Source organism: Columba livia, chromosome 11 (assembly GCF_036013475.1).
Source record: "Columba livia isolate bColLiv1 breed racing homer chromosome 11, bColLiv1.pat.W.v2, whole genome shotgun sequence".
Taxonomy (NCBI): domain Eukaryota; kingdom Metazoa; phylum Chordata; class Aves; order Columbiformes; family Columbidae; genus Columba; species Columba livia.
Genome location: NC_088612.1, coordinates 1,259,111 through 1,369,877, shown reverse-complemented (window position 1 = coordinate 1,369,877; position 110,767 = coordinate 1,259,111). Strand labels below are relative to the sequence as shown.

Sequence of the window (110,767 nt, the reverse complement as noted above, 5' to 3'; positions counted from 1 at the left end):
TTAACAGCAAGAAAGAGGGAAAGTAGTCTTGAAACATATTTACTGCGGAATAGAAAGTAATTACAGCATAGTAACAAGCATGCCCAATATCTACCACAATACATCCCTCATGCAATAAAGTATTAAGTTACACCATTGCCACCGTAACATTTATTATTGTGGTTCTAGGACAAAAAAAACCTGACAAGAACTAAAATAACTGGGATTCAGTTTTTATTTTGACTATTCCATGCCAAGGCTTCGGTCCTTCAGAGGATCGTGAAAGGTAATCTGTTCTCTTAACAACTGAAGTATGATCAATGACCGTTAAGTTTCAAGCGATTAAAGACAGTCCAGAAAATAAATTAATTGCACTCAAATACAAATTTACTCTCCCTGTTAAACTGTTATGCTCTTATTGGGGAGGGTTTTATGTTTCATTTGTGCTTGTAAAAAACAAACAAACAAACAAAAAGAGAGAGACTGAACTCTTTCCAGCTCTCAGATTCTGTTCTTGGTATGATAACTGGAATTATTTGTCATTAATTTCAGCATTTTCATGTTGCTAATGTCGTTTATATCATGCTTGTAGATTCCCCGGATCTTCTGTTCATCTCTGCGACGTGTGCACATGCATTCAGATTTTACATTGCCTCCTCACAACAGAATCACAGAATCACTTCAGCTTAGATGTTTTTCCTTATATAATACCAATTTATGGTATTATATATTATATATATATATATATAATACCAATTTATGGGGTTATAATCAGCAGTATTTGGAATGCCACTTTAAATTTAATGAAAGTAACTGCAAACAAAAGTCAGAATTTGTTTTCATGGAATAAAAAACCAAGTGTGTCCTAACACTACACACCCAAGGTATGACAGTAACATGCTAAGTTACTTAACACCTGGCTTTTCACTCCAGAAGTTGAAGAATTGTGTGTCCAAATTCAACATCCCAACATGTGCATTCCCAGGATCAGAAAGCTTAAGGTCATCTATCTTTCCAGGCTCGACCAGGTCTGAAGGCAGCAGAGCGTGCCAGGACTGACCCCAGAACACAAGGCAAACTCCAGCTTTGCTTTTACTATTGTAGTTCTTACACTCAGCATCACACAGAAGCAGCCATCACTGGAAAGAAATCCACAGGGTTCTTTAAGTTTGGAAAGACTCTTGTTTGTTGTTTTTAATGTTACAGTATACACTAACAGAGAAAGTCTTCACCTTTGTCAAGAGTGTTTGGCATAGTCCAATGACAATAGATAACTTCATATATGCAGTGTCAAAGCGTCCAGGCGTTACTTAGATAAAACAATATAAGGATCCGCATGGCTTTGAGGGAGAGAGTTACAGAGTAAAGAAAGAGAAACCTGTGGTCAAGAGCCACAGGCATAAACATCTGCCTAGAGATCTCTTACTGCAGGTAGGCGTTCAAGGCACTCCCTGGCTCTTAGGATGTGATCAGATAGACCTATGAGATCTGTTTTATGGTGACATTTGGTTTCTAATTAGAAAGTATCCTTGCTACTACTTTCCTGGGATTTTTGTGCTACAATTAGAGTGATCTTTGACCTGTAACAAGGAAAAGTAGGAAGGAGTAAAAGCTAAGGGAAAGATCTACCTACCCTCACCAGAGCTGAATAAGTGGCCTCAACAGTCTGAATTAAGGGATGACTCAAGACTGTAGTATCCTGTAGGTCACAGGCAAAGTCTACAGAGTTTGAGCTAAAAGTTTCCAAACTCAAGATTTCAAAGCAATCTTCTAACATGCTCTTCATTTACCAATATCGCACTGCCTCCCTGAGCCTGCAAATAGTCTGCAAACAGGCAGCAGCAAAATTCACTCCTTCAGTGTTCTTCTGGGCACTAATATCCAGTAAGAACTGGCACTTCCCCGCTGCCTCCACTGTTCCGACAACTAATTTTTGAGGAATTCGATCGTTAGGGAGAGGGAGCTACTGAAAAGACGCAAAGCTACTACTGAAGAGCAGGGGAGATGCCCACAGGGAAAAAGAAGAAAACGACTAAGTAAACGGGAGACACAATGGCAGCCCATGTCATTTCGGTCCTTTCCGTGCTGTCCTGCCCCAGGAGCGCCCTGAGCCGGGGAGGCCACAGCTGTGCAGCCGCGGTCCCGCCGCGGCCAAACCCGGGAGGATGGGGAGATGCAGCCGCTGCAAGACCAACTTGTGTAACAGGCTCGGGGAAGGAGCCGCTCCTCCGCCGCGCCCCCGCTGCCTCCTCCCCTCGCCGGAGCCCGCCCGTCTCCGCTCCTCCTTTGCAGCCAATGGCACTAAGCGAGGTGGCTGCATGTGGTGGCGCGGACCCAGCGCCCGGGCTGGGAGGAGAGGAGGAGGCAGCAGCTCTGCCGGCCACTCGCTCCCGTCTCCTGCTCTCCGGCTCCGGACCCTCCTGCCAGCGGCGGCCAGCAGCACTCCGCCCGCCCCGACCTGCCCCGCGTCCCCGCCGCTACCTGCAGCATGGACTCCGACTCCGGGGAGCTCAGCGAAGGCGAGCTGGTCTCACCCGCAGGTAAGAGGGGATGCTGCCGGACGGACCGGTGCCGCTCGGCTCTGCGAGGGACGGCGCTGGGGGCGCCTGCAACAAGGAACGGGTGTCCCCTCTCCGCTGCCTCCGGGGCAGCCCCGGCGCTGGGACCTGAGGAGGGGGCGCTGCCGCCCCGCCGGCTGCGGGACCAACCGCCCCGCGCGGTCCCCGCGGTGCAGCGGGCGGGCAGGACGGCAGCACCGAGCAGCCGCCCCGGAGGCGGTGCGAGCGGTAACCGGCTCCTCCGGCGGCTGCTCGAGCAGAACCGCCCGCGGGAAGCAGGAGGGGTGCGGTTCAGCCCCCGGCTGCGCTCTGCCCCGTCCAGCCGGCTGCCCGGGGGAGGGCAGAGAGCTGCCCTGGAGTCGCGTTCAGCCATGATGTGACAGCCGGTTAAATTAGCATGCTTTGTGCTTTATATCCAGAGGCTGCGAAGTTACTTGGGTTTGGTTAGGGATATTTTGCCATCGCTCCAGGACCAGTCTGCCCACGTGCACGCAGAGCCCTTGGGCTGCTGGGCTTGTGTTTTCAGGTCCTAACTTGTCACCAAAAGAACCATGAAAACGCCGCTGTCTAGCTGCTGCAGCCTGCATAGTTCTTAGATGAGACAGAAGAAAAAAAAAAAAATCGCTCCTGCTGTTTCCGAATTTCCACATTCCTGTGCCCTACACAAACCATCGCTGATGTGCTGTAATCAGAGGCTGTCCTGCACAAACAGAAAGTGGGGACAAACTTGGGTGAAATCCAGCATACATAGAGGTACATGCTCTACCAGTAGAGCACGTCCCAGTGCCAGTCTGCTGAGAACTATCGACTCAAGGCCACCCCCTTCCCCATGCACATCTCTGGGTCTCCCCCTCCTCTTCAGCCAGCAGAGGTGTGACCCCCCAGCAGCGCAGGCTGCGGCGGCACCACGCGCACAGCTGGCTCGAGACAGGCGCTGGGCAATGCTGACACTAGGTACAACAGGACCTGTTTGACCGCTTCCCATGGTGGAAGTCACAGGCACCTTCTCTGAAGCCCTTTGTCTGGCATTAGACATGAGCAAGCACCACTGGAATGAAGTCTGTGATTGCCCTAGAGATTGTAATCAACCCAAGTAGAAAGTTAGTGAGTTATAATAAGAAATCTTTTCCCCATGATCTCTCCAGTTTAGACATGTCCTTTCTCCCAGCTGGCACCTCTGCCCACTCCCCCAAAAAAAGAAAGGCTTCCACACCAATCAAATCTTTTAACTACAACATGAAGAAAGTGCCAGATATTTTGTAGAGTATTTTAACTGTTCCATTAATACAGCAGTGAGGAAGAACAGTAGGAGGTCATAAGTGTTATCTTGTCTAGTCTCCCAGCAGAGCAGGATTTTATAGCATAGACTTAAATCTAATTCACTTCAAATATTGGAGGTATTTACTCTTGATATTTTGCTTTGTATTTTCTTACTTGAGATCTAGAGAATGAAATAAGACCAGCAACAGGTCACAGAGCTCCTTATATTCATAAAGCCGCATTAGGCTGAACTGACTAACAGACCACCAACAGCTATACTTTTTCATCCAAACATTCAAAGCAGTGCATGAAGTGCAAGTCAAAAACATTACATTTATATACAAACTAATGAAATATAGCTCCTGCCAACAACTTACTTCTGTTCTGAATAGGATTTTCTTTTAAATAAATTAAAAATAACTATGCTTAGAGATTGCCATAAGTGCTTTTTATGTCATCACTTGCTAGCTGCCAAGAGCTGATGTTCATCATTCTCTTCTCTTCTATTCTATTCCTTCTTTGTACTATCTGAGAAGAAAAATCTGGTATTTTGACCATACATGGCAGATGCCTATGCAGTAGAATAAAATTGGAATAGAGTGAAAACTTGGTGGTTTTGTCTTAACCAGTTGCAATCATCTTTTCTGCACTAAAGAACTACTTGCTATTTGTATCACCCATCCTCTTCTGGAAAATACATTTTTGCTGGATTTCATCTGGTCTTTTTTTCCGTACTCTGCCATATGCACAGCGCAGTGTTCCTCTGCACGTGGGTGTTCAGCAGTCACGCTGTCAGTCACTGTTGCAGGCACAGAAGCTGAGGGGTTACGGCGTGGGATCCAACCACCACCTTGTCCGGGGAGGTGCCGCACCCCGCAGGGAGCGGGGCGTCCTGCTCACAGGGCAAGCAGAGCGCCTCGGGGAAGGATTCGGGATTAAGTGCTAGTAACAGTTCAATGTTGGCCATTTATTTTAGAACAGCCAGGATTTTGCATTGAAAGTGACACCAGCTTGAATGTTTTGCTTTCTCTCTTCATTACCAGACTTCACAGGTCCACGTTTGTAAAGCAATGACTTCTGCTGACGTGGTTAAAACGCCTTGTAGCAGTTGCCCACTTCTTAGGATGTCTGATTGTTCAAACCCAGAGCTATACAGTTTGCTTTATCACTGGTGCTCCACGATGCTAATGCAATACAGGTGTTTAAAAGCACATCCCTTTTAAGGGTTGGCACTACTTCTGCAATACTTATGTTCTCGCTCCGTCCCAAGGGAGCAGCACTCCCGCCATTCCTGAGGCTCACACGCGTGTGCAGAGGAGAGGAGGCTGCCTTGTGCGCCCCACCATCTGCCACACACGCTCGGCTTCCAAGAGCCAGCTGGAGTCCTACTCTGAGATCCCAGCAGCCTCATTTCCTTTAATAGCCCACTTAAAGCTGAGTCTCCAAGGAGGCACAAGTATTTCTTCTGTATTTATTCTGAACATGTTGCCACAATAGCATCTTCACATTTCTTTGGTGCAAACAAAAAGCTCCTTATATTCAAGTAGCGCAAGATGTTAACTGTATTTCTTTTTAATGTGCACCACACCTCCGCACACAAGAGCATCCAGCTCCACAGCCCTGCCTTCCAGTCTCCTCACACCCATCCATTAGCGCTGCACATTCCAGTTGTCTATATAGTCAAACAGCTGCTTTTGTTGTTGTTCTTCAGACTTTCTCACGAGACAGACCCATATTAAAAACACTAAACAGGTTTTCACTAGTCTGAAAAATTACATATTGTAATGCAGAAGAAAGGTTACAAGTGCTACCCTCAGTGAAATTTCAGTTTCACCGTACTTGTGACTAATCACATTTCTTGTCCTATAGATAAGCTTTTGAGAACCAAAAAAATAATCTTAGAATAGAACATTGTGCTCATTTTTTTCATCTTCTCTATTTTTTTTAACCATGAGAGGCTGTTTCTTTTAAATTCCTCAGTAGCGCGATGGACTACTTTTGTCCCAGCCCTTCCATAGGCAGCCGCGCACATCAAAGTATGATCCTTTGTGCCACCTTCCAGAGCAACGTCTCTCAAAAATCCAGGTCATCTCCAACACCAATGACACTGCAGTGGATTCAGAAGTTCTGCGTGTAAGAGAAAGCAGGCGCCCGACCTTCATTGCGCCTTGTCCCGGCTTCCTGGGCTGAAACAGGCAGAAATTCGGCCATATAGCTTTTATGCAATATTTATTTAAGCCTCTCTACCATATTAACACATTTAAAGTTATTTGATAAATTACCTGAACTCTACTCTGGACAATAAATATATACATAGTAAAAACAACAGGTTTAAACACTACTTACTATTGTAAAACAGCCCTGACAGACCTGAATAATTTTTTGTAGAGCTGTAATATTATTTGATTTGCAATGCTTAGCAAATAATTTTTTCTGCAAGTTATTTGTCAAGCTATGCAAACCACCTATACTTTTGTGCTATTAATCTTTTAAGCTTGTTACATATTTTAATCACTGCTTTACAGAGCTAAATGCCATTCAAGAGCAAATCTATTATTGTAAATAGAAAATTAATTAGAAAGTGTACTGTAAGATATTTAGCGCTTTATTATTAGAGGCATCAGTAACACCCACGTGTAACAAAGTGCAAGCAGGCGTTTTATAGCTCTTTACAGTATGACACTGCTCATTTGAACCATGTCTATCATGACAAAAGGTATATTTTGCCCCAGGGAATATTTGTATGTCCCAGCAAAGAAGGGTTTGATTTAACAAAGCCTTGTTTTGATTCTACATAAAAAGGTTCAAGTCAGATATGCAATAATATTTACTGGACTTTAGACAAGCCAGCAGAAGTGGTAGAGAACAGCATAAATATGGAAGCTAGCAGGAAAACAAACCACAACAAACATGCACAACAGCACCAAACCACACAAAGAAAACCCAAACAGACCACAGAACTATTTTGAGTGGAAGGTGCGGACTCTGCTGGATACTTCTGTAATGAAGTGTTTTCTGGCACCTGCTTAATAAAGGGCTCTCCCTTCCCTTCTGCTGGAAAACAAAGGAAAAACAAAGCTAGGTGGAAAAAAAGATGGACAGATGACAGACATGAACTGGAACGTCATGGGAACCCATGCTCCCAACTGTCTTACAGGGCTTTTTGGAGCACACTGAAGCTGAGGCGAGCACGTGTCCGGGCTCCCCTGCCAAGCCAGAGCGGGCAGGAGGCACAGCAGGATGAGCCCGAGCGGCTGCCTGCCGCTGCCTAGCCTTTCTTCCTCTCTTCACTCTTCCCCCCAGGAAACACCTGGGCTGCCAAGTCACACATAGGCCCCTCGTTAGCTCAGCAGCTGTCAAATTAGGAGCCTCATCCAACTGGAAAAAGAAAAAGTAAAAGCAAAAAAAATAGGCAAAAAAATAAAAATCAATCTAATCATGCTATGATGATAGGAAAGGCTCCAAATAATCCCACATTTGTCAAGTCGAATAGACAACTTGGACCAACAGAACTGACAGTTTAGTTGAACAGGTCAACTCATTCAGGCTCCCGTTTTTAAAAAAAAAAAACAATTGGACATATGAACTTCATGAAGCCCTGCATTAAAGCCCAAGAACACCTGCCTGTGCAATGGCAACATCTGCTGCTGGGAAGCCTCACCCACAATATCTGTATGAGATAATACTCTTTCCAATAGCTTTGATAGTTTCTTCCTACTTTTCAGAGGATGGCGTATGTAAACATGTGGCCTGAGGAGGACTTGCCAGTGAAGCCGAATCTGACTCCCGGGTGGGGACAGCAGGCACATGAAGGATGTTACGTTATCTTAGTGCATAAATATTGGATGCTTTTGATCAGAACTACTCAGTTTCAGGACAGGGCACGCTGGTGCTACCCAGACACAGGCACAGCAGGCAGGGGCCAGCCACGCTTTGCCAGGTCAGAGATAGCCAGTTCCTCGGGCAGGATGGCTGATTTTATGCTTATGTGAATGATGGTTGTAAGGAGCTCTCCATAGCCCCAAACCAGGCTGTTCCCACCTGGAATTATGATGCTGCTAGCAGTCCATGAACAGAAAGCCTCTGCTTTTTTTAATATGTGGATATGGACAAGCCTTGGTGCACAAATTTATGATGCCAGATTAAGTTCATAGATAGGAACATGAAACAATATCCTGCCACACCACAATCATCAACTATTCCTGTCTGCCTTGCCAAAGGCCTGGGATGAGACTGGGCTCCATTTGATGTGATATTTTGGCAACAGCAGATGACCTGTACAAGGCAACAAGTGCATCTCCTCAGAATCCTCATACTCCCCTTTTGAAAAAATAAATCTTTTATCCTTCTCATCTGCACCAAAGACTAGGAAGACGTGGTAGTCATAGTAGATGACCTGGTTTTGTTGGTAATGGAAGAAGCCCAGGTAAAAGAAAAAACAGTAGGCCAGGTAGATGAGAGTTCCTGAAGACCTGCCTGAGAAGCCTTTGGTATCTGCGTTTTACTCACAGAATCAGCCTTGGGTTGACAGGCCCTCCCAGGTCCCCAAAAAGTAGAACCCTGTAACTTTCTGAGAGTGCTCACTGTCTTTTCTAGTAAACTGAGCAGGACCTGGCTGTGTGCCCAGGCTGTGGTACACAGCCCTCTAAACTGTTTATCTATTAATATACTTCCTGGCACCATTTCAGGCCATGCCAGATAGCCTCCCACAAAATGTCCTGGCATGAGACAGAGGATAACAGTGGCCAGTATGAATTAAACAACATTTGGAGTGTGGGAAATAATTCAGCTTGCATCCAGATGGCAGGACGATGCATGTACAACAGGTTCTGTCCCAGCTTATTTACAGCCGCAGACCGCGTGGTCAGCACAGGGTGCAGAGATGCTTCGCTGTTCCTGCAACCCCTGGTGCATCACTCAAGCTGTCCGGGCTGGGGGGCAGCCTGTGGAACTGTCCCAGGGCTGCTGCCTTTGGCCAAGACCTGGCTCTGGAGCCTTGCCCACTTAAAAGTGTGCTATTTGCTGCTTGTCTGCAGAAATCTCTGCCAGTTAGATTATAGGAGAGCATCTTATAGGCTGACAAGTCTAGCTGAAGGAGGCTCATGGGAAGCTGAGACCAACTTGATGCAATAATTACGACCTTATACCCAAGACTTAAACTTCTTGAGAAGCCAAGGTGACCTCAGACACTGTCTGTTAGCCAGTGATTTTTCTACCCTTTAAGGCTGCCATCTTTAATGAAAAAGACTGAGAAAGAGCAAAAGTCACTTTGCTGTCCTATCCAGTGGTCGCTAACATCTGCTTGGGAGAGATTCTGTTCTAAATCAAGTTTTACCGGTTGTTTCTGTCTAGCCTTCCCATAGAGGAACAGAGTGGCCAGTCTCTGTACAGACACAGGTTTTGGCTAACATCTCTTGATGTAACAACAGAAACTAGAGCAGGAAGATTGTTTCCATCTATGATACGAAACAAACACTTCCCCTTGAAGACATTGCCTTTGGTTTTCTTACTGGTGGTACTCAAATATGAAAGGTAATCTTCTGAAACACAAATAGTAGAAATGAGCAGAATACCTCGCTGCCACCAACGAGCATCTCAATTCTGGCATTAACTTTGTTCATTCAAGCTACTTGTGCTACAGGAAAAACTAACTTTTCTCTCTCTTCAAAGAAACATATTAACACTCTTTTGTGTTACTGTTTCCTTTACAAACAGTTTTCCACTTACTTGTAGACAACATAGTTTATGTGGTCAAATCACTGACAGATGCAGATCAAACAAATAACAGTTTCTTGGACTTCGAAAAGTGAGTGGTTTTTGAGTTTGTTTTGTTTTGTCTTTCAGACGATTTTCTCGTCAAACCCCCCGTGCCCTGTAGTGCTGTGCGAGGTGGATGTCAGTAGTCTTTGTTTACTTGCATTTAATTTTAACTCTGTGTATTTGTGCATCATTTCCTCTTCCCTCCCAGAAATCAGAAGAAACTGGGTTACAGGTGTCAAGAGCAACCTTCATGTTCACTTTAAAGTCCTAGTTGCTGCCTTGCTATTTTGATACTCATCACTATTTTGATACATTATTTCATTAATGATCTCCACTGTTAAGAAAAATGTTTAGTAAGAGATGCAGAAATAATCAGTACAGTCATCATGATGCACAGCTACTGGATTTCTTAAAAAACTATAAAGGATCAGTGAGGAAAAATGTTGGATTACAGATTTAGGAATAGGAGAAAAAGTTCAAGCCTCAGAGTATGTAAAAACTACTTCCACAAACTTTCTGGAGCGCCAGTGTGCCCCATTCTTACCAACCTGGACTAACTGGTGCCCTTTAAAGACATCAGGCTGTATACGACTAGAAGAGGAAGGGTTTGTTTCCATGGTTAAACCTCATCTCTAGCAGAAACCAGCTTCTATCATACACATCTAGTCTGACCTCAGTAACGAGGTGTCTCTGGCTTCTCTCTTGTCTATGTTTTTAAGAGTCTATTTCCATATTAGTTCCCAAAGGTTGCTATCGGACAGCATCCTGCGTAAGAAGGAATGACACAACACTTTCTACCTTTGAGGCAGATATGGCTGAGATTCCGCTCTTGCCTGTCCCCCCTCAAGCAATAACCACCACACACACACACAAAACCCCACCACAAAACCCTGGAAATCCCTGAGCAGTATAACCAGTATGTGCTTCCAGAACAGTTACACAAAGCACTTCCCCCTACAGAAATCACACAGAATTGGTCAAAAGCCAAGAACAGATCATCTTAAGGACATGTGAATACCAACATTCTTCGTAGTTCCGTGGTTTCACTTTAAAATATGGATTAAATCAGATGCCTGGGGGCTTAGGCAGTCCCAATGCTTAAGCTGTTAATCAGCTGGTATCTGTTTGTCCTTCAGGCCAGCGTAACTCCTGTAGTTTTGAGGCTGATTTCTAAACTGTGAGCTGCAGTTCTTTTTAACTAGTTGGTATCATTCATTTCAACAAGTTCAAGATAAAGTTGTGCTGCTTTTACTCAGTGCTAGGTGTTCAAAAGCACCGTTAAGAAGAGCCAGCAAATAGCCACTTTCAACGTTGTGTTGCTATATGCAACAGCTTGTGCTGGTAAAAATGGATGTTTCGACTACGTCAGGAGCAGCGAATGGAACTGCACCCTGGGAGGACACGCAGAATGCCTCGTGCTTTGAAAAAAGGCCCGGCAGGTGCAGCGTGCTCCGGTGCACAGAAGGCAAGGAAGGTCAAAAACCCCCTTGCACCCTCCCTTTGCCTGTCACACGTCACCAAAGGAGGCCAAGTCCCTCGCAGGGATGCAGGTACCAGGATTCCTGCTATATTCTCCATCTCCCAACCTCTAGAATCTTTTTCAGTTCTTTCTCTTTCCACCTATCCTCACCTTTCACACGTTATTTCATGTTCCTTCTCCAGATACCCACACCTTTCTGGAATATAACTCATCTTCTCGTTTCCCTGTGCCTCAGCCATTACAATATTATTTCACCAGCCCCAGTTCTTACAGTATTGATCTGATTCTTCTTCCTTATTCAATTTTTTTTCTGAAATATTCCCGAGTTTGATTTCTGCCACTATGAAAGGGAGTAAATACTATCAAGTTATATTTCATGAAAGGGATAACAAGCAAGAGTAAGATATTGTTTTGTCTTTGTAATTAGAGGTATTGGAAGCAGATTTGCCTCACCAGAGGAGTTAACCTGCCTCCTCTGGCAAACGATACAGACAGTGGGCTTGCAAATGAGATCAGTGTCTTGATTGTACAGCATGTTGAGAACAGGAAAGTTAATTTGATTTTGAAATACTGAAACAGGTAGATGCAATATTCGCCAGAAAGTGAGAATACAGAAGCGTCTCCACAGATAACAGGAGCTTCCCTATTTTCCCCCCAGAGTTCATTCCTGAACAAACACCTAATTGGAGAAACAGTATATCCTCACCCCCATAAGCTCAAATCATTGAGCTTGATTAGCTGGTCCAGGGGAAAATTGCATTTCTCTCCAGACACAGCAGCCTGAGACTGTCACTGATCAAATGAGGTCAGAGAAGGACAATCCTTTCTAGCGATATTGCTTAACTGCAAGGAATAAAGGAAAACAGAGCCGAGCCCTTTTGTGGAGTATTGTGATGAACCGTGGCATGCTGATCTCCACACTCAAGTTTATCAATATATTTTCTTAGAAGTTCTAATATTTTTAATGACAAGATATTGTAAGAGAATTCACAGTTTGCCTCTAGAAAGCAAACAGAAGCTTTAAACAGCTCTGAAGAGGCAGTGAAGGCAAGAGAGGCTTCTAGAAACTGAACTCTTCCCTTAGGAGAAGAACATTCAGTGTTGTTCTGCCAATGAGACAAGGCTGAGAGCACAGAAGCAGACCAAGGGAGACTACAGGGAAAGGACTTGAAGCACAGGAATTCACCAGAATACCACCACATGCCCCCATTCACCTTTCCACCCCACACTGGCCTGAATCAAGCCCAAATAAGAGCCAAGCCTATCCTTTGCAGGCCACCAGCCACCCTGACACCTGGGTTTCAACCCCCATCACCAGGGTCCCCACGTTCCACCACAGCATCTCTATGGATCGCTAATGCCAAATGCCAGACCCACCTCATCTGTCCTCAGTCAGCAACGTCTTGTCTAGAAAAAGATTGCCGTAGCAACAGCTGAGCAGCATTAAGACAAACAAGCAATGTGTAGGGAGAGAATTCAGGGTGATGGCGGGGGCAGCCGTTACTCCATGTTTTCCAAATTTTCATAGAACAGAATCTGATTTCCTTGAAGTCGCTACAGTCAATGACAAGGTGTAAAAGGTGCATGTGAAACACCTCTGGCTGTGCACTGGAGTAAAGCGTGAGCAGACATACCAAAGGACCAGTGCAGGGAACCACAGACTGCGAGAGGACTTCTATTACATACTTGTTACTGAAACAGCTTTTCTGTATTCTTGGAGTTCCTTTTATCTCATAGCCACGTTTGATAGAAATTCAAATACCATGGGCGCCGTTGTTAAACAACTAATTTGGAAAGACTTCATTTTTCTTTCCTCACTTTTACAGACGTTAAAGCAGTAGTTACGCTTCCTATTAGCGATCGTAATTTAGGGACAATTGGTGCCTATGCTTAGTCACTTCATCGATGACTAAAATACAAATTCTCTCTACAGATCATATGTTATTAAAGACATTGAAAACAAATCTTTAAATAAGTACTTAGAGCTTGCTTTTAAAGCCATGTGGCTTCTTTACCATGATAAAGTTATAAAAATACACATTACATCATAAAGCTTATAAAAAAACCTTACCATTTTGTTGCTGAAAGTTTTACAGCCATCTACATGAATTCGTTTGGTTTGAAACTTGCCTCAACCTAACATTTTTTTTGGCCTGGAAACATTTTTTTATACAAACAGCATGTGTCTGAATATAACTAAGCTTTTTTTATACATATATAAAGTGGACAAAAGCAGTTTTCCTTAAGTAAGAAAATGCTATATATAGAAGAAAAGCTAAATGCTTCCAAGTCGTAAGCTTCAGCAGGTTTTTTGACGTCATCCCTAGAGAGGCCAAAACACAACAAACAATATAAAAGCAGTTTCCTTCATAAGAACACATAGAACATCAAAACCAGCTTAGGAAGTAAAGAGAACAGTGTTCTGCAGAATTGAAATCATTATCCTGTTGGTTCATGTTTTCCACTCTAGTGATGATCACACCCTGTTACCAAGAATGGGAGATGCGCACACATCAGTAGCTAAACCTTTAAAGTTGAGTTTCAAATATTTTGAACCAATGTTAAGACCTGAATAAGTCGAAGAAGACGTAGGCTCTGAACTCTTGAGGGGTTCAGTGCAGAATAACAGCTCTGGGGAAGAATGTTATGGGGAGTTTTTGTACCATTAGCATTGCAGACTGTTCTTGGGGATAAATCAACCTCTGCCTCCCATAGTTGCCCCAGGGGCAACTTGTTCTCTTGTTGGGGTTTTTCTGGGTCTTTTTAACAGATCCACAAATAAATAAATATATCTATATATATGTGTGTGTGTGTGTGTGTGTGTGTGTAGAGGCACACATAAAATAGATATTTAAAGTTACTTTCATCCTAATTCATATACACACCTTTCATGATGATGAAAAGGAAACAGAGTCTATCTTACCAAAACCAATTCACAGTGAAGCAGCAAATACAAATAAGTCTCCAGACGGTACTACCCGAGCCGTTGAAAGCAGGGCCACCAACTCTGCCATAATGCAGCTACCCATGTTTATCACTTGCCAGAGGAAACGTCAGATGGCTACAGGTAAAGGGTATAGGGAGGATGCTCCTAGGATACACCCAGTATGTCAGCTGTCAGCAGATGGCTTGCTGATTTGGGCTTCATTCAATTCAGACATGTTCTAACACAAGGACAGACACACGCAGAGCAACACAAAATGGTAGCATTTAAGAATCTTTACCATTTTTTCACATGCTTATTTGGAAAAAGATTGAAAACATCTAAGTGAGGTTTTCCAGGTTTATTTTTTTCTCTTTTCCGTTTTTCATCAATAAAAAACCAAAAAAATATCCTTTCTTCATGTAACTTCCCTGGAGGTGTTTATACCAGTAATACTGTATTCATATTAAGCCTGGACTTCCATATTAATGGTTTGTCCACCAATTTAATACATTGTCAAACATATCTGTCGTTGTTGTACATTTTAAACCAAACTTTGCCACTTTAGATTTCTGTAAACTGATGCCTTCCTGAATTTCAAAGCAAATAGGCTTTGAAACTTCAGGACTGTAAATATATCTGTCTAATTTCTTTGTGCAACCTCCCATATGACACCCCTTCAAAATCTGATAGATGAAGTACTGGACTGACAGCAGGGTCTTAATCACAGCCTTAAGCAAGTATTTCAGTTGTGTCTGTTTCTCCTCCCACTTCCGCTCTGCTTTGCCCATTTACCTTTACTATTTTTAGGCCAGGAGTGTCTTTCACTATGAGTTTATGCAGTAAAACTCAAGATATTGTATTAAAATACTAATATCCATGCGGTGCAACCCCGAGAAAGAAGCTGCACTTCTGCGGTTCACACACCATCTTCAATATGAAAAATACACATGCATTCAATATGGTCCCTCAGAAGCCTTTCATAAAAGACTGCAGTTTGAGAACTGATTTATCTTAACCACACTCAGCTTTGTTATATTAAACTCATGACTGCCTTTTTTTTTTTTTTCCAATAAGCAGTGCTACTGCATATGATAAGACAATAAAGGAATGTTAGAAGTAGAAAAATTAATACTTTTAGCAATTCAGCTAAAGAGGACACACTAATGCTGCCCCCCCACTATCTTTCCATTTGCTTCTGATTTCAACTGTCTAGCTTTCTGGCAGTGAAATTGTGTTTGGAATAAAAATAGAACCCACAATTTGGAACTATCGAGTGTTGCTTTGTTTTCCTTTCCCCTTTAATGCATGAGCCTCTTACTGAAATAAAGACTTTCACCCAAAAATAACTTATCGGAACAAAATAAGTTGGGTAGATTCAACGTGCTCGTGACTGTTGGCATGTTTTCTGATACAAGCCTTTCAAAATACAGGGTGGGATCAGGCACAAGAAGAGATCCTGCCCAAGTGACAGGACACGGGGTTTCTTCAACGACTGCAACACACACACCATCGTCTAAGACCACGGTCTCCCTAAAACCCCCTGTAAGCCAGAGTGAGAAGCGTTCCCCACAGCACACAGAGTTGCTCTGCTTTCCTTGTACTCCGAATTTCAGTTTTTCCATGTACAATGGTCTGTGAGGACTTCATGTATATAGCCCATAACCCACTTATACCATCATCTTCAAGACATTGCTTGTTGCCAACCTTACTTGTGTGCAGGCCAAGGAACATGGACATTTTCTGATTCTGTCAAGAGTTTCCTGCAGAAAGCTGCTTTCTAGGGTGTGAATTTGTGCTTTAAAACCACAGCTCAGACAATGCCCCAGTGGAAAGAATAAGAAATCCTGTTCTAAGGTGACAAGATCCAGTAACTTGGCACTAAACCTCCAGTTCTAGAAAGCCACATAAAACCTGGCCTGAAATATAACAAACTGCAAAATTAGGTCTGACATGTAGCCTTTCATTAATAGAGCTCTGATAGTAAACTTGCCTGTAGAAACACACATTGAAGATCTACTGGTAAACAGGTATAGTGGATAACATTATTTTCCTTCTACCACTCCTTAAGCTCAGTGTATTTAACCCAGAAGTGAGATCACTACTGGACGATGTTTTCCCCACAAACTGGAGGTTTGTCACAGTCAGTCAATGTACGCAGGGACCAGCATCTGCTGGAGACAGAACAAGCAGCACTCAGCGTATCTGCAGCCAAGGGGATTTAGTCTGACATTAGGAAAATCTTCCTAACTGTAAGAGCTGCAAATACTGCATTAAGCTACAAAGGGATGTCTAATCAAACAGATTAAACAATTATCTCTTGCAGCCTGGTAGTCTTATCTCAGAGAAAGGAATGGATGAGATTATTGATTAAAATCTTTGTTTCTTGAACCTCATGTTTCTATTACCGAAACAATACACAGCAAATTGAAACTTGGTTTGGTGATGTAAAGAGTTATTTTCTTTGCCAAACCAAATGACCAGCTAACTTTGCTCTCCACGTGAGCAGACAGAATCATCTTTGTCAAAAATCTGTCCTTAACTCAATCTCATTTCAACCCTGATAGCCTTTTAGATACGAGTTCTAATCTTTCTAGAGAGTGTCACTACTGCAGTTAATACCTGTGTGCCCAGATGCAATAATCCTCACATCAGCCAAACAACCCTCGCTGGCTGCATATTTAGAGTTTCTGAGCCTTGTTCATCAATCAGTTACCTAATCACCAAGTTACAGGTAATTTTTAACACAAACATTGATTTCCAAATGTAAATGCAAAGACAGCTCAGTTGCAGAGGCTGCAAAAAATGAAAGAAAAACACCTGATTATCCTTACCCCTCATTCTCTGCATCAAGCTGAAAAACTATAGATTGTATGAAACCACGAGATCAGGGTGAACTGTTGGTGTGTATTCGATGCTATCAATTTACATCCACATCCATTTTCCTCTCCCCAGATTCAGTTCAGATTAATCCCTCCCAGCACCACCTCAGCTGTTACTGATCCTTCGTTGCTCGCCCTCGCCTCTCACAAGCCCATGTTCCTCCACCTTCTGTGCCAGCTGGCTTCGAAAGCAGAAAAAGTGCCACTCAGAGTCATCAGCAAAATATACCTAGAGATCTGTCCGTAATATCTTGTATTTATGCATCATAAAGCCGCTAGCCATTATTGGCACCTAATGGCAAACATCCCACCCTTAATAATACAACTATCTCCTGTAGACAGTTGTAGATGCAACTTGCCTAGTGCCCACTAGCAGCACTCTGTGGGTGTAGATTACACCTGGAAAAAGGAAGGTGGATTTCTGCTCAGTTAAAGATACAGCATCTACTCCCAGCCTGCAGGTCGATGACGTGTTGGTTTACGGTTCAGCAGCGCAGTGAGGCCGGAAGGCAAATTAACACCAAGTGCAGTTGCTGAGGAGCAGATGCACTTTCTGGCAAACCTGCAACGTGATTTTATACATTTAACATCTGGGGGTTTTGTTTTAAACTTGTTATAACAAAGCCATATATAGGAGGAGGAAAAAAGCCACCGGAGTCTTACAAAAAAGTAGAACTGTTCCTAAAGTGAATCAAGATAGACTAAACAGACCATCCATCTTATGAATCTAATACTTCATGCAAGGCAGCCTTCACGAGCATCACGTTTGGAACTTGTGAACATAGAGGTTTTCTTCAGTTTTATCATATGTGATAGACAAGAGAAAAGTAATTTTTCATCTCAAGGAGCGTCCTACAAAGTCATTCTGGGCTATGCAAGCAAAGCACATCAGAGCAAAATCACTGAAATACAATGCATGAGCAAAATTACTACAGAAAGCAATTGGCATAATGTTCAGCTACTCTGCTGCCAGGAATAAACTAATCAAGCCTTGATGAGACTCACTTGAATATTAAAGGAATTAAACATTCCTCTATCTCATAGATTAAAATAAAATACCTCAGCAGAAAGCATTCAAAATATAGCAAGATAGTATTTCCAGGGACCATTTGAACTTATACCATAAGAGAGCACTCTGTCTGTGAACACCACTTGAGCGTGGAGCGTACAGCTGCTTACTCTGGTTAATCCAACAGTTTTCTCTCTTTCTTCCAGACTACTAAAGAATATCCCTGCTTTAAAAAACAAACTAACAAACCAAACACCACCAACACAAACAAACCTACACAACCTAAACAAGCAAAAACTCAAATACTGCCAAACTAACTTCAATATTAAATTCACAAAGTGAACAGGAGCCCTTTAAACATATGATCAGACAGACTGACACATGCATTAGCACACAGTGCCTTTGGAGGTGACGCCTTGGTTCGCACACAGCTTGACAGAGTGCCCTCATGACTAAAGAATCACAGCTTCGGATTTTTATAGGTTTAAATTGGCTTCTTCAACAACAACAACAAAAAAAATCAACAGCTCACACAAACAGTTGGATCCATTCTCAGTTCCACGAGACAATGAAACAGAAGCACAGTGAGCACCCAGAGGAACCCTGGTCCCACCTGTGCCTGCTGCCAGCAAATACCACAACAAACCACAAACACCCTGCGCACACTCTGTAGCACCAAGAAAAAGCTGGTGTCGTTTGCAGAGATTTCCATACAGGCCACAGCACACCACTGTAGGCTACGCAGAATGGTCACCAAGCCAGACCAAGGCTCCTTCCAGTACAGAACTTCTCATAGCAGCAAATACTCAGACAAGAAGAACAACGTATGCTTTAATACCAGCACCAAAATTTCTCAGAGACTCCAAGTAACAGCCCCAAGACCTCTCAAAGTAGAAGACACACCAGCAGTACCAAGGAGCTACACACCCACCTTGCAAGTCATGCATCCTTCAGCCTTCCACAACCTCCTTCCTCCTCCTCCCCACTGCCCTATGGTAGATCTCACCCTCTCCTCCCGCTCTTCACTTCAAGCACCAGCTGGTCAGTGAAGCCCTTGATTTGCTGATGGAAAACACCTTGTGCTATGGGGCAGGCAGCAGCAGGGCACTTTGGGCTGGATCTTCTGCTTGGATGCAGCAAGGTTGGCAGGTACCTCCTGGCACTGCCCCTCTGTGCCAGGTGCCCTTGCCGTGCTAGGCTGCAGCACTCTTACCTACTGGAGATGAAGACATGGGAGCTTTGCATCTCGGTAGGGGCTGTGACCCCCAGGTTAGGCCTGAGACTATCAGAGCTTACACACATCTCATCCCTCCAGCCTGCCCAGCTCCAGAGGCCATCAGCAGAAGCGCTGTTGCCACACAAACCTCCCGTGATTGCACGTTCTGCAGGTCTCAGACGCATAGACCAAAGCGTGACTATGCAGTTCATGTTATTTGGAGCCATTGATTCATTTTTACCCTCACTTAGGTACTCTGAAGTCTGCTGTGTAGTTTTCCTTTTCAGTCGTTCCCATGCTCAGAAAGCAAAATATAAATAGGATTGCAGAGACCAACTTTCCATCCCTTCCAGAGTAAATTTAAATCTGCAGTATTGACAATGTCATATGCGAGGAGCAATTGCGCAGTAGGACTGGGTAGCAAGGCATTAAAACATTCTGCAAGCGTTAAAGGAATTTGTTTTTCAGTCGGGCTTTTAGCTATGAGACTATTTTTAAAATGTATTAATATATTTGAAGAACAGTGATGGAATTGTCTTGCAGTATGAAGTCAGTTAATATATGAAATTAGTATCGTCAGAGTACAGTAAAGCTATTTAAATGCTCAAGATACTTTATTAGCATTATGGGGAAAAACATAATTACCAATTTTGCTATTAATAAAGTCAATTAGGTTTATTGTGTAACACTGAAGCAAGGCCTAACTGCGCAGTTTTACTTTGGTGAAAAACCCATCAGGTGAGGAGTTAGTGCTGGACGTAAGTCATTTTGTGGGGAGGAAACAGGAAAATGATTGTTTAATAAAATGTTACAATTTTTTTTATTAACTAGCAGGTCTTACTGGTTCTGTGGAAAATAAATGTTTAAGTGACATCTCGAAAAATCACCCTGTTGGGGTCCGCAAGGGATGTAGCACTGGAGCAGGCAAATGGGAATTTAGAATTAATTAACTCTCCCACTAGCAGATAAGTCTAGGTGGAAGTTCTCAATCTGGAAATGATGTTATTTGGGTCTCTCGTTCACATCCTTCACCATATCTTTCACGGTTGCTAAGAAACAGCAGCACTACAGTAGAGTAATCAGTCCCACTCCATTCTAAATGGTAGTTAATTAGCCTATGTGTGAAGTGGGATTCCTAGCGTGAGAAACGTGAGCGTTGACATTTAGATGCACAAACCGGCACAACTGGAGGACAGAAAATTCAAGCTGAATCAAAATGTTCAAATAGCAAAAAGCTTTGGAAAGTTTACATTTCCCAGGATGTCTTACAGTATTTGGGTGGAATGAAAGGATCGCCACGAGCTGTTTCCCAAATTCCGTCCTTTTGCAGACCTTAATGAAAACTCTCAGCTCGAGTGTGAAATCTGATGGGTGCAAAGACAAAGATGATGTGATTGGATCAAATGAAAACAAACGCAGGGTTTGTTCTCTGACATGGCATAGACAGCAGGAGGAGCTTTACGGCTCAGGAGAAGGTGGGAAGTAAAAGATGCTGCCAGGTTTGGGGGTTCTTCAGCAAATTCAAAGGTATATTTCCGTAGGGAAATAAAAAAGAGAATCTGGTACATGTTATCTGGGAATAGAAATGCTTAGGTTACACAAATATGCCTTATTATTCTTGTCTTCTGCATTTCTTACTTACCTGCATAAGTTTAAACATTATGGTCTTGAACAGAAATAAGTCTTGGCTTTGTTGTTTGCCAGGGAGTTTTCTAATTAGTGCCTCTGCTGTGTATAGCTGCAGTCAAAGGATTTTGTCATTTGATTTCCAAACATGAGTGAAAATTCGGTATTTCATTATGAAAGAACAGAGAACAAGTGCCTGATGTGTGAAGATCAAGGCAGATCTGTCATTATCTTTCTAGCAAATTTGCGGTAGCAGTAATACCATGTTTTAACTAAGCAAGAGAATTTTAAATACCTCAGAATCTGATTGCTGTGAAAGCCTCTTTTTCCACCCCCCCCCCTTCTCTGTGTAGTTTTACATGAGGACAGTTTTCAGGAAAAGAAAAAGCTGCTTCAGTGTCTTTTCCTCTTTCTTTTCCAAGCAGGAATGTTGCAGAAACACTTTCTAACACAAATGCAATGGACTTCTCCGTTCTCACTGAGCGGAGACTCTCACAGCCTGTCTGGGTGCAAAGTGTTCACATTAACAGGCAGCCAGAGCTGCGCTCTGGTGGACAGCCTTCATTTTAGGAGGTATTTATAAGAGCCAATACGTTACATGCAGAATAAACCCTGCAACCAAAAACGGAAAGATACTTCTGTGCAGTATGCTCTGAGAGCTTTCAAATTATAAAAATATAGAAAATATGTTTAAAGTCCTTATTTGTTGAATATATGTGCATATTTCAGTGTGTGTTGCTATTTCCAGACTGAGATTCAAAAGTTATTACTCTGATTATCCCTCAAGCCTCTATTTTCCTTCCTCTCCATAATGGTATAGAGATTGATACATCCAGTAAGAAATCAATGATTATCTCATTGTACTACTGATTGGGATGCCAGAGGGCTTTTAAGGCGTGTTGTAAATAAGCATTTTGACAGAGGCCACATTGGCTGTGACCCAAAAGAGAAGCTGTGATGACTTTTGGAGCAGCTAAGTGCTATTTTGGAAGTGAGCTGAACCAGTGGCTGTTGGCAAAGGGGTAGGAGAAGGTTAAGGTACAATCAGCAGGGAGGGATGGAGCCCTGACCTAGGGGAGGAACGGACATTGTAGAGCCACAAGCGTATGAGAAAAATGGATGAACTGAGCAGAACTGGGGGTGAAATGGGGACAAAGCTTTCCCTGCTCCCATTCCATCCTCTACCAATCCCAGCTCTGACCGCACAGGGGTGAAAAAGATCTCTATAAGACAAACGTCAGTAAGGACCTAATGTCCATATACTGCTAAGGACTTATGTTACATTACCCCCAGATAATACAGTATTAAGAAAAATCTCCAGTTCTAGCCATAAAAGACTTGGTTGGCTGTGGTTGGAAAGAGTTTCACAGGAGCTTGCTGGCTTGTGAGAGCGCAGTTTTAAAGAGCATGATGGACAGTCCACAAAAATCTGTTTAAGGTCATGTATTTTAATTACATAAATATGTATGCTAGTGTGCCATTGCCCTTTGAATGTCATTGTGAGGCACAGTAACTCAATGAGACGGAGAGTTTTATTGCTGATACCCAAATCTAATGTATCATTTGATTGTAAGGAATGATACCCAAGGGGCTGACAGCACTGCCTGAGCCTTGCACAGAGGCTTTAAAGTATCTTTTATGAGATTAATCTGTGAATAAAACTAGCCTTGAGTTAGAGTATCTCAACTATAATAATCACAGACTCATACCGTGTCTTGCTCTTTGGCCAGTGCCCCCAGACTGCCTCTCTCCGGCTTCTTCTGAACGACTTGTTGAGTAAGAACTGCAGCACTGGCAGCAAGCAGAGTTCTGGCTGCACATATATTGTATATAAAGGAAAGGAAAAAGCAGAGGTATTCTGCCCATGGTCATAAACTGTCCACCCCATACCCAAGGCATGTCATTCACAACCTTAATTCTATCAGTCTCAGCAAGAACTACCCATGTACTGTCTCCCACACAAAGATGGTTGCAATGTCCTAAAAGCATCAGTTTGGGTGGTAGTTCTGTGCCCAGAAAACTTGAGGTCCTTAAAGCAACCTAAAGAAGCCTTTATTGGAAACAGTATCTAGTTCTGTAAGTACCAAAGCCTGAATTCATGGCCACATGGAACAGGATGACAGGGTAATTCCACTCTGTAGGAAGGAAAGCAGTTTAGGTTGAGCTGCACTCCGCCTGCAAGTCCAAGAACTGTTGAATATTGTTTCAGGGAAGTTCTCATAAAGGCTGCTGGAGATGCGGATGTGTGACAAATGGATTTGGCTCCATGAATCCGTTGGCTAAAACTCCTACGTATGGCACAAACAGCGACAGATGCTATTACAGCATATGAATTGTCATAGCAGAAAGGGAGGAGCTGGCAGGACGTACAGACGCTGGGCAAGGACTGCATTCCTGCTTCCCCAGTGGTGTGCCTGGCAGATCTCTGTGCTCTAGTGTTTCAGCTTTCAAAGGGAGCTTTTGGAAAAAGGCTGTGGAATAGCCACTCAGTTTCCACTTGACAGAAAGCAGCAGTTCAGCTCCCTCACTGTAGATTCTCTTTAGGGAACAGCCCTAGAAATGAATCAGGGAAAGGCGTAGCACAAAATAAGCTGCTGTTTCAACCAGCAGAATGCAGAATATACTTGTGTTGGGCTATTTCTGTCTGTCTTGTAAAAGAGTAATTCCCATCATTTTCAATCATTTCTCCAAGTAACACAATCTGATGTCGTTTTTCAGCACTAGTGGAGGAGAAACCTCTATTTAAACCTTCTAAACAATCATCGGTAACTAGATGAAGCGGTAACAAAGCTAAACAAATATGCCAGATACCCAAATGAACTTGCTACCTGATCCAAAGTGCTGGGGAAAGAAGCACTAATTCTGGTGGGTTCTTTGAGCGGCAAAGTTCCAAGCCCAGCAATAGAGGCAGCCCCTGCGTACCCTGGAGCAGCCGCCGTCCCGCAGCACAGCGCAAAGCCAACCGCAGCAACCACAGCTCCCGCCGGCCGGGCCGGGCTGCCCTGCCCAGGCTGCTGCAGTCATTCTCTATGGTTTGTTTAGTTTTGCAGATTACTCAACTTTTATTCAGCTGAGCACTCTTCTATAGTGAATTTAGGCTCACAGATAATTTACAAGGTTTTCCTAGTTACCACTGTCACTGACATCTTGGAAAAAACTGGGCTGCTCTGGTCATGTCCACACAGGTCTTACTTATTTAGATTGAGTGCTAGACAGTACTTTCTATGCTTTACCTAGGAAATCAACTCAAACCTCTGTGGAGAGCTGTGATTTTTTTTTTACTGTATAGAAAGCTGCTACTAGTGTAATTCGGCACAAGCAAACAGCTCTGCAAACATCTGCATTTCATCCAGTACAAGTGGGAAGCAGAATGCTTGATGGTTTAGTAGGTTTTTTTGTTTGTCAGTTGTGTTTCTAATTAATCTGTCTTTATTCCTCTGCTAATAAGTTAGGTCATGGAGCTACATCTATCTTCTTGCATAACTTGAACAGCATAGGTGCTGCCATGCCATGGGAAGCCAAGGTTTTCTGTGCTGCACTGTTTTATGCAGTTGTTTCTTTAAATGGTCATTATCAAAGAATGAACACCATAAATGAGCCATCAGAAGTTACAAGCTTTGAAGCTCTCTATAACAACTGGTCTTAACTAAAAGCCAGAACTTCAGCTTCACCAGCAGCAGTAATACGGACAAGAAAGAAACATTTCATGTAGTACCTACAGAGAAACTCCTACTGATCACCACCACATGAAAGGACACCAAAGGGAATATGTGCGAGACTTTAGTTACGCGAGGTTAATGCATTATCTACTTGAATGAGGGAAAAAACAGAAGAAAGAACACAGGACACTAAGAAGTTAAAAAAAAAAGTCCCCCTGATTTAATTGGAAAGCATCACTTGGCTGGCTTCCTCAGCAATGCTTGGAAGCCATCCCAACTCTTTATATATTTAGAAATGATATAATTCAAGTCATAAATTATTTCTTAATAAGCAAGAGTCCTCCCGAAGTATGTGATTTAAGCCTGCACAGCTTGTGACAACTGGGGCTGTTCACTTTGTGCTTCGTACATTTAGAAACTTTTATGACAGCAATAATTTTTCCACTGTATATTTTAGAAGTAACGTATCCCAATAAATGCATTTGGTAGCCTATGGCTTTGGACAGTAGGTAATAAATGCTGAAACAATTATTACTGTTAGTCCTATGGTGCCACAGAGATGAAATAACAATATCACTAGGGAAATCTACATAAGCATATGCAAGACTAGATCTGATTAAGAGGCAGTCGTTACACTGCTGAAAGACTATAAAAATCCAGTCTTGCTGTGTTGGCATTGAGATCATTAAGCCTGAGAAATTCCCCAAAAAAATTTTGAAATAAATGTGTGGATATACAGATTTACATTACATACATATTTATATACACACAGTTTTTGTTGTTTGTTTGTGGTCTTGTTTTTCTCGAAAGGACACCAAGTCTACAAGACCAAAGTCAATATCGACCCTGTTAGTTTGAAGAGGAGCGGGGAGCTGGATTCCCTATTGTACAACTGGAACAACTCGGTGTTTCAACCCAAACCTCTCAGCAAAGCTAACGCAAACAGCAGGCACAGGAAGAACGGGCTGTCTGACAGCCTGGGAGGCAGACAGGAAATCATATGGAATCCTAACCAAGAAACATGCATTTCCAACAGTATTTCAGTTAACATTTTCCATCAAAACAGCTTAATAAGAACATTTTCAGCTTATATGAATGCTAGGGATAACCCATAGTTTATGAATCGCCCTGGTTTTAATTGCATAAGTAAATACAGCCATAATACTTAAGTCTCTTTATGTCCGGAGTGATTACTGTTCTTCCATCAACCTATAGAAACGAACCTGTGAGTTGTGCTGCCTCCCCCGGTGTGGAGCGTAGCGGTGTGCCAGTGCACGCCAGACGATTTAGCTTCTTATTTTAAAGAAGTGCAAATAGTTTCAGAGGCTGGATCTGCACCTTGGGACAGCAAGTATAGGAAAGACCACAAACTCTTTTTTGATTTAGGGTTTACGTTTTTCTATGACTTCAGTGCAAATTTCAGCAGTGCTCTGACTCATCTTTGGGATATTATTCAATATGGCTATTAAATGTTAGATTGCGTGAACCAGGGTATCTTAGTGCAGGCAAAAGTTTTGGACACATTTGGAAAGATACAAGAGGAGAAGGAATGAATTTCTTTGTCATCTTGATTTTTTTCTTTTATCATCTGTTCGTTCTACTCAGAACATACCTTATAAAAGGACAAAGACATTTACATGAATACGTTTAAGCAAGGCTTGGCTGCAAAACCCCTGGATGTTAAAGCAGCATGTTTTGATTAGTTTAAACTTGCTTTGGATTTAAAAAAAGTAACAAACAGTGCTGAAAACCAGCGAGGTGCCAAGGCTGGCAAGCAGAGTCCCCCGGGCCACCAGCCATTCTAATCAGGGTAGTGCTGAAAAGCGCTGCTTTGGGAGCTGTTCTCTGGCAATGGAGAAAGAAACAGCTTTTCATTCATCTTCCTCCCACTTCAGTGGGTTAGTCGGGACTAACTGAGTAGAATAGGCTCATTATTGTACCTGTTCAAAGGATAAGGATTTTGTGCTTCATACATTTTTACATGGAAGTGGCTTTGCTGGTGTTACCAACCTCTCGCAGTTAGTTAGAGCTTCAAAAGGGTCACTTTGCTCCGCTTACCACCTCGATCACACAGTTCAGTTCTGTACGTGTCAATTAAGGGAGAGCAAACCAAACAGCTTTACTCTCTGGAACTCATTCATTAGCTGTGCCACAAGGTAACGTGGCAAACTCTGTGAGGAATCAGAGGACACTCTTCCCACTGAATCTTTTAAAGATTCCGCATAAATGTGTCTGTTAGTGTGAAATCTAGCTAAGCCTTTTGTCCTCCCCAAGTAAACATTAAATCTGAAACGTTAAGCCAAGAGCGGCAATCTTAAGCCGCATTCCAAAAACACAGCAAAAAGCGGCAATTAGAACTAACTGACACTTTGGGAATTGCTACAGCTACAAAACGCTTTTGCTGGAAACCACCACACTCTATATTGCATGAAAAAGAACAACGTAGTCAGGACAGGGAAGCAATGACCATTCCGAACTCGGTGTTTTAGCTCCGTGCATCCCAAGGGTGGCATCTCCGAGCCTGTCCCCATGCCGCCAGTTCCGTACCCACTGCTGACCGGGGGGACAGAGGCTCCTCCGCTGTGTCCGTGCTCCGGGGGTACAACAGCGCAGAGAACGCCCTGTTTGCCGGATCGGGTGCGGGCGTTGCACCTCACCTGAGGTAGCCAAGGAAGAGGTGCTTAAGGCCACGAGGAGATGCTTCGGAAAAACACGCTCAGGACTAAGAAACAGCAAAATTGACCAGTTTACCTTCAGAGGTAGCAGAATTTTTGTTCCTAAGCACATTTTTTGGCAGAACTGTGGAGCTGTGTATTATTCTATCACCATTAATGAGATATAAAGGCAGCAGTTTTGCTGGCATCTGAGACAGCGAGATGGCAACAGTGCACAGGCTGTGCTACATTTCTCTCTCTTAATATCAGGCCGGGCAGCTCACAGGTTTTTCTCTAGAGCCTGTTGTGACTGCTCCATTCAGAGGTAACAATCCTGCGTTATCCCGGACATTCAGCTGGGTGCTTGCAGCACATGTGTGGGGAACAGCACAAATAAACCCAGCAGACGTGCACTCAGGGATTTTACAGAACCGAAGCCTCATGAGGGACACCACCTTCTACTCACCCGTGTTTATCAGTGAGGCTCAGCCTTCCAGGGTTTTCTCTAGGTAAAATAAAAACAGTGATCTTTAAGTTTTTCCTTTGGAAATTCAGTCCTGACTCCAAATAGGTGCAATATCATATAACGAGGATAGAAACATATATATATATATATGTTTCTATTTTAAAAACCCAAAACATACAACACATGCCTCAGAATAATGAAACAGGCCTCCTAAGAATTGTCTTTTCCATTTCATTACTTTTTTTAGCATCTTTTCTATTTCTGCTTTCCTGATATAAAGAGCTGCACTTTGGGTGAGCTTCTACACCATGGGTGGTTACAGCTACTGCTGTTAAACTGGTATTAGACACCACCTGATGACAGAGCAGCATCCCTGTTACCAGGATATTCCTCCTGGCACGATATGTTTTGCAATATGTATACACAAAGTGAACAAGATAAGAGTATGAAACCAGATTATCTCCATTAGCATTTATTCTCTACCAGAACTCTCACTAAGACATTATTTATGCTTCGTGGGTCATTGGTGTGAAAATATTGGTGCCATGCTTAGCATTTTAGTTTAAGCCCATAACAAGGGAATTGTCATTTGCAGTCTAGTTTCTCCTCCCTTTTTCCCCGTGTAACCTCATGATTTTTTCTTTCATTAGTGCAAGACAGCAAGACACTAACTTTTTGCAGCTATTATTCACACTGATCTTGAACAAAGGAGGAAAACAACTGACCTGCAAACCCACCCGAGTTCTTTATCCTTCCACAGGAAATAATCTGTTGCTTTTACTGTAAGACTCAGATTAAGCTTTCAGTAGGTTACACTAAGGTTTTCCTGGTTTAAAAATTATTCATTTTTACTGAAGAAAAAGCTGGATAAACATCGGTCGGTCTTTATGACGGTATTTCAGAGAACAGCTCTGGAGCACGCAGCAGGTGGTCCGGTTCATGTGGAACAGACACCCACACTAGTCTGTTTCTCCCTGGGGATGGAAGCATCCCAGGCTCCCTCCTTAGTGTTCCGCACATCCGGATCAAATGAACAATGCTGCAGATGAGCAGTGCAGAGCAGGTGACATGAAGGATGTATGAAAGTCCAAATCGGGATTAATCTTAAAGGAAAACAGGGTTATAGATCGCATCTGAGGTACAAGGCAACATGTGCTTTCTCCCTAGCAATAAATCCCCAATCAGACACACAGAAACTTGTAAGAGATGGAGAGTGTGATGAATCCCAGCTGCACTGACCAGTGCTAATTTTTCCATTGTTCAGGAGTTTTCCATTTAGAATCTGACTTGGCCATCTCCCCAGCAGCTAATCCTTCTCTAGAGGCAGGGGATGAGGGAGGAACACAACACAGAACAAAAAACCAAAACCAACAACACAAAAACCCCCCAAAAAGTCAAGGATTCCACACAGCCTAATATTCTGCAACTGATTTTTTTTTAATGGCTGGGCAAACAGTAGAGCATTGTTTTAAACAATAAGTGGACATTCTTCTAGTTTTTTTGGTCCTCAAGCCTTTTGCCTTTCCAGTGTCAGCTTTGCTGTTGTTAAATACTTTTCCAGCACTTTCAGGCTGAGAACAGGACATTGATTTCACCCTGCACCAACAGTCCAGGTATCGCCGAGCGCCGGTCTGGTGTGCGGGCAGCCAGTTCAGTACAGCACGTGCTCCATCTGCTCTCCGCTGAAGAAGGAGCGAAAAACCCCTCTAAACTACAAGGAAAAGGAACTCACTCACTTGCTCGTCAGCCACGATAAGCAGATGACACCTTAAAATATTTTTTTCATTGAAGATGCATTCTGCAATATCAATTCTGATCGTTATAATCAAACAGGGTTTTTTTTTTTAGCAAGGCCATAGTAATATTATCTGTTAGCAGTCACTAAAGAAATGTTTAAACTTTTAGTGGGGAAAAAAACCACTTCAACTGAGTTAAACAAAACCAGAGCAGGCAGCATTCAGCCACTGATATTATCACTCAGAATGGGAGGATGGATGCCCTCAGGTCTTTTACGGACTTGCACAAGCAACATTCCCATCTGGTATTACCTCCCTCTTGTAAAGCTGCAGCACAAAACATCAGCTATTTGGAGTTAGGCAAAACAAAACTGTCTGCTTCAAGCGGTGATGACATTGTCACTGCCACGTTTGTGCGAGCAGAGCCAGGACCTGCATCCCGTCATCTGTGGCAGCAAGCAAAGCGAAGCAGCTGAACATGTGAGTGGGAGAGGCTGATCCTGTCCCCAGGCAGCAGCAGGCACCGCACAAACAGCGAGGGACGCGCCGCAGGGCAAGGGACGCGCCGCAGGGCAAGGGACGCGCCGCAGGGCAAGTAGTGAATTCATCTGGAGTATTTTCTTTCCCCAAAGGCTTCACAAGTCGCAGTTACTCTCCCAGATTTTTTTTTTGTCCTCTCCCAAACATTCTCAGACTAGAAATTAAAATTGTGGGGCACACTTAGTGATACCTTAGATGCCTTTACAAATCCAGGCTTCCGCATCTGCATAGGAAATCTAAACTGTTTAAATACATAGACATAGGTAGCATCACATGCCTTGTAAATAATGATGCTGTGACATATGCAGTATTATAACTAGGTGTTGGTTGGTTGGTTTTGGTGTTTGGAGGGGGGAGATTGTTTGCTCGGTTTTGTATGGTTGGGTGTTTTTTAAGAACACTAGTTGCAGGGTAGGCCACACATTAACCTCCCTTATGCTGCTGCTAAACCCTCACGTTGCAGCAGGTTTGGCATCCTTTATAACCACATCACATTCCTGCTGTTCCAGGTCTGTTGTAGCCATAGCTGTCCCTATTTGTTGGCCACCAAACAGCAGGTCCAGATGTGTTATAACCCGTAAGTCCCCATCTTCCACAGCCCTGTGACCAGTAGCTGATCTGTAAGCACTAACCAGCATCTTTAAAATATTTTCTTCAAGTTGACTCCCCCAAAAACATAACAAGCAAACAAAAACTGAGACAATAGACTATGCATAAGGTTAATTAAACTCTCTTAATAGTTTTAAATATATTACAAACAGTCCATAGTGTCTACTCCTGACTTGAAAGAGTTAACTGCTATTAGACACTTCTTGCTACGGTTGTCCTCTGCATCTTCCCCTCATTTGACTTTATTGTCTAGTTTAAACAGTTTGGAAGCATGGCTGGAGTTAATTGGGAAATTAACAGCTCCCATGGTGTTTTATTTAGGGACCCATTTGCTTTCCCAGATGTACCTGACCTTTGCCATTGTTTTGTTTCCCTCAATCACTTCAAAATCTAGTGGTCAGCAAGCAAATAGCAAGGTAATAAAACAACAGCACATGATGTTCATTTGAAAAACAATCTCCTTTGTTTGCCAGATATGCAGATGCCATTTGCTTAAATCAATCCCAAGCTCAACCAGCCCAAATTTCCCCTCCACCTCCCTTCCCTTGGCTTTTTCTCACTTATACACACCATTCGGTTACCGCTGCCCATCCGGTGGTTGCACTATGTCAGTGTCAGGGCATTTTGAGCAAAGGCAGCTAAGGAGTGTTGGCAGCAGGGACTTCAGTTTGTTTTTGAAAAAACAAGACAAGAGCCCAGAATGAACTGCAACTTTGCTTTCAATCTCTCCCCATCTGTGGGACGCAGTGGGTTCTTTTGGGTACATCTGAGCGGTGTGCTGGAGGATGGCAAGGAGAACCGTGTGCTCTGCAGGGCTGCTGGTGCCCGAGCTGCTGCCCCCCATCCTCTCCCTCAGCCGAGCGCAGCTGGGGACCCCACTGGCCCAGCAGCAGCTTGACACCTGCTGCAGCTGCAGCCTATTGCGCGGTCTTTGCAAGTCTAGTCACCTTGACCTGGTTGAGCAGAAATACTCTTTCCCCCTGTATTCTTTCAGCCTCATACTAAGCTACAGAGAAATGCTATCTTGGAGTTCCACAGCATCTTTGGACCACTTATCCTTTCTCGTGGAATTTTGTACATCCCTAGAGAATAGGCACGGTTATTTATCATACCGATCTTTAATATATTAGAGTCGAAAATAGAATTACTCTATGTAGAAGGCAAGGACATTCCATCTGTGGAGAAAGAGCGGTGTACTGCAACAGCAAGCAGCTTCAAGGCACAAAAATAAACCTTCAGTTTTCTTCCTGAGAGCATGAGAAACAGGGGGAAAAAAAGAACAAATCGGTGAACCAGTAGCCTGTTTCTTAGCTGTGCTTTATTTAAAGCACACGCGTCACACAGAGGCCTTGTTTAATATTTAAGACTGATATTGCCAGGCTTTACTAACAGCATATTATTATGTTCCTACTGGGAACGATTGGCTCCTGCATGCTAAAGAGATCGCCGTGGAAGGAATAGAAAGTGTTTGAGTTATAGAAGCACAGGAAAATCTGCACCTCCTGTTAACCAGGAGTGATGACTGTGATAATTACCAAGCCCAGAAAAGCAGCATTACCTCCATGGCCCTTCTCTTTCCCTCACCCTACCAGAGGAAGGTGTGAAAGAACACACAGAAAAGCTCACGCATCCTGATCAAGAATCCAAGTCATTTGTGAAATTGGACTCGGCTCCCCCAGGAGCCGCAAACGTCACAGCGCTCGAGTGTTGGGTCATCAGGAGAGGAGCACAGCTGCTCCCGGGCACCAAACCCCCATCCGCACCCGCAGAACACAGCCAGGGGCTGGAACAGGAGAGCTGCCCCCCGGGCCACTGCGAGGAAACACTAAAGCACAGACAAAACAGGTAGAAAGCACCAGCTATAGACTTGTACACTGTCTGTCCTGGCTCCGTTTTCTCCATGTGGTTTGGGGGCTTTTTGTTTGCTTTAAAGAGGCAAGGGGAGAGATTAAGTTTTTACTACACTCCTGGAGCAAGAAAGGTTGTATGTACTGAAACCAGAATGTCTCAGCAGCCTTGAGTGAGACGGTCCTACCTGCTGCTTCCAGCACGAGTAGCTGAATCCCCCATAGGTAACACAGGCTGCATTTTCTATTATTCAGTGCTTGCAGTTTCTTTTTCTCTTCAAGTTTTTGTTCAAACCAGAATCTACCAGTTTGGAAACTGATCATAAAGCAACACCACAAGCAAGTTCTACAGATCACCTACAAAGAGCAGTCGCTACAATAATTGCATCTGGGTAAAAGCAGTATAGCTGCAAGATCTGGAAAGGTTTCATGGCTTGTAAGAGTCTCAGTGGCAAATAATACTCTAGCAAGAAAATCGTTTTTTTCTAGATAATTGTTACTTCTGTGTGGAAGAACATGATGGCTGAGTCCTTTTAAAGAAACCTATGAGGCTTTTTTCCCTAACAAGATAATTGGTTTACCATTCGTTATGTGCCTGATGCTCCACCAGAGACCAAGTCCCATCTAAGCAATAAACAGTTTCTTAGCACATATCAAAGAGCTCATTGCTGTCCTGTTGTGAAAATTACATGGCCAGACATTAAAACAAGCATAATTTTCCTACAGAGATCCTATTCATCTAGTTAGACATTTTTCTACAAAGTCACCATGTTACCTTATTTTTAAATACGATGTCTTTTCAAAGAAGGTGTAGGAAATGTGGTAATTGTGGAAAAGAAAAAGGAAACTAAACAAAATGTTTCAGAGGCTGAAGTTAAACCCTTCAACAGTCACTGCCCAGGATGGTATATAACATGTATTGGGGGGCGGGTGACAGTTTGAAGGCCAAAAATATCCTGACCAATTCAAGATGTCCCCATTGTCCCAAGGTGCTATCTGCTGGGTTTTGCGAGCTATTCATGTTCGCCGAAGATCCTGCTGTAGTGTTTTGGATACGTCAGCATACCTCCCCCCTCTGAAAGACTGTTTTGACCCAAGCTAAAAGTTAAAAAAAAACACTAACGTGATCATAAATATCCATTTCGAAATACAGGAACAGGGTCAACAGGTAATTGCAACCAATCGCCCTGCATTCCCACTCCTTAAAGATGCAACCAGGCCACACCTTGGTCTATCATGGCTCAATCTATTGCAAATTCCTCCCTCAAACCTTTGCTGCCAATGTACAAGTGTTTTGTCTTGCAGTAACAGTCAGAGTTAAACCAGCATTTTCTGGAGTAGGGATGTTCAGTCTTCTCAATGTATTTTGCACTTGCTATCAACATAACGGGCTGACATTGAAAGACTCTGAACCTGTTTATAAAATACAGTGGTCAATTTATCAAAACCTTTTTTACTTGTATAGTAAAGCTTAAAAAAATAACCCAAACACCACTGTATGTTACTATCTCTCCTGGCAGGCAGACTTACTCATTTCTATAACAACTGAGCACTTCCAGATAAGAGCAAAGCCTTGTGCATAATCTGCATGTACCTCCGGGTGCTGCATAAGCAAACTCCGCGTTGTTTGCACTGGCCAGCAGAGCCAGAGGTGAAGCAGACGCGTTTGCTGCCTTGGCAGAGCTTCCCCGCGTGCTGCAAACCGCGAGGCACAACGTTTAAACCGAACACTTGAAAGTCACTCTTCAGAGATGCCATTCCCTGCGCTGCAGCCTGGCTGAGGCTCTGGTTCTGATATATCTCATCAGATTAAAGAAAAAGAAAGAGCTCTGGTAGCCAGTTTCAGAGGTAGGTGACTTTGCTGACTGTGAGCACCAAGCTGGTACTTGGCAGGCCAGGCTCAAGGGCTGGGTCCTTCGCAAAGCTGTGGAGGTTGGATTTGTGGCGCAGGGACACGATGCATGGAGATGGTCCTCACCGAGTGGTTTCCTCTCTCACAAGCTGGCTGCGAGTTTTAAGGATGTGACCAAGTAGAATGTGGAACTCACAATGTCAAATAGCAGCCGTACAAAATCCCAGTGTCGTGTCAGCTCTGCCATGTAACCAAGGCAGCTCTTGCAAAGGTTTCCACACCGTGAGCCAGTTTCAGCCACAGGCCAGCGCTGTTATCCAGACACGGCTCACCAGCTACCGCTTTTAGACAGCGAGAAGAACACAGCGCTGTGGTTCCCTTCCCAGCCAGCTCCTGGGGCAGCTCAGCCAGCCCCTTTTTTGGCAGCTCCAGCAGAGCTGATGGGAACAGCAGCCGAACTCCTCTCCCCCGGCCATCCCTCTTGCGTTAGCCGGGCAGGGACAGCCTTTATCTGCCCCCCTGCACTTCTCTTCACAGGGGTTCCCCAGCCCACCACCCCTGCCAGGTACCCAAAGGCACACCCCAGTATGCAGCAACCGTATATTATTAGTAAAGCAAATACCAAATACAAGCCAGCTGCTGAAATAAGACTGTCATTAGGAATCTCCAGTTGCTAGATTCCCAGACAGTGCTCATATAAAATACTGAAAGGAAAAATGGTCTCTCTTTTTTCCATTCAGTCATGTTCCCTCTGCCATCTCCAGCATGTCCAAGTTTTGCCTTCAGATGTTTGGATGCCGGTACATTCTCCCAGGATCATATAATTATCAGTCTGTAGTCTCCTGCTCCACTACAGAAATGAGCAACCCTTTTATGTTCATAGTAACAATTTAAAAGTGTTAAAAGTTTGAGCACTGGGCCCCTGGTGCTTACACATGTTTAAATTGGCCCTCCCTGAAAGCTGATATGTTCCATCTGGTCTATTGGATTTCTTGGCTTAAAGTTACTGGAAACACTGAATGTTTCTCCTGCAGTAATCCTGTAGCTGTCCAAGAGTAATACACACACTCACAGCTCGCTCCCTGCCTGCTCGGTACCAAAATACCGTGCAAGAGTGATTTTAGTGCACTTTTCCTCCTGTCTGCTTTTAGAGCTATTTTGAAGTCCCAGTTCTGCCATTCACATCTCTAATCAATCTCATAGCACAAAAGTGGCACTTGAAGGATAAATAAAACACACAAGCTTGCAGCTCATTACCTCTAAACGTTTTGTCTGAATACCACAAATTAAGCAACTGGAGTTTCTTGTTGTTTTTCTACATTTTCCTTTACAAATCAGCACCAGCTTATTCTTGTCCTTACAGCTTTATGTAACAGCTTCAAGGGTTTCCTGCTTTTATTTCCTCAAAAGTTATTTATGCTTTATTAACTATTTATGTCACAAAAAAGAGACATTGCAGGTAACTGCAGGTTATAATAAAACAAGCTGTCAGCCCAGTAAACTATGAAACCAGCAACAACGCTGGATTAACCATTCAGATATCCACTGCTCATTTAACCCCTGCAAGAGCTTTATGGTACAGCTGCCTCATTCCTTCTCATCGGCAACCCCAGGCTCAGGGCAAGTATGTCACCAGGTTAAATACACAGACGCATTCAAAGTGGGTCACACAAATCATTGAAACTGCACATTCCTACAACGATTTTCACAACCCAGGTATGTGACCCTGTACCAGACTCCGAGAGCACCCCAGTCCCCTGGCTGAGCCCATCTCCACCAGCCCAAGCAACTGCTGGCAGCTGGAGGGCTGCCCACATCTCCAGCAGCTTTGCTGACTCCCAAAAGCCTGGTTTTTGCTGCAGTGGCTACAGTGCATTTGAAAATTAAGGATTCAGGAGTATTAAAAATATTTCAGCTTTTTCATCATCTTCACTCCCCTATGTACTTCCCTCTTATTAAGATTCAGCCCTTTCCTTGCTTACAGTACAGCACAGATGCAAGAACCTTTTCCAACCCCATCACCTCCATTCCCACCAGGCCACAGGACTGCACTGGGCTCCTGTGACTTCTTCATGGGTTTAGCTCAGTCCTTTAATTTACAGCAGCTCCACTCACCTCCCTTGGATGCTCAGCAACCACCACACACGTTGCTTGGCAGTGGCTTGAACACACAGCCCCACGCACCACTGGAACCAGTGTCACACCCAGGGCACAGCCAGGGGATAAAGGCACCCAGCTCCCAGCATCATTCGCTGCAGACCAGGTGAAGCCAATGACTGAGGTAATTAATTAACTACAATAGTACCAGCTGCAGCAGGCACTGCAGTAACAACTCCCAGTGCCAGCCATAACTCCACAGGTGTGGCAAAACTAAAGTAGTTGCATGTACCCTTCTCTCTCAGCAAGCCTGCTAACACCAGGCAAACTCCACAGAGACTCTGCAGAGTAACTCCTACTCCATCTGTTTCATCCTGTGGAGCAGCACTCCCCGCACAGCTCCCCCCAACACACCTCTCAGCCATTTGCCAGGGGAGAAAATACCCCAGCTGCAAAGCTTTATGGAGACTTAGACTAAGAAGTGGCTAACTGGGGGGGAAGTGGATTCGTGTGCGTGGGGCCTGTTTCCACACCCACATGGCTGCTCTCAGAAAACATCAGCCGTGCTCTCTGCTGGGCGTGCTGGGAGCACGTTCTGGTTCACTGGTTCTGCCGTGTGCTCTGTACAGAGTAGCTGAATGGATGTTTACATGAAAACAGCATTGCTGAGCATTTAGTTCTAACCATTTTGTACTTGGTACAGCCATCTGGAATCAAAATACTCCGAGAACATTACAGATGCTCTTGCATTTTAGTCTCAAAAACTCTTAAAATACAAAACTCTTACATCCACTCTCTAGAGTTGCCAACTTTTTCCACACTTCTGTTATTAAGCAACTCTGTTATTAAGCAATCCTGTTATTAAGTTTAGTGGACGTGAGGCATCTTTGCCATGCTCAGTACCGTGTGCCAGGAGCCGGATTGGTGCTGGGGACGTGGGGGCCTCTCCCCATCCCGACCCACAGGTGCCACCGTGGGGCACAGTGAGTGAGTGAGTGGCACTGCTTGAAGGATGGAAGATCGCTATGGGATCGATCCCGCTGCATGGGGCTTTTTTGAATAGCTTGTATTATAGACGGCTCTCTAGATGACAGAGAGAAAGGGAGAAAGCAGATCTGAAGGCAGAACTGGTCCTTACTTTAGTAATAACTAAGATGTCAGGCGTTCTGCTATGAAAGCTAATCGTTACCCAGCAGAGCGCTGTGCTCAGAGAATGGCTTTTCTTTTTTAGCTTTGGTATAATGTTCCTGAAAGCTAAGAGCATCCATAATGTTGCTGCTGATTTGTTTTGCTGTATGAAAGAAAGCTGAAAATAGAATTGCTGTATGTAGGAGGCAAAGATGTGTTTGTGTAACGAGCAATGTGCTGCAGTAAGACTGCCATGGAAAACCTACATTCCCTGTAAGGCCCAAATGCAGTCATGTGGCTAACGGCTTGTGACCTCTGAAAGGCGAAGCGTCACCTTGGTGTCTGCTCTGCGTGGTTTTGGAGGCAGGGATCCAAACAATCATAACCTGGAGCACCAGCGATGCACGAGCTTGTCCTGTGTCCCCACCAAGCACAGCCCCTCCCCACCGGGACCTTGTCTGCTCGGCACAGGTGACTGGCAGAGAGCACGTGGCACTCGCGGTGGTGAAACTAATTACCAGCTCTTGCAGATATTACAATAGCACAGAGCAGCACAAATCGTGAAAGGAGGTCGGGGAAAGAAACGTCCACAAAGTATTTGGATCTGTCTGGTTCCTGAGGACTCCGAGCACTCGTGGCTGGTACAGCTCAGGCCCTAGGGATGCCGGAGAGACAGGAGCACCAAGTGGTGAAGGGGACGGCAGCAGCGATAGGAGACATGAAACTGGGTCCAGAGAAAAGCAAGAGATATGAGAGGAGGAGGAGTATAAAGCATCAGGGCCTGGTAAAGGAAATCATGGAGGAAAGGGGAACACAGGCTCTAGAGAAAAGTTTAGCAGCTCCAGTGTAATAACAGATCTATTTCTTTTACTTTTAGAAAGATGAGAAGGAGCTCAGTCCCATGCTGTTAGAGAGCAGATCCCACACTTGGGACTTGCCTTACCGTTCAGTTAAAACTCAGCTGGGCGCTCTCTGGCTGTGCTGTCCTTCGCTGGGAGCTGCGTTATCCTCGTTCGAGGTACCAAACCCAGGGGGAAGAAACCCATCCTTGGATCGTATGAATAGCAAACGCGTACTACAGAAACGGACACTACTATTAATCTTCCATTTACTGTGTCAAAACCACATAATTATTCATAACTGGTACTATTTATGTACCCACATACTCCAAAGTGAAAGAATGCTTTCATCCCGGTTTTATCATTTCTAGATTAAATCACAGTTTTTCTATTTCCTCCATCCAGCAGCTCAGCCGCACAGTTTTCTCTCCAAATGACAGGCATTCCTTCTAAGCTCATTGAATTATTTTTTCCAGGTGGTGGTTGAGTTGAAATTAAATGTTAGTCTATCATATTGCTCAGTAGTACAGCCGTAGCACACAAAGAAGGACAACTTTAATACTCCGGCTAACTCGAAAAACAGGGTTGAAATGAGTGACTGTTTAAATTCAGAGTGTTCTTTTTAATCTCTTAGTGGTTTGCTTCACTCCCCTGGTGTTAAACTGGAGGGTTATTTCATATGAAATGTTTCCATTTCCTCTACTCTGTCCACATAGTGTCAGTTAAAAACCAACTTCAACGTGAAAAACGAAGGAAGGTCAAATTAATCTCTGCTAATGATCAAAGAAGCTCACTGGATAAAGTCCAGCAGGAGCAGCCACCTGGGCCAGGTGCTGTGCTGAGGGCAATCCGCACAGCTGGGTGAAAATACACAGCCCAAGGGACTTATTTGATGAATGTAGAACGACTAGCGGAGGTATTTTCAGCTGGCAGGAACCGCATGCGCTGAAGTACCAATGTTTTACAAAAATCACATTCTATAATTTTGCAAATAGGTAACACACAGGAAAGGCATCATCCGCAGAGATCAAGGCAAAATAAATCCGCATTTCTGCATTTGTTTTATTAGCCCTTATCTGAGATGGTGCTCAGTCTAACCGTGGAACAACAGTGCCTCCCAATGACCAGCAGGATAATTCTTTCAGGTTCCTGCGTTTGTCAGTATCTCATTTTGCCCATCTCCAATAGCTTATTTATTATTTCGACCACAACATCTCAATGGATCTCTCTGCCAAGAAAGCTTTAATATTGAGCTTTAAAATGAAAACATTAGCAAAGAACCAGCAGAGAGATGCCCTGCCAGAGTATTCTGTTCTTAATGTGTAAGCAAGAAACCTCAGCGACAGCAAGATCTGAACCGTGGATGTCCAAGATCCCAACACCTGGAAATACAGTGTTGGGAATGTTCCTATCACTACAGTCAGGACTGTACGTAATGATCAGTGATACAGATAACGTCTCCATTACTGCAATCGCGACCGTATGTAATGATCGGTGATACAGATAACGTCTCAGTTCAGCACATAGGCACTGCTTAACAAACTGTGAAAATTATTCACCAAATGAAATTAACATTTTCCCTCTTCTCTGCTATCTCAAAACAGGTCCTGACTGTTTCAGTTCCAAGAATCTTGCCCTGCAAGCCCAGAAAAAGATCCTGAGCAAAATGGCATCCAAAACCATGGCTAACATGCTGATCGATGACACAAGCAGCGAGATCTTCGATGAGCTGTACAAAGTAACAAAGGAACACACAAGAAACAAAAAGGAAGCCCATAAAATAATGAAGGACCTGATTAAAGTGGCAATAAAAATCGGGATCCTCTATCGAAATAATCAGTTCAACCAAGAAGAGCTGGAAATCGTGGACAAGTTCAGGAAGAAGCTGAACCAAACTGCCATGACAATCGTCAGCTTCTACGAGGTAGAATACACTTTTGACAGAAACGTTCTTGCAGAACTTCTGAATGAATGTAAAGACCTTGTGCATGAACTAGTAGGTCGACACCTGACCCCGAGATCCCACGGCCGCATCAACCACGTCTTCAATCACTTTGCGGACGTGGAGTTTCTAACCGCCCTGTACAGCCTCGATGGGGATTGCCGGCCGTACCTCAAAAAGATCTGCGATGGCATCAACAAACTACTTGATGAAAAGGTCCTTTGAAACTGCACTCGAAACCAAGAAACCAACCAAAAACTTCTCTCTAGAACTGGCCACTCTTCATGAGCCCCGGTGAGCGAGCTCGCTCCCTTCCCACCGGCCTCCTACCCCAGTGTCCAGCGCGGGCCAGAACGTGCTCACCAGGCTCGTGATGATGCGGAAAACCCAAATCAGAAAGCTATTCATTTTAATGTTCTGTTCAGATAATTCCGTCTTTTCCAAGGAGGGGAGTGAACAAGGCTGCTGATACATATTGTTCAGAAACAGATTGCTGCACGCCGTGATCTTACTAGCTTTGTGTTCAAGGCTGAACACATGGAAAGAAAGTAAACTCAAATGCATGGATATGTACAAATAGACAGGTGAAGGCAAACAAGCAAAGCATGGAATTTACCCCCAGGCTGCCCTTGGTGCGTATGTTGTTTTTATTTCCATAATGGCCAAAAAAGCTTAGACAGAAAGTAGGGCTGGAATGGATTAAGCTCACTCCTTTCAAAGGGATCGGGAATCAATATCAGAAGCCATCTCTGATTTTTTCATAGTATTTAAGTCTAATAGGAAAACAACAAATAATACAAACGCAGTAGAAGTGGGAGAAAATTGGAAGAGCTGCTCTACGAAGCGGTAGATTCATTAGAGTTTTGTTTTGTACATGCTAATAACAAAGAGAAGGTTCCATTTGATTCTTGAAAAGCAGCTCGGTGGTTCAGGCTCAAAGGCAACCAGAAAACCAGGCGAAATCCATCAGTTCCCCACGATCAGGGTTTGTGCACTTGGTGACATCAGGTGAGATGAGGCCGGAGGTTGTGCTGCTCTTTGTGCTTTTCCCTTTGCCTGCCAGAACAAAACATCCCTTGGAAAGGCGCTTGCGAAGAGGAGCACAACTAAGACACGAACCGACGATTACAACCTCATCCTCAAAATATTCAGCCTAGATAAAACTCTCGGTTTAACATGTCCGTGATGTTAATTTGTGCCTACGGTAACAGAGATGTGATTAAAAAAGAACCTCATGGGCTACACTTGCAGTGCCACCTGAGTATAGAGTATCCACAGCGGTCTTAGAAGTGCCATAGGGACTCAGGTGAGCTCTGTCTGTCTGCTGACCCTCAGTGTCATGGACACAGCAGACAATCCCAATATCCAGAGGTAACACCTTCCATATCACATATATTATAATACAGAAATGCATGTACTTGAAAACTGACAAAGAAAACACATTTGAAAGCCATTCCTCTCTAAGGCAGACTTCCAGTGCTGATCACCTATTACTTAGGATAAGAAAAGTGTTTCTCATTTAAATTCTTAAATGCTACAGTGGCAGAGAAAACTGCTCAAAGTTTTATTCTTCTTCTGTCTTGACCCCAGAATAACTATATTGTCTCTCTTGCAACAACAATTTGGTCATCAGACCTTTATACATCAGAGAATAGACACACTCAGGTCACGGATTCACCAGGGTTGTGCTAGATATGTTTCTATCTGTTCCCAGGAGAAACTCATTTTGGAGGGCGGTAAAAACGGCAGCACAAGACATTACCAGAGCAGTTTGTAAAGACGCAATTTTCTTCACGTGTTTCCTTTCACTATAAAAAGTATATTTAGTAGCAATGAAGGTGAACAATTCCTCTGCAGCACAGTAATGAAATACCAACCTGCGGGGCTGCACATTCAGACACTTGCAGAGCCATATTTATATGCACCATTAGCTGCATTCTTTTTCCAAGCACGTATTTGTCAATTGACGCTTTTGAACAGTATTTATTGTACCCAACACTCCTGTCCCGGCGCACACGTCGGATTCTGTGTGTTTGTTTCACTTGTGGCAAACAAACTTCTTTTTTCAAAGCCAGAGAAGAGATTATTCACCATTCGAGATGCCCAAAGGAACGGGACATCCTGTATCCGCGACTTTCTTCTTGTGTGTTGCAAGTATCAATATTCAGATTCTGGTATTTTAGAGAAAACAGCTGAACATCTGTTGTTCTATTTATAAATCTGAGTAGCCTTAAGGAAAGAGAATGTTTTCAAGTATTTCTCATACTTGCATATCCTGTATATTCGTTGTTTACTTTTGTACTCGTAGCTTGGTATGTAACAACATTGCTGAAATCCGGGCAATGTTCAGGTCACCTTAAGTATATGATGTATTATCATATTTGTGGATTAAAAATGTGTGATTACTGCCCTTTCTGTTTCCTTTTGATTTACTTATTTCCACCATCCAATTTAAACTGAAATTAAGCGGCAAGAGGAGGGAATTTGTGCGACAGAAGTTGGGCCACCTTCACCTTTTCCAACCTTAATGCTCTTTGACAAGCAGATTTGTGAAGGGAGGGGGCAGGTAGATGGTGCCAAATCGCTGCCCCGAACACGGAGAGGCTGGAACCTCCCGGAACGTTTTAACAGCAACCATACATTCTGTCCTCATTCCCAGAACAGACGAACAGTTTTGGCTGGAAGCGCTCAGGATTTGCAAACAACTCACACCGCAATTATACTGGAGGCAATCAGAGATGGGCGCCAAGAGAGAACTGCCAACTACCTTCAAATGAAAGTTTAAAGCAATCTTGCTAAGTGGTGCTTTGAGCCACACTGCTGGTACAGCACCGCTGCCACGTTCATTTTATGAATCACATCATGGCAGGACACAATATTCTTTGCTTCATCACTGCCAACTTTGCATTAAGAGAAAAATGTTCAAGAAACTCCCAAGGGAGTGTCCATCCCAGCATCTTAATGAAATTGTGCATGTACCACGGAACATGTAATCTTATTTGTGTTAGGGAAACGTTCTCACAGAAAGGCACATAAATAGCTGACCCTGAAGAGAACCAAAAGGTTAAGCACAACTAACTCTCAGCCCAGGAACAGAAACACAAAAGCAAGTCTCAACTGGATGACCTAAGCAGGTCTAGCTCCGTTTTCACGTACTTTGATGCATACCTCAACGCCAGAAAATGACAATGCACAGCCTTACCCACACAGAAAAGATAATACAGCTTTTTATGCTGAAAAACTACTCATTGGACTCCCCAGGCCACAACTACCTTTCCAGTATTTAGAAGCCACCAGGCAATGTCATTGATGAGTTGTTTGCAGGTACAGGAAAACCTCAGGGCAGTGCCATCCGCTGCCCAAGCTTATTCTCTCAGGCCCTTACAGGATGAGAAGGGGTTGGGAATACCTAGCAGAGAGTAATATAACACAACGGGAGGTTGATCTATGTTTAGGAAAACATACTGCATCATACTGCCGTGATGCACTTCCACCCGTCTTCCTGCTGAAATATTTGTTTAACTAAAAATACCTGAAGATACTTGTGGTAAGGGGGAACAACCTGATCAAACAGATTCAGTATGGACCTAATACAATCACTCACCCGTTGTCTCCACAATGTCCAGAGCTCCAGGCTGCCTGTGCCCAGAGCAGCAGAACAACAGCAGCTCCTGGCTCTGAGGGGTTTGGTCCGAAACGCTGAGCCCGCCAGTTCACCAGGTCAGGATCCATTCCGCTCAGCCTCTGCTTGCCTCCTGCACATAAACTTCTTCATGCTAACTAGATTATTTGCTCCCTTCCAGCCTATTGCTATGCCTCTTATTTCCCTTACCCTGAAAACAAACTAATCCTTCAAGGTCTAATAAGTCACAAAGAAAAGTACATGGGAACGCCACAGAGATGAAGATATTCACTGGAAGATTTTCAGTACAGAGCTAGATGAAAGATCATTTCTTTGTACGATTACTTACGCAGCTATAACGTATTTCATACTAGAGACAAGTGGATGATGGATCAAGAGCAGAGGGACTCCTCCTCAACACTACAGCAAGTGGTGTGTGCTGTAAGCATCGGACTTAAAGCTATCGCTGTCAACTCTGAATAACAGAGAGACCCCAAAGTCTCCTGCGATGCCTAAAACCAAATCCCACAATTGAGCAGCATTCCAAAAAGAGTATGGGATAAGCTGAGCTTTGCTGCTCCAAAGACCCAGCGTGTGCTCTGTCACCTTTTTCAGTCACTCCAGGGATTCAAGGCTTCCGCAATGTCACATTCCTCATCACTGTCCAGATGCAAACAGAAACAATTAAAACAGAAACCAGTTCTTAATGCGTGGAAACACTGCTACATGTGGCAGCAAATGATATTTAATAAGTACCAAGCATTTTTTAAAATGAAACTGAATTTTATTAAACTACAAGAAAGGCAAAGATGGTGATAAAGAAAAAATATTTGCTGGGCAATCTAAAAATTAAGACTGACAGAGGTACAGTGCTCCATAAAGCCCTTTATGTGGGGTTATGATGAAGCTCTTCAAATCTACATACTGACATCTTAACATACACTATTCGTACAGTGGAAAAGGTTACAAAGAACATGAACAACAGAAGGCAATATTGGTTTTTGCTGTTCTTTTTAAACACTAGGACACTGACCACCACATTGCTGAAATGGTTTAAATGCATAGCCCAGATACTTCCACTGTAGTTCGTGTGATTACACAAGTCCACTTGCATAACACGAGTCTGATTTACCAGCAGGGACACAGTCTGCTGGAAATTATTCCACTATACATCAGTTTTTATTTGCAGAAACTTTCTTGAAGTGCCAAGTAAACATGAGAGTATGCAGAACGTTAAGTGCATTTACAGGTTCAGTGCACTTTAAACTCCCCAGTAAACGGGTACTGAAGCAGCAATAAAAAAGGAACTTTGCTTATATTCTTGTGATAGCACAAGTGGGCTGATTTAAAACAAAGAAATGAGCAAACAAAAAGAAACATTAACACATTAACATTCTTATGATGATTCCATGAACACCTGCCAAAACATCAGCAGAGTCACAGAGCAGTTTGTGTACTTCATTTTCCTTTACAGCCAGTGCTTATCAGGTGAGAATCAGTAACACTGAAATAAAACAGTTTCCTCTTTGACATTAAACACTCCAAGGAAGAATTCTGCCATAGAATCCATTTATATCACATCTGAACCATGTGTATAGTCTTTGATTTTTTTAAATAAAAGTATAACCAGTTATAACCAATATTAAACAGTATTAAAAGTTGTCATTTAGCATCCAAGTAAATGACGATTGTTGGATTTTCAAGACTGAGGTTATCTCAGGAAGTAAAGGAGACAACCTAACCGGACCCATGTATCACGTCTGCTGCTCCAATGTAGATGTGATGCCTCACCACGGTTCCCAGCCATGCACACACAGCACAGCCACACCTGGGCAAGTCAAAGCTTTGAGTCACACTCAGGCTATAAGTAATTAGAAGCAAAAATAAATGAGAAATTCCTCCATGTCAATTTTCCTGGACAGGGACAGAATAAGATTACGGACTGACCAGAGAGCAACGACCAGAGCGCCAAGCACCTCCACTCCGATACGGGAAGGAACGCGATGTCACAGCAGGCGGGAGGAGCTGCAGACAGGAACCAGCCCCGAGGGCCCCCGATCAGCCCCCAGCAGGTGCTTCCATCCAGAGCCACATCTGCCCCCGACCAAAACCTTATTTAGACATTATCACGTAAACGGTATAAAAAAAGAAATCAAAGCTCATGACAAGTGTGTTGCTCACTAAAGTCTTTTAACTATTTTCAAAACATGCATTTGTTGCTGCATAAGTTACTTTACACAACCACCAACAGGGGTCTCGCCAGCAGTGCTTAGAAATAGCTTTAGAAAAATTATCAAAATAAAATTAGATGATCCTGATAACTGATCGTCTGACCTCATAATGGAGATATATTTTCTTTAAAATCATATTTAAGTGGTTGCTATGAGGAAAAATTGTTGGCATCTATAAAAGCTGCATAATAAAAATAAATACTTTCAGTCATTTACAACAAAATTAAGAAATATACATTTCACTTCAACAGGTAACAACAGTTCAATGGATTACTTGTTAGTCACTGTACAGTCCTGAGCACGTTTTTGCAGGCATCATTTGGGTCACCACTCTTCCCCCCCAAAGTCCACATGATGTATGCCAGCTGGAAGAAAACCTGTGCTACTTCTGAGAAGCAGTATCTTCATTTAGCTTTGGTAATTATCTGTGCAACTCTTGAAATCCTTGATTTGCTTTTCACACACCGAGCGGATTAAGGCAGGCACTGCTGCTATTGGGATTCCTCCATCACCTTTTGGCAGTGATAAAGCAAACCGTCCGGAAGGGCAGCACAGGGCGACCTGAACCACAGAGCCAGCATCCCCGCGTGAGTGCGGCAGTGCAGCAGGCAGGGCACCGACGGCAGCAGCCGGCACGCCAGGACCCCCTCGTTACCTGCAAACAGAGCCCACGGACAAAAACAATGGACAATTAACAAGTAACAATAGCTACGGTACGGTTCACAAAAAATAAGTATCTTTCTCTCGAACTCCATCTCTGCTGCTCTCTCCTCCTAGCCCTGCTGCTCTGACATCCCGCCAAGTCACGCCTCCTGCACCTGAACCGGCTTCGTTTTTGTCATAGAGCTTCATTCCCATATTGTTGTCCTATCCAAAACCTGTCACAGTGCGACACCCCCCTTGTAAAACTGACTGCTTGCTGTACACTTTACATCAGCCTTCACACAGAGCCCTGAATGAGGCCAATAAAGTCCACGGGGAAAGCTCCCGCGCTTACCACGCTTCTACACATTCCCTGCCTTCAACTCTGAGACACCCGCTTCTTCCATGCACTCGTTTTCCTGGCACTAATTAGAGGTTGTAGGCAATCTCAGGGTTTACTTTCACTCACCGATAACATCAACTATATAGAGTTTCAGCTTCTGTTGCAGCGTATTCAGAGCTGCGGAAAGGGAACCTTGAGAAGATGGCATTTTTACGTTCTGTTTTACATCATTCGAAAGAGACAACCACAACTTCCCAAAGTCTTCTGTAGTCATTTCCATTGGCCTAAAAACAAGTTCATGACATATCTCAGCAAAATAAGATACAGTATTCAGAATATATTTAGTCTCCCAAAAAAATGACATCTGGGGGCAAGTGGACAAGCAAGCAATGAGCAAACACAGATCAGCTGAAACAAACCCCTCCTCTTCGCACCTTAACCTTTTAAATAAGTTTCTATTCCTTGGTTTAGATTTCTACATGAAAAAGTACATTATTCTATGAAAATGAAAGACCAAAGTGAATGGCCTCGAGGTATCTGCCCACTGAAAGAGACAAAGCAAGGCCCATGAGAGGACTTTGTCATGGAAAACAAGGTTGATTTCACTATAAACGAGAAAAGTCTATGGAAAAAGAACACTTGCTTTTGCTATTTCTAAAATAAATGCAGTGTTTAAAAATAAACAGAATTTGTTTTCTTCTTCCCCTGCAAAAGCTGTCAGCCTTTTCATAGAATGCAGGGTACCTGTACTCAAATCGCTTATTTCAGCTTGACATGTTTCTATTATGGGATATTTTAAAGCAGCAAGCCCTTCTGTTCGCTCAGTTCTGCTGCCTCCTCAGAACCACATTCTGTAGTTCAAGACCATTCTAACCTGCAGCTACTGTCGGTGTTCTCACTAAATCTGTGCTTCTTCCTGGAACCTTTCTTGTAAGCGTACAAGTAACTGTTCACTATCTTTAACAGTCATCTCAATTAGATTGAAATCAGCTGTTCAACAGGAAGCTATTGCAGCTTATTTTATTTACCTGATGAAGTCCACCAATGACAAAGCTATAGAAAATTCCAGGCGAGCCTCCACCTCTGTCTGGTAATTAACGAAGCCAGAAAGCACTCCCTGTGTACAGATTCTGCCCATGCGCACGCACCTCTGGCAACGCTCCACACCTTGAGCTTCAATCACGGGAAACTGGCAGCTGGGACTCTCCACAATCTACATCATTTTTTAAAAGGAATATAGAATATAAGTCTTGCTGTCAACTTGGGTAAGTGGCTACGATGCAGCTATAAAATGGTGTGCCTTTTATTTTCTCTTGGACTATTTGGCAAGGGAACAGAGCTCCCATTTCTCAGTTCTTATCACGGACAAATCAATCATTAACATCTACAAGAGTTCTATGAAAATTAAAACACTGGAGAAATTGATTTCTTTTTGCAATCTGGCTTCCCCACTCCCGCCCACAATGACTGCTCGGAGACCAAGAACCTGAATTCTGTAGTTCCGTCCCCAGATAAACTCATATACAAGAGCAGGCAACACTGCAACGCCCCCCAGGCTATATGGTAAAAGCAAGAAGTTGAGAAATCTAATGATCACTTGCTGAGTGTTCCCAAGCTTTCATCGTTCTGTGCTTCTTTCAGCAAAATGCACGGAGAGTCACACCAATAGGCAATTGCTAAACAGCTTTCCAATTAAGAGAAGTTTCAATCAAGAGTATCACACACTTTTACCAACCATAGTTAAATCTGAGATGGAACTGATATAAAAATTAAATCGACTGACACCTCTCCAACATCAATGCATGAGAACGAGAACGGAAATACAACTGATGTCTTTGAGAATAAACCACGAAACTGCAGGAAGAAACTGCTCCATGCCTGCCCATCAGACAAACGCAAATGAACACACAGGCCCAGCAGTCGCCCCCAGACAAAAATGTTACCCGGCGATTTCTGTGGCAACTCAAGCCAGACCGTTCAGTGTGACCGGTGGGGTTTGCATTCCGTCTTAAACGCCAGGGAGGAGCTGAATTCAGAACGGAAAAATCCTGTATATTTGTTACGCAGAGGCAAGCAGCAGGAAATGAAATCAAGGTGAATTTTAAAAGTGACATGCTAACTTTGATATCAAACAACACTAAGTTTAGAACGGAGATTTCTTTCATTACCCTTCAGGATGTGTGTAACAGCCGTAGTTTTTTAAGCAAATACTTCAGGAAAGATGCATGGCTATTCTATTAAATCTAAATATTGTCCATTTAAACGCAAGCAAAAAGGAAGTAGTTCCAAGTGAGTTTGAAATATAACGGAAACAAAGTTTCTTACCTGAAAATGTTCTGCTTCTTCAAACACTAAGTTCACAGCACGAAGTGCAGACGTGGTTTTGTTTGAAAGAAAAACAGCGAGCAACAAGGAGTCATCTGTCCACAGCTTGCAGGAATACAGCGCCAAGGCATCGCTCTGAGCCAGCGCCAGCACCGCGGAGCGAGCGAGCGCCTCCAGCTCGGCTGGCAAGGAAGGGCCCAGCCGCGCCTGACCGGCACCTTCACACCGAGCGCCCGGGGAAGGCTGAAAAATGTCAATGTTACTATCAGCAAACAAAGACGACTGTGACGGCCTACTGTCCGAAAGTCTGTCATCCGGTCCAGATGCTTTTAGGGATTGAGGTGTTTCAGATCCTAAATTATCTTCTACAATACCTGAAGAACACTGGGAGGCTTCCCTTAACCTTGTGTGAATATTTCTCTCGTAGTCTTCCACACTAACAGGTACTGTATCGAGTAAGGGACCAAAATCTAAAGCAGCACTATTTCGGAAGTCTGACACCTCCTCACTGTTTTGAGCTTCAGTTATCTTTGATTTTCTTTTGAATTTCTGAGTAGCTGTGTCCATTTTCCCCATCTGAAAAAGAAAAAACAGACAGTTTCTAGCAACCAGCTGTGTTACTGTTCACCGAATGAAACAGGGCAGAGACAAGTAACAACCAAGGAATCAGTTCAGATGACAAATATAAGTAGATCCCAAACACCCGAATGGATCCAGTAACAGCCTTCTATTGTATTCCTTACGAGGTATTGGATCAGCCCATAATGCAAGAATGGCTCTGGGTTCTCTCAAGCAAACTAAAAGCTCCTGTTAAAAAGCAAGCACAGGCAAACACTTTCTGGTTAAACCAGTAATAAATGCTAAGATTTGAGCTGGCTGGTATGACAATGCCAGTCTTATAAAGGTTACCTAATAATGAATTCTTTAACATTCCACAAATTACCATATATAAATAAAAAATGATCTTGACACAGGGCAAACTCTGGCCTTACTGCCAAATGAGCGCAAACAGCTCCGCAAAGCTGGGTCAAGGAGCAGTTATCAGGGAAAACTGAGGCTAAAACTTGAAGGGCAACATGTTAACAGAGGGAAGTTCTAGTTACCTAATCAGATCTGCTCCAGAGATCACCTGATCAATTAGTATCCAACTTGTATCAGGTTCTCATCAAGCAGATTATAAAAGTAATTTTCAATAGTTTTTCAATTACTCAGTTTTTTTTGCCTGGTTTTACTACATTAATTAGATCGCCACTTGCACGTAAGTATCTGTAACTGTAAATAAGGCAACGTGTCAAGTTTAATCTGGTAAGTCACAAAAGAACCACTTACCAGACTGACAGCAGCATTTGATCCCAGCCCGACAAACAAAGTTGATGCCAAGTGCTGCTTCTCTCTGTCTTGCTGGGGGAGGCCGGCAGCTCGATCAGAGTGCGATGCAGGAGCATCACCCACCTGTCCTGCCAATAAGCTGCCGCAAGAAACACTTTGTGGCTCGTTTGCCTTCCCTGCTTTGTTTTCTTTCTTTGGAAGATAGCCTTCCTTTCCCCATAGCTTGCGTACTCCCTCAAGTTTCAGACTATTTGTCCTAAAAAGGCAAACAAAACAAAGCAGGATCAACTATACAGACATCACATTCATAAAAACATGCCAAAACTCTCTTTTAAACACCATTCAGGAGAAAGATTCTGGGAATCTCTAAGTATATTTAAATAAAGTTTATTGCTGATTCCTTCAAAAATTGAGTTAATATCAGAGACTGAAAATTAGGAGAGACCTAGAAAATATTTCTGTTTCTTATGAGAAGTGTCTGTGTTCTCAGACACCCTGGACTCCGGCAGAACTTAACTCAACAGACACGGGCTGAACGCTGCAAGTCCCACACCTAAAAGCCTCACTCAAATTCTCTTACACCAGATCTGAAAAATCTCCCAGGCTTTCCTGGATACCAATTTACAACAGTATAAATGAAGTTAAGGGTTCGTCTGAAGCTGTGGATATGACATTTATTTGTAGTGCCCTAAACCACTGCAAATCTCAGCCTTACTTTCACCAAAATAAACCTCCTTAAAAGGCGCGTTGTTTTAAGTCCATAAAAAGCAAGCATAGCCTGTAACAAAAAGAAAGAAGCCAGAGGAAAAAAATACTTAATTGTGTAACCATCAGGTTATCCTGCTTCATTTTACTGCATTATGTATCACTTAATTTGTACTTTGTGAAGGAAGTGGGGAAAAAAGCAGACTAATTGCATTTGCATTTTCCTAAAGAAGACACCATCCTGGATTTCCTTCTACATGACAGAGGTTTCCAAGTTCAACTCCATTCTTTTTAGTTCCAGGTAACGAAGAAGGAAAGACACATGATACCGACAAGAAGAGAGGCTGAAATGTACTTCATTTCAAACACAAATTGACTCACTCTTTATGCCCTGTCTCAGCACTATTACCGGAGGTATCAGAACCAAAAGATAAGCCGGTGGGGGACTGCCTGCCCGTGACACCAGATGCCGACACACTTGAAGCAAATGACAATCCATAAGGTTCAAAATTCAGAGCTGTAAGACAGACAGAATTTTACAATTACAATGAGGCATAAGAAGGTAAGAAAGAAATCTATTGTCTGCAAATAGATACGCAGTACTGCTGCCCTTCTCAGGCTTCCCATTCAGGACTCTACCCTCATTAAAAATAGATGTTTCTGTTCTCATATAAGTTCATTTTACACACACAAAGGATTTATCTAAAACATGTATCCATTTGGTTTTAAATACTAGAAGTTAAACAGAGACTTTACAGCATATCATCTGCCAATGCTTCGCATTTGCAGAGAGTACTGAATTGGATCTAAGTGAGCTTTTCCATTTGTTTATGAGCCTAAATAACATCTTGAGTACACAGTATTACGTCCATATATCATTGTCTGCTTTGCAAACATACTTGACACCTTGGGTGATAAATAATTTTCACTAAGACTTGCAAATCAGGATGAAGAACCAGCCACCTTAACTACGCTTTACGGATCAAAAAGCAGTTTTGAAGAGCTTCTAAACATTGTTTTGTAGGATGGCAAACAAAATTGCAAAACCACCGCGAACACCAGAGCGCCGAATGGCTGTTCTTCCGCAGAGACCACCGATTTTGTCCTCAACACCGCAGGATGAGGCACTATGATGAGCTCAGTCTCACATCCAGCACACTGTATCCCTCACCGGGCTTTACAGGCATGGAAAAGCCAGCATAGAGTATTCAGTTTCAACATATTTGACCTTGTTTAACATTTCTCCACCAAAATTTTGGATTTTCTGGCAGGCTAAAGGTGTGATACCCTACATTTACAACTGCTTCAGAAAAGCGTTCAATTCTGCCGAGCTCCACGTGTGAGTGGACAGTATCATTTACTGTGTGCATCAACCTGCAGCCAAAATCTTCTTTTAAAAATAACAACTTAGTTGTAGATAATGCAGCGTACGAGACTGATTTTTCTAATTCAACAGCAGTAAAGCAGAGCAGAGTAACCTTTTAGAAAACCTTTCCAACCTCAAAGCGAACCATGCAGCGGTGTCTCAAATAAATCCTTATGCGACTGGCTATACACAACAAATATTTATAGAGAAAAAAAAGTAAAAATTTTAAAAATGCACTAAAGGTAAAGTCTTTGGGCATTTTTAAATAATGAGAGCAGATACTGCTGTTCTATCTGCACCTACACTAGGTAAGAAATGCAAGATTTGTGTCATAAATTCACAATGATTACTATCACAACCTATGATGCCACGGTCAAGAATAAGTGCTCAGTACAGTAGTCAAGAATCCTTTGCTTTAATAATCCCCATATATTTCAAATCCAGCAGAGATGATACTTGCTGCAGAACAGCAGCATATAATAAATGAACAGTCACATATAGCAGCTACACAGATGTGGAACTAAAATCTAAGTTGAACTTAGCTAAATCTACAAACAAGAGACTTGGTATTAAGGTAACATTACTTTAAGAAATAGTATTAATTGTACACTCAGATTATTTGTTAATACTTACCAGGTAATTTATCAGCTATTTAATAAACACAGTAAACTAATGGTCACCTTTTTCCTGAGAAAGCTTCTCCTCTTGTCTCTGGTGATGAGGCTTGTACGGTGCTGCACCACGACCCAGCCCCTCAGCCACAAACCCATCCAGAAAAGATAAGGAAGCGTCTACCTACACAGAATTAGGAAAAGTGAGAAAGCAATGGAAATATTTTCTGTACATGAGCCTGATGTCAGGAGAAGAACACTGTGTCGTCTCAGCAAATCAGGACCTTCTGTCTCACATCCCATATTCCAGTGAAGCTGCTGTATTAACAGAAACTGTTAAGCAAGTATGGTGGACAGACAGCAAGCTAGAGATGTGCAGCTTGAATTAACTCCTCCCACTATTGCTTTTTGTCTAAACTACAAAAAAAACACAGTGGAGTTTTCCCAAAACGGTTGATCCTAATAATATATGAAAATACTAAATTAAAAACAAAAACCAAACCTCATCAATATCAATGCTATTTTCCATCCTTTTATGGACATTTCAGTGCAAAGATCAGTATGTTCTAAATAGGAAATGAACCCTTTGAATTAAAAAGCATTACTATGCCACTAACGCAGGCCTACCTTGTCTTTAAAAAGACAACAAAAAAATAAAGCAGTGTCTGAAATCATAATTTTGTTAAAAGCTTATTAACTAAACACCACAGTTCTTTATCTTTCAGTATAGAACATTATACTTTTTCAGGAATATGTGATGAATCACGTTTCTGAAAACTCACTTGAAGCGGACTGAAGACTGGCAGCAGTCAGAACTGCCAAATGTAATTCATTCTGAAAACACTTTCTTACCAAAATATTCAACTCCCCCAAGTACAAAGAGGCTCAGGAAGAACAGACCCTGCGCTGCCTTACCACCATCTCATTGCAACTGGCATCAAAGGGAAGCACGTTTTCCATCAGTGCTTTGTCTTCACACAGGTGCTTCAGTTCAAAGGCGTGTTGTCTCATGCACGTATCTAGAGAGCTGCTGAATTCCTGGATCAGTTTGTCAACTGTTTTTGAACGGGAGGTACGCGATGCTATCTTGGTGACCGCAGCCATTACCCACGCTTTGGTTTCAGAAGTAACAAAAGTCTTCTTGAGCAAACTGTGTAGCTTTGTCAGAATAACTTCTGGATCAACATCTGTAACAAGGCTGGAATATTCCCCCAACACCTGTTCACAAAGAACAGACAAAATATGCATTAAGTAACACACAGCAGTGCTTTCAGTCTTGAAATTAGAAAGTAGTAGTAAACAACACCACGATAAAATCTACCTCACGTTCCACAAACTATTATTTAAACATGTTCTAAATAATTTCATTACCATTTTGTCTTTTAAATGTCAAAGGCTTGAAATTATCTTTGTGTTTACCTCAGCACACTCCAGCTTTCAGCTTCTTTAAAATCAAATAGCTGTCTTGAAAAGCAAGCTAAACATAGCAATTAGGCCCTTGCAGAACATGATTTGCTCACAAGGCAGCCTCCTCCTCGGGGGGAAGCTGAAGCTGATCCAGGTACCAGGCAATACGGGCACAGCACTTGGCCACTCGCCTGCAAGGCTCAAAATGCCTTTCACAACCACACCTGGCCTAATCCTGAGGAAGACGGAAAGGCCGTCAGGATGTGGTCAGATTCATGGGGCTGCTAAGCCATTCCAACACTCACCTGCCTTAAGGGGAGCAAGTCAGCTTTTCTACAAATTACGACAAACTAAGAAGCCCTTGGGCACCAAAAGAGGTGACTAAAGATAGATCTCAGCATATTATCTAGAATATTAATGCTAAAAATAAAAGCTAAGGATACATATTAAAACCATCACCACCTTTGACAATTTCCTCATATCTGTGTATTCAACTTTGACCTTACCCAGCTCATAACTTGAAGGAATTTCTGTGGATACAATGCACCTTCCTCGCCAAGTAATGCTAAATAGGACCGCACTGCATACACCCGAAGCTGATCATCTTCTTTTCCGTCATCAAATCCTAGATAGAAAACAACACATACTTTGCCTGAAACACAAATAACGCCTCCCATCAAATATTTCAAAGTGTATTTTAAGAAATAAAGCCAGATGATTAACGAACACGTCTAATTCTTCCGAGCATTCAGGGAGTTACCTTCAGCCAACAGCCTCAGGAAGTTGTTTGGGATTTCGGGATGCACAACGTCACCTCCAACTGAAAACACAGCGTTCATGGTTTGGATGAACCACTCGTTGTCAGGGGCATACGTGTCCAGATGTTAAGGAATAAAGCGCTAAGGCATAACTCTCTGTTCTAGCGCATTTCGTAGGGAAATACATTTTCCACAAATAAGCTACCTATCTTGATCTGTCCAGTACGCTGGGGGACTGATGGTCTAATATCAGCTCAATCTAAATGAAGAGGAAATATCCCTGTACCTTTTACAACGTGTTTCCTGTAAACTTCACGAAAACCGGCAGTCGAGTAGAGAACTCTTAAGTTACTGCTGTGTTGAAAAAGCCTGCGTGGGAACCTCACAGCTCCCCATTACCTGCAATTTGCTGCCTCCCCAATGAATACGTTTTGTTGTGCGTGAATAAACGTTAGAGTCAAAAAGAAGAGTTTAAGCAGACTTCACACAGTAGGAACAGATACGTCCACACGAGGATTTAGCTCCGGAAACCTATCCTACGGCATTTGCAGGTGACGCTTGTTCCACGCTAGCTTTCCAGCACAGTCTTCTGAGGTTTTTTACCCAGCGTCACTTGATCAATGACAGATTGCTGTTCTTTTCAGCAGCCTTTTGCTGTTGATCTACTGAAAAGCAATAAACATTTGTAAGTTCCCCACGGAAAGTAACATCGCTTTTTTTATATATTTAAAGTTTGATGAGCCTTTGTTAACTTTGGAATTTAGCTTCTGCCCTCCCTTAAATAAATCCTGAAAATGCGCACTTACTGAATGGAAATTTCCAACAGTGCTTTCTCCTAAGGAAATACAAACACTGTGGTCACTTCTGTACACTGTTTTGCACTTGAAAGAATGGAAAGCACAGCGGTAACGCTTCCTACCTGCAGAGATCACGACAGATGCTTTGAAAGGTACAAACGCAACCTACGCCCGAGCTCTGACTCCAGAGCCTCCGAACAATAAAAGGATATTTCTCAGCTAGTTCTGCTATTTTGCCCACTAAGTTGATGATAGCGTATTCCTCCTTGCTTTCTTTTAAGTAGCCAAGCATCTTCTGAACTATGACAATTACATTCTGTCCATTTGTAATTCTATAGAGAAGCTCTAAAGTCTGAAAGAGAATGCAAAAACTCTATGTAATTGGCTCTGATGACTCAAAAAAGGAAGCAGGCAAATAAACACTTTAGTACCTTCCAAATGTGAGCAAAACTGCCTTTATTTGGCAAGACTGACATTAAATACCGTGCTTATTTACACAGTTTGTCATATTAATATAGTTTATAACTGCTTCTCAATAACTGAGACTTTTACACTATTCATTTTGCAAAACCGATCACCCATCTTGAAAATCACATTACCATTTCAAGTTTAAAAAGTCACTGACCTCCCTTTTAATAATGGAATCTGGATGGTCCAGACATTCAATTATTGTCATCTGGTGCTGAAGGGCCAGATTAGGGTCCTGCTGGATAACGTAGGTCAGAGCCTTTAAACCTAGAATATAAGTGATTGGAAATGATATAAGAGAACGTATACTGTTACAATCAAAATAAAAACATATTTATGAAATCAGGTAACCTTACCTAAATATTTTAAATTAATTTTGGGGGACAAAACAAATTTTCCAATGCACTTGGCAGCCTTTTCAAGTAGTTCGGATTTGGGATGAATGGTATAAATTGTCTGGACACATTCAAACAAGATGGCTGTGGGGAGGAAAGCAACAGGTAATTAACCTGTAGTAAATACATCTACAACGCAAACATTTTTAACAATCAAACAAGCTCATTGAGTGCATCAAGGAACTGCAGCACTATCACTTGTTTTGCAATTTACTAGTCAAAACACTTAAGAAAACAAACGGTTGTCGTATATTGAGAACATAGCTTTTTCAGAAGCACTGCATAGATATCGTAGCACCATCGACTACTCACGTTTTCAATACTTATAATTACATAAAATAACCTCACTCACCATATGTAATATTATGATTTATATCTGCTCTTCTTAAAGATTCATCCAGAACATCATACATCAATTCACTTGTGCTGTTTAACAAGAAAAAAATAAGAATTCAGCACCAACAAGCACATAGTCTTATTTTGCCAAACAGCTCAAACACTAGTATTGAAATCTGTAACAAATCATCCACATCCACAGATTCGCCTTAACACAGAATATCGCTATCACATGTTTCCAAGTGACATCTAACAAGGTGTTTGCAGCTTTCTAAAGAAACATTTACTATATCAAGAATAAAAACACTCCCCTCACTGCTTGTATAAAAACATAAAAGTCAACAGGAAAAGGATCACGGACAACTAAGTGCTCGCTAAACAACAACACTTTTTAAAGTAAATTCACTCTGGATTTTGACACAGAGGTTTGGTAACCTAGTAACAAAAGTGGCGGCAAGAACATATACTTCTAGCATATTCCACAATAACCGTTTAACCAATCCGGAAGCTAATAAACTAATTTTGCAGTTTAAAGAATATCTGCTGATTGCACTGGTTAATAACAAATGTATAAGAAGTTCAACACAGAAGTCCTCTTATTAAAAAATAAACAACACATCACCCAAAGAACAAACCAGAAAGCTGTCTATGAGGTGTGGTTATGACTGTATTCTTTGTACCTTGAAAATATTAATGACAGAGAAAGAGCTGGTTACCTTGGATCGTCTTTTCCTAACAGCCCCAGTATTCTCAAGAGCTGAATCTGCAGCCAGGGCGCTGGCACGCTGTGGTAGTTGAAGTCAACAGGGAGCTTCCCTCCCACCACTTGCTTTAGGATGGTAACAAAACTCCCGGTCAAGTCCTTGTATCCGGACGAGTCTTCCTACACAAAGAAATACAATTCAAATATTTTGATACAGCGCCTCAAAAGCGAGAGTAATCCACAAATTGAGTAAGATCAAAATACCTACACTGACAGCTTTGTTTCTTTAAATCAAACTTCTACTCTCGTCCCTCAACGCCTCTATGTTCTTCACTTTAAACCTATGCTATTTTCTTGTACGTTTGCAAAGGGAATGAATGTAACTTAAAGGCAACAGTAAAAAATTAGCAAGTAAACTTCAGGAAACCTTTTAAAACACTGTAGAAGTTAGATCTTCTCCCTAAGGATGCCAGTGCTGAGGGTCTGGATCATGCAAGAAGTACATCTGTCAAGCTAAATGTAGAGCTACCACAAACAAACAGAACAAAGATACCCATGATCACATAAATCATGGGTATCATGAGTACGCTTTTCCTATAAAACACCTGTACAATACAGTGTCTAATAATAAACCCAATACATATAAACAGCTCTTAAGTTCAGTTGTGTTTCTAATTCTTTGCCTACCTTAATCATTTGAAGATAAATATGCAAAGAAGCAGCCATGACCCCAGGATCCCTGTCACATAAGGCTTTCCGGAACTTATCATGAATATGCTGAACTTGGTTAGGAGCAATGAGATAGAATTTATATAAAGCTTGAACAGCTTTTCTTCGGATAATTTCCCTGAAGAGAAATGAGATTCACACAAAATGAAATGAACCTGCTTGTGTATTTTAAGTATTTGACTTAACAACTTCCACTTGTTATTTCTACAGCACTGTAAAATTGTGGCCAGTCATCAGAACATCAGGATTTGAAGAGAGATGAGAACCCACCTTTTACATATTTGATTAAAAAAATGACTTTGCAAATATCATTCAAGTGAGGAAGTGACAAAAACTTAAAGACACAGTAGTGCTTGATGTCAGATTGACAATTCCAAACAATGGCCACCAAATAAACAGTCAAATTGGCCACTGCTACTCTGTGCGGTCACATGCAGCTCCGAAAAACACCTGTCCAGAAGATACTGAGTCTGCAGTTCCCTTTTAGTCAACACACTAACGTTATCCTCTGTGTATGGGATATTATAAATTAAGAATCAAACAATTCAAGGACATGATGTCTGCAGATACTTTTTTTTTTATAAAGCTCTTTATAGAAACTTCGGTAAAAGTGTATCAGTGAAATACTTTCAGAATCCCCATCTGTCTCTCCACTTGTTCTACAAACACTTCATCCACATATTTGTTGGAAGGACTCCAGCAGATAAAGCCAATTACATTTACCTATGAAAGCCGGTGATAAAAAAATACCCATCCAATACTCAGACAAGACTGCAAATAAATGAGACAAGAATCCAAGAGAAACACTGGGAGAGGAATCATTTATGTAGGTAACAATCAGAATGATTAACTCATAGAAAAAACACCAGTTTACTAGACCTACAAAAATAAGATATTCACCCGTGCAAGGCCGCTTGAAATTCTGTAAATAAATACGTACTTAGAATGCTGGAGCTTGTCTTCTATTAGGGGAAGAACAGCTGGAATCATCTCCCGTGGAAAGATCTGGCTGACAACGGTTAACGCCATGCACACCTCTACTAGATTAGTGCTCTGTAAGTCCTGTTAAAATCATTGAGATGAGACAGTCATTTTTCATTGAGGCTTTTAAATCCTGCACAGATGTACCCCAAATCTTCAGAGGCAGGCTGCACCCGGCCCGCTACAGCCAGCACCCACGGCCAGTTGTCTGCTCACGTCTGAGAAGCACCAGCCCTCACTGAGCTCACAGCGTTCTTTTCTTGAAGGAACAAGCAGCTTCTCAGACTTATGCTATAGAACTACATTCATATTTTAAACGTATGCAAGACTGACACACAGAACTACAATCAATATCTGTTTCCTGAAATAGTTTGATGACTGCAAAACTACGCTGAGTCCCAGCTGGAACAGTGGGATGAGTCACTTCTCACAGAATTCAACAGTATGCTCTCCAGTGCCCTTGAGCTAGCCCAAAGAATTACACAAATACAGAAAAAAGACCAAGCTCAATAATACTGCCAGTTACGTATTTGTACACTAAAATTAAGCATTACACACTCCCTAGGAGGAGAATGAAAATGACATGTAATGTTCTACAAAAGACAAAAAAATTAAAAATCACAGTCTGTCACAATACAATTAAAACCAGCAGATATAGCCCACTGTAACCTCAAACCGAAAAAAGATGGATGAATTCAAGAAATACAGGGCTATATTTTTCAAAACAAATGAAACATGTAAGGTTTCTAGCTCACACCATTATTTGCTCTGGCCACTTCTCTCATACAGGTGTTAGTGCTCATTTTGGTTTAGTTCTTTGTGGACTTGTGTTTTACTTCTTTCTCTATTGTTTCTAGGTTCAAGTCAGATTTTTAGAGATTATGAAAGAGTTTTCAATTACAACATCAAAATGAACCTCACTTTCAGTCTAGAATTATGTGACTTTGGCCTACTCTAATACAAAAATAGTAATTACAGTGACAGAGTTGTTGTAAGTCAAAATTGCTCCACGTAAGAGGCAGTAATACAGAAGATCACACCTACAAAATATTACTGGGTAACAGATTTTCAGTGTCACTCTAAAGCACATTTCCATTTCCTATGAAATGTATCAAAAGAACTCAAAGTAGTGAGCAGACAGTTGCTGTCAGCTAAAAGCAAAGTTTATGCTGAAATAGTCATGTATGGCTTGCCCTGGAGTTGAGAACGTACCAAATTGGTACATTTTACACAGGACATTTTATGGTATATCTCCTTTGAAAAAACATTAAAAATACAACTCCAACAGCAGGAATGCCAAGATTAAATTAAAAAGCCAGGCAAAGTACTTCCAAATTTTCATTGCTAAGCAAAGAAACAGCCAACTGTAAGAGAGCCAGGCAGAACAAACGGGTACAGAGCTTAGAGGCTGTGTGACACAAAACAGAGCTGAACTGGCCCACGTTTAGTTTACCTCCGGACCTCCAACAACACTGTACCTTCACAACTGTGTTCACTAGCAGGAGTAGCAGTTCATGATTTTCATGGAGAAATAAAGACACTGCCAAGTAACCTATAAAAGAAAGTAGCCTCTGTTACTACTTTCAAGCAGGAAGCAACTTCAGGACAGAAAACTTAAGACTGTCATAAGACAAGAAGAGTTCATTCAGTTTTAAAACCCCGCTGTTGGATAACAGTTGCTCCTGTTTTAAATATCAATACTTTATTTTATTTCTAGGCAAATCAGTTATATTTAGGTTGCAGCAAAGCTCAACAAATAACAGCTAAGAATTCATACGCTGTGAGAAATAAGAGACATTACAATATTGTTATCGCTAAAGAGCGGCCAAGAACACCATGAGAAATGGCTCCCTGAAAAGGAATATCTCCTCTGCACAGACAGAAGTATATTCCTTCTAGACTACACAGCAAATGTACTTCCTTAAACCTGCTTCTTTTTTAAAAAAAAGTTCCATTTCAAATACATTTTATATTTGACTTGGAACACAGAAGTAAATTCAGCATTCTATGCCCAAAACTCCTTTGCTATTTCTTAATAAGGAGGAAACAATTCAGAACCTCAGAAAAGAAACTTGCCAGCAAACTTTTTCTTCCAAGACTCCTCTTCCTTTTAAACTAAGGGACTTGAAGTGGGGAGCTGGGAGGGGTGCGCCACAACTCAGGACAACACTTGTGTTACAAAAATGGGTCTTTAAAAAGGTCTTGGTTCATTCAGGGCTTCGGGATCAAAACTTAGACGCAAATAACTGCCTGGGCCACCCGACTGATCTACCTGCTTGTGGAACTATGGACTTGATCAGCTTAGCACACCTGCCAAAACATAGCTCACTCTCATTCACTGAGGCTCACACGGGGTAAAAGAGTAACCTATTTGGATCAACTGACAACAATTCTTTCATACAGAGTTAGGTGTACACCACCAGGAACAGACCAGGTTATCCTCATGTATCGCATGTATTAATAACTACAGAACAACAAGAAAAAAAAAACCAAAAACTAACACCCTCCCACACACTCTTGATAAAATCCTTTTACCAAATCAAAGCTTCAGGGCATTTTGTGTCCAGAGAACTTTGAGCTACCTACATTAAAAAAAAATGCTGCTTCACCAAAGCCTTCTCAAAAAAAGCCCTAGCATAGAAGGTCTCAAACCAATTAACAACAAGACACATTGGTTCTTGACACTTACAGAGGTCACAAAGTCTTCTTCAAAACAGCTTGCCACCTGCTCTCCCAGGTTTGGTGAAGAGCGAATTTCTTAATCCCTACCAGAGCACCTGCGCTCTGGCTTTCCTTACTCAAGGATAAAGCAACTTTAAAATCATCATTTGTAACGCATTCTCTCAGAAACTCCAACAGTTGAGTTGATGATCCAGATGAAATTCAAACAAAGGATATCAAACAAGCATATCCCGCAAGACAGTACTTTCCTTCTGTGTATGCAGACACAGTATTGCTTGGAGTTAAACCATTTTCTCTGCAAACAAGAAGAAATGTCTTCACTAGGCAGCTGAATCAGCAACTGCAAGGCAATTCTCCAGATGAGACAGGCTGACAGCTGCTTCAAACTAAAGCTGCGGGAAGCAAGTTAATAGCCACGCTGGCAAGCAGGGAAATCCCAACGGCACGACACCCCAAAGACATCTGAACTAGCCTTTCAGGTTTCCTCAGGAACTTCTGCATCTACACTGTAAGGATCTCCCTATTTGCCTCCTCGCCTACAACTGTTCCTAAACCAAAAAGAGAGCACCAAACCAGAACATATTTTAGAGCCACCTTGCTAACAGGAATAAGCCCTTTTTAAACATTCTAAACAATTATCTTTAGTTGAATGCTGGGAAACCAATACTATGCTTGCAGAAACTGTCTAACATTAATATCTTAGTCTAATCTCACACTACAGCTCTTGCAAAAGAAAGCAGTTCCTGACAGAAACTCATTTTCAGCTGGCTGTGATTTTAAACAAAATTCCTCATAAATTACTTGTTTCACTGTTTTGAATTGCAGCACAAATAAAGAACAACCGATGATTGAAAATACTTTCCCTGCCTTCTGTTGTACAAGCAGACACAGAGCAGCTCACCAACTAGGGGGTTCGTTATTTTCAAAGAGGAGCGAGACTAAGAAACAAGACCAAGAAAGCAGAACAACATTTTCAGTTGTATTTTTACATGAATTATAAATCCTAAGAGATTTGTTTGAGAATATTATTAAGGCTACAGCTCCATGCACATACCAACTCTTTTCTCCAAAAGATTTCCTTGCTGTGCAAGCTTGATTGCATGGATATATCCAAAGGAAGACTCATAGCCCAGCATTTCACAGTAGATGAATCTCACCATACATTCTTTCATCAGTCTCTGAAATAGCAAAAATAAATTAGTGAGAACTTTAAGTCAACCATGTTTTATGCTCTTCTTCACTGCTCTAACGAAGTAGAGGACTTTGATAGAAATATATGCGTATTCAAATTTGTTTTCTAAAATCAGCATACTCTTAATTTTTCCTTTGCTGTGAACCTCTTCTGCAAATCAATATTAATTTTTTACCATAAGAGCATAACTCCCATATAGTACCCTGAAAGACGTTATCTTATTTTGATTATCATGTATGCGATCAACACTAGATTACGACTAAAATTAAAAAATTAATTATCTGAAACATTAGATCAGCACTCTGCTAGTGGAAATTACTTTTCACCGATCACTACACTGACCTAGGACAGGTTTTCACTGTGTGATGTAAAACCTTATTTTTCCTTTAAAAAATTCCCGCTCATGGGACTGAAATATACATCGCCTAACTCAAACCAGAAGATGCCAAGTTCTGCAACTCACTACGAACAGCTGTGCACGCAATGCACAGGTTCTCTATAGCACAAGTGAATTATAAGAACAATGTTACCCTGCAAAGAACATTATCTGATAGAAGCAATTCATCTCGTAGATTTTTGTCTGCATTATTTTAGAAACTACAGAATGACAGACTCTCGGCACCATCCTGTTACAGTCTGTTCACATCCAACAGAATCACAGCGTCCTCGCTATTTTAACCATGCTGCAAAACCAGACGTCGGTACCTTGTAAAGCAGATGATTAAATAGCTATAACACAGCTAACCTCCACACACCACCTGGAAAAAGAATGAGAACACTGTTTTGCTTCACCTCTGCTGTTCCCACCACCTGTAACCACGAACAGAACTTACAAGTGTTGTGTTTGGGGCAGAAACTGTTGCTTTCAAACTGGTTAGCTCCTGCTGGATTAATTTCTCTTCTTCCTAGAACAGGTTAAACTTATTTTAATCTCACATAAATTTTGGAGGTAAAATATGAGACAGATAGATAGATTTAACAATATTACAACTGTAATTATGACAACCAATGGTAAGATGAGGAGCAATGGGTTCAAACTGGAACACAGGAGGTTCCACTTAAATTTGGGAAGAACCTTCTTCCTGGTGAGGGTGGCAGAGCCTGGCCCAGGCTGCCCAGGGAGGTTGTGGAGTCTCCTTCTGTGCAGACATTCCAACCCGCCTGGACACCTTCCTGTGTAACCTCATCTGGGTGTTCCTGCTCCATGGGGGGATTGCACTGGATGAGCTTTCCAGGGCCCTTCAACCCCTGACATTCTGGGATATTACACGGTTTTCTCAAAAACAGCATATAGCTCACTTAACACAGTGACCCCAGACAGCTTGTTTCAAGCACAGAGGCAATAAATATTATACTAAATAAGTAATGATAAAATAATATATTAGTAAAATCTAAATAATTAAAATATTATGCCCCCCCCCCCGCGAGCAGCCGAACGCAGCACCCGTAAATTGGCTCTGCACCGAGGCTCATCGCCGGGTTCCGCAGCTCAACAGGCCCCGGGGCCGAGGGAGCCCCCGCACCCAGCCCGGCACCGCACACGGCGCCTCAGCGGCCGCGGGGAGCGCCGGCCCCTCCGGGAGGCGGAGGGCGGGAAGGGAGAGGAACGGGGGGCCCGGGAGGAGCGGGGCGCCGGCCCGTACATGCTTGGAGGTGAGCGCCGTGATGCTCCGGATGAGGCTCCCGAGCCGGGAGGTGGCGGAAGCTCTGCCTGGGCCACCGGCGCCCCCCGGGCCGGCGCCCGGGTCGTGTTGCCCCAGCAGCCCGGGCAACGCGCTCAGCGTCCGCTCCACCACGTCGCTCATGGCGCCCGCCGCCCGGAAGAAAAAAACCCCGCCGGGCCACCGGCCCCGCCGTGCGCTTCCGGGAGCGGGACCGTGCCCGCCCGCTGGGGGCGGAACGGGGCGGGGCGGAGCGGGGCGGGGCGGGGCGGGGCGAGCCCGGGGGAGCCGCGACCGTGGGGACACTGTGGTGTCGCTGCGCCGAGAGGGGCGGGCAGGAGCCCCGGGGGTGAGCGCGGCTGAGGTGGCACCGGTTACGCCACCCGCTCACCGCCTGAGCCGGGAGGTGGAGCTGAAACCCGCCGTTTGGAGCGGGTCGGCCCGGCTGCCGGGGGTGTCTGCCCGTCCCCGACCGCGGAGGGCGGAGCAGGGGCCGCCTGAGGGAGCGCGGCCCGGGGGGCGGGAGCTGCAGCGGCCCCACCGCCCTCCCGCCCGCGGCTCCTGCGCGTTTGTCAGCATCACAAAACAAAGGTGTGTAAAGGTGGTCTCGGCAGAGAGCAGTGGGATAGTCTGTAGATGGGAACGACTGTTGTTAAAGCGTGAGAACATCTAGGGAGGGGGCCGACAGGTCTTGGGAGGGTTTTCACCGCGTAGCTCCAGGGAACTACCTCTGCATTCCTCTTGCGAATGAAACAAAGGATTTCTTACCCGTGAAAAGTAAGGTGTGAATTTATAAGGTTAAAATTTACAGTTGTTCCTGACTCTTTAGATACTGGTTTTGCCATTTTGTAATACTGTGCCTTTCAAACTGAGGTTAGTTTTATCACAGTATCGCAGTATGTTTGGGATTGGAAGGGACCTCAAAGGATCATCCAGTGCAATCCCCCCATGGAGCAGGAACACCCAGATGAGGTTACACAGGAAGGTGTCCAGGCGGGTTGGAATGTCTGCACAGAAGGAGACTCCACAACCCCCTGGGCAGCCTGGGCCAGGCTCTGCCACCCTCACTGAGAAGGAGTTTTTCCTCAAATTTAAGTTTTTTCTCAAATGTATGCCCCCATAGCTGAACAGGAATAGTTGCAGATGCTAAATGAACAGAAGCCTCGTTAGTTTTGGTCATTTGTTAGCGAGAGAAGTGACTCGACTGACAGAAAAGGCTCCTCCTTTGTCAAACATGGGCCATGTCCCAGCGCTGCTCTGGAACACGATGGCAAATCCTGGTCCTACGCGGCCGCCGCAGGGCTGTGGCTGGGATGGAGCCGGGCGTTCACCGCAGAGCGTGGACTCGTGAGAGAAGGTGCCAGAGACTCAGAGATATTGCGTACTGCAAGGGGAAAAACACAGCCAGCCCAGCCATGGTTACCTGATCTGCTAGGATATGCCTTTCCAAGACTGTGTCATGAAATCCTCAGCCAATCGCAACAAGATACATTCAGATGGTCTTTACTGTATATTTTGACGTAATTGTTGTTCTCTCACTGTTTTTCCTGTGAATAAGGAACAAGCATAGTGCCACTTAAATGTGTGAGTCAATCGTCTCACCAAAGCCAGCAGACTAAAATAATACTGTATTGATGTAGTTTTGGATGCTTAATTCCATTTTAGAAACCCACATATGCCTTTTCCAGTTAGACACATTTTTCGGCAACAAAATTACTTAACATTTTCTGGTTTTTTATTTCAGTTCAAAGGTGGTTTTTTGTTTTTGTTTTTCTTCTAGAAAGGATGGGGAAGAAACTGAAGTAATCCCCTCTGAGCTATGTGTTTCCAAGAAGAAAGTATCCCTCCGTCCCCAACATATGCCTGGTCAGAAAATCATGCTGAAGTTCGAAGCTCTAAATTGATTTATTATCAGAATTAAAAAAAAAGCTAAATAGGAACAAACTGAGGGCAGTAGTTTGAAAAATATTAAAAACTGGCATTTCTTTGAAACCGAGTCAAAAGATTTGTACCTGTATTTTTTAAAGTTTTTTTTACAAAATGAATTGGTTAAGAATATCTCAGTTAAGAATTGGTCATATAAGGACATCATATTATATTGTAGAAGCTAGAAAAGCTTATAAGCTTTGCAGGCCAAAAATGTAAGTTCAATAAGCGTAAGAGAAGCTGCTGGTAAAGCTGAGGGAGCTTGAATAAATGTGCAAAACTCTGTAGCTTTGACTTTTTTCTTTTATTTTTGTTGATTCGAGGGTCTTTAGTCCTTCTCTTCACCTTAGGTGGTGTACAAATAAATGCTGTGTGTAAAACGGCTTGTGGAGTACAAACCCTCAGGCTCGCACACGGTTAATTTCTTGTACTGTTGATGATCGCACTGAAATCCAGAGGACTGTTCGTAGTGCACACTTATATGCAAAATACATGACTTATCTTGAGATGATTGTAGATATATCTGATGCCTTGCATGAGGATCACCAGTAACTCTTCCAACCTTTTTTTTTTCTTCTAGGCACTGGAATACTTAGTATATCGTTTAGCATAATCTGAGATAATGTAGAAAAAGCAAATCCGCAAAAGTATGGAATGTTTACCATCTAGGCATAGCCTTGGCAAGGTGGGTTGCTGCGTTGTTTGGTTTTTTCTGCTTTCATCTGCCTTGTGTTTTCATCAGCTAGATGAAAAACTTTGAAGTGTGGTTATAAAACAACCATAAAAATAGCACTGAAAGGCTGCATTTCAGTCATTTCTCTAGGCACCGTATCAGCTGTACTCGCCACAATAAAAAACATCCTAATTACCGTTCCTGTAAGTTCTCCTTGGCATCTGACAGGCAAGTGGTATTCTTTCTGGCTCATGAATCATCCCTGGAAATAAATAGTTCTAGAATAGAAAATGGGTTGATTGTGTATGAGCCAAAATAGAATCCAAAATAGAAAAGCTTATGCTCTTCACCATGTTGTCTCCGTGCTGGGAAGAGGAGCGTGTAGTAGTAGATTATATAAATGATGCCAAATGAAAACAGAGGTGTAGTGAGAAACAAAGGCAGCTCTTTTACCCAGTCATTTGCCTATGATGATTAAACATATTTTGTCATAATTAGCAGAGATTATGTATTGTCTGTGACATGTGTCACACAAGCTTGCTGGTGCACTAGGAAGGAGTCCTGGACCAGACGTGAGCCGGTGAGCGCGTTGCCTCTATGTGAAGTCTTCACAAATAGGGAAATGGTTTGTGTCTTAAGTTTTAGGCTTGGTTTTCCTGCGATATTGGCAGGTTTTGAATTCTTTTCTCTCCCCATCGTCAGTCTGAGCCCCTACAGAGTCCTTCTGCATCATTTTTGTTAGACAGCCTTGGCAAAGCAGGAGGCGATTTGGCACTAAGGAAATAACAAGGCGTGTGGAATTGGGAATAGTATAGAAAAGATTTCACAGAAACAGAAATGTAAACAGAAGGATATAATGTAAAATCAACACATTTGAACACAATTACACATAGCCTTATACACAAAAAGCCATATGGAGATGTAAATATAAATAGGTGCATTTTTAACCAGGAACTTATTTTCACTCTTGTCACCAGTAAGAGTTCGTCTTCTGATTTCACTGCTCTACGTCTGTCTTGATTTCAGCATGTTTAAAATACACTTAACTGCTTTTGTATTGTATGGCGCCTTTTGTCTGAATGACTAAATGTGTAGGGTCCTATAAATGGATGTATATTTACAATGCATTGCGGGAAATGTTCAAGTAGAAGTAGATAGTAAAGTAGAAGTAAATAGAAGTAGAAGTAAATAATGGGAACAGTAAATGGAGAGCAACTACACGTCTTTTGAACATTGAGAACATTAGGTAGGCAATGAACTGTTGAATTAATGCAAAACTGGGATAGAAGATCAAGCTGCATACATTAAAGAATGGATCTTTTTTCTGTATCAGTAATATGCTGTAATTTGGAGGTTCCTGTTGGTGTGTATGTCTATACTAAAGATGGCAGGGGAAGAGGATACTCTGCACTTTTCTTGTGGAAGCTGCTTGTTTTCTGTGCTTCTAAAGTGAGGGAAAGTTCTGTTTAGTATAATAATTTTCTTTATAGGTTACCAGGCAATGTGTAAATAAGGCTGTTTTGTTCTTACATACAACTGTGCTTGAAAGGTTTTTACCAAAAATATCCTGTCGTTCCTAGCTCTGGTACAGCTCCAAGAATAGGAGCCTGACGATAGGTGAGGATTCTGGGGTGATCAGTGCATTTCTGAAGGTTATTTTCATTGCTCTGGATGTGTGGATCACAGGTAGATTCATTTATAGAACTGAGTCTGTTGTAAACTAGAATCACTGTTTCATCTAAATTATATGGAAAAGCTTGAGTATTAAAGATAGTGGTCGCTAACGGGGTGGGGAGGGGAAGAAATTAATTTTTTTTAGCGGTTGTAGTCTAATTAATTATATTTCTCCTAACGTTTTGTGTTCTTCCTAGCTTCTACTATAATATTATACACGCTACGAGATTGACACTGTTCCTGGTTTTTCATTGTAAAAGCACTGATCCTCTTCATCTGTTCGAACAGCACTTTTAGCCATTTTGTTTAGCAGTTAACAAGTATTGAGATTTCTAACGTTCAGTTGTTTTCAGCTGAAGCCTGCATGTATGCCTTTATAACTACAAAATGATGAGGTCTTTTGGGGAGAAAACCCACTGTGATTTATCTCCCATTTTGGACGCAGATCCTATAGTTCTGAGAAGAGCTACCGCTGCGATCCTTTGTTCTGCCGTAAAACGGTGAAAATGTCTTCCTCTGATCCCTGGGGATTTGTTGCTGTTCTGTGTCTGCAAGGGCTAAATTTTGATTTATGAAAATGTTCAGAATTGGCTTACATGGCTTATTGTCATTTTGCTACTGCTTGTTTTGATTTGAAGATTTAAGGAGCTAAATGTGCTATAATTAAACTTACAAAGTCCTCTCTTTGTAGTAAAAAGGATCAATGATGACTGTGCCTCTCCTGTGTAATCCAGCCCCATGGAAAGCGCCTAAACAGATGTCACAGATTCATAGGCCTCAGGGCCGAATTCCACTTTTATAGCTCAAAAAGCCTGTGCAACCCAGCCTTTCTGAGCTGACTTCAAACCTGAGCCTTCCCCTAAAAGCCCTGTCACGGGTGGCCGAGCAGGTCGGGTTTTCCCGCAGCTCCCGGCAGGTCAGCCGCGGTGCTCAGCCCCGTGCGAGGCGGGGAGGCCGCCCCACGCCACCCGTGCCCCCGCCGGCTGGCACGGAGCCCCCGCGGCTCCGCTCCCCCGGGAGCGGGCGGGCAGGGGCTGCGGCTGGCGGGGCCGCGGAGCGGGGCGCGCATGCTCCGCCGGCCGCGGCCCTCCCCCGTCTCCTCCCCCCTGCCCGGGACCGGCGGCGGGGACGGGATCGACCATTTCTGCGGGCGCGGGGACGAGCGGCCGAGCGCGGCGGTCGGCTCTGCCGTGCGGTTCAGCACCGCGCCGCTGGACAGCGCCCGGGGCCGCGCAGGGGCGCGCAGGGCAGCGCGGCAGGAGCCCCGCGGGCAGCGGCCCCGTCCCCGGGCCGGGCTCGCCCTGCAGGGCCGGGCGGCCGCAGGATGTTCCTCCGGCTGGCGGTCGCGGTGCAGGTGCTGTCGCTGCTGGCGAGCCGGGTGCATGGCTTCCCGAAGCCCGCGGGCCAAGGTAAGCGCCTTCGGTAACGCGATTGCTCCGAGAGGGGCAAAGTTTTGCAGGGTGTAAGTGGAGGAAAGGAAAAACTTTCCTTCCACTTGGCTAAAAGAAATTAGATCCTAAAGAAGCAATATTCCTGGTGCAAGACGCTGGATCACGGAAGTTGCAATATAATATTAAAGCAAAGACATAGATGCCGGTAGAGGGAAAAGCTCTGAATTTTTTCAGCCTTTTCCAAGCAACGTTTTCGTCTATTCTACAGCAGTTTCTGCACAAGTCTCTCTCTTGCTCCCTGTCTCCCCTGGTATACTGGATGTAAGAGATTTTTAATCTCCCGGTTGTGCCAATCCGATTATTGCTATTTTAGTCAATCTCTTACAGCATTTTTCCCCCCAATTTTTTTTTGAGTTTTCTCATCAGAAAGGGGTCCCTGAGTCTACATCTGTGTTTGTTACCTCATTTGCAGAGCCCCTCCCTATGCCCCAAACAATCATATTGTTTTAAATGTTCGACATTTTTATTGTATTCTCAATCTTCTAGGAACACTGATTTTTTTTTTTACATGAACTAGCAGTTGGCGTCATATTTAAAACACCATGTTTTATGGGAGAAAACAATAAATTAAGAAAAAATGTGCTGTCTCTTTGTAGTCACATGCATCATATAACTGAGTATATATGTGTGTTCATTTATTCTAGATAAATCTATACACAACAGGCAATTAAGTGTAGAAAGACCTTTGGAGGAACAGGTAAGTGAAATGTAAAATATTTACAGTGTATTTTAGTTTGGGTATTCTCATAATATGTTGAGCCTTCAGGTACCAGATCCATGAATATCCTAATGGCTCAACAAATCACTTAAAAATACATTTGCCAGTAAAGTAAATATTGATGGGGCTGGGTACAAAATAGGGTTTCAATAATTTTAAGAACTAGCACGTAGAGTTTTACTGTCCAGCATTCCAAAAGCAGGTTGTCAGCTCCAACAGCTCATAGGTGTGTAACCCCTTGGTATTGATCGACCGGGAGCTTGGGCTGAAGAAGAAAAACGTAACTGGCATTTATTGTAAAATGGAAAGTCTATTTCAGCTTCTCAGAGTGTCTGATTCTGATCAGAGGATGCCTTGGTACTGACAAAAAGTGCCAACCACTTAATCATGTTCTGCTTCTTAACGTCAACTTCTTACTAAGAGGGAAGATCAGGCATTAAGGCTTCTGCTGATATTGATAAATTAAGGGGTCACACATTTTGGTGTATTTATTCCTTCTGCCTTTTTGTTGGTTTGTTTGTTTTATTTTTGTATTATCAGATTGCTGAAGCTGAGGCAGACAAGAACAGGAAAATAGCTCCCACAGGTAAAACATCTGTCTTTGCTTTATAGTGATATTCATGATGGTATAAGATTTTATGTCATGTGTGCGTTGATATGTTTTCCAGAAAATAAGCCAGAGTTCAGGAATTATTCCTTTGTTGATGACCTGAACCTGCTAAAAGCGGTAGCAGAAAGGGAGAGGAATGCGAAGGAGAGGGAGTCAATTAGAAGCTCGTTGTATGAACAGCAGCTGGCCATTGACGATGCAGACTCCACCAAGAACCGCAGGCTCGTGGATGACTATGACTCCACTAAAAGTGGACTGGATTATAAATTCCAAGGTATTCTGTAATCATCTTTCGGTGACTTTTAGGTTAGGTTTCTCTTGCAAACTGATTGCAGTTACGAATGTTGTATTCACCAGTAGAAAAGAGCTCTATTTGTTACTGGTGTGCAGTTTCAATTCTTTCCAGTTGTATTCTTGTCGTATTACAATTAGGTTTTGAAACACAATATAAAACACTTGCTGTTGATTTTCACAGTCTTCTTCCATGGAGGAAAACCCAACAGTGTAATTTGCATTATGGTTTTTAGCAATTTTGATTTGATGGAAGGAAAATGGGACACATTTTAAATGAAAATGTATTCTGGTTTGAAAGGAAGAAGCACTTTTATGCAGAGCTAAATCACATATATTTGTTTCAAATGTTACTTGCAATGTTAGATAATTCTCTTCATCACAAACCTGAAAGAAGTTTCCAAGGGCCAAATAATCTTTGCCTTTACTACAGGAGTAGTTAATTGACTTGCAGTTCAAATCCGCTGAGAGTTGTGAGCAGCATTTAGCTCAGGATGTTTTTAATTATATCAAAGTTTGCTCATCACAGACCGCAGCTTACTCATCATATACACTTTCCCATTGGTCATGTAATATTATTTGCCATAAGTAATGATTACATAATTAAAACTTCGTTTGCTGAAATCGGCGTTTGTCAGGATCTGTTCTGAACTAGGGGGCCACACAATGACAGTAGATAGCAGGAAGATGCGTATGAGGGGATGTGTGAGCAGTGTTCTCTCATTCTTACAACTTTTCCTAGGAACAGGAGAGCGTGCTCCTAATAGTCATCTCTGCTCTTTAAAAAGCCAGGCAGAAAGACATTTTTCAGATGTGGAAAATGGACACAAAGAATTTTTCATTGGGACTGATGTGCTGGATTCCAAAGTGTGTATGGAATATATTCCTACTGTGTTTCAAAAGTGCAGCTTTGTTCTGAAGAGAAAAAGATGTGGGCAGATATTTTTTACAAGATGTCTAATCCAAATGAGTTAGGACAGTCGGCACACAGTTAAACTGTAATCCTTTCAGATGATCCAGATGGCCTCCATCAGTTAGACGGCACTCCTTTGACTGCTGAAGACATTGTTCAAAAAATTGCTGCAAGAATTTACGAGGAAAATGATAGAGGAGTGTTTGACAAGATCGTTTCAAAACTTCTAAATCTGGGGCTCGTGAGTATCTTGCTAATACTTCATTCAGCTGCTTTGTGGGTTGGTTTAATGCTCTTTGTGTCCAGCTATTAATGCTGACTTGAGTGAAAATGAGGGGCATTCGGGGTCTGAGCTCATTCCTATCCACCTACTAATTATTGTCACGAGCAGACATACAATGATGCTGGTTAGTTAAGGATGCATTTCTCGTTGTTACTGGTTTTTAGCAAGGCTGCATTTGTCTCTGACCTCTGGATGTCCCAATGGTTTTAGCCTTTGCAATATGGGATCCTTACATTTTAAAATACTAACCCTATCTTTTCTGCAGTGGATTTTGCAATCAGCCGTTGCTGGGTCCCACTGATTACAAAGGGAGCTGTGGGACAGCTGCATGGCCGAGCTTTCACACAAGCAACACTGCTATGAAGCAAAGAGAGAACATTTTAATGATGCCATAGAAAGCTATTTGGTTTTCCCCTTTCTGCATTACTGTATTTTGTCGTAGTTATCCAGTTGTACATAGGTATGCTGCAGAACACATACATTTATACACACACTCATGCACATACACAGGTATGCTTCACTTGCAGCTCCGTCTTTCAAGCTGGACTCCGTTGTGTTAAGCCCCATATGGGCTTGTTTTCCTACTGGAGACAATATGTGTGGGTGGGTGCTTTTTATGTATACACACATCATTGATAAGTGTTTGTATGTGTGTGTATATACATGTATATAGATAGAGACGTGTATATATATGAATACATGTATACACACATATCAGTGAAGGTATTACACCTAATTTGGCTGTGCTGAGCTTTGAAGCAAACATATTTAAAGCAACCTATTTACAAAGCTCAGGTCTCATATTGATGTTTTAATCTAGGAAAAACACTATCCTATAAGTACTCTGCACAAATATTTCAACAGATCACAGAGAGTCAGGCCTACACGCTGGAAGATGAAGTGGCAGAGGTTTTACAGCAGCTAATCGCAAATGAAGCGAAGGATCGTGAGAAGGAGTCTGAAGGCTTCAGTTACCCTCCAAGCAGAGCAGCCAGTGATACAAAAGAAAAGCAACCGGAAAAAATGGTAATTTCGTAGCTAATCATTTTGACTCACTTGCCAAATGATACAAGTAGACCAGTACACGGCTTTGCTTTAGGGAATAATTAGTGCAATCTGGAAACTAAAGGTGTTCTTTAAGAAATTCCATCAGATAGGAGAACGTATCATGAGTTACTTTGAGGTTTAAGCCAGATCCCAAATTGAAATAGCTTTGGAAAAACAGCATAGTCTTTATCTCATAATTAGGAAAGTGTTGACATAAGATTATGATGCTGTTTGTTGCTCTATTAACTCTATCACCAGAAGCAATGTGCTTATATTTTTTTAATGTCTTTTGTGGAGATACTAAGCAACGCTGCTAAGGATAGTTTCATTAATGGAGAAACTGATGATACACTGGACAACACCTGGTCACCATCTAATGCCTTGGAAAGAAGAAATGAGCTGCCTTCTGAAGATAATTTTGAAGACCTCCAATATTTTCCAAATTTTTACGCGCTATTAAAAAGTCTTAACTCAGGTGAGCTCATCGTGTTTACAAGGACATTTAGGAAGAAAAATAGATTCTCTCTGTTTTCTCCTACTCCTTTCCCTTCTCTTTCCCACAGATTCCCTAGTTGCAAGAGACCAGGTACTTTAAAAATGTTCTCTAAGGTGCATAGCAGAGACTAATTTGATTAGTGCATATGGCAAAACATTGGGAGGAGCAGCACTCAGAGCTGCAGACTGTGTGACCTATATAGCCCTTCCCATCTTGTGCTGTATAATTCAAGAGCCCTGAATTCTTTTCATTCCCGTAAGGGCATGATGAAAAACTGGCAAATTGTTTTCTCCAGAGATCTTTCCAGTAACATCCGTGTCTTCTAAGCCAACAGAGATCTGAGTAAGCCACAGCAGAATCCTCACCGTGATGGTACCAGTTAATGAGGCTGAGCCTCTCAGCCTTTTCACAAACCACAGGTTTGCTGCTTATTGCAGTGAAAGCTTTGCACGTCTCTTCCTATTCCGGTGCGAGACGTCATTGCCTTCCAGTGACTGCCGGCCAGATCGTGGCAGCTCGCCACAGACCCTTTGCCAGCACGCTCTGCCACACACCCACTCTCCTCCTGCAGCCAGCGTAGCTTCTGCTCTCTCCAGAACAGTCAGCAGCAATTTATTCTGTAGATTCCTTGTCCTGCAGGAGCCTTAAACTTGCTTCAAGCGGTCCCCATGAATGCCCAAGCGGAGAGCTAGAACGAAACACCTCAGGGCACGTTTTGCTTATATTGGGTCTAACAGGTTATCAGGCAGAGAGAAGCAGGTCCCGCTGGCTGCACATCTCCGCATTGTCTCCTGCTTTGTGCTGTTCGCCTGCCAGCTTGGATCACGCTGGAGGAGAAGGGATTCAATTGCATCCTACAGATGTGTGCTGGGAAAAGGGGCTGGCCCTCTGCCAAGGCGGGGAGGACGGTCCTGACTGTCCCTGTGTGACCGTCAGTGTCCCTGGCTCCGTTGGGTGCTCCAGTGACAACCTGGGCTGTGGGAAGAGCTCGTGTAACCGTGTGCTGGGCAGTTCCGTGCTGCTGCTGCGGAAATAGCAGTAATATTTTTCAGCAGATAAAGAAAATGGAAAAAGAAAGCTAAGTAGCAATGATCATGAAGATAATCAGGGATATGTGTGGGCAAGAAGATGAATTTTTATAATGAAAAATCACTGTTCATATCCTATTCTGGAGTCATGATCCTCTCAACCATGCAATATTATGTTTTTCCAGTAACAGTCACGGTCTTGTGCACAGTAACAATCTCATTTGAGACACTTCATATTTCTGTAAATGAATCCATGGATCTTGTAGGAGAAGGGATCTCTGAGCTATCTTCCTCATACAGAACCAGACTGGTCTACTGAGTAGTTCACAGACAAATAAAAGAAAAAGACCGAGATTGTAGAAAACTGTGCCTGTATCTGCCCTCTGACCAGCAGTTTCAACTCTGCCGAGTCACTTCATCTCAGTGTGTTTAGTCTTCTTATCTGCAAAACAGAATTAATACCATTTACCTTCCATAAGATAGACCTTCAAGACAAAAAGCTATAAACCCTAAAGTTTTAAAGTGTATTCAGGTGTACTTTGCAGGAGCGATTTAAAGGGAAAAACGTACAGTTCTCTTTGCTAAACCAGCACAGCATTTTCTTTTTAGGGACTAGGTCATTTTTTATGCATGAGGGTTGTGGACAGTTTGCAGAACTGAGTTTTTCTGAGTGGCCTGAAGTCTTTGACTAATTTTGCTTTATCTCCTCGCACAGAGACGGAGGCAAAAGAGAAAGAGACCTTGATAACCATCATGAAAACTCTGATTGATTTTGTGAAGATGATGGTTAAATATGGAACGATCACACCTGAGGAAGCAGTCTCCTATCTGGGTGAGCCTCCATACTTTATGCAACAGTGTTAGTAACGCTATGTTCTTACTCTGCCAACAGTGATGATTTTATTGCCATCTTCCTAGCTTTTATGAGACCCGTTTCAGACTCATTAATTGGAAATCATAAAGCTGTGCTTCTAAATGATCGATCAGTCTTTATAGCAATGTTACATTCCAGACCGCTTTAGTCTTTCCATCTAATGAAGGAAAGGTTATTTATCATATATGTATTTAGAGGATTATTTCACTTCCACACCCGTGAAACACTTGATTTCAATGGTTTTGTGTCAGGGGAAGATTAGTGTTTGGCTCAGTTATATTGGGGTGGATCAGCTACCTGCATTTTCCAAAGAGAACGTAGCTCTTCAGCACCCTTCATCGGTCACCTGTAAGCAGCTGGAGCAGACAGGACCCAAGGCCATGGTCTTCTACCAGGTGAGGCTCCTTCTGTCTATGGGAGGCGTTGCATCTTGGTGCAGGAGTAGTTTTTGAAGCAGTCGTTCCTGGATCCATTTTGGAGTCTGTGGTTTTGCAGATGTTGTGAAATTGTTATATTATCCCGAAGAGTGACTTTGGAACAACCTGGGTTGGGTTTTTCGTTTTGTTTGTCTCACACACCCCTCCTGGCTTTTGCAAACTCTTTCATATGAGCTGTTGATAGCTTTCCTTGTTAAACAAGGAGAGCTACAGAACAACGGCTTATCTGCATGAGCTCTACACAACCCTCTCATTTTTCTGAAGCATTCCTGGTCTGGGTTAGCCTGAAGAGCTTTTCTTTACATCAGGGCAATTCTCAGCGTAATCCATCAGCCCCGTCTGGTGATCATCTTTCATGACTTCTGCTGGCTTGTTTGATATGGGCTGTTGCAGATACCTGATTGATTGATGCAACTGTAACTGTATGGTTTGGTTATCAATTACTTGGCTGCAAAAAAAACAGTGGATCATGTTTCACATTCACCTCCTCTCTAAAGAATTCGTTATATCTCTGACCAAGATTATCCCTTTATTTTCCGTGAGAAGTTCTTGAATTTTGGAATATTTGGACATCTTATGCTACAGTTCAGCTCTTTGTTTCTCTGACTGCCTGTACATTTAAAGATAGATGCACATAAAGAAGCAGTTGATTACAAGCACAGTTGTTTGTTTCAGTATCATTCTACAAATGAAGATAATATGGCTTAAGCAGATACTGCCCTCACTGATAGTGTTGTGCCAAAACTTAATAGGCTAAATTCACCCCTGACGCAAGACCACTGAGATAATGGAATTACACTCAGGATGTGTTTTTCCTGCTAAAATTCAAGGCAGTTGTTCATATTGACTTGACTTTGAGTAAATAAATACTGTAACCCTGGAAACAAATTGCCATGATGACATAGTACAGAGGGCAGGGATTAGGTTAAGAGTTTCAGAGGTCTGATTTAGTCTAGATTTAAAGCAAGACTATCAACTGATGTATCCAGACTCTGCCTTGCAAATGAGCGATCTATGCAGAGCTGGGTTTTGTGCTCCGTCACAGCAGCTCACTGTAGTAGGAAAAGCTTTCTCGTAGGTCTCAAGTTGCTTCTGTGGTATTCTTTTTTTAGACCTGCTGTTGAGAAATGGCTTTAAAGCTGACCTTCATTTATTGAGCTGGTATTCTCAAATAATCAAGAAGAGCAAGCACAGGAGAATCTTAGCTTTTTGCAGTATCCATAAGCAGTTTTATTGCCACCCTTATTGAGCTCAAAGTTACAACATAGTATACCCAGTAATACATGAATAGGTGCTTGGTGCAGTTTGGGTTAGGGGACTGATCCCCAGCTGTATTTATTATGGTATATAAAGGTATTAGTATGAATATCTGTCAGAGAGAGATAAAAATTAAAAACATTGGCAGCTTTTAGTTGTTCCCCCAGTCCAAAATCAGTGAGCAGATCCTGTGCTTCTTGGTGGAAAAAACCCACTGGGTCTGTGCAGATGAATTATATCCTTCCTTTATTACAGTGGGAAACTGCCTAAGTTACTTCTCCCCACTCCGTGGCTGAAGCCGTGCGTAAGTTATGTCCCTGAATTATACATTCAAAATAATAAATCATTTACTGAATCAAGCCACAAGCTTTTGGGCCTCTCACATGGACACAGAGCCAGTGAATGTGAATGCACGTGCCAGGAACAGCTGGTTTGGGATTTGGAAACCACAGCATTATGTCATCATCATTGTGTCTTACTCTGGGGGAAACTAACTTGCTGCTGCAGTGAATGATGTTATGAGGCTGAGCTTTAAGTTACAAAGGCTCTAGCTGCAGTGTGGTGCAAGAGAAACACACGCAGGCACGCAGAAATGCAAGGAGAGGGCATTCATGTTTTATGCGAATATTCATTATTACGTAATGCATATCGAAAAGCTTTACGTATGCTAAATACAATCTGTAACACAGAACCCAAAACCCAAAACCAATGTAGTGATACATATGAAAGAGGAGAAGAAGTACTGCCTACCTTTTACAGTATGTTTTCGGAAACTGTAGCTCTGGAAGCACTGATGAGAGGCTGTAACAAACTGATATAAAATGTGTGTTCAGCCAAAATGCCTCATATTTGATAATTGCCCTGCTGGTGGCAAAATGCCACTATCTGCTGTCACGCTTTACTTTCTTAACCAGGAACGCTCTATTTGATTTGAGAGCAAATTTTTCCGTGGGATGAAAGCCTCCTTATATGTTTGTAGCCTGTTCAAAGGATTCCAGAAATCTTTCTAGCAAGCCTGCCTGCCCTCTGAAGATTGCAAGCGGCTCTCAAATTGGTTTTGCAGTTAAAGAAATAGACAAACGTTGCTGGTGCAGAAAGCAAGCATCAGGTAATCAATAACGTGACACAGGATCACGGTTACACAGGTGGCTTGTGGATCAGGGCCCGCTGTGGTGCTGAAGGCTCCGTGCTCGCCCCGCGCTGCCCAGCCGGGCTGTTCCGCTGAGGGGCCCAGCGTTGGGGACAATCAGGACAGTTCCTGAGAGCGATTGCTCTTGGCAAGGGCGCAGGGACGGAGTGGAATGGAAGAGTTGGCATCTCCACATAACGACCAGTGGAAAGCAGCGAGAAGCTTTCAGAGAACTTGTGGCTGATTCAGTGTAAAATATTTCGCTGTTCTCGGCATTCATAGTGTTTCTGTTGCGTGAAAAGCTGGTAGTGATTCCTCCACGCAGAACTGAAAGGACTATATCCTTCATGGTGCTGAGTGCTGTTCAAGCCAAGAGCAAAACTCACTTTGATTCATACAGGGCAGAATAAGCGATGCATTGCATAGGTACTTGTACTGTTTGAATATTAGTTTGTGAATAATATCGTACTTTCCTTCCTTTTCCTTGTGTCTGTTGGGTAGTGTCGTGGTGGAGATTCACTCTGATAGCTTTTCCATCAGAGCCATCCATCACAGCCCAGATAAATGCCAAAGAAAAGCTTCATCTACATGGCACAAAGAAGAGGATTTTTTTGTGTGCTGAGTGAATTTTATTACTTATGCCAGGCTATCTAGCTAATATGAAAACAAACCCATATCGGTCCACTACCACCTGGTAAAAGCTCTATTTATAGTATTTATGTAAATTATAGTTTTGAAATACATTTATTTTAATAATATTGTTGTCAACTTAGAAGCAGGAACAAATGGTTTCTGCCAGTTTGTTCAGATATTAACACATTTGTAAATCATCTCCCACTGATAAGACCAAACTAATGAGTGATTTTAGAACTATTCTGGGAAATATTGGTAATTAGAGCCCAGTGGACCATAACAAAAATAGAGTTTTCAGAGCTGATAGACAAGTTCTTAAGAGGCACAAGTGTGTATGTATTAATTCATTTTACACAGTATATTGCTGATGTTCCCCTGCCGTACACTGCTTGCAAGAGTAGATTTGTAGCAAATTTATCCATTGCTACCCTGATCAAATGAAAGTTGTGTTATCCAACCAGCTATTACCCTAGAAATGTAACTTAGATGTGTGCACGTTGTATTCTTCTGTGGAGTTATCATTCATGGACTAGAACATTGTGGTGGCAGCTCAGCCCCACGCAGCCGCTCGCTCACTGCCCCGGCGGATGGGGGAGAGAATCGGTGCGTAAAAGTGGGAAAACTGGTGGGTTAAGGTAAAGACAGTTTAACAGGTGAAGCAAAACCCGTGCACACGAGCAAAGCAAAACAAGGGGTTCATTCACCACTTCCCATGGGCAGGTGGTTCAGCCACCTCCAGGACAGCTGGGCTCCATCACACATAACGGTGACTTGGGAGGACAAACGCCATCACTCCGAATGTCCCCTCCACTTTCTTCTTCTTCCCTTAGCTTTACACACTGAGCACATGGAATGTCCCTTTGCCAGCGGGGTCCTCTGTCCTGCCGTGTCTCCTCCCAGCCGTGCGTGCACACCCACCGTCTCTCTGGCAGGCCAGCATGAGGAGCTGAAACTAAACATCAGCGTGTTATCAACACTATTCTCATACTCAACCCGAAACACAGCACTGTACCAGCTACCAGAAAGAAAATTAGCTCTATTTCAGTCAAAACTAAGACATACGTGTGGCATGAACTTTTGTCATCAGTACTTCTCTGTCTCATAGATATATCAGGACAACAAAGATGATTAAGGGAGTGGAGCATCTCCCTTATGAAGAAAGGCTGAGGGAGCTGGGGCTCTTTAGTTTGGAGAAGAGGAGACTAAGGGGGGACCTTATTAATGTCTATAAGTATATAAAAGGTGAGTGCCATGAGGATGGAGCCAGGCTCTTCTCGGTGGCCAACAGTGATAGGACAAGGGGTAATGGGATCAAACTGGAACACGAGAGGTTCCACTTAAATTTGAGAAGAAACTTGTTCCCGGTGAGGGTGGCAGAGCCTGGCCCAGGCTGCCCAGGGGGTTGTGGAGTCTCCTTCTGTGCAGACATTCCAACCCGCCTGGACACCTTCCTGTGTAACCTCATCTGGGTGTTCCTGCTCCATGGGGGGATTGCACTGGGTGAGCTTCTGAGGTCCCTTCCAATCCCAAACCTACTGTGATACTGTGATACTGTGATATAGAAGCTTCATGTTTATACTGCATATAATATAGATTTTATTGCACCTTATGATTGAGGTTGGCCATTTTGTTTTCAGTTTCTAAATCAGGGCTTCTGTATCTTCCACAACTGAGCAACGTTGTAGAACAGAAAGAGGCAAAGGAGTGGAAAGAAAAGTTTGGGCACTCTGTAGCTTTGCTCCTTCTGAGGGGCATCCCACTTTTAACCTCCTTGTAGTAGAGCCTTTAGCTTACTGGAGCCACAGTTTACAACACGCAGACTAGATGGGGAGCCAATCCCCCTTTAATTAAAAGGGAGAACAGAGAAATTGCTCCGGCTCATCAATATGCAGTGTTGGAGTTGCAGCTGCCTCCCTCCATCGCCCACAGCAAAGGCGCCTCTCACACCGCCTCCCTCGGGCTCTGACTCACTGTCAGAAGCCACACGCTCCCCCGTGACTGAACAGGAGATGGTGTTGGTTAGAAATGGGCAGGAACAGATGTCTCTGTTTACCTCTCCTACCCCCTCATCATTTGTTTTCCATGGACAATTGGAAAGAAGACCAAACTGCAAGACAACAGGGAGATGGATGGTTCATTGGTGACTATTGGCGAGGTACACGCACACTCATTAGTTTGGTCCTTTCCTAAAGTTACTGTTCAGCTATTGTTTTACTATAATATTCTCTTTTAGCCAGACTGAAGCTGCATGAAAAAAATATCCAGGGGAAAAAAGAAAAGGCATAAAGACCCCTATGTTGATTTTTAACGTGCCCTTGCCTCTTTGTGCTAAGGAATATGGAACAGCCGTTCTGCCGCTCGCGTTCACACTCGGTACCCTCAGCAGCTCCAGTGCTGCTGAAGGCAGAGCTCTGGGATGTCCCCAGCACAGCCCAGTGCAGAGCGGACACAATCAGGGGAGAACTCGTCTGAATACTGTGACTAATCCCCGAAGTTCTCATCAGCACAGATGCTGCAGGCCAGAGGTCTGATCCGGGTATTTGTTTGGTTAGGCAGGAACAGGCACAGAGCCCAGAGCAGATCACGGCCCGGCCTGGCGCCGTCCTTCCCCTGCTCGCTGTGTGCAGCCGCGGACGCTCCCTGGTGCGCACTGCGTGCCTTCCACGGGCCGAGGGACGGCGCGGCCAAACCAGCGCCAGAGGCTGCAAGCGATAGATGGACGGTGTCCTGTGGACCTTTCGTTCTTTCCTTCATTTTAACCAGGCAGATGAAGGCCAGTGACAGTGTTTCATTCAGCAAACTGTTCATGCATAATACCTTCTTTTTCTTTTTTAATGTCCTTTTTTTTTTTCCCAAATGGTCTGTTGCTACTGTAGGTTTTCTTCGTAAACATTAAAATCTTTAGTCAATTTCCCTATGTGAATTTCGTTGCCCAGTGTTATTTTATCATATGACTGATGCATAGAGCTGCCAGTGGGAGTTATTTAATTTCAGGCAGCTCTCTTTTCTCTGTTTATTTCGTATCTGATGAACTGAGGTGACACAGGATTCCCTCCTGCTCTTAGGAAGACCAAGGACTCTCTCATATCTGACAAAGAGAAGTTGGGGCACCCCAGACGGGTACAGTGGGCCAGATGCTGAGGAGCAGCAGTGATGGTGTAAAGTATATGTGATTGCTTAAACCCGACAGTTTAAGCATGAGTTTAAGCATGGAGTTAAAAGGCTGTGGGGACAGGGAGTGTGCAAAGGCCCAGACAGGACTGGAGTGCAGGAAGGATGTTGATCGCAGACCCCACTGCAACTTCACTGCAACTGCAACTTCACTGCAGCTTTTCTTCCCGTAGCCTCATCCATGTCTGCCCCACGCTACTTCTGCATTTGCACAAACACGAATGGGGCTTTTTGTCCCCACTGCTTAGACCTTCTCTCTTGTTTTCCCCCATTTAGACTCTCACCACATAGAAAATAAACGGGTAGCTGCGGTGCGGCAGGTCTATGGCAGCTAACCTCGCAGTTCTACACACCGCAGTACAATGGGCATCACCCGAGGGGGACAATATGTTTGAGAGCCTGGTATTCCCAGTATCCATAGGATCTAAAATTCCTCTGATAACTTTTTGAGAGAGATCCAGTAGTTTAAGTATTACTAATTCTTTTTCCCACCGCATTACATGACTGTCATATCATGTACAGAACTGCGCCACACAGCTCTAGGAGACCTGGAGTAAAGCAAAGGAAATGCCTGTGGAATATTGAGAGGATGAAGCTGGGAAATAGTGTGTGAGGTAGGGAATTTAATAAGGAGATTTGGTCAGAGCTTTGTTCACCTCCAAACACATCTATTTAATGGTGTTTTACTTCTTGAGTTGCTTTCAGTCTGCTGCTATTGTATTTCAAGCCATTCTGACCGTGTTGCCTGTACTCCAGGTACAAGCGATGCCAGCACCCGCGGCGGGTCAGTCCTCACGGCAGTGTCAGGCTTCAGACACATCATCACGGCAAATCAAACAGAAAGATTCAAAAAAGAAAATGCCATATTTTGACACGTAAGGCAGGAAGTTGGAAAGGAACAAGAGGGTTGCAAGGCTGAAACCCATCTGTAATTCCACAATGGAGGGGTTTCTCTTGTGCATCACATTTAAGCAGTTTATATGACAAACATGTCATATAAAAATGAAACATGTACAAGTTGACTAAAGGTCCAACTCTGCTTTTGGCTGCATTGGTGAAAATCCAGAGGGTATTGACAGTGTTTGGACCTGCACTTGTGTAAGCTATAAGGAAGATTTGGCCAAAGAATGAACCAGGTATGCTATTCTCCACAGAACAGTCACAAGCAAACACTGGGGTGTCCTGAGTTCTGTCACAGGTGTAAAAAGGCCTTGCAAGTTCTTCAGGTTCATCTCCGGCATGAGACAGAAGAGCCCTGAGAGAACGGTGCTTTTTTAATGCCTGGAATCCGTGTGTCTCGTGCCAGCAGTCACCAGCACAAAGCCACAAAGCTTTCCCGCTGAAGCTGCTGTAGTGTGTGAACCCATCAAGTAAACTCATTTTTCATCTATCGTTAAGACTGATTCCAGGTACCGTGATCATCCCTTTTTCTCCTTCAACGCGCGCAGCCTTTCTGTGCTGTGTGAAAGCAGAGCAGCCAAGCAGGTCTTTCTGCAGAAGTTGGATGACATGAAGCCTCAGCTTCAGTCAGCTTGACGAGGACAGGATGTGAAACTGCCTCCCGGCTGCAAGACAGTTACGCAGATGAAAAACCCTTTGCAGGAGGATTCGTAAGAGTCTGGAAAACACTGTGAATCTGTCTGTCTGTAGAGAAGGGTCCATTTCAGGCTCTCATTGCCATTTCTGTTAAATACTTGGATGGGTACGTTAGTTTCTGCCTCTCTAACAAGAACAAAGTAATTTAATTTGTAATATTATTTCATGAACTATCTTTTTCCATGGATTTAAAGGCTGTTACTGCAGTGCATTCTCCCAGAGTTAAGATAAACACTCGGATTTTATGCCATTCAGATATCTGAATACCCAACTCGAAAGACTTCAGAGTTTCGAAAGCGCTGGGAGTTTGCATTTTCAGGTGCAGTTAATAGGATCTATCAGTGTGTAGTACCTGTGGAAACGGGGCCCAGGACTCCAAATAGGAGCCCTCCTGCATCAGGAACGCTTCATTCCGGATCCAGGAGCACGTTAGAACGTGAGGCAAGGCAGAAGACAGACCTCCCAGCTCCTGCTGGCTGCTTGGAGCGAGGAGCCCGCCCCGGAGCGACCCGTTTTACAGCGCAGGTCGCTTCCATTGGCTCAGTAGTTATTGTCCTGTTCTTTTAATTAGCGCCATTTCAAATAAGTGTCCGGCTCTGGGGAAAGGTCAGTACCTTTCTGAACTCTTCCTCTGTAAAACTTACGTTGCCAGGGAAACAATGCCGGAAAAGTAATTGGTTCCGTTAGAGCTCCACACGCGCCGCGCGTTGCTTGGCAAACACTGCGCGGCCTTGCCCCGCAACGCATCGCAAGTACAAACACGGTTTGGAACAATACCAGCTGTTACAGGCATTCATTCTGAAGGGCAAAAAGGGCAATAAATCCTGTTCAAGGAGAACTGGGATTCTCTGATAACATTCTCTCTGTTATATTTTATATATATATATATATATATATATATATAGGTACACCAGGTGATCCCCATAAACATAGACTGTTGAGAGGATAAAGCTGGGAAATAGTCTGTGAGGTAGGGGATTCTCTGATAACGTTCTCTCTATTACAGATATATAGATATATATATAGGTACACCAGGTGATCCCCATAAACATAGAATATTGAGAGGATAAAGCTGGGAAATAGTCTGTGAGGTAGGGGATTCTCTGATAACGTTCTCTCTACTATAGATATAGATATAGATATAGATATAGATATAGATATAGATATAGATATAGATATAGATATAGATATAGATATAGATATAGATATAGATATAGATATAGATATAGATATAGATATAGATATAGATATAGATACACCAGGTGATCCCCATAAACATAATTACAGAGCTGCCTCCCCTCTGTGGTGCAGAACATGGAGCTGCTTGTGAAATGTGGAGATCCGTGTTGATGTGCCGCCCAGCTAGCCAGGTAGCGTCAGTATTTCTCCGGTAAAGTGTAGTCCTTATTAAAAGGTCTGTCATATGAAACTTGTCCATATCTTTACCGATGAAAGATACCGGGTTTTTAAGTGAATGTATTTGCATGATGAATGTATTCGCATGATGAACACCAGCTTAGTACTCTGTTTTCATTAAGTTATATTTAATGAAGCACAAAGTTCTCAGCTGTATAATCTTATCCTAAAAACTGTGCCTCTTGCAACAGAAAAATCCTTATATTCCTGCTGGAATACTAGTATGGTACTGATTCAGGGTTTTTAAAAAGTATCTTAAGCTCGGCTGAAAGGAATGTTTATGGTCTTTTCAATAAGATTTGGATTAAGTGATTAGTGAGGCATCAATACCGCCACTGTCATTCTAGCTTGGTTTTTCTGTTCATCAGTGGACGTCTGATCCGGCTCGCGACCCAGCCCACGCCTGGTTAGTTTAGGGTGTACGGCAGGGCCAGAAATCGCATTGAAAGGATATGAACCAAGTGAAAATAGTATTCACCAAAAAAAGCCCCATAATGCGATGTAGAATTGACATGGTGCGATTAAGGAAGGTGCCAACAAAAATTGCTTGCATTTGAATTTGATGTGAATAGCAGAGCAGAGAGGAGTCGGGCAGACAGGATGATGTGATTCCTCATCCGATGGCGGGCGGAATTGGTTCTGCTGATCTGCCACAGAGAGAAATGTGCTTGCTGAAAAATGAATCCTTAGGTTTCAGGGCTGAGTATCTTTCTGATGGATAAAAGGTTGGTTGGTCTTACACAGAAGATACGATCTAAAATATTTACCGGCCCTATAATATCTATTATGCCACAGTTACCACACCTCATACTGAATATTTTAGCTGTTTATATAAAGATAATATTGCCAATTCAAAACTAAGTCTCTCAAAAATACCCCTCCACCCAGCTGACGTCTGTCACATTTTGCATCCATGTCTAACTCAACCTTTAAAGAAAGCTGATAAAGGGAAAGAAAATTCGGCACCGTAGAGGAAATACGGCAGATTGCACGATGACCCGTATTCGTGAATACCACAAGGACTTCTTTCCCCACATAAACATACGATGTTTACATCTGAAACATCCATCTTGAAGAAAAGGTGGTTTTACTTCCAGAGTAGATGAGTTTTCTAGACTTTTAGAACTACATACACGGCCACATTTGTCTGCTGGGCTTTCAGGTAAATGCTTGACACCAGCAACTTAAAAGAAAAAATTGTTTTAGTCACTTTGATTCACATATTTGTTAATCTAAATATATTTTAAAACTTTTTATTACACTTCTTTTCCAGTGAAACCATCTAAAATCCAGACAGATAAGCAGTTTGGGATAGTATTTTCCCACCAGGATGAAGCACGTGTTTCATAGTCTTGTATACTTTGTGGAGTTAATTAAACCCTTTCATTGCTTTCATCAGAATAAATCACTACAGATACTGGTATATGATTTAAATATTACAATAGGTATGTACACATTTGCTGTCTGCATGAATATTGGCTCTATTTGGTACACCTATTGTCATGATCTAGTTGTCATTTCTTTTAAGAAGATTGATCGAAGCTCCATAGAGCTATTTGTTTGTTCTTTTGGTGTCGGCCCTGGATTCATTCTTCAGAGGCAAGGATGGAGACCGCTCTTTTAGCTTTCCGCCTACCATTCCAACTGGTGGTGTGGAGAACATAGTTTATCTGTTGAAGACTAACAAGGGTTTGCTTTTGTTTTGCCTTGATTTCTAGAAAACTTGGATACAATGATAGCTGAGCAGACAAAGAAGAGGCTCGAGAACCCTTCTACTAAAGCCAGAACAAAGCTACCAGCAGGTACTTGTTCTACAGTTTTCTCTCCTGGGGTAACATGGGGTTTAACCTATTCAGCTGGAAGCATGTTAATGGCTTTAGATCCAGGCTGCAGGTTACAGTCCCTCCAGAACCTGCGGCCACAGCCGGGGTGTCTGAAACACAGCAAGAGGGGAAGTTTTACTTAATTGTCCGATCTTTGAGAAGTATACCCACCGTCCTTTTCTTCAGTGGGCTCCAGACATTACACATACACAGCAGCAAGCTCTATCGATGCTTTCTGAGACTTGAATAATAAATTGAAAAAAAAATAATCCTTTGTCAACTTTGGATCTGGTGAATGCAAATTTCCTATAATCTTTCTCCGCACAAAGGAATGTGCCTTGATGAACTATTAGTACATATCATGGATTTTAGTCACCTGTATTCAGCTGCCGTTTGTAAGAGCAGAAACAGATATTCCTATTTCCAAAGGTCTGGGTAGAGATGACCTTTAGAAACCACCTTGAGCCAGACTCCAGTGAGCTTCTTCCTCGATCATCACTCAAGCTGCTTCACTCCTAAAGACCGTATTGATGTGATTTAGGAGTGCTTTTGGTGCAGTTGATACAAAAACGCTCTTACTGTTATATCTTTAGACAAGAGTAGCGAAGAAGCAGACAGCACGAAGGAAGAAGCCGCTAAAATGGAAAAGGAATATGAAATTTCAAAGGATTCCACAAAAAATGAAGAACAAAAGGCAGCAGGAAACAGTGAAGAGCCCAGAGGTACAACATAGCCATGGTTTTTGCTCCATCCCTATTCCAAGTGATTGGTATTGTCTTTGGTATTGTTTTTCCCTTGTGTTAGCATAAATACCTTCAGTTTGCAGTTAACTGGGAGCCAGCACACAACAGCTTGGTTTGGAAGTGTACTTATTTGCTTACTTTTAGATGTATGAAACAATATCCCCTGATGAGTAAGGCCGTCATCTTTCACAGAACTGACAGTTCCTCTTGCCTTTTGGCACAGCAATCAGAGAGATTTTGCTTCTTTCCATCCGTGACTTTTCAGTGAAATCAGATCATCGGGATATTCAATATTCTGAGTGAGCCCGTAGATCTCTCTAGTTTGTGTTAGAACAAGCTGGAACGGGAAGGTACTGAAAAGTTCTGCAAAGCGAAATCATTTGCGTTGCTCACTGCCAGAGGTCACGGTTCATCAGCAATTCACCTGTTTTACATACCTTTGGAAACCTGTTACAGTCAGTTAGTGCCTCAATAAGCAAACTTAGTAGTTGCTTCAGCATGCCATGTAATGCCACGTACCATGTGCACTGGACTGTAGCAGCTGAAGTTGCTCTGTCCGTGGGGTGCAAATCGGCTGCCAAATCTGAAAGCAGATCTGCAGCGCACGCTGTGCACCCGTACAGCGCCGAGCCTTTGGAGGAGGATGTTTGGTGGTGCAGAAACCTTTCCGGGGGTTCTTGGGCTCTGGATCCAGCATAAGCATCTATGTTTTGCAGTCAGTTGGCTAAAAAACAAGTGCTTATGGTCTGTTTTGTACTGATGCTGGTTTATGCGGGTATGTTTTTGGGTGCATGTGTTTTCACTGCAACACGCTCAGTGAGGAACTGCAGTAATCAAGGCTGCAGCAGATTGTAGCTCATTGGTCAGCTGGTTCGGTCCTGTGGGCAATGCAGGCATGTAAACCACCAGCCAGACACAAATAGACGGTGGCATTTTTCCAGCAGTGGTTATTTGAGCACAGAAGAGGAAAACAGCTCGAGATGCCTTTCTAATTTCACAGTAAAGAAAAATTGTCTCTATACCCATGGGAAGTGATAAATAACACATTTCGCTTGTCTGATGAAGATTTGTGTGTTCAGTTTGGTTCGGGTTATTTTCCTTTAGCTTCAGAAAACTGTTCAGCCCGATAGCTCTTCGAAATTTAAATTGGATCACTAGTTCTTTGTCTCGTCATGCAATGCCCTTTGCTCTTTCACAGAGTAACTTACTACAAAGCTAACTCTGCGCTCCCAGCTCAAAATTATGGTATGTTTAATACTGTATCCACTTACTAATGGGCCAGACATGCATAGTTGGCAGTAGTAGCCTTCTACTAGGGTTTTTTTCTCTGACAAATGTAAGAACATTACGTCAATAAAGCTCCAGCCAAGTTAAGAATTCAAAATCCATTAGCTCGAATATTTCCTTAGGGGCCTTATTAGGTAATCCTTGAACTAATTCTGTCCTGTGTGCACTCTGGTCCAAAAATAGCCATCGCTTTCAAACTTGAGCTTTAACAAGGAGTTAGCATGGTCATTTTAATATTTTTTTCCAGTAGCTGTATTTCAACTCGTCTTTCCAAAACAACACAACCTCAGATTTCCTATATGCTGTTAGTACTTCTATGTGGAAGAGTTTCCTGACACGTATATGAACTCGAAGTTCTCAGTCTTATTTAAGTCATTCCTTGCTGTCTTAACAGCTTCATCTTTGTTGAACAATGATTATGATCAAAAAGCTACAGGTTGCCTTCAATGCACATGTGCAGTGTCTGTGCACACCACAGAAAGTTGCGTATACGGATGAAAACACCCATGATCCGAAGTTTGTGGATGAGTGATCTTGCACAGACAAAACCTGCCGTCCGTCTGTGGGAATTTTGCCTGACTAAGGTTGACAGGACTCAGCTTTGAAACAGAAACTAAGAATAGTTTTAATCTGCCTTTGCCGTGACCAAGCTCACCCGGTGAAGCCAGTTGCGTCCGTCGCGGCTCTAAGTGCACGCCTGACTTCTCTCCCATCCTTCCTCTAGGGAAAGCTGAGGCGTATTTGGAAGCAATCCGGAAGAACATAGAATGGCTAAAAAAACACAACAAACAAGGTAACAAAGAAGGTATGAAATGAAAAGCCTTGACATTGGGATGGGCACCATATACATAACAAAGCGTGTAATTTAAATTGTGTGCTATAACTTCGTGTTATAAGTTAAATAATAGTAATGTGAAAGTGTGCTTGTCTAGATTATAGAGGTAATTAGTGGTGTTATAGATTATAGAGACAATTAGTGGTGTTAGGCTTAAATAATACAGGTCATGAAAAGTTAAATCAGTGAATGAAAATAGTAAACTAGGGCGAATTCATGTAAACTGGCCCAAACAGCCGCTGGCCACAAAACACCCAGTGAGTCCCCAGTGGATGGTGCTGTCCAGACAGTTAAGGTCTGTCTGTCACCAGGTAACAGCACATCAGTTTTGTCTAGTGCTTCACTTCTTCGTTCAACATGTTTTTAAGTCATGATTTTGTACATGAAGTAAATGTATTTAAGATGTCTGGATGCATCCTGAAAAGCTGAGTGCATCAGACCAGCGCTGTGCAAGCCAGCACCAACAGCAACGAGCTTTGTTTCATAATCATAAAGGGTTAAGATACAAACTTATGTCACTAGCACTGTAATATATTGGATTACAGCCCAAATAAACTCCGGTAGCTGCAGCTCTGAGGCACAAAGCTGTGTGGAACAGGGTGCACAGGGTGTGCTGGGCTACATTGCAGAGATGGGTGCGTGCTTACAGCTCAACGCATTCATTTTCCTATATGGAACTCCATGATATGAAAGAATTTAAAATTTTCTTTTCCATCTCTAAAATCATTTCCGCACAATGGCAGCAATGGCAGTTAGCAGCAGGCATACATATTTGCTCCAGAGTTTCCTGCCAACTCTAATTAACGTTTCTCTTTATCAGTGTACTCATTACAGTAATTAGATCTTGGTTGTGTGATTGTTTCTGTGTCTGTATCACACATACTGAGTGGGCAGCCCCTCACTCCCTGTAACAAGCTCTCCTCTGCAGTGCTGCGGTCTGGAAATGGCTGTGACTGCAGATCAATAGCACTTTATCTGCCTGGGAATGCATTAAGACGTACGCTTTCTGTATAGATGGGTTTTCATTTGCACTAAAACATCTTTATTGTCCTCCGGCAATGGAAATGGGCCTTAAAGTGAGTGTAAGTTATGACAAAATTAGAATAGTGTTCTTATTCGTTTGATACATTACATTTACTGTGCCTTTCCATACTTTATATTTTTGTAAAATGCTAATTCCGTTCTCCTGGGATGATGGTAAAGGAAGCGCAGGCAGGGGAAGCTGATCTGCCCGTGAATGCATCGTGCTGGGCTCCTGCAGTGCAAGATTAGGTGCTATTGACGTGCTCATCCATCACTTCTCCACTCCAGCTCGCACCTGGGAGCCAGCGGAAAAGTGATTCACAAAGTCACTTTGGTATTAAAACGGGCAGCCTTCTCCTCCCCCGTTCGTGGATTGGTTTGCTCACTGAAATACTTGAAGAGGTTTAGGTTTTCTTCAGGCAAATGTTTGTAGATCCTTAACTTTGTACAAATTCCAGTAGAAATTATTAATCATTCAATGACGACCCTGGAAATGTTAATTTGTGTCTTCCTGGTTTAAAAATATCCGTTGCCTATTATGGAGGCGAGTAAACTTGAGCGGTCTGGATGATTTACAGAGAAACCTGTCAAAAGCCTGGATTTTGGCCTGTTTTGCTTTCGTGTCTAAAGTTTGTTTTGCACATATACATTCTATAGGCTCTGTGGGCGTATCCTCAGTACCGCCCAGGCCTGGCTTTGGAAGCCGTGCTCCGTAAGCCCAGCTCCTCTGCTGTGTAAATGGACGCCGCTCCCCCCGCAGACGTCGCTGCTGGGTGTCCTGTGGCCTTTAGTCTCCAAAGCACGTGACTGGGGGTCAGTTAACTAATACGTGCAAATAACCCGTGCAGATTTTTCACAAAGTACCCAGGTAGTTTATAGTTTCACAACACAAACAGTAGCCATTTAGGAATGAAAGTACATTCTAGAGTTATTTGCAATGGCAAATGGCTTCGTTTGAGTATGCAAATAAGACCTCGCTTCGTTAACTGTAGGAGTTTCTCAACTTGAGGTAATACTGCAGCCGTTGTGGTGAATATAAACCAAAGCTGATCTTTCTAATCACTTGCCCAAATTAATAGGTTGCAAATAAGTATTAGAAATCAACAGTTATCAATTTCTAGAAAAAAACAAACCAAATTAAATTGCAATGAGATATAGGAATTAGCCTGAATTGGATAGGATCTTAATGGTTGTAAGTCTCATACAGAACGTTTAGTAATTAAACCTCCACATCTCCAATAATGATCTCGCTCTGCCACCACGGATGAAATCTCCCAACCTCATTATTCAGCTGCTGGGTACGGTTCGTCAGATGGAGGGACAAACAGGTGACGTTCTCTTAGGTAGCGCTGGTGACAGAGCGGGTGTGAAATCCCGGCCCCGTTACAGCAAACAGGAAAACTCCTGTTCCCTGGGGTACGGAGAGGACCCGTCTGCTGGAGCGGAGAGTTCTGAACGTCATTTGTCTGTATTACTCACTTGAAATTGCCTTGTACTGTTATAAAAATGATCACAGGCATTAATTTGCTTCTTAATGTCTTTCTGTTTCTGCCCACTCACCCATAAAAAGACAGAAAGTCATTGCTGTCTGTTTTGTTAAGAACGTACAGTTTGAAAGAAGGTCCTTCTACTTGTTGCTGTCTGGTGATGTACACTGAGTACATTGCAACATCAGTATTCATATATTCTGGAGGTTCTGTCTGTGGAACAAGTAATTTATACTGAAAAATTCAGGATGTGTCTGTTTTTATGAAAGATCTTAATTCATTTAACTTAGTATGAGCCCTCGAGACATCGATGTTTTCCAGACTACCCGCTTGTGATTGTAACAGATTAAGCTTTACATTTTATGCAGTAAATTATCTATCTAAAATTAGTGCTGTGTTTATGTGCGAACATACTGGATCTGTTGCCAGAGTTACGACTACGCAATACTTACCTTTTTATGTTATTTGAAAGCTGAATTCTTTTAATGGAAAGCAGTGATGTTTTCCAGCGTGTGAAAAGCCTATTTAACGTACATGGTGTGAATCACGCTGCATCAATGCAACCCCCGTGGTGCAGACCGACACACACGGGCCACCAGCGGCTCTTTGGCACTAACGCTGTCCCAGACACCCCTCTCAGGTCAGGATATTGTCTTCTGTAGCAACGTAAATATCGTATTATTTCTGGTTATTTTCAGGAAGTCACTTTCCTGAATTTTCACTACAGGTGTTTGTAGTAAGTGGGAATTTGACTGGGATTTCCACAGGACAATTTAACACTTTTGAACCCATGACACTTGTGAAAATCAGAGGGTTTCAACAACCTTGGCACGCAGACTAGAGCATCCAATGCCTGGACCAGAGCATATTATTTCTTTAGCACTTGTCAGCAAGCAATCAAGAGCAAGAGTTGATTATTTCTTTTGAATAGTAAAAGCAGCGTGACATATAAAAAAACTTTGGGCAGGGTTTTGATTGTTGGTTTGGGGTTTTATAATTGTTTTCGCAGGTGGCACTTGCAGTGAATTCCCTTCGTGTTGGAAAAACTGCATTTGTTGCATAAACTGTAGGCTGGTGCTGTTTCTTGAGCGAGGCGGTATAATGGCAATGACTCATCGTGCCGATGAATTCTTATTTTTCAGACTACGATCTTTCAAAGCTGCGAGATTTCATTGATCAGCAAGCTGATGCTTATGTGGACGAGGGCATCCTGGACAAGGAAGAGGCCGATGTCATTAAACGTATATACGGCAGCCTGTAAAACAGTGGCTGCCAAACGTGTAGAGAACTAGTGTAGCTTCCCCCACCCGCCCCATGATTTCTGATCCGTTATTTTGAGGGTATCATTAGAAATGCTCTGTTCGCGTCGCACTCACAACTTTCTAGACAGAAATGAAGAGCTGTAGTGCTCCGTACACTTACTGCACCCTGTATTCCCTACACTCGCAAATCAACCCTGAAGGCCAAATTCTGACACTGAATCTCTATTTGACGGGGTCAATATTTATGTAATGTTCTCTTTGATTTATCATTTGTATTCGGTTTGCTTTTGTAGATAAACCTGTCATTTCTGATGGAGAGTTCGTTTAACGCTGCGTCTTTTGCTTTCACTCCACTAGCCTTCTATAGATGCAACTATGTAAAGGGCATTATTAGAAAATAGTTCATAGTTCTCTAAATAAAATATTTGAAAATAATTTACCTATTAAAGTTTTCATTAATCTTAACGTGATTTTATAGCTAGAAATCTTGCTTTTAAATCCTAATACCCTTTTTTATGTCTTATGTAGTTTTCTGTGACTCGGCCTGCAGTGTCTTTAGCTGCCCGATCCATCGCTGGCACTACAGCTGCCGTCGGTGTGACAGAGCTGTGTTCTCCCAGTTGTTGCTCCATTCTGCCTGTATAAACGCTCTCTTCGTTTGATGATTGTGCATGCGTAATTAGTTGAATTCCTGCCGTGAATAGCCTGATGACAAGTGTGAATAGCCATTCGAATCATGTTGCATGGGAAGGGGAGTTTGCAGGTAGAGTTGTTGTTAGGAACATGGGCCCTGCTTTTCTGAAAGACTTGACTTAGAGAACCAATTGTATCTCAGTATCTCCGGCTATCAAGGCTGATTTACTGACCTCTGATCTGTGGTGGGCAGTATTCTTTTGGGAAACTGTTTTTGGGGCATATATACGCTGCCATTAGCCAAGAATTTGGTACCCCCTAAAGAACGCAAAGGGAAAACAAAAATGTCGCCCTCATTCTTCTTCCTCAGCTTATGGATTTTTTGAAGAATGGTTTATGAGATCATGTATATTTAAGCAAATGGATCATTTTATTTATGAAGAACTCAGGAAACAAGATCAAAGGTAAAGAAGTGTTTAGGAAAGCCAATTTTAAACTGAGTTGCAGAAGAGGTGAGTCCTGAGACATCCCCTGCAGCAGCCGCCGGGCTAAGCGAACCCCAGGAAAGCCCTGCTCTCTTTCCTTAGAGCTTCTTCATTGATAACTGAGGTTCTTACTGCTCTGATTGTCTTAAAAGCTCGTGGTACTTGTGGGGCTGACAGAGCCAAGGCAGGTTGGCTTGGCAGAGGTCGGTATGTGCGGGGCGAGGGCAGGTGGGACTCACCTGCACAGCACCGAGTCCTGTCAATGTTCACGGGCCGGTCGCTCCGTTCCTTGTTTCCTCAGCACCGCTGGAGATGGAGGAGGAGGAGGAGATTTGATGGATGTTTCGCAGCCAACTGAAATAAACTTCAGAATCCCCGCGAAATACAAATTGTTAACTGAACGTTATCAGCAGAACATTATTGGTAACAAACGTTAAATGAATGTGATAGCAATGAGGTGTAACAGCGTATCTGTTTGAAAACTGATGATACATAGGGCAATAAATGCTTTCTGGCATACACGAAGTACGTCACTGCTTGCTCATGCTCAGCCTGACATGGATCATTGCGCTGCGGTACCCGCCACTAATCGTGGGATTTATTTTAAAATGAAAACTGTGTCTGGAAATGCAGTCAGTGTCACCTTCCTGTTTGCAAAGTAGTGCCTTGGGAACACCAACAAAATAATTCGGAAAGAAGAACTGCGGTTACTTTGAATCAGTGTATTTGTTCTCATCTAAACACTCTAATATTTTTTTAGTTATTATTTTCTAATGTTCCCAAAGACCAGAATTTCTTTGTGTCCATCTAGATCTCAGTTGTTTTCTGCAACAGCTTGTGACTTACTTCCTTATGTGACTATAAGCTAAAAGAAAAGTGGACTTTTTGGATTTATGAAAGAAATCAGAAGCAAGATAAGTAACCATAGACCTTTCCCATTGGGAGTGGTGGTGACCTAAGAGCTGCGCTTTAAAAAGGACAAACTTTCCTTCCCCGATGGCTGCTTTAATAAAAAAGGCAAACTTTCTTCTCCTGTCAGGATCACGAGTAGTATAATATTGGGTTTAATTTTCATTGGAGGTCAGGTTCTTGTTTGGCCTCTCAGGAGTCTCCGCAGGGGCTGATACTGATGGAAAGACGTCGCCAACCAGCAGCCTGTGACTATGAACAGTTTGTGTCCACAAAAGGCCAGGGCGTTTTTTAATCGCCCAGTTTTGTGAATTTGATAATTTCAACAAAGGTTAGATGATATCACTCAGAGAAAAAACCAAGTCCAAGCAATGGGTGTGCGCTGATTGCAGCTCGGCACACGCGCGTTGCCGGGCCTGCTCGGGGCCGGTGCCGCTGCTGCCGCCCCGGGCGCGTACGCAGAGCGGGCAGAGCGGCCCCGCGAGGAGCCGGGAACAGCGCGAGCCCCCTGCCCCGGGATGCGCGGCCCTCCTCACCCCACAGCCGCTTCCCATCCCGCCCAAGCCCCTTCAACTCGCTGTTTGAATGCTTCAAATGTGGTCTCCTTGCTGGCACGTACATCAAACGAGCATCTGCTGGCACATCACCCCTTCCCAACTCGCAGCAACACCCCAGCCAGCCCGATGAGTCACCCTCAAAGGCTGAATAAAACCAAACCAAGTGACGCCAGCCTCAACCTGCACTGCACATCAGCCCTTATTTTGAAGGGAACACCTGAAGCGCATTAGCACTGCACATCTGCTGCCAGGGTGTTCAGTACGGAATTAGTACATCGTATTCTGTCAGCGCTTTCCTTTTCCCCGGTGAGAAAGGTACTTGCGACACCTGCACATCTCTGGCCCTAAACTGATAAAAATCAGTTTCTATGTTGTTTGTATCCCTGCAGGATCCATTAGAAATCCTTCGCTCCCTAATATATCCCTGAAAATGTAACAAGTACAATATATATGGTATTCACCTTTTCAGCTTTTCTGTTAGACTATTGTTTCTGATACTGTACTTTATTAAACACTTTACTACAAGCTACAGCAGTGCAAGGCTGCTTTTGTGTGTTGAAGAGAGCGCATCTTTTCTATCCGCTGCCCAGCTTGTTGAGAACGTCCCGCGCCACAGAGCAACAGCATTCGTGGCCATGTCTGCGGGAAGGGGGATGCCCCTCTGCCAGATGCAACCACAGCTTTCGAGGTCCCTTCCAACCCGACATTCTGTGATTCTGTGCAGAAGAGAACAGGTTTAGTCGGGCCCAGGGCGCACCGGCCTGCACAGCTGGGTGCGCTGAGGAGCCTGTCAGGCCCAGCTGGGGGGGCGGGCAGGGCCCACAGCCCCGCAGCCCCCTGCCCATATAGAGCAGCCTCTGCCTGGGTGGGGGTTGCTGCAGGTTCTGGTGAACGCGCCTGGAAGAGCTGAGGACAGAGTGGAAGTCAAAGCCAAGGCACTGAGAAGAGTCTGAGCCGGAGAGGAGCGGAGAGCGGCTGTGGCTGTGAGGTAGGGCCTCTGGCGGGCAGCCCGGGTGCTGGTTGGAAGTGGCGTTAAAATCTTCCCTGTGGGGAAAGTTTGTGTGGAACAGATGGCTGCGGTGCCTCTGCTCGGTTGCAATGATGGTTTTGCGATGAGCGCTGGTGCGGCGGTTGATCGGGGCGGCGCTGTGGTCCCAGGGGAAGGGCTGCGGTCGTGGCCCCGGGCTCGCTCAGGCTGGCGCAGCTGCTGCTTCGCTTGTGCTTCTGTACGGCCGTCCCAGTCAAGAAAAGCAGATGTAAATGGTGTCGCTGACCTTCCGTTGCTTGTGCTGGAGATGCTGCAGAGCTCTTGGGACAGACAGAGTGAAACGTGGCTCTGCCAGGAGCTCGGGCAGCCCTGTGCCTGGTGTGGGGCAGCCGTGCTGCTGACCGGCTTGGCAAAGCACCCGGGCCGCGTGTGCTGGGTGGGTGAGGCTGTTACAGCAGCACGTCTGCTATAGAAAACAATTATGTTGTTTTGTAGGATTATAAAATACAGCTGGGCTTGAAGCTAAGGCTTATTCTGGCTCTGGTAATGGCCTACTGAAATTAACTGACAATGTTAGAAATTACTATCCTGCAAGGAACAGATATAAATCCAGATTGAAGAAAGATACAAGACCTAGAACTAATTCACCGCTCTCTTCAAGAAGAGGCAGTGCTTCCTTTTATTCAGTCCAAGCTTCCCCTGTTGTTAATTTGTGTGCCACGCAGAGCTAGAGGCAATGTGAATGAGCTTTATGTGTCTGAGCTCCTGCAGGCTCGAGGGAAATACCAATTCCTGCCTAGCTCTGAAGTTTTATTTCTAATTTTAGCAAGTTAATGTAATTTCTATATTGCTTCTGTCTTGACATATTGCAGAAAGTTTTGCTTTGAGGGAGCACTAAACTATATGAATGAGCTGATACATAGGAAACAGCGGTTGCCACAGTGGAGATCCAGCAATTCTTTACTGACAGGAGTTTTGTGCCGCTTGTTGAATAGTTGAGGAAACACTGCAGGCTGCGTAACAAGAGGTCGCTAACACAGACACTTCAGGCCAGAGCGAAGGCAGCCTGCGCTCTGCCCTCCTGAGCTGCCGGCGGCTCTGCCTGCGGGCCTGCACTATGGCATCCCTTCTCAGAACAATGAAGGCTCTTATTGACCTTGACAAGCTAGTGACTGCACAACCAGATCAAACAGTTCACTGAGGTCTCGTTTAGGCGCTTGTAAAGCACAGGATGCCCTGAAATTAGCATCTAATTGCTCATGTAGCTAGACAAACCGTTCTTTACAAAAAACAGACTACAACCGAGCTGCCTTCATTACGAACAGACACATCGGTATTTCTGTGTTTATTAAATTAAAACCACACAAAATATAACTGCATACAAGAACACACATCTGATATTCCAATGTCGTATCTCACAAAGAAAAATCTCTTGCTGCAACTCTTCCCTTTTATTAGCAGAAATCCAGTCTACAAACAGTTGTTTAAGCATGAAGCTTCAACTAATCAAAACAAGTCAAATTCCCCTTGCTAGGAACACACCAAAGCACACACAGACACACACACAGGGTTCAGAGGCGAGTTCTGCAGACCTGAAGCAGACAAAACCTCCACAGCACATTTGCCTGCGTTTGCAGGGTAAGTAAATTTCTGTCGCTTTCAGAGTTTGTTGTTTACAAGCAAACTTAGTTAACGTTTTTAAATACTTAAAACAAATTTCACTTTAACAAATATTTACAAAATCTTTACTAAAGATCAACATCCTGCATAAAGGTGACCTCAAGGATATATTGTTGCTACCATGCTACAGTTTGCACAGAAGGGGTATAAAGGCCATCTCTAGTTTTGGAAGGCTTAAACCCTTTGTTGATATAGCGTAAGGACATTAACCTATGGAAGGCAGAAGAGGTCATAATTTCAGTGCAATTACCCATTCATGACTTGGTTTATGTACATCACGACGATGAGTCCAAAAGACTTGGGTTTTGAATTGTTGACCATTTAGTTCTTTAAGAACTGATTTCATGGGAAGTTTTCCGGCCATCACGTCCTGTCTTCTACTGGTGATACGAAGAAGTTGCATAGGGACCTTCCTCATTCTCCTCCTCTCTGAAAAGAAAATGATCATACTCATCAGATCAGGAGCATACCATGTCTCAACAGCAAAACTGGAATGCAAGCGCAGATAACTAGCTTTCCCAACGGATCGAAATAGATAGCACTGTTATATTGCTTCAAGAACAGAATGCTGAAAAAGAAGTAAAGCTATGCAAGTTCAACAACATCACAACGTATTTAGGGTTTAATGAACTATTTTTGACGCTACAGTGTCGAACCAATAAGAAATACTGTAGAGGATCAACACGCAGCGGGCGTGCTGGAGCTCCAGTACTGTTGCTTTCAATTGCTCTATTTTTTCTTCTAAAGCAAGCCCAGCTGTAGGTTTGTTTTGGTCTTTTGAATGGGAGCGGGTGCAGATGGACCAAATGAGGCAAGAACAGGAGTCAGACTGTTGGGTAGCAGAGAAGCTTACTTTCTACACCATACATTGAAAACTGCTTTGGACTTCTTAGTTTTGTTATGTTTCCCCTTTTAGAAGAATAACAGGTGGCAGAGTTAGAACAAAAAGACCTTCCTTCCAGTAAAAGGCTGCCAGAATAGGCCTTTCTGTCGTTCTTCTTGGAAGCCTGAACACAGGAATAGCATCCACCACGACACACTGGACTGGAATTAGTTGCAGTTGATCATGGTGGAAAATAGGGGTGAATGTGGAGAACTGAAGAGTTGAAATAGGGATGCCATATGAGCGGGTCTTCAGGCATCAAAGTAACAAAACAGCCCGCCCAAGCTGCTGATCTTCACCTCCCTTGTGAAATACGTACTTGCACTCAGCTGGCAGCTGTCAGAGGGCGGGGGCCTGGCCCTTGGTCGCTGCCACCTTTGACGGGTTCCTGCGTGTGGCAGGGACACAAGAACCACGCAGTAGGTGGTCATGCTTGTATCCAAGCAAAGCAGTGACTGGCTGTTACGTGCAAACTAGTTTTCCGAGCTGTGCCCAGGCAGGCTGTCGTTGGCAGGGAGCTGCAGAACAGCTGCTGGCTGCCACACGCTGCAGTACTAGCGGTGTGAGAACGTCGAAAACGTGTTACTCCAAACCAAGGTAATGGCCACAAATATTAATAACGTAGATCTTTAGAGCTGTACACAGCAGGTACAAGTTTGTTATGATGGCTTAAAAAGAAGCCAAGCTTTAAATGAAATAAAATTACATAGTAGCAGCTCTGGCTCACAGCCCACAAGCAACAACATGGCAGCGTGTGTATGTTTAGTGACCAAAGAATTTTCTTTGAGATGCTTAAAATAGCAAAGCACTAAGTCACTGCACCGTTCTCCTCAGGCAAAGGAACAGGAACAGCACAGCACCACAACACTTTGTGCTGCTGTCCCTCCCTGTTTGCTGTTGCCACTTCGCCCAGCAGGTTTCAGGAGCCGAAAGCCACCTACTGCCAGCTATTGTATGCAACAGGCCACGACAAACACCACTAACAACCACCTCTGTGAGAACAAGTGCACCCGAGGATGAGCAGGAAAACCCAAATCCAATGCTTGGATGCTTCTAGAATTCACAATTAAATTAGCCAGCAATCGGAGTTCACCATTTAACTGGTTTTGGAAGGCTGAAAGCAGGATTCTCCACAGGCAGCCTCCTTTATTGAGGTATCTGTTTTCTTAGCCGATAGCCAATAATGGTGAACAATTATTGGGCAAATTAACTCAATTAGTTATCAGTTTCGAGTGCTTCAACACCCTATTCTTTCCAAGGTTCAGATCAAAGCAAACGAACAGATAACAATATATGGTTCCATTTCAGTGTTGCACTGCAGTTAATTATGTTGGGTAGCTCAGTGTTTAGAGTGGCTCTACTCAATTAGGAGGTTTTCAAAATGAGTCAGTAACAGGCAAACGCAGAAAGACGTGACCTGTCCCAAAAGCACAGTACACGGCCATAGTGTTCTAGCCTGCCACAGTACCACTCTAAATTATTAAGGACTCTGTAAAGACCTTGCATTAAACCTCATTTCCCAAGTTGTAACTTAAGCAATATAGGAAAAGGATATTAGCAGCGGCAGTGTGCTATTTGTGTGGTGTCACTCTCGCTGTGCTGGCTCTGCACGCGGTGCAGCAAGGTCTCGGTGAACCTCCTTCTGCAAATTAGCACGTTAATTTGTTGAAGGGATGTTAAAGCGATTGCCTTCCTCTGGCAGGGACCGTGGTTTCCTGTCACCCGGCTTAACTGCTGGGTCAACACCTACTCTCATCTGGTTTAGGTATATACACCTACTGACCTGAGAGTCAGCAGGGGCACAAATTTTGATAGATGCTCTACATTGTTTCAAATATAACAATGCAAGTGAATGAGTTTGGATGGAGAAAGAGCCAAGTTCCAACAGCTCTTTTTCCTCTTTCATGTAACCAAATTGAAAGGAAATAATTCACAAGTGTGTTAACAAATGTGAAAGCATTCCAGCCTTCCCTCACACAGTAACTCTAACCCAGCTGTACGTGGAGTGTAATAGGTAATGAATTACCTTCTTAAGCTGCTTTGTGGGATATTTCTCCAAATCAGGCTTGTCCAATTGCTAAATGCAATATACTGTATGCCCTCAAATTTTTGTCTATTGAACTAAGTTGTTTTTGTTTTTTATAAGTGGCTGCAATAATCCCTTATCTTCTCAAAGAACCAATGGGACTCCATGTTCAATAGATTTGGTCCTGAACAGTTACTTTCTTTTTAACATGAAAAGTATCGTGCTTGCACTCAAAATCAGTATGTGAAGTGAACCAGGATGGTGGAAGAAGTTTGCATTAAACAAATGTACGAAAGCCAAGCAGACACCTGCAGGCATTAGCTCTCTCCAGCTCTCTGTGGTAAGGGAGGCGATACCAGTCCCCTGCAGCCGTACCTTTCACTGTCAGGAGAAATGCCGACTCAGCATCACCCACGGGGGCAATCTCTGCAGAGAATAAACCAGCCAGCCAGCGCACAAGAGACTGCTTGTGAGCAAGCCCAGGAAGCTTGTCTCAGGGACACGGGAAAACAAACGCTACTGAGGTCCACTCTTGCTCCAAGTCTTTCTGCGCTCCCCACGGGATGCCTGTGTATGTGAGGGGATAAGCACTGTGGCACAGAGGTCAAAAGGTACTGCTTTTTCTAGGAGTGAAGTGTGTGGGAGCTTATGGCTGTAGAAGATATGCTGAACAAAAGATGGAAGTCTGCACAGGTGGATCCACAGAGGGGTGGACAGCATAGGGAAAGGAGATAGGATAGTTTAACTCAAACCGCAACATGGAGAGTATTTACACAATTATGAGGCAATTTCGGCTGGAAGGAAAATGCATTCATGCCTTGCTGTACAGTGTCAGCTTCCAAATGGGCCTTGGCTTAGCACTCTACTGAAAACTATGGGTTTGCTTAAATAGCTGCCCACTTACATAGCAGGATGTCTTAGAGAACACTGTCCTAGCTTTCATGGAATACTATTGTTGTTCTACGAACAACCTGTTGTGAGGCAGCCTTTATAACTGCCGTAGCAAGACATCTGCTCACGGTGTGCTCTGAATGTATCTGGAACATGATTTGCCTGCTGTTGGCAAATTAAAACTACAGATGCTGAGGTACCACAAAGAGGGTTCAGGTTGGACAAAAAAGCCTTCAGGATAAGATTAAGAGGTTCAATACTAAAAATGGCATTTACCTGACATTGTCATCTTTTAGTTTTCTGGCTGCTTGTTTAGATAACTTAATCTGCAAGTCCAACCTCTGTAGGAAATCTTTGGCAGACAGTTCTTCTGGTGCAGTGGGCTGATTGTCGGGCTCTTGAGGACTGGGAGAAGAGCTGCTTTCTTCCTGAACTGTCACTAGTCCTTCAGCACAAGAAGGGGAGCTGTCAGCAGTTTCATTCTCAGGAGACTCCAGTGAATTAAGTCCATTGAATAGTAACGGTTTCTCTGATATAACAGGAATGCTCAGGGTTTTCCTCAGAAATATACAGTCATTAGTGAACAGTTTATTTGCCCTCTTTATTTGTTCCATCTGAAAAAGATAAGAAAAATGTAGGTTATTAGGTTTTGGCAAAGTATAGAGTACTAAACTTCTGAAGCAGTACAATAACCTTTAGTTACAATAAATCCATACTTTCTTTGCAGCAACAAAGACTTCAGGAAAGGTTGGGTTTTGCATACAAAGTGATTTTGGAGTGCATGTTGTGTCTTAGCCTTGTTAGCTCAACAGCCTAGCTTCTTCCTTTCATGCAGACTTGACTCCCAAGTATCAGTCTCTCTGAAGTCTTGCACTACCTAAAGATGCTGTTCTTGAACACTCTTCCAATCTATATACAGACTCATGTGAACAACCTGCCAAAGAATAAAAATTCTATTGCAAAAGTGCTGCTGATTTGCATTCGTTTTAGAGTAAGGCTCAGAACTGCGAGCAGCTGCTGCAGGTGAACGACTCCAGTAAAAAGCATGTATAACATAATCAAGGGGTGATAAAGTTACCTTGAGCATTCTAGGACACGCTAGTTACGAACAGTGAGCACCACAAGAAGAGCAGTACATGCCACAGTATTTTCTCCCCTAGCTGATGTAACAAATTCGGACTTGAGATGAAGTCCTGATTTTCGGTGAGAAGTTGGGCAGTGAAAAGGAGACTCTTGAACACTTTGTAATGCAGCTGCACAGGCTTGTCCACAGGCATTTGTCCAGTAAGCTGGATCTACAGCATGATTAGCAACCTCAAGTGTGCAATAATGCACGGTAACAGACACACATAGCTGTTAAACAGGTTTTGTGCAACTTTTACCCAACGTACAGATGATCCCATGACAGAAGCAAGAAGGTGACTCCATCCTTCTCAGAGTACTGATGCATAAAGCCCCACTTGTTCTATATTTAATGGAATTAATAATAGCTTCTCACGTTGCTTTACAGGTGAAGAAAAGCTCCCAGCAAGTGTTTATACTATCTCCCTACTAAGAATGTTGTTTACATTCTTACTCATCAAAATTTCCCTTCCAAGTCAATAACAGTTTAACTTCCTATTTCTCAATTGCAAGCTTTAAAAAAAGCACAGAAATAAGTATCCATGACTGTGTGACTTTAAGCCTTTGCTATAACCTGAACTCCTTATTTCATTAAGAAGGGTCCTAAGCGATAGAAAAATGACCATTCTGATCCCCTGGTGACTGCAATAAGCAGAAATCCCTAATCACTACAGTACAGCAATGAAAAATGCACTCTAAATAAGACCTGAAAATACCTCTTGTCTGCATTAAAGTGATACTCATTTTTATTAAACCAAATGGAGCTAAACTGAATTAGAATAAAGATTATAATCTTGTAATAGTAGGAGCCTTACTGCTAGTATAATTGCCCAAACAAGCTGAGCACTCTAAGCACTCGCCACTCACTACTCCAAAGTCTGAAGTATCTTGAGTTCAGCTCTTGCATAATGACCCAGATGAGCTCTACCACCTCATCCTTGTGAGTCTCGAAGTCTTTTGAATTTTGCCACTACTTGAAGTCCTTCCCAATTGCAAAAGAAAAGACCATTGTTAGCAGATAACTGGGTTAACACGCCTCTGCATTTCTTACACTGCACACTCTAGCTGGGGAAACTGGCTAAAACCAAGAGCAAGCAGTGCAGATGTTAGTCCACCTTCTCTGTGCAGATCCATGACTCTGTAGTCACTGTATGCAATGTAGACTTGTCCTGTGTGCTAAGACTATCTGCTGCAGTGCCATTATAGATCTGCTGGCATGTATGGAGGCATTGGCTTGGGTCCTGGAACCTGGTGAAATCTTTCTCCCTAAAAATAAATGGGAGATTCTCTCTAGAAAGGCTGGGATTATGGAGAAGTAGTGAAAACTGCAGTAAAGCTCAGCACTACTACAAAAACTATACTCTCTGCTTAAAGACAATCCCAACCTGTTGCTGCAGATGGCTAAAATGATGAAATTATTAGATTTAATAATCCCTTTCAAAAGCTGGATAACATCCAGTGTCAGGCAGTAAGTTACTACAAGTAAGACGAGCTCATTTCCAGCTCCTGAAGCCTGGAAATTATTTTCAGTTAACCTTACCCAGCACAGAGTGCAAGTCCTCTCCTAAGCTGAGTCCCATCTGAAGGGCAGGCAGGAAGCTTCCCCTGATTTAGTATGAGACCTATAATGGTCATTAGATGCTGCTGTAAATGTCAGTTCTCAGAATCTCCAAAAGTTGTCTGTCTTGATGGGTATCAAGAACGTTGAAAATGCTAGCTGGAGCCTTCATCTGAAAATACAATTCAAAAGCTGAAAACTGAGATCTCTACCACAGGGCAGCTGGAAGGTGATGCTTCAACAGCTGATAAATAATGCACTGTACTGCTGTTCTCTGTCCTATGCCACTGTAACTCTAGCTCTGGTTGTTTCTTCCTAAAATACCTTTTAAATACCACCATGAGGCAGGTGGAAGACTGCTCACATCTGCACTGGGTAACACTGGAATGGGAAATACGTGGTTCTAAGAACATCTCACACAGTCTTGAGCAGGTAACTTGATATGCATAATATATACTGCTCCAATGTATGACTCCATACATTCACAGGTGTATGGAAAATGGGATTTAACACTAGTTTTCTTAGTTCTAGGAAAACTGAACTTATTTCTGTTGGCTACAGACCCAAAACAGTGAAAGCATGTGCTAAAGCCTTTCCTCTTAGTACTTCCACTGAAGCTGCACTAATCTATCAGAACTTGTTCTACCGGCAATGAAATAAATAGTTCCCTTCCTTCTTCTCTCAAAAGGGATACCTTTGTATGATGGAGACCAGCACTCCAACTGAACCATGAACATGATGCTAAACATTAATTCCCAGTGTTAATTTACCCAACAGTGTTCCAAGGAAGCTCTAATGAACATGAGCCATACAAGATTAATAGACAGTACCTGGGGGAGCGGAGTGAAGGACAGAGGATGAGGCCAAACACCACACCGATCTCCCTCCCTCAACACGCTCTTCTGTCCATCTTAAACTGCCTATGCTATGTCATGCCGAGGCAGGCACCGGACAGGATGTTTCTTGCTGCAAAGGAACTCCCAGTGAGGAAAACCACACGGGTGAACTTCTAAAAGCAGCAACACTGCAGGCAATGGCAGCCAAAGATAACTCTGCGGTTGCTATTACAACAGTTCTCACTTCTAGCCAACTGTATGGGACGGAGGAAGGAAATGTAATGACTCTTTAGAGGAAGTCAGTCCTTGTCACTGTGTGAACATGAAAGATTCTTAGTTTTGCTAAAAGCAAATGTGTTTGCATATGTTCCTACCCTGGGCTGAAACCCATTAAAGCAGAAACACAATGGCTGATCTCAGCTAACCTGGCACTGTTCTTGGGTTAAACTGACATGAAATGTCCCTCTCTCAATTGAAGTCTATAACGATGCAGCTCTAGTTTCTTAAGCAGAATACTAGCAACAGTAAATCAAATAACAAATGAGGTGTCTAAAAAACAGCATTTATACTTTAAATGCATCATTAGCACAGCAAAAGCTTATTAAACTCATACCATCAAGAAAGGTTGTGGTTCATGAGTTAAACCTATTTTTTCAGATTGTACACAACCTCACTTTAGCTGAAAGCGGTTAGAAATGCCCTATTTTTTTCTTCTTTAAAACTCACATTTTAGTGATGTGTGTGTATTTTGCATTTGCTGCAGTGAGCAAATACACTTCCAACTGAAGAAGAACATAGCTAAATCATTTGGGCCAGAGACTTCATTCACTATGGAAAGCACTGCCAAAAATAAAAGCTGAAACAAATGCAATGAGCAGCTGGGTGGGTCCCTCTGTAGCAAGCAAAACTTTGTTTTAATGTGGACCAATGTAAATCTGAAACGCCATTAATCTTGTTGCCAACAAGATTTGGTCAAAAGTGGCTTAATCTTTCTGAAGGGCAGAGAATAGACCTTCATCCTGTTTCACAGCAAAGGCTGAATGCTGTTGAAGCTGCTGGAAGGTTTTAGTAGATCTTTCAGAACCAGAGAAGGAAAGGAAACCCACTCCAGTCAGAACATAAATATTTGGGACTGTATTGTACCCCTTCTGGCAAGAGCCTGACAGGAAGGTGCTCGTTGCAGCTGATGTGGAAGCGACACTGAGCGAGTGCTGGGTCATGCTGTCAGCTCTGCTCGCTGGGTGCTCGGCCACCAGCAATTCTGCATGTCGGGACTCCTGATGCTGTACGGGAACGTCAGCTGGCAGCTCCAGGGGCCCCGGAGAAGCTGGACTGAAGGCAGGGTGGAGAGCTCTGCTGGGTGGGGAATGGCAGTGTGTTAGGGCCTGCTGTACACCCTGCTGGCCTCTGCATGTCTCAGCCTAGCAATGCTTTCAAATCAGTTGTAAATCACCTCTAGGCAGGTAGGCAGATGACAAGAGAAAACAGATTTAGCCCTGAGGCTACTGGAAGAAGTTATTTCCTCTTAATACAGCCTACATGTCAACCTCAAAATAATGATTCTTTTCAAGAAAAGTTTAATTAGTGTTGGTTTTTTCTCTGTCGGTGCTTGGTTTTGTTGTTTTTAGTCTGGAGTGTGTGTAGTAGTGAATTGCCATGAGCACAGGTTTACTGGGTGACAGTAAGCGCATCTCCCTTCCTGGGGCCACTGTTCTGCCCCCTGCACCCAGCACTTCTCGGTTTCAAGCCCGTGCTGGTGAAGGCTCCATGTCCTGACTCCGGGCGCTGACCCCCGTCAGCACTTAACGCCTGACATGTCAGCGTTCTAAGTGCTGAACAAGCGCAGCCCCGCACCCGCGGTGAGAACCGGCTCTTCTGCCCTCCGCGGGACATCTTCATCCCGTCACCTCTCGCTGTCCTGCACTTCGGTGCACCTTCCCCTTTCGGCTCCGGTGCTTTCGGGGCCGAACAACCGCGGGCCGTTCTTTCGGGAGCCGATCGCCGCTACCGGCCCTGCACCCCCGGGGCTCAGCGCCTCCCCGGCTCGCCCCGCCGCCCTCCCGGCTCCCCGGGCCGGCAGGCCGGCCCTGCGGCGCTCGCCTTACCGTGACGCCGTACTTGAGGGCGATGCCCTGCAGCGTGTCCCCGGCGCTGAGCCGGTGCTCCACGTACCGCTCGGCCAGCGGCGCCGCCACGCTTGCCGTGCTGCCGTACGAGCGGGCCTTGGTGTGGGCCAGCCGCTGCGACAGCTCGGCCTCCGACTCCGGGCCGCCCGGCGGCTCCTCCCGCAGCGACTCGGCCATGCTCCCGCCGCCTCTCAGCGCCCGCGGCCCCGCGCCCGCCCCGCGCCCGCCCCGGCCATGGCGCCGCCCGCCCGCCCGCGGCGGCAACGGCGGAGCCTGCGGCCCGGCCCGCGGAGCGCCCCGCGCATGCGCCAGCTGCGGGACGGGCCCCGTGCGCGGGGGCAGCGCGCGTGCCCACTGCCGGCCTGACCCGCGCCTGCGCAGTCGCCGCTGCGGCCGGCCGGACCGTGGGTCCCCGGCGTGCGGGGCGGGGGGGAGTTCGCGTTTTAGCTGAAAAAATCACCAAGCGGGGTGTTTTCTGCCTTTGCACGCACCGCTGCTCCCCCGCAGAGCCTGCGGGGCCGGGCGTGCGGGGCCGGGGGACCCGAACACGGGGCTGTCTGTCCGGGGATTCCTTGGTCCCTTGCCAAGAGTAAGGGACGTGTCTGTGCTGGGTCCCAACACACACGTCGCTCTCGCAGATCCAGA

At 43.4% G+C, this 110,767-nt stretch overlaps 4 protein-coding genes across 13 annotated transcripts; 2 read left to right on the top strand and 2 right to left on the bottom strand.

Annotated features, from left to right (window-relative positions):
* Window positions 1-2,249: 2,249 nt before the first annotated feature.
* TNFAIP8L3 (TNF alpha induced protein 8 like 3) lies at window positions 2,250-42,472 on the top strand. The gene is made up of 2 exons (XM_065076428.1): window positions 2,250-2,519; window positions 39,725-42,472. The coding sequence occupies exons 1-2, from the start codon at window positions 2,468-2,470 to the stop codon at window positions 40,285-40,287; spliced, it is 615 nt and encodes a 204-aa protein (XP_064932500.1). The 5' UTR covers window positions 2,250-2,467; the 3' UTR covers window positions 40,288-42,472.
* Window positions 42,473-44,446: 1,974 nt separating this feature from the next.
* Window positions 44,447-65,556, bottom strand: AP4E1 (adaptor related protein complex 4 subunit epsilon 1). Of its 3 annotated transcripts, XM_065076419.1 has the most exons (21): window positions 65,328-65,556; window positions 64,518-64,589; window positions 63,547-63,670; window positions 61,289-61,362; window positions 59,770-59,891; window positions 58,788-58,947; window positions 58,114-58,280; window positions 57,414-57,487; window positions 57,023-57,145; window positions 56,824-56,933; window positions 56,411-56,550; window positions 55,404-55,516; window positions 55,150-55,268; window positions 54,152-54,454; window positions 53,306-53,420; window positions 51,641-51,776; window positions 50,555-50,810; window positions 49,226-49,801; window positions 47,929-48,113; window positions 47,027-47,184; window positions 44,447-46,570 (listed from the first exon to the last, which is right to left on the bottom strand). In XM_065076419.1, exons 1-21 carry the CDS (start codon window positions 65,487-65,489, stop codon window positions 46,407-46,409), a joined length of 3,453 nt encoding a protein of 1,150 aa, XP_064932491.1. In that variant the 5' UTR covers window positions 65,490-65,556; the 3' UTR covers window positions 44,447-46,406. The 3 variants fall into 3 exon arrangements, with proteins under 3 accessions (XP_064932491.1, XP_021153562.2, XP_021153561.2); XM_021297887.2 differs by lacking the exons at window positions 63,547-63,670; window positions 64,518-64,589; window positions 65,328-65,556 and adding an exon at window positions 62,500-62,703 and having other exon boundaries at window positions 61,264-61,362; XM_021297886.2 differs by lacking the exons at window positions 63,547-63,670; window positions 64,518-64,589; window positions 65,328-65,556 and adding an exon at window positions 62,500-62,703.
* Window positions 65,557-65,859: 303 nt separating this feature from the next.
* Window positions 65,860-95,863, top strand: SCG3 (secretogranin III). 7 transcript variants are annotated; one of them, XM_065076425.1, is made up of 14 exons: window positions 65,864-65,936; window positions 67,126-67,211; window positions 67,852-67,956; window positions 71,714-71,766; window positions 72,328-72,373; window positions 72,456-72,671; window positions 73,700-73,842; window positions 74,749-74,910; window positions 75,229-75,406; window positions 77,171-77,287; window positions 88,687-88,770; window positions 89,385-89,513; window positions 91,546-91,614; window positions 95,309-95,863. In XM_065076425.1, the coding sequence occupies exons 8-14, from the start codon at window positions 74,908-74,910 to the stop codon at window positions 95,425-95,427; spliced, it is 699 nt and encodes a 232-aa protein (XP_064932497.1). In that variant the 5' UTR covers window positions 65,864-65,936; window positions 67,126-67,211; window positions 67,852-67,956; window positions 71,714-71,766; window positions 72,328-72,373; window positions 72,456-72,671; window positions 73,700-73,842; window positions 74,749-74,907; the 3' UTR covers window positions 95,428-95,863. The 7 variants fall into 7 exon arrangements, with proteins under 7 accessions (XP_064932499.1, XP_064932497.1, XP_064932495.1 ...); XM_065076423.1 differs by having other exon boundaries at window positions 65,879-65,936; window positions 67,130-67,211; window positions 91,546-91,626; XM_065076427.1 differs by lacking the exon at window positions 67,126-67,211 and having other exon boundaries at window positions 65,860-65,936.
* A 4,452-nt stretch (window positions 95,864-100,315) lies between these two features.
* LYSMD2 (LysM domain containing 2) lies at window positions 100,316-110,453 on the bottom strand. Of its 2 annotated transcripts, XM_005510064.3 has the most exons (3): window positions 110,102-110,453; window positions 104,757-105,094; window positions 100,316-101,109 (listed from the first exon to the last, which is right to left on the bottom strand). In XM_005510064.3, exons 1-3 carry the CDS (start codon window positions 110,297-110,299, stop codon window positions 101,058-101,060), a joined length of 588 nt encoding a protein of 195 aa, XP_005510121.2. In that variant the 5' UTR covers window positions 110,300-110,453; the 3' UTR covers window positions 100,316-101,057. The 2 variants fall into 2 exon arrangements, with proteins under 2 accessions (XP_005510121.2, XP_064932501.1); XM_065076429.1 differs by lacking the exons at window positions 100,316-101,109; window positions 104,757-105,094 and adding an exon at window positions 109,114-109,349 and having other exon boundaries at window positions 110,102-110,431.
* Between the last annotated feature and the right edge of the window lie 314 nt (window positions 110,454-110,767).

What these genes read in the sequence shown, in the direction of transcription:
- TNFAIP8L3 (XM_065076428.1), top strand. Translation starts at nt 2,468, where the DNA reads ATGGACTCCGACTCCGGGGAGCTCAGCGAAGGCGAGCTGGTCTCACCC. An exon ending in CGAGCTGGTCTCACCCGCAG is followed by an intron (nt 2,520 to 39,724) that starts GTAAGAGGGGAT and finishes ATCTCAAAACAG; the next exon opens with GTCCTGACTGTTTCAGTTCC.
- AP4E1 (XM_065076419.1), bottom strand. Translation starts at nt 65,489, where the DNA reads ATGAGCGACGTGGTGGAGCGGACGCTGAGCGCGTTGCCCGGGCTGCTG. An exon ending in AAATCATAATATTACATATG is followed by an intron (nt 57,146 to 57,413) that starts GTGAGTGAGGTT and finishes TCCTCCCCACAG; the next exon opens with CCATCTTGTTTGAATGTGTC. An exon ending in ATAGCAGAACTAGCTGAGAA is followed by an intron (nt 55,517 to 56,410) that starts ATATCCTTTTAT and finishes ACATCTGGACAC; the next exon opens with GTATGCCCCTGACAACGAGT.
- SCG3 (XM_065076421.1), top strand. Translation starts at nt 70,943, where the DNA reads ATGTTCCTCCGGCTGGCGGTCGCGGTGCAGGTGCTGTCGCTGCTGGCG. An exon ending in GGAAGCAGTCTCCTATCTGG is followed by an intron (nt 77,288 to 88,686) that starts GTGAGCCTCCAT and finishes CTTGATTTCTAG; the next exon opens with AAAACTTGGATACAATGATA. An exon ending in AAACAGTGAAGAGCCCAGAG is followed by an intron (nt 89,514 to 91,545) that starts GTACAACATAGC and finishes TCCTTCCTCTAG; the next exon opens with GGAAAGCTGAGGCGTATTTG.
- LYSMD2 (XM_005510064.3), bottom strand. Translation starts at nt 110,299, where the DNA reads ATGGCCGAGTCGCTGCGGGAGGAGCCGCCGGGCGGCCCGGAGTCGGAG. An exon ending in CCCTCAAGTACGGCGTCACG is followed by an intron (nt 105,095 to 110,101) that starts GTAAGGCGAGCG and finishes TATCTTTTTCAG; the next exon opens with ATGGAACAAATAAAGAGGGC. An exon ending in CTAAAAGATGACAATGTCAG is followed by an intron (nt 101,110 to 104,756) that starts GTAAATGCCATT and finishes TTTTCTTTTCAG; the next exon opens with AGAGGAGGAGAATGAGGAAG.